Source organism: Psittacula echo (genome assembly GCF_963264785.1).
Source record: "Psittacula echo genome assembly, chromosome: 18".
NCBI lineage: Eukaryota > Metazoa > Chordata > Aves > Psittaciformes > Psittacidae > Psittacula > Psittacula echo.
The window spans coordinates 4,878,362-5,019,603 of NC_137754.1; the positions used below are offsets into that span (position 1 = coordinate 4,878,362).

A 141,242-nucleotide genomic window follows, 5' to 3' on the forward strand; every position below is an offset into this window, starting at 1 on the left:
CACTGCCAGGGATGGGGCAGCCACAGCTTCTCTGGGCACCCTGTGCCAGCACCTCAGCACCCTCACAGGGAAGAGCTTCTGCCTTATCTCCAACCTGAACTTCCCCTGTTCCAGATTGAACCCATCACCCCTTGTCCTGTCACTACAGTCCCTGTTGAAGAGTCCCTCTTCAGCATCCTTGTAGGCCCCCTTCAGATACCGGAATGCTTTTCACCCTCTCTGAGCAAGAATGGGGTTAGTGCGTCAATGGAGGGACTGCGCAGGTAGGAGGATGAAAATGCCATAGTGCTTTTTGCACCTTTGAGTGTGCCCAATATCCAGCTCCAGCCCTTACTTGGAGGTTGGAGATGCTACAGAAACTGGGGAAATCCCAGCAAATCCAAGGTGTTTATTGCAACAGTTCTCATTGCAGATGGCAGCCAAAGTACTTGGAGAGTCATGGTCATAGAATTATAGAATCAACCAGGTCTTTAAAGATCCTCAAGTCCAACCATTCCCCAGCACTGCCAAGGCCACCACTAACCCATGGCACTGAAGGCCTCATCTACGCTTTATGTGAACACTTGCAGGGACGGTGACTGCAGCCCTGCCCTGGGCAGCCTGTTCCAATGCCTGAGCACCCTTTGGGGAAGGAATTGTTCCTCAGCTCCATCTAAACCTGCCCTGGAACAAAAACACAAAAGAGTTAAACTGAAATTTGGGCTTTCATTTCTGCATCTCTCCTACGTTTCATGTGCACAGGGTTTCTTGGGTTGTCCCCATGGGTGTAGAATTCGGGGCTACTGCAGCTTGCTCCTGGGTGTAGTGTGGGGTATAAAGATAATGCAGCAAAACCCAGCAGTGTTACTGGGCATGTCACCATTTGTGGTTGCCCCTGAAGGCAGAGGAGCTGACATTAAATTTGTTAAAGAATGATCACAATTAGACATTTATTGTGATAATGAAGTTGGAAACATCATCTGCTCATGCTGGAAACAAGGTGACACGATGGGAAAAGCCTTCTTGGTTCAAAATCCTAGCCCTTTTTCAAAAATCATGGATTTTGTTTTGCCAAAAGCCAACTTGGTTAGCATTCCCTTACACTTGATTAAATCTTTATTAACAGGGATGCCCTTGGCTTTTTGCAGTCTGGGTACAGGCTGAGGTTCCTATCTGTGCCATTGGGTGTTATTCAGGTCAAGTAGATGAGGATTTAGGGCATTTTGGGGATTGATTAGGGCATTTGAGGGGTTTGATGTCTCATTTATGACTCTGGGGCAGCTGCTCCATGTAACCACGAGTGCCTGGGACACCGTGTATCTTGCTGGCTTGCGTCGCCCACAGTGGAACATCTTGAAGAAGGCATCTCCTCCATTCCCTTTTGCATCGGGAGGACTTCAAAGGCCTCTGCTAAACTTCAAAGGATGCCTTTTGAAGTCGCTGGAAGTCTGTGCTGGCCCAAAAAGACTTCTCTCCCTCTGCAAGAGTGTTCAGGGAGATGTCCCTGGTGGGGCTGGCTTGTGGTGCTCTGTGATGGGGACAAAAATGGCATCTTTTGTGCAAAAGCTGCACAAGCCTGTACTTCTGTCCTACATGCATGCAGCATCTAAGACCTCAGCCCTGATGACCTCCAAGGGGGAAAATCAGTCTACCAGAATTCTTTTGGCACTGGCAGAGCCTTATTTATCTGTTCCTTTTCCTCCAGTACTGATGCTTTGCTCGCACGGTGAGCCCAGATGACTATAGTCTTTCGGATGGTAAAGTCCTTACAAAGGATTGCTGCAAACCATGAGTTTTTTTTGTCACGTTGTCAGGACAAATCCAGTGCAAATCAAATCCCAGGTCCTCAATGTGTGTTTGCTGTCAGCCTCTGCAAGATCCTCCAAGACACGAACCCATGAGTGTTTTTTATTCTTGGCCATAAATGTGCTTCATAGTTCAGCTGCTGGTGCAGTGGAAGAGTTCTGGACTCAATCCCCTCCTGAGCACTTAGTGTAACCCAGATTAGGTCTCTAAACCTCTTGTTGGGACCTACGCTTGCCCGAGAAGTCAAGAGGTACCTTGACCTTTCGCCCCTTTTCTCAAGTTTTCCATATTTGAGGATTTCTGCCCTGTTTTACCTTGAAATCACCCCCTTGCTTTCTTATCTCTCCTTGGGCAATGGCCGCAGGGATGTCCAAGTTTCCAGTAGTGGCTCTTCCTTTACAAGCTTCCTCATATACCTCTGTCTTTTGGACCCATACTCCTGGTTGCAATGATGGACACAGGCTGGGAGGGCACCAAAAAGTGTTGGTGTTATTACTGCAAGTGGTTTGGGGTGGAATTAAAACCAGGGAAAACGGTTCTCATGGACCTCCCATACACCCAGAGGTGTAGCTCTCTGCAGGTGACATATAGCAGAGATGCATCCTTCAGGTATACCTTGGAGGTCTGAGAAGCTCTCTGGAGGTGGTGTGTGTCATGGTAGATATGTCACATGTATATTGAAGACCTGAGGAGCTCTCTGGAGGTGGTGTATATCTGGAGGTGCATATATCAGATGTACATTCGAATCTGAGCAGCTCAGCAGATCATGTATATTTATATATACCAGACATATATAATCAATCTGAGGAGCTCTGTACAAGGTTACATATATCAAGGTAGATATATTGGATGTATATTGAAGATCTGAGGAGCTCTCTAGAGGTGATGTATTCATGCTAGATGTATCAGATATATAATGGAGATTTGAGATGCTTCAGACAGGTGACATATATCAGGGATGTATATGTCAGATGTATATTGGCGAGGAGCTGTCTAGAGGTGATTTGTATCAAGGTAGATGTATCAGATGTATACTGAAGATCTGAGAGCACCACAGAGATTGTGTGTATCAAGGAACATGTATCAGACATATCTTAGAGATCTGAGGAGTTCTCTACCAGGTGATGTATACCAAAGTAGATAGACATATATCAGAGATCTCAGGTGACGTTTATCACGTAACATAGAGGTAATATCTGTAGATGATGTATGTTGAGGGGAGTTTATCAGATGGACATTGGAGATCAGTGAGGCTCGCCAGATTTGATGTGTATTCAGAGGTCTGGGGCATTTTCTATCTTTCGTTCATTTTTTTTCAGTCAAACACAAAACACCCCCTTGGGTGTGCTTGGCTTGCTCAGCCCATCTTCATTTTGACACTGGATCTGCTTAAATCCCAACCTCAGCCTCTGTAAAGGCCAGATCCTTGGTAGAAGGACAATCATCTCTAACACCGTGTGGACTTTTCCTTACTAAATAACAGCTGGGAGCTCCCTTGGTTTTGACTTACTGGCTCTTCCCTAATTTGCACCATCTGAGCTCAAGTATAAAAGCACATTTACACTCAAATGAAGATTGTAACTAACCAGGGGGGATGGCAACAGCCGATGTGAACTCAGGGTACAGCCAACAGCAATGCTGTTTCATTGCTTTTTCCCTTTTCTCTCCTTTTCAGACCCGGATTGTATCACTAACCCTCAGTGAGATCCTGTGCTGGGGATTCACCACCCCCCAGGAACAGAAAAGGACAGGACGGGACCACATCGCCCTTCACCTTTTGGGGATAGACCGGCCACAAGCACACCTCTGTTTTCTGGACCCATCTCGGTTCGACTTCTAAAAATCTAATTTATTAGTTATCCTTCCTTCAGAGATGTTCAAACCTGCCCAGATAAAACCCTGCGGTCTGATTTAGCTCAGCCATCAGGCCTGCTTCACCTTCAAGGGGATATTCCCACCCTGTTTTCCTCCCTATCCTGCAAAAAATGCATTGCCCACCATGGTTTTGCTGCCACCACCAGAAGACCACCCCTAGTGCAGAAAGCTGCATCCTCTGCTTAATATTTCACCTTCTCGTTTCACCACTTCTCTCAATGCTTATATATTCCATCCTTTGCTTTCCCAGGTTGTGATCCCTACCCAGAAGACCTCATTTTTTGGGTGGCAGGAACACACTTGCAGCTCTCTGAGCACCCCCCAAACAGTAAGGTTGCTTTGTTTTGTATGTATTTGGCAATTTTACATATAGAATCATAGAATCACAGAATCAACCAGGTTGGAAAAGAGCTTTAAGATCTTCGAGTCTGCACCTTTACCCCATGACTTTCAGGGCCACCACTAAGCCATGTCACTCAGGGCCTCATCTGCACGTGTCTTGAACGCTTCCAGGGACGGTGATTTCACCTCTTCTCTGGGAAGCCTCTTTTAATGCCTGACTTAAAGTAATTTAATATATTAATTGAGCAGGATGCGGTGAGTCCTGACCTCCGTGGGGCTGTATTTGGAAGAATTTATGCTCTTTTCTGGTACACCCAAATTATATCATGGCTTTCTTAGATGCACTAAGCATTTAGGGGGAGATTTATACTTTTTTTGCTGTGTAGGGAGTCTTGATTTAAAGCTTAAGTGTTGATAACATGTTGTTAAGAGCCCTACAAGCCGTAGCCAGCCTGGAGGAAAACACAGATATATTTTTGTACAAATACCCTGAAATATGGGCTGTTATCACTGCAAACTTTTGGCACATCAGTGAGATGTGGAGAAACGGTCACCAGCTAAAAATAACTGAAACACAGAGCTTAAAATAAGATCTACACGAAACCAAGGGTCTCGTAGTCCTTTACTCAACCCCAATGGCTAAAATTAGGGCCTGACAGAGTGACGAATGTCTTAATGTGTGCCAAAAGTGTAGGCACCCAGCAGGTGACAAAGAAAATTAAGCCCCATTGGCTGCAACTTCCCTCCTAAAAGAGCAAAGAGAAATCCACCTTCAATATCCTGAATAAGTGCCTGACTTCTTCCTAAACTGGGAGTACTTAGGGTGGGTGCATCTCAGGGGAAAACCCAAGAGCTCCATTTGATCTACAATGCAGAAGAGCCTCAATAGCAAGATTATTTGCTATATGCAGGATTATTTCCCCCAGGCTGCCCTTTCAGCCCTGGTTCTTGCCCGTGACCTTCCCTTGGCCAAAGCCCTCAGGATTAAGGATGTGATGAAGCAGCTTTATTTCTCATTAGGCTGGTTTTGCCTCTTTCTACTAAAGGTTGAGGCTGGGTTCACTTTGAAAAGACTTCTCTGGTGGGTTTGTGGGGCTTTGGAGCCACCACAAGGACCTGTTCTCGGGGAGATCCTGCCTGCCTTGATGCCCTCTTTTCAATCAGTATTTTGATGTGAGCTGCCTGGTGCATGCGTGGAAGGGCTTGGTGCTCTGTGATGTACTTTGGTCATGTTGAGCTGTTCCCCTTTGGGGAAACTGGAGCCTGTGGAGAAAATGAGCACGTGTCTGTGGAGGACACAAGCACAGCCTGGCTTGGGAATTGTCTCCAGCAAGAAGATCAAACCCAGCCCATTCAGCAAATTGTACAAAGTCCAGACACCTCCCGCTAAAGGCACAGAAAGATGTGGTGCTGGATGTCCACCTAATTACCTTCTGGAACAGAAGGCTGGCATTGCTCTGAGTGGTTAATATTAGAAATTATCTATTCTGAAGATATCTTCTAAGAAATAACCTGCTTCCTCTTGACATTTTCCACATTGTAAATGGGTCCTCCCATTTTCCAGGCACAAAACTATTTCAGCTTTCCTCCTCCTGAAGTTCTTATCTCCACAGAGACGCACTGTTGAGGCCAGGCTGTACCTTTTGTCACTGTGAAGTTGCAGAAACATTTGGCACATCTGCCTCGCCCCATAAACACTTCCCAGTCCTTTCTGGTCTCCAATTGCCTCATTGTGTTAAGACAAGGCTGAACGTATCTTAGGGTCTACCATTCAGAGTAAATGGAGAAGACAGTGTAATTAAGTGTAATTACAGGAGCTCAGAACTATCTGTAACTCCCCAGCTTGATGGAGCTTGTATAAATCACTGTGTCACATCTCAAACCTCTCTTTTGTCATGGAAGCTGGAAATACGGCAAAAAAAATTGCTTTCAAATGGGCAAATGAAAGATGTTTAAATTGAGGCAATTAATCTAGCGGCTCACATCGCTATCTATGACTTCTTGGCTCAAGGCTTGGATGGGAACAACTCTCTGCCAATACCAGGAAGCCTGGCAGGCCTCAAGGAAAACCTTATTTTTGTCTTCTGGTTTGTAGAGTCATTTCTCCTTGGGAATTTTGCATTTTCTAAGGAAATTCAGGCGTGAGGTAAGACCAGGAGGAGCTGGAGAGCTGCAAGAGAGGGATGTGAAGCGAAAACTCAGCAAGTCGAGAGCTCTGATTTATCTGCCATATGGGAAAGAGGAAAACAGCCGGCTCCAAAGGGAATTCTTTTCCTCTCCCAAAGGGAAAATTTGCAAGTGTGATAGCAGGATATAGCAAGAAACGAGGCAGATTTAAGGGAGGAGAGGGTTTTATTAGGTGTGCTGCAGCATTGCTCTGTTTTCCGGGCTTTCCCATGGGTGGGGAAAACTTTGCATGCTTCCCTGCACATCTCACCTGTGTTTCTGCAGTTGGGTTAGCCCAATTTCTGTGAGCCCACCAAAACCCAAGTTTCCATTTAGACCAATCCCTTCAAGCCCACCCAAAACCAGGTTTCTCTTTGTGTTTACATAGCGCAATGACTTTTGCAGTGCTGGAGATTGGCATGATGGAGCCTGTGAGCTTTAATTTGAAAATAAACACCCCAAAAAGGCATTATTGCAAATTGCAGTGTTGCCCATGAGGTGTTTATGGGCTGCAGCAACAGCTGCAAAAAGTCATTGTGAAGTTTGTGGTGGGATCTTTGCTGGAATCATCAATTTCAATGCCTACTTCGAGGTTGCAGGTGGGTTTTGCACTGCTGTTGGTCTGATTTGCACTTTGCAATACTTGAGCTGCCTGAGAAGTTGGACTGCAGTTATCAGTTTGGGTTGGGAAAATGTGGCTGAGCAAGACTGGTTTTGAGTGCCTGCCCAACAGCAACAGCTCTGACATCCCGTTTGCTAGTGGGACAAAAGATGTGTAAACCCCACAAATCTCCTGTTTTCCTGTCACCTCATTCATCTTAGACCCATACTTAAGCTTCTTCTGCCAGCCCATCTCTCCAAAACTCATCGTGTTTATTTACTGTCGTTTTCTTTGTCCTTCAAGAAGCTCCTCTGAACCTGCCTGGGACCATGGGGATGGGGCCTTCCTATTGCAGGACTTCAGAGGGACTGAGATTTGGTGTTTAATGATGGAAATGTGGGTGCTCGGTGGTTCTTCTCTCATGGGATTAGGAGGTTGAGTTGGAAAATGGAAAGCACAAGGCAAGGTTTGAAAGCATCAGGCAAGATTTTGATCATAAATTATTCACAGTTCATTGCTTGCAGCCAATAACTGTTGGAAAATTAATTTTTTGCAATCCCTCTCAAGGCATTCAGAAACTTTTCCTGGACAAGAGGAAGTTTGCACGTTTTTGGGGTTCCTCAGCTACGTTTCACTTCAAAGCTTTTTGCTTTGCCCTCTGAAAAGATTCACAATTTGCTCTTCTGGGAACTTGCGTTGGGCCAGGGGCTGGATTGCACAAAATGCAAGTATTTTCAGGTTACTTTGAAGACGATTCTTTGATGTTTCGCTGCACCAGTTTGTTTTGGAAGGTGCTTTAATGGTCTTCCTCTATAAAAATAACACTGTATGTAGTAGGTATTTCAGCTCTCCACTTAAAGAACAAAGTTGTTTAATGCTGCTGTTCAAGGTACATTAACCTTGTCTACTAAAGCTGTGACTGGCTCTTGCAGGTTTTATTCTCCTGTTTATGTTGCAGAGATATCCCTGGAGCCTTTTAGGGATGGGGATCTTCGGAGAGAAGAGAAATATTTAGCGGTAATTGTTGTTCTCATAAGACATTCGCAGTAGCAGGTCTCCCCGTTTCTCTGGAGCTAAAGCTGGGGGGAGGATTTTAAAATATTAAATTAATATATGCAAATGTTAAAGAAATAAATGCTGTTTTCCCCTGCACCCAAGGGAGATGTTTATGCATTGACCAAGGGCTTTTTTAGGAGACAAAGTAGGAAAGAGGGTTGCTCTGGCCTAGGGTTTATCCTGCAGAAATCTCTAATCTCCATCTGCTTTAGCCTGTGGTTGTAGCAGAAACACAGACTCATTTCGTCCTTTTTTATTGGGAAATAACTTGATAGCTGGATGCTGGGAAGGGTTCAAGGATCAGCATTTAGGGATCCAGCATCTTGGGTGAGAGCAAAGGGTGCTCCCAATGCAAAAAACCTCCTGGGTTTGGGTAGAGGAAATTCGGGTACCAAATATTCCTAAAAACGATGAATAGTATTTGGTGGTGCAGTGGTATTTCTTGCACAGGAACTCCTGGAATCCCCAGATGAGGCATCACATGAGCCTGCTTGGAAGCAACCTTGACCATGAGGCATGGCCAAGAATGGGTGATGTCTTGAAATCTGGGATTCTTCCCCATTTTCGACCATTTGGCAGCATTTGTTTTATTTTTCATGAGGTGGTGGCATAAGAAGGTTATAGCTTATGAGAACCTGGGGTTCATCTTTCAGCCTCACAGGTGAATTTAAGTGAAAATAAGCAAAGTTTGAAGGTTGGTGGATGCAAATGAGACATTCAAGCACAAGAGGGTTGCTCTTGATTCACTTTATGGCTAGTGAAGACTCAGCATCACCTGCCAAGGGTGAGCCTGTCCTCGCTGGCGGTTCAGACCAAGATGTATAGTCCTCTGGAGGTGCCCATCCTTTCCCCCTCAGCTATATTTCTTCATTTCAACTTAGATGAATATATATCATAAATGCCAGTATGCAAAAGCCCTCTGTGAAGAGCCCACTGTGGAGGGAGCACAGCTAACACGGCATCAGTGCAAATCCCAAAGCATCCTCTCTTCAAAATACCCTTTAGAAAAGGCAGAATTCCCTTAACAGAGACAAATACCTTCCCATGGGTGGAAGACATCCTCAAGTATCTCTAATAACTTTGAAACTTTGGGTAGAGAAGAGGAAATGCCTGAAAAGCTGATTTTCTGATTTCTCATGTTGAATACTCTGTTATCAATTGCATGTTTTGCTGCAGGGAAGAAGCTGCTGAATGAGCTAGAAAAAATGATCCCCATTGATTTAGAAGCAAGAGTTGCACCTTGCAAAGCTAATATTAATATCTACTGAAAATGATAATGTGGAGTCCAACAATGTGGGGTTTTGTGCATTGAGCCCTACTTCTAGTATGGTTTTTCAGCTGTTTTATGAATCAAGGAGGTCACATTCACCTGGGGTGTTGTGGACTTGGATTTTTGAAGTGTTTTAAGGCATCAGTGACCACGCTATAAAAAACCTCCAACTCTCAACTTAGTCTTTAATTATTTTTATTTGAAAGAGCATGTAATATATATTGCTGGCAAAAAGAAGCACAGCCTATAAATCTGAGACTCTTTCAGGTAGACACATACTCTTCAGGAAATATATTTCCAACTTCATGGCAATATTTCAGTGATAGGTGAAATAATTTTATTTCATAAGGAAATTTAGGATACTTTGATCTCAGGTCGCTGCCAAAACTGCTTCCGGCAATAAGAGAGCCTTTATGGGCTTTATTGCTCACCGTTTCTTTCCTCTGTGCAAACACCCAGGGAGCTGTATGCAATTCCTGTCTTTGGTGACCCCCAGTCCCCCAGATTTCACTCTTTGCCCAAGAGCTGATCACTGACTCAAGCTGATCTGCAAGGGATTGGAGGGGTTTGGCGATGCTCTTCTCCTTTAGTCATCTGGATGCCTATGGTCAAGAGCTCATACAGCTAAATTGATTTAAGGGGGGGGGGGGTGAGAGTGGAAAGAAAGAGAGCATTAATGCATAAAATATATAAAAAATAAGAAAGGATTAATGCATAAAATAGCAGCTTTAGACCCTTCCCTGCATTCGGCTGGTGATAAATCCACGGGGCTGACAGCTTTGCACCGTTATCCGGAGATTCATGGCCAGGGGCTCCCACGTGAAATACCCGTCCGGCTTTTCCAGCGGGTACCAGGCGCTTCCCAGGATATTTATGGCACCCGAGTGCATTTGTTTCCCCCCAAATAAATATAGTGCTATTGGCAACAGCTGTCTCTCATTTTATGCCTTTTTTCCCTTACATTTTGCTCTAAGTCCTGTTCTCCAAACAAATCAACGCCCATAAAGCCTTGATTGTAGCAGCTCAGATGATATTTGGCAATTAAATTGGGCTCTGGACTGCCACCTTCTGGGAATATATTTGACCAAGAAGCTCACACCCCACAATAAATTGCCGTGTGCTAAAGGTAGGCTTAATCCTGGCTTGAACAATAGATAGCAAGCAGGACTTTTTGTTCCCCAAAATAGCAATGCCTTATTTTTCTCAGCTTCCCACTGAGATGTCTAGACCGCTGCAGTGCTAAATTCTGCTTTTCTCCAGCTGCAGCTGTTTCTGGTGGGGAGGTTTTCCCCTTGGTGTTCCCCCTTGAGGACGTGCCTGTAGCTGTGAGCCAAGTTTTGACATTGGACACCAGAGATTTTACTCCACAAGTTCACTCGGGAGCAGATAATTTTGCCTCCTGCTGTTTTGCTGTTGGGGAAATAACAAAAATCATTATTTTAATCCCATCAATGCAATATCTTGTGCATTCAGTCACCGTGGGGTTGGTCAATGCAACAATGCAACAGCTAGGTTGGTCAACTCGTATTCGCTCTCCTTTCTGGATTGAGCATTCAGTGCTTGAAGATGTGACCCCATGGTGGCCAGAGGCAAAGAGATACAGAATTTGGGTGAAGTTTTTGATGTGTAATTCCAGAAAATGGAAAATTTTGCATTTATGGCTTGTCTTCCTGCTTCCAGAAAGGAGGAATAACTGGAAAAGTGATGGAAATCCCCATTTAGGCACTGTTGTTATAAGGGGTATAAAGAAAATGCCCTGGGTGCACCAGGGTTCACAGGGGGGAAAATATAATGTGATGTTCACTGATCACCTCCATCACCATCGCATCCATCATGCATCCATGAAGCCATCATCTCCAAGAGCTGTGCCCTTGCCTGACTGCTCTCCAGCTAAAATCTCCTGTGACCCTCATCACCAGTGACCCTCTTCGTTTCACCCTTGATGCATTCCTTATCCAAACCCACAAATCCCTAACAATCATCAAATTACGATAACGATCATAGAAGAGCTTAGAAGAAGGGTTTCTTCTAGGGTCTGGGTAGTGGAGCTTGTGTGAGGAGCATCACTTCTCCTTTGTATCCTCTTGATTTTTCCTTTTCAGGGGGGATCCCCCTTAATCCAGCAGCATTTCTCCTGCCTACAGGTTCTCGATGTGACTCCCACCCAGGATGCACCATGTCTCCCCGGCACCGGCTCTGACGATGATGGCCACCCAGACAGTGCCCCCTCCTCCCTACCAAGACACCCCACAGGTGAGTGTCCCTGAGCACCCATGGTCTCCTGCAGACCCCTGGTGACCCCCAACTCCTGCATTCATCACCCTCCCTTCCTAATAATGACCATGACAAAGTATTTCACCCCAAAATCATCATTTCAGAGTGGCAAAAATTAAAAGCCCTCCAACGCAGTCTCTAAGATTGAAGGGGTTCTGTGTTTTTTACCCATTTCTGGCTTATTTTGGGGTCTTGGGGTCTTCTTGGAAAACCTGGATTGTGCGCTGAATCGGCACCCCGTTCAAAGCAGCTTTTTGGGTGGTTCCTATGGGAAATGTTGATTTCCCCCCCCATTTTCTACATATCTCATCTGCAAAAGCTCCAAAATCTCCCCTCTTAGGAAATAAACCATCAAAATCAAGCCTGCTCTCGGCAAGCTAAAATAAATAAATTGACTTTTACATCCCCCCGGGTCTCCTTTCCGCTCGTCTCCTTTGGTGGGAAAAGGTCACTTCTCACAAACGACACCTCGGTGGGGTTTTTATGGCTCCTCCAACTTTGGTGTCATCATTTGCTCGCTTCACTGCTCTGCTCTGCTCTGAGAAGGGCTTTTTTTTTCCCCAGTGTTTTTCTCTTCTCCGTGTCGAAACACGCAGCGGGGAGCCACGACGCCAGTTTAGTCCTAATGGGCAATTTAAAGCACTAAAATAGCTGAGATTTTCCGCAGCATCCTATGGAGACATCCCCTCTACTTTCCTCATCCCCATCCCTTATCTGCACCCCTTTCTAATACATTGAATTTTGGGGACTCTCAGGAGCATCATGAACTAAATCCTTCCTTTTTCCCCCCCTGTCCTGGGGGTTGCTCGAGTGTTTTTCTTTCAGTTTAAGTGGGTTTGGAGGAAAAGCTGCAGCCTAGAGTTGCTGGTTTTGACTCAACGCTGTTACTGCTGTGAGCCTTTTGCATGTGAATTTGGGATTTCTGGGGTTTAGAAAAGCAAACTGCACAGATTTCCTCTCCCCAGTGATGGGGAAGAGATGGGGAGGGTCAGTGATAAATACACCACCCCCCCCCCCCCCAGTTATTAGAGCTGCAACCAACTTCTCGTTATCAAGGGGAGAGTTTTGGGAAGAAAAGTGCTTAAAAAGGGGGTTTGGGAGAGCTTTGCATTTGTATTTTACTACAGAGGCTGTGCAAGTAATGTCCCTCACTGTCAGAAATGTGCAAAAATGAAACAGAAATTAAGGGAAAAGCTGTCTCTTGGAAGGAAAATAATGCTTTAATAATCACCTGGTTCTGCTAAGAGAGGGGGTGACACAAAGCATCATTTATATTGAGCATGCTTGCGCTCACTGCATAACTCCACCAGTTGAAAATTAAAGAATCTGTATAAAATCCACATATTTTCCATGATAAATGAACAGAAAAAACGTAAAGTCTGGAGCTATTTCATTGTCAGAGTTAGCAAAAAGAGGTTGATTTAAAAATAGGCATTTTCAGCAAGGAAGGTGATGAAAGCAGATCTGCCCTCCCCAAAAAAGGGTGTTTGAGGTGGTTACATCAGGGTCAAAAGTGGAAAATATAAAAAAAAAAAGAAAAAAAAGTTTACTTTTTTACTTATTCTATACATGTACTTATAAAATGGGATGGAAATGTTAATCTTTCAGTAGTTTCAACACAGAAAGTGATAAAACCAGCTTCGCTCTGCCCCCAGTGTGCTTTTCAGGGACAAAAATGGATATAAAAATAGAATTTCCTTTTTAATTATAAAAAATAATGTTTCTAGAAAAGCCACAGATGAAAACTGGGCTGGAGGTATTGATTTTTCTGTTGGATCCGTCAAACCCTCCCGCCCTCCAACTCCTGGTGTCCTCAGAATGTTTTTGGGCTCAGAACCACTGTTTTCAGCATGTGTGATGAAGTTTTCACTCTGAAATGCTAAGGGATAGGATAAATATTGCTGACTGAGGGGGTTTTCTTGCCCTGAAGACCTTGACTGTCATTGCTCTCTAGACTTAGAGAGTCCATAGTCTTCAACTTCAAAAAAATCCTAAAGCAAGAGGGATTATCACATTTAAACCTGCAGGAAGCCCTCACATCACCTGGTGAGGAGCTGCTAACACCAGGGAAGGATTTTCTTCCTGAAGAAGGGTAAAACCAGGAATACAATATAGATCAGGCTTTAAAACTGACAGGCTGAGAAAGTTGGGGCTGTTCAGCCTGGAGAAGAGAAGGCTGCGTGGAGACTCCAGAGCAGCTTCCAATGTCTGAAGGGGACTACAAGGATGCTGGAAAGGGACCTTCATCAGGGACTGTAGTGACAGGACAAGGGGTGATGGGTTCAAATAATCATCCTCATCATCACCATCATACCCCCGTCTGCATTTTTTTTCAACGCCTGCAACTTTCCTACCCAAATCCAGCCCCTTTTCCCCTATATTTCCCTATTTTCCCACTGCCAAAACATACACGCTCCCGAGCCAGAAGCCTGCTGCCTTTTTCCTGCTTTCCCTTCCCCACCTGCTCCCTGTAAAGCCATTTTTGGCTGCATTTTTGCCTCCCTCCCTGCCCAGCATCCCTATCTGGCTGCAAATACTCACATCCAAGTATCTTCTCACCTAATTTTCCACTGACTTGGGATTATTTTATTTATTTTTTATTATTTTCTTTAGCCCAAGGTGAGGTAATGGCTTTGAAACAGCTGCAGAGGAGGCTTTTTTTTTGGGTAATAGCCCAATTAGTTGCAGACTTGGCTGGAATCGGCCAACTTGGCAGGATTTGGGGGCAGGATGCAAAAAGAGCTTTGGCATCCTGAGTGTGTCAAGGGGAGAAAGAATAAAAAAAGGGAAAAAAGAGGGGGGAAAAGCCATTTCTCCCCTAGGAAAAGTTGTTTTTAAGGAAAATAACAGGGAGAAAAAAAGGGGAAAAAGAGAAAGAGGATGGGGAAATATTCCATGACATGGCTGGAGCATCTCAAAATCCCCTTGCATTTTGGTTTATGTAGAAAATGGGTGGGAAAAAAAGAGAAATCCAAAGTGCTGGAGTAGGAATGGGAAGCAAACCACAAATTTTCACTGGGGAAGGGAATAGGGATGGAAATCAAACCTGTTTCTGGGTTGAGAGAGTTAGGAATTGAATAGTGCAGGGTGAATTTGCAGGTGCAGGAGGCAAACTTCGCCGTTATGAACAATAAAGGAGATTAAAACCCAAAAGCGCCGTTATCGGCAGTGAAAGGTCAGGCAGGAGATATTAAAGTCAAACATTTTGAAAGCAAAAGGTGTCGAGGTGCTGACCCAGCCTGGGTTTACACAGCTTGTAAGGGAGGGAGAAGTCTGCTTTATCATGGCAAGAACCTGAGTAGCGGGATGGATTTGGCTGGAGAAGACTCTGGGTGTACACATATATCATGTATTTATATAGGTGTGTATAATATTGATCATATATATAATATGCAATATATATGTACATGTATGTAGTATATGCGTATATACAATAATGTACATATGTAATATGTACATGTATGTAAATATATGTGTATATAAATATAACCTACCATTTTATTTGCATATAAATAATCACAGAAATTAGTCTAGAAGTATACCAGCCAAATACATAAATCATATCTTTTATTTATATAAAACTAAACACAAAAATTAATATCAGATGATTGGAACTAGATGATCTTAAGGTCCTTTCCAACCCTAACTGTTCTATGATTCTATGATCTATTAGCCGAAGATATACATTATATATACAATATTCAGCAAAAAGCAGAGGCTTCCTTTTGCTGCCCAGCTCAGATTTACCGGTGAAAACAGGCAAATGCTAAATTCTTCACAGCATTTTGACACCAAAAGAGGGTGAAACACCCACTTTCCATTAATTTTTCACTGAGGTTTAAGCTAAACCCACTGGATGTGGGGGGGTGCGAACGCAAATCGACTATATTTCCCCCTGATTATTTTTGTTAACCAAGTCTTAGCAGTATGAAGCGATGCATCACGCAGTGTTCATCAGACCCATCTGCAGCCCAGCAGCAAATAATTCAGCTTTTTTTAATGCAATTGTTAATTTTAAGTGGAAATTGTCTGTAAATAGGTGCAAACCTGTACACATGCGGGTGAGAGTTTTGAGGGGATACTGGAAGGAAGCGCAGTGATTTGCACATGCACTACTAGCATGCACACTGCTCTCATCTTAAATGCAGGTATTTAACTAAAATACTTGCAGTTTCTCAAAAACCAAAATGTTAATTAGAAAAATGATTTATCACAGAGCAGATGTAATCTTGGCTGGAGATTTCCAGCCCAGACAGACTGCAATTCCCATTGCATCAGCGATCTGGGGCAGCACTGGGGTAAAGACCAAGATTTGGGCACAGGGAGGAAAAAAGAAGTTGAATTTTGGTTTTGGCTGGCTTCTCCCAGTGCAAAAATGACTCATTCCGAGTTGGAAGAGGCTCACGTAATTTTGTGTCTAGACAATAATACCTGCTTTGAAAAAAACCTTGGCAAGCAGCAGCCTTGCAGCTGATTTAATCTGGGACTTGTGCAAAGCATCTCTTAATAAATTACCCCCTGCCTCTGCTTTGCTGCTGCAATAAGGACGTTGGGTTTGGTTTGGTTTCTTTCCCTGTGTTTTCCCAAAGTAAAAAATCAGGGGAAAAGTGGGAAAACCTAAAGCAGCCTTAGATGGAATGCGAACGCATCCTGCTCAGAGCCCCACCGCGGCGCTACCTCTCCCTAAACTTCACAAACTTGCCGCGGAAGGCTGCAAAACGCAGTGGCAAAGCACAACAAACCCCAGGTTTACTTGATTTTCTCCCCTTTTATCCTCTCCTTTCCTTTCTCCCCTCCCAGATGACAGCCACAGCCCAGCAGCCCACCAAGGCTCAGCCCGTGCATCTCGCCACACCAGCAGCGGCCCCCAACGCACCAGTACCCACCGCGGCCGGCGACCCCCAGGCGCAGCTGGAGGCCGACAAGCGAGCTGTCTACAGGTGATGCAAGCTACTATCAGTGTGCATTCATTAATTAAGGCCTTAATGAATGCCTTATTTAATTAATGCACCCGTTGTTGTAATGCATTATGGCCGCATTGATTCGCCGATGCAGCAATTAATGCATCAGTTAATGCATCGATTCAGTGATGCTTCGGTGATGCATTTCGTTTCATTATTCTAATGCATTATTAATCCACTAATATTCTAATGCATTAATTAACAGACAGGAATGGGGGAATTTGCAATTTGCTTCGTTTTAGCGGTAGTAACTATTGATATTAACACTTGGTTAATGAGGGCCTTCATGGACATAATTTTGCAGCATCTCCCCCCATCTCCTGTCATGTTTTGCATCTCCCACCATCTTGCACCCAAAATATTCCTCCCAACCCCCAAAACCTCAAATTAGCCTGTTTTTTCTCTAGCAAAACCATGTGATTTTGGGCTGAAAAGGCACACAGAAGTGGTAAAGTCACTTATTAACCTGAAATAGGAAGTTCATGCATCCATATGAGTGCAGCAACAATGGGTGCGGGATGTATGAACCCCTCTGGTCCCCTTTTTTATCCTTTTGGAGATATTAATATAATATTGTAATATAATGTTATCATATAATTGCAATAAGTAACATCATAATTATGTAAATAGTATAATTATATAAGGAATATGTAATTATTAAAGTAATTGATAATTATTTACAGTATTACAATGTATACAGTAATGTATACTATAATTAGGATTAAGATTTAAGGTTAAGGATTAACCCCCTTGTTAATGGCCAGGGCTTGTGAATTAAAAACCCCCAAGTATTCAGATATTACGAGTCTGAAAGGTCTGGAAAGATGGGAATAAACCCACTGGTTTCCCAGGAAAACACAAAGGACTATTTGCAGCAGGTCTTAAGAGGTTTTTCTAAGGATAGGAATAATTTTCTCAAGGTGAAAGAGGTCATTCAGGAGAAACCACCTTTTCTTTGTACGTCTGCAAGGATTTTTGCAGTGTTCATGGGATGATGAAACCGAAAAAACCCCTTTGGAGTTTTCCCAGCCTCAATTTGAAGGTCAGAAAATGCTGGGAATAATTTGGACCTATTTCCCACCCAGAAAAGTAGGGAAAAATACGTTGGCTGGTCCTGCGTGTGGACTTGGTTGCCCAAACCTGGATGCTGATTTTTGGCTATCAACCAAAAGTACCTCCCAGATATATTTTTATCTCTAAAAAACCAAATGAGGCCGTGCAAAATCGGAATATTAACCTATACAGCACTTAATGAGGATTGTGGATATGGAATTAAGTAGCAAAAGCAGGCAGGAATTCTGTTTTAGTCATCGCGAAGCCATATCCTGCGCCTAGAATGATGATTTTTGTTAATTTTCAATAATTGCACCAAGGCAGAAGGCATCGGTCGATCAACCTGGAGGGAAATCGCCAGGAAAATGCGATGGGAAATATAAAAAGAGCTGGGACAAGTCACCCCACTGGGTTTTATGCTCTAGTGGGAGGTTTATCACCCATAAAAACAGAGGAAAAAGGGAAAAAAATCAAGCATCCCCCTCCCTGCTTGATGCAGGAGCATCTTTGCAGGAACTGGTCCAGCAGCAGCACTTCTCTGCTGCTATTTTCCCCAGGTGAAGTATTTTCTTGACTTTATGCAAGAAGCTGGCACTTCCCAATGGATTATGGGCAAGTCAAGAGGTTTCTTCTGTGGGAACCGATGCTTAAACCACCCCAGCACTGCAACCTGGATTTTTCCAAGTGGGAAAGGGCTGAATTTCTTTTCATTAAGTTTATTTTCTATGGGTTTTTTTTAAGGGGGGAATGGATATATTGGAGCTGGGTAAAACTAAAGCCTGCTTGTGATGTGCCCAAGGTGCCACCAGCACCCTGAGCCCTGCTGAAGGTGGGAAATGAGGCCATTAGAGGAATTCATTTCTCTCTATTAGCCAGTGTTGAATCCTTTTTATTAGTGGCTGGAAACGACCTCTCTCCTGCAGGAAAATGTCAGGGCTGGTTCAGCCCTTTTATTTGGAGGATTCCATGGGAAAACAAAAAAAAACAAACAAAAAAAACACAAACAAAAAACCAAAACAAAAGGAAAAGGGAAAAAAACCACAAAAAAAACCCACAAAAAAAAAAAACAAAAAATGAGGGTTTTGTTTGAAAACTGTCTTCACAGAATCACAGAATAGTTTGGGTTGGAAGGGACCAGCAAAGGTCATCCCGGCCAACCCTCACAAAGGAAAAATGAAAAGCAAATTTTTTTCAGCAAAAGCAGATTTTTCCACCTGAAAACTGTGCCGTAGGGGTGATTTTCCACCTCCGTAACCCCCATGGTGGGGGAAATCCTCCTGGATATCTGTCTAATTTTCCTCACAAATTTCACAGCAAGGATGGGCTCCAACCTTTCATTTCCATGCCATAATCTCTGCCTGCAAAGCCCCATGGTGTACCTTCCCTTCCCTTCCTTTCCCTTCCCTTCCCTTCCCTTCCCTTCCCTTCCCTTCCCTTCCCTTCCCTTCCCTTCCCTTCCCTTCCCTTCCCTTCCCTTCCCTTCCCTTCCCTTCCCTTCCCTCCCTTTCCCTTCCCTTCATTCCTTTCTCATTATTTGTTTTCCTTTCCCTTCCTCCCTTTCTCTTCTTTTCCTTTATTTCTTTTTCTTTCCTTTTCATTTTATTTCCTACTGAAAACCAAACCATCTTCCCCTCAGCCACATGCCTCTTCCTCCTCCCTGCCAGCATTCCCAGACATTCCTGGCAGTCCATAGCAGCACTGCCCCAATACTGAAGCGTGGAGGGTGATGCCAGCAACAGTCTTCATTCCCCCTGGATCACTGCAACCCCTCAAAGCAAAGGGGCTAAAAATTGCTCTGGGGCTGCAATCGCTCCCCTATTAAAACCCCATCCTTGGGGTAGTTCCAAGCCTTTGCTCCTAATTGGCTGTGGAAATGGCAGTGGGCACCTGCCACTGAGCCGCCAGTTCCTAAGTCCCGATAATTCCTCCCACCGCCTGGAATTTGCCTTTCATATCCCTCGGCTGAGCCCCGGCAGGGCTGCCCAAAGTATGAAATTATTTCCTCCCCTCCTGTTCTCTGCTCCAGCCTCAGCGAACCTGGCATTAAACCGGGATCAGGACAGATTAAACTATAATATGCTGTGGTATTAGTGGCTGCAAATGAAGACTTAGCCAAGGGGTTTAACCCCTTCGCCTGACTCAGGCTCAGAAAAGACCAGTGGAAAGTGATTCAGAATCATCTTTTGGAGCATCTTTGGGAGATAAAATGGTGGAGAAATTCCCATTGCTCTGGGATAACTGGGGAAGAACATCCCTGGAGAAGCATTTTGCATTTCTCCCCTGAAATACTCCATAGATACGATTTATTTTATTTTATTTTACTGTAATTTTGCACATCTGGAGAGGCTTGTTGAGGGTTGCACTAACTCATGGTCTTCATCCCCTTCTCTTCCATGTGTTTTGGTGTTGTATGTTTATTTGCATTTTATAGAATCACAGAATCATGGCATGGTTTGGGTTGGAAGGGACCTTAAAGCTCATCCAGCTCCAACCCCTGCCACAGGCAGGGACACCTTCCACTGGAGCAGCTTGCTCCAAGCCCCTGTGTCCAACCTGGCCTTGAACACTGCCAGGGATGGGGCAGCCACAGCTTCTCGGGGCACCCTGTGCCAGCGCCTCAGCACTCTCAGAGGGGAGAGCTTCTTAGATCTAACCTGAAATTCCCCTGTTTCAGTTTTAACCCGTTACCCATTGTCCTGTCGCTACAGTCCCTGATGAAGAGTCCCTCCCCAGCATCCTTGCAGCCTCCTTCAGACACTGGAAGCTGTTTGGAGGCGTCCACACAGCTTCTCTTCTCCAGGCTGAACAGCCCCAGTGTTCTCAGCTTGTCTTCATACAGGAGGTGCTCCAGCCTCTGATCATCCTCATTGCCTCCTCTGGACTTGCTTCAATAGCTCCATGTCCTTCTGATGTTGAGAACACCAGAAGTGCACACAGTGCTGCAAGTGGGGTAGAGTCACCTCCTTCGACCTGCTGGTCAGGAGGTGATTCTGCATCCATTTAGCATCATCATTAGAGCAAATGGTGGATTTTCAAGGACTGTAAGGTGGTTTTCTAGTAATTAGAGCAAACTGTGGATTTGCAAAGAGAATTGCAAATCTTTGTATCCTAACAGTCATCTTGTGGTAAGACAGAAGTGGGATTTGGCCCATCTTCATGGAGAGACATGGATGTTCTCGACAGAGATACAATGAGACCTCTTGGTGGAGAAACACCCCGTAGCAGGATTAGTCCGTAGGATGCTGTGGGCATGTAGAAATACCAGCTCATCCCCATCCAGCACCTCCAGCCATTTTGGGGTAAAATATTACCATCAATGATCAAGTGCTGGTGTCGATTCCCAAAAATGCAAAGCCACCAGGACAGCAGATGGCTCCAAGACAACCATCCCAAAGCCAAACCATTTTGCCTATGGCATACCATTTTGGAAATGCCAGCTTTGGTGCAATGAAGGAAAACACCAAGATGTAAGAGAAGTCATTGCCTGGTGGAGAAGATGGTGAACTTTGCAATATTTAAGCTTTGTATTGTTGTTGGAAATGGTCAAGATGGAGAAATTCCTGCATTGGCTTGGGAATGAGGTTTGAACCACCTGGCTTTTGCAGGAGGGCATGGATAGGTGGTGTGGGGTAAAAATGGACATGGGACCTAAACCAGTTTGTATTATGGGGGTTCTCCTTTGTCCTCTGCAGGCATCCACTGTTCCCGCTGCTGACTCTGCTCTTTGAGAAGTGTGAGCAGGCGACGCAGGGCTCTGAGTGCATCACCTCGGCCAGCTTTGACGTCGACATCGAGAACTTCGTCCACCAGCAGGAGCAGGAGCACAAGCCCTTCTTCAGTGATGATCCTGAGCTGGACAACCTGGTAGAGGCAGCTGGGGCTTGGCAGATGGTTTTTGGGGGTCAGGGAGAAGGTAGGGGTGAAGATGAAGATCTACCACCTTGGGCAGTGTCTTTGGGCTCCATTTGCAGTGTTGGTGATCTTGTAATGTTCTCTATACACCATATGAGACCTTCTCCAGGACCTTCTCTGAGAATTTTTCCATAAGATCCCCTATGAGAACAAAATCCTGCCCTGTGGCTCGTTTTCCCACACAAATACCATGTGCTCAGTGTGTTTTCTGGAAACAGCCAAGGCTGGTTTGTGTCTCAAAATCTGCAGTCTCTGCATCGTGTTCTTGTCTGGGACCATCTTGTTTCAAGTGTAGTGGACAGCTCATGTCCTAGAAGCAAAGCAAAATAAGAGCTTTATCTGAAAAGGGTGATGCATATCGATGGTTTGGGACACTTTGGACTGGTTTTGGTGGCTTGCCTGTCATAGCAGCACAAATTTCATGCTGTGCCAATTGCTGCTGAAAAGTGCCTCAGGAGACTCTGCTTGGAATGGAGATTTTCTCATGTGTGGATCTCAGGAAACATCCCCAAATGCCATTATTTTATCCAAGAAGCCTCCTCATGTGGTCTCCAGGGCAAGTGTGTGGGTAGACAGGTCCATGGCACCATGGTGGTGTACCCAGCAAGAACATTTTTAAGGTCGAAAGAGGTGACCAGCTCTGATGATGCAAGGAGCAGAACACCTTCCCTGGGGGTTTGTGTGTCCCCTGGGCCATGTTTCAGAGGGATTTCCATCCCAGAAAAGGAGCAAAATCAGACAATTCCCACACAGCTTTTTCTACGTATTACAGATATCAGGAGTGTGATGATGTCCAGTGACCTGTCATGAAGGGGGAAAGAACAATCAATACTCATCCAAGCGCAAAACCTACCTGCCTCTTCCCTAAAAAGACCAAGAGATGGTTTCAAGATGGATTGAAATCCCTCGTGGTTTGTGCCCAATTTCAGTTGTAGAAGGGAGTTTTGTGACATCCCTAAATCAAGAGTGGCTTAGCAGCCTGTGGAAAGCTGCCCAAAAAACTTCCAGGCCATGCAAAGCCCAGTTTGTACATTACTAAACCTGTTTCACAATGTCTTACAGCCAAGAACAGAAATTGCTCTGGGACAAGCAACCAAAAAAAGAGAATTTTTGAATTAGTTCACTTTGGCACTGAACATGCATCAAATGTTAAGGTGCACAAAAAAAAACCCTTTAAATTACATCAAAATGGGTGGAATGATCTAGGAAGAGGAGAGAGATGGAGCCAGCTGAAGCAGAAAAAAACCCAAATCCAAATATTTTTGTGAGAAAAATCTGTTACTACACGTAACATCTCCAGCAAATGATCAGTGCAGGAGATGTGTCCACAGAGGTTATTTTCACTGGGTTTTTTTGGTGGTTTCTTAACAAGGCCGCCCACCAATTATGGTTTTTTGGCATGTTTTGGAGCAACTCTTGCTGCCAAGGTGAAATTTGGCCATTGGCAGTTGCACCGATCCCATGCGTGACTGTGCAGCACTGGATATATTCGTATGCATATATTCTCCCCATTTCTAGGACATGTTTGTATGTATATATTCTATCCAATGCCCAGAATGTCTCCAGGAGCCATTCAGATCACTTGGTGTGGTTGGCCTCCATCGAGACAGAGGAGATGGTTAATGCAATGCTGAAGAAGGACCATTCCTATTGGTGTGAAGCGCCAACTGGACGGAATTTTGGATGAAATACTCAAGACTCAACATTTCAATCCCCTTCTGAGCCGACACTTTTTCCCTATTTTCATTGTTTTTGCAGTTTTTTGGTTATTTTTGGGGGTGTTTTCTTCTTCTAATGCCACTGATTCCCCGGAAATCGGCAATGGCAAAGCAGGGATGAAAAGGCCAGCGGCATTAAGCTATCATTAGAATAAGAGTCATGTATTCCTCACCGCCGAGATGCACATAATTAGAAATTAGAAAAAGGTCAGATCTCACCATTATCAACTCAATCAGCTGCCGAGTGCCACACAGTCAATTAATTCAGCATCTGTATTTTTTACAACCCCGCGCACGTACGCCGTCGGACTGTAACTCTTTATTCGGACAGATATACGACGCAGCGGAGCAGGGACATAAAATGAGACCCTAAGCAAATGAGCTGAGATAATTGAGAGATTTATTTTTTATACATATATGTGTCAGGTCTTCTTGCCTTTGCCCTTGAATATTGACTTTCATGGCCATTGAGCCCTGGGAGGATGCGGAGACTTGGGCCATGACGCCTCCACCTTGTGCTTTGCCAGCACCAACTGCAGAGGAGATAAAAAATAGCAAGAAAAAGGCCCCCCAAAAAGAGGATTTTTCCAACTACAACCCATCATCCCTGATGTTCCGTCACTAAAAATTCACTTTCTCTGTCATGGAGCCACCACCCAGGTTTGGCACTGGATTTTTCGGGATGTTTCCCACCCATGGTGACTCGCAGTTTGTAAAGATGACCACTAAAATTTGCAAGTTAAAAACACCCTTTGAAATGCAAAGACGCTTTGTTCCATAAAACCGCATTTATTGCCCCGGAGTGAATAGCTGAAATTTTATATATTATGCAAGATTTCAAACAGCGGCTGTAAAACTTAAGGTTTCAGCTCAGCAAGAGGAATGTTTTATGTGTAAATTTTTTAACGTTTATGGGGTACGTTTTAATGAGGCCCAGGCTTTGCACCAGCAACAGCTTACGGTGGAGTTGCAGCCTCATAATCTTGTTAGAAGAAGTGGCCTCCAGAGAATAACCAAATGCTTTTCAACATCCTTGGATGTCGGACTTTTTTTGGGCATGGGGAGCAATTCCCATGAAGGCAATGATAAATTCTGTGAATTTTTGCCTCTTGGGATACCAGAGATGGAATTGATGGGAAGGGAAAAAGGAATGCAGAGGTGATGAAGGATGGGCTCTGGCATGGGGTTTTGGCACGAATATTGATTTTTTGGCTCTTTTTTTTCGGTGTGTTTAAAAATAAAATATTTAATTCTGCCATGGGATTTTGGGTGAGAATATTGATTTGGGTTGTTTTTTTTTTCCCCCTATTCTTCAAGGTAAAAAACGATTTTAACTTTGCCATTATGTGCCCTTGTGTAGATGGTGAAGGCCATTCAGGTCCTGCGCATCCACCTCCTGGAGCTGGAGAAGGTCAACGAGTTGTGCAAGGACTTCTGCAACCGCTACATCACCTGCCTCAAAACCAAGATGCACAGTGACAACCTACTCAGGAATGACCTGGGGGGGCCCTACTCCCCCAGCCCCTCCTCCCTCAGCCTCCACCCCCAGGTAACACCTTAAATATCACCTGTAATCATCATCACTGCACGTTGACCAACGGGCGAGCTGGGTCAATGGGATTTGAGGGTTTCTCTACAACTCTTGTAGCCTCCTGGAAATTCATTAAAACCCATCCCCAGTTGACAGAAACAATGGAAAAAAGCCCCATGTCTTGCTCATATCATACAATAAATGATGCTGTGGAGATCTTTGTGTCATTGCGAAAGAAAGAGATGAGGACTTTTCCTAAACTTATGTTGCAGCAATGAAATGTGTGTGGAGGGAGGAACTGCAGAAGCCATGCAAAGCACACGGGAAAATGGACCATAAATTTTGCATTTTTCATGAAAAATTACTATTTGTTGGTAGGAGGGACAGAAACACCACGATTTTCCCCACTACTTTCCCTTCCCCCATCCTTGTCAAGAAATCTCAAGGCACCTCAACAGATTTTTGGGTCTCTTTTGGGCTTTGCTGCTCCTCAATTTGCCCCGGCACGTCTTGCATTTTTCCCACAGCATGGTCAATTTTCCCACCTTGACTGTTTTTTTGGCATAATTTGGGTTTTAGCTGGGAGAAGGAAACATTTGGTGCCTCAAGCACAGCGGGAGAGTACAAGCAGATGCCTAGGAACTGCAGAAATATCAGCTGAAATGTCCAAACCAAGCTGCGCCTTGGTGCTTTTTCGGTCAAAATAAGGAATTGTTACTTAATATTTGGAAAAAAACCTGTTTCCCATAGGTTGGGGTTTTCATGTGCATTCCCAGTGCAGGGAATAAATGGTGGCTCGCTGCATCCCAAAAAACTTCCCTGATGCAATATTGTGTCTCCCTTGTGGATTTCTCTCAGACCCTCAGTTTTTTGAAGGAGGGAATGAAATCTGGGCTTGCACAATCCCACCAGAGATAACTGCAGCAACAGAAAATAACCCAGGCGGCTCTTGAGCTTCTCACCAAGAATGAGGTGGTGATGCTGGCTTTTTAGGGCTTTTCTGGGTGTTTTTAAGGTGGTGGAAATGAGAAAGCACAAGTTGTTTTTAACAGCAGGGTTCCAAGTACTGCAGTTTGAAGCTTCCAATATGATGTTTGCAGCCCAGAACAGGAAAGGAGAAGCCCTCCAAAAAGTTTTATTTCTTATTTGGGTTTCCTGAAAGCACCAAACCACTTAATCATTGATCTACTCCCCCCCCCCCGTCTGTATTTTCTAATAATCTCTAGAAATGGACTTATTATCCCTTTGCCGCTTTATGGGAGCATTCCTTATGATCAAAATTAGCAAGACACTTGCATAAAAGAGAACAATAATTGCTCAACGAGCATCTCGCTTGTAATTTATTAGTTTCTATTATTGTGCATTGCCATGGCAACGGCTCGCATCCCGGGTGATGAGAGAGATGTTAGATAGGAGCCGACGAAGCTCCCGGTCCCAGCAAATGGAGATGCACGGGTTTTATCAGTAATTTTCATGGAAATAATAAGTGAGGGAGTTAATGAGATGGAAAAGCCGTCCTGTGGCTATTGTGATTCCCCCCCCCCCCATCTTTTTTCTTTCTAATTTTTAAAGTGTTGATCTAATTAGAATGCATCGGTCAGGAAAAGTAATGAGGATTTAGTGCCTCACAAAGAGGTGGGGATCCTATCAGAAAATTAGCACAAGTCTTTGGAAAATAAGAAGGCCCACAGAGAGGTACCAAGCGCCTCTGATTCCTACAAACCCAGAGCTGCCGAATGTTTTCCTTCTGGGCAAGACTTGAAAGTTGGAGAAATTCAAGTGAGGATTTGGAAGCAGTTGTTGAATAAATGGGAATGCACCCAGGAAAGACCCAACTGGAGAGGAAACGCTCGCTCAGTGATGAAGGGATTTTCAGCAGGCAACTGAAATACTTTGATAGAGCAGAAGGAGCCACCATCTCATCTGCTCATTGGATGAGGACATAAGAAGGACATGGAGCTGTTGAGCAAGTCCAGAAGAGGCCATGAGGATGACCAGGGGCTGTATGAAGATAGGCTGAGAAAATTGGGGCTGTTCAGCTGCACTAACCAATGACAAGTGCCTGAGTGCTTCAGCTCATTGAGTATCCTTGAGTTTGCATGGGAAAGGATAAAAACCAAAAAACTGGAAATACTCTATAACCATCAGTTGAGTTTTAAGGGCTGGGGATGCTCCAGAGAGCTGAAGAATCCTGGGACCAGTGGTTAAAAAATGGCAAGTGAGATGATTTTGCTAATGATTGTTGCATTCACCTCAAGCTGGGGACAGGTGAAACAGTGAACAGGCTGCTGATTTAGAGATTTAAAGAAAAATAAATCTGAAAAATGTAAATATAATTCATAGCAATGACTGAGGTCTCTCAGAAGAAAGGTTTTCTCAGGGCATCGATCCTTCTGCGAGGAGATCCACCAGGTTGGTCATGGAAGCGAAACCTTTCAATTTTTTGCAGTGTTTTAGCAATGGACACCCTCCTTTAAAAATTTCTGGATGCAAAATAGCAAGGATGTCAACTAAAACTGGGAAAACAACGTCTGGAGCTGTCAAAATGTCATCGCGGGAGACTCGCGGTTGGATTTCCCTGGCGTATCCCAAAAGGACGGTCCTTGGCTTGGTGGTATTTGTGCTTTCTAAGGTGGAAAATGCAAGAATTTCTGGAAATGCAAGAAAGCCTGGTGGGGTTGGAAAGATGCGGGAGCACCCAAATGGGTGTTTCAACTGTTGCTGAAATCTTCTCCTGTTGCCAAGTCTAGAGATGACTCTTGGTGTTGGCCAAGTTTGGGTGAAACGGTAGGGTTTTTCCTCTCTGATGATCCTTCCCTGGACCTTTGTTACCTTACAGACAATTTTCTGTCCTATGTTATCCATTGATTTTGGGCTTTGGTTTGTTTTGTGGAGGAGTTTCAGACTGTCTGGACAGTCTGAACTGTCTGAACTGTCTGGGCTGAACCCAGGACACCGGCCTGCAGGTCCACCAGGCAGTTCCCCTTCTTCCATTTTTCTTGGTTGCTTTTCACTTGGTTTCATGTGAAAACCTTGAGTCCTCATCAGACCAAACACTTTTTAACCCCCTCCCTTCATTTAATTAATATTTTTTGAGGTTTTCCAGGCAGGAATGGAAGAGTGGAGGTGCCTGTTGCATGGAGGGGGGAAAAAAGCCGATTTAACCCAAAGCTTAAAGTAAATCAATTTGACTTTCCTTCAGCATCAAAGTGGTCTTCACTGCTCTCCAGTTGACTTCACCTGGAAGAAAAAGAAACTCTTCATAGCCACTCACATGGGAAACCAGAGCACTGCCAGGGATGTTTAAATTGGGTTAAATCTTGCATTTTTCAGCTCTTGTTTCAAGTGAGAATTGCAGCAGATCGGCAGTGGTTTAATGGTCATATTCAGGACAGCATTTCTTCTCAAATTCCTTCTCCATCTTTTTCTTCATTAAAATGACTTTTAGTTGGGAGAAATAGGGCTGTGGAAGGTCAGTGCTGAGATGTGGATCCGCAGAGACACCTAGAGATGCTTTCTTTATACTCAAGTTTCAACTTCCTATGAGTCCTAAAATACAAAATACTTTCACTGCAGCAAAATCACAAGTTAATATCATTTGGCTGGCATTTGCTATCCAGGCAATTAGTACGCAAAATATAGTTTTTAAATCTTCTTGGAGATATCTATATTTATTTTAAGACAGAGCCTCCACTTCCATTGGGTACCCTCGGTTTCACGTTGGCATTGCAGTTACACCATGAATTCCTTTTTTGGACATGACCAGGCTAGTGTTTTGGGACAGTTTTCCTCTACAACACCAAAAAAACCCCCAATTTTTGTCATACAATGCCGTTAGAAATGGCTTTGACCACTGCATCTGGAAAGAGCAGGTTCTTGTTTCCAGTTTTTGATATCCCTCATTGTTTCTTCCCAGTGCACTTAGAATCATGAAATCAACCAGGTTGGAAAAGACCTTCAAGATCATCAAGTCCAACCTTTACCCCAGTGCTGCCAAGGCACCCACTAAACCATGTCACTAAGGGCCTTGTCTACACAATGTGTGGACACTTGCAGGGACAGTGATTCCACCACTTCCCTGGGCAGCCTGTTCCAATGCCTGAGCACCCTTTGGGGAAGGAATTGTTCCTAAACTCCAGTCTAAAATGTTCTGGATACCCTTCGTTTGGAGGAATCATGGAAAAACACAGCAGGAGGGGAAAGCCAAACCAAAACCAATTTTTCCTCAAATGTTAGAGATGGGGAAGGGATATTAAAAAAAAAAAAAAAAAAAAGCATAAGTATTTTATGGTTTTTGCATTTTTGAAATTAATTTAGTGATGAAAAGGAACGTGTGGGAGGCAAAGCAGAAATTCACAGCAACTGTAGCAAAATTTCCACATAAGTAACATTGGGATCATCAATGGAGAGGACAAAAATACCACGTGGCAGAGGTGTCAGATGCAATGGTTTGGGCTCGACATCAAGGGAAGGGAAAACGCAGGAAGGGGTTTTAATGGCAAAAGTCTTGAATATGAAGAAATGTCTCAAAATGAAGGGAAATTGGATAAAAAAGTGAAAAACCCCTGCCTTTTACTGGCATTTTACTCAACAGTTGAGGGCCACCTGGACACCAGGGAGGTGATGCAGAATGGGAAAATGGGTAGAAAAAGGAAAGACAGTATTTTTATTGCAAGAAATGAGTGCAGTTTTCACTCCAGCTGGGTGAATTAGAGATAAATGGTTATTTTGGGCTTATTTTGAAATGATAATTTCATAGATCTTGTTTGCTAATTCCTGCCCATCTGGGAGGTTGTGGTACATCACCCTGTATTCTCACCATCCTCAATTGCAGCACCCTTCCCAAAATGCTGCATTCAGTACTCAAATAATCATTCCATTTGGTCTCTTTCCAATTGCTGCTTGAATCCAAGAGCTGCTCCAGAGCTGGGGCTGGCAATGAGGTTACAGCTTTTGGCTTCAAAAATGCCCTTTTTTTTGCAAAAAGTTAGCTTAAAGCTGCAAGGAATGATATCAAATGGTGTTATGTTGTTATTAATGTCATTGTTTTACTATTACTCAGGCGAGGTGAAACAATGGTGCTTGCCCTGGCTTTTAGACAATGCTGCATCAGACAGTTCCAGTGAAAACATCCCAAAACTATACGGAAAGAAGAAGACTGAAGAAATTCCTTCTTGTCTCTCATGCTCCTTTTTCCTAGTGGGAATGCATAAAGAAGACAAGTTTGGGGAAGTCACTTTGCAAAGTGTAAATCCTCGTTTTTCATCTCCTTTTGCAGTTGCAACAAAGTGAAGAGCTCCTTTTTGTGCTGTTTTGCCTGTTGGAGTCCTCAAAGCAACAGGATGAATTTACTGGGGGGAGGTTGGGGGTATATTAACCCCCTGCATGGCTTTGCGCGTTAAAAGCAATGCTTTGAATGGTTTTTCCCTCAGGAGATGTTGCAGAGCTCGCCCGCAGCACTGCCGCCCGCATCCAACCCTCCACCAGGCATCGTGGTGCCAGCAGCCACACTCCCACCGGGCAACTTGGCCATGAGCACTGGCAGCAACTCACCGGCTGTGCCAGGTAGGGGCCACACAGGAGTCTGGTGGGGGCAAAGGGGAGAAGTTTGGGGGTTTTGGGACCCCCACGAGCCTTTCTGTCCCTAGGTGGAGCCTTGTACCAGCCTGTGACGATGGTGACGTCACAGGGCCAGGTCCTTGCCCAAGCCATCGCCCCTGGTGCCCTGCAGCTCCCCAATGCCCAGGTAAGACCTTCCCCCCTCACATTCCCACTTTACACAGCATTTTGCACGGCCGCAGCAAGTGTAAAACCCGTTTCTCAAGGCGTTAAACTCGTGGGAGTATCCTAAATCTTTAATTAGCAGGAAACATTGATTAAACCCAGGTACCTTGGGGGTACCTGAGGAACTAGAGCAAAGACCTAACAAATTATAGCAATGTTTATATTTCTATGTTATATAGTATATTATATTCTATACACTATACACTGCATACTATATGATATAGTATGACATATGACATGGTATATGATATATGAGATATCATATCTCATGGATCGTATGTGAGATGATAAATGATATATGACATATGATAGATATATGTGATAGATGTTATGATACATGAAATATGGGATCTCATGATGTATGAAATATGAGATCTATGATATCTAAGATATATGATATATCTGATAGGATACGATATATAATCATAGAGTCATAGGATAGTTTGGGTTGGAAAGGCCTTAAGATCATCTAGTTCCAACCCCCCTGCCATGGGCAGGGACACCATACACTAAACCATTGCTATTGGATTATGGATCTGGGATTGCCTGTCCGGTGCAGCAATTGCAGCACTCATGGGAAAGATTAATTTTTTCCCTTGTTTTATGGATTCTGGCATATTGTTTTAGCCATTTGCTCTGGTTTTACTCCTTCCTTCTGTCGTTGCAATGAATTTATGTGGGGTTTGTCTGTGGATGCATCTTGCAATAAGGTGACAATTTGGTGTAGAAAAGGATTTATAAGGACAACTTGCTATTCTCTGTTGGCTTCATTGCACATGAACTCTTCCAAACCCCCATTCCCTAGGAATTTGGACAAGAAACCATTGTTTTCTGCTCCTCTGCTTCGCAGGGCAGGTCAGCAAAAATTCCCCTGTGAATGTTGGGAATGGGGGGCACCTCGCTGGCAGCTTCTATTGCCTGTGCACTGCTTCTTGAAATTTCTTCCTTTAATACCTTTCCATTGAGGGCTTAAATCTTGCAGCAAAACCCTCCATGGTGGGAAAAACATGTGCACAGGGAATATCGGGGCAGGGAGGAAGCCCCAGACAAGCACCTCCGGATGCTCTTCCTGCACCACCGGCATGATTTATTCAGCTGGAACCCATGGGAATTGCAGGGACCTGCTGGCCTGATGTTTAATTCATCCAGCGGAAAGGGTTTGATGAAGAGCTGGGGAAAATAAAGAGTAAAAATCTCTTTTCAACTCAAGCACTGAGATTTCGGTTCGGTTCCTGCGTCCTCATTAAAACTTCTCTTGCAGCAAGATGTCGATATTTCATTTTTCTGGGGGAAAAAACGCAAATTTTCCTGCAATGGATATGTTTCTCCTCATGATGGGAATCAGTCGGATGAGGAACGCAGGCTTGGAAGGTGTTGACAAGCAGCAGGGTTTTAACCTCAGGTTCAGAAAGCCATCTTCTTGGTTGCTGGAGCAAGCTGCTCTAGTGGAAGGTGTCCCTGCCCGTGGCAGGGGTTGGAGCTGGATGAGCTTTAAGGTCCCTTCCAACCCAAACCATTCCATGATTCTATTTTGTAAGGCAAAGTTGTTTTTCCTCTTTAATTGGATATCAAAACCGTCGTGTGTTTCACACCAGAGTCCCCAGCTGTGCTGGTGCCACCTCAGGGAGAAAAATCCCATTGCCCTTTGCAAAGCATTGGTAAAACCAGTGGAGATATTGAATAGAGATCCTGGGGGAACATGTGGATTTAATGCAAAGTTTTTAGGGGAAAAAAAACCCTGCAAGTGCCCGGTTTTTCCACTCTCATTTTGAGTTGGTTTTGCTTGTGTTTTGGGTTGTCTGTCTCTGTTTTCAGCCAGTGCTCTCCCCTGGCAGGTGAACCTCGATCTTACATCCCTCCTCGATGGTGAGGACAAGAAGTCCAAGAACAAGCGGGGCGTCCTGCCCAAACATGCCACCAACATCATGCGCTCATGGCTCTTCCAACATCTCATGGTGAGCACCTGAACTGCCAAATCTCTGTGCAAGCTGGGGAAAATAAAAGGGTGGAAAACCCCAGAATGAGCAAATCAAGGGGGTGAGTTTGTATTTGGAGGCACTAAGCGGCTTTGCTTTTATTTTGGGAGTATTTGGAGCATGCGTTTTTCACTGCAGGTGGTAACAATATGCCCTTAATGCAAAAATAAGCAAACAAAAGGGGTTTTCCATGACTTTTTGCATTGTTTTACAGTTAACATCTCCCAAATACCCTTTTCTAGCAAGCTGGAGTGTGAAAGCTGTCCCACAGGTAGGGTTGTGATCGGCAGTCACCTGACATGCAGAACTGCAGACCCATCCCATTCTGCGGGGATGCAAATGTAGGTAGATGGAAGGAACTCGGAGGATGCAAGCAGGGTATTTCCATGCAAGGACACTGCTGTCCCATCAGCAGGGCTGGAAGAAGGGTGAAAAGCTTAACCCTAACCCTTTTTCCTACATAATTTGGCCAAAACCCACTCAGAATCTGATTGCAAAGAGCTTCATGATGGTCTCTAGGAAGGTGGGAGACTCTCAAGGTAGGCAGCAATGCAGAAAATAACAATTCCAAGCAACTTGGGGAATAACATGACCCAGGAAATCATAGAGCAGCAACTGGATGGGACTTCCCAGCCTGTTTTTTTAAATGGGAAATGTTGGATTTATTGCATTCAGGACAAGAACATCGCCGTGTTGGGCCCACTCAGGGTTGCCGGTTTGCATACAGGGATGTCATTTTGCTGCTCATCTCTCTCTTTTTCCTAGCACCCCTACCCCACAGAGGATGAGAAGAGGCAAATTGCCGCTCAAACCAACCTGACCCTCTTGCAAGTCAACAACTGGTGAGTGCACCAGCGGCCCAAGCAGTCATCTTGCTGGCTTTAGAAATGTTTTTCATGCTGTTTTGGTGCTATATAATGCTTTTCTGGGAGTAACTTGGGAAATCAGGGCCCATTTCTAGTTGGGCTGGGGTGTGTTGAATTGATGGCGTTTCATTTGCGATGTCTCAGTGCCCTCTGCTGGCAAACCCCATGTGTAGCAGCCTTCAACTCAGCTGGAGAAATCAATGCAATGGTGTAATATGGAATGGTTTGTGTTGGAAGGGACCTTCAAAGCTCATCGAGTTCCAATCCCTTGCCATGGGCAGGGACACCTTCCACTGGAGCAGCTTGCTGCAAGCCCCTGTGTCCAACCTGGCCTTGAACACTGCCAGGGATGGGGCAGCCACAGTTTCTCTGGGCACCCTGTGCCAGTGCCCCACCACTCTCATCATAAAACATACCACAGACAGATAGAATAGGGGAACCCCCCAGATTTTTGGTTTTATATTGTGATTCATTGAATTTATATGTTATTGAATTTATTGTCATTGAATTTATAAGTTATAAAGTCTGTTGTTCTAACTCAGAATTGGTGTAACATTACTCCAATGGTCTCTCTTTTCCCTGGAAAGGTTCATCAACGCCCGGCGGCGCATCCTGCAGCCAATGCTCGATGCCAGCAACCCAGACCCTGCCCCCAAAGCAAAGAAAATCAAATCTCAGCATCGGCCCACCCAGCGGTTCTGGCCCAACTCCATCGCTGCTGGGGTCCTGCAGCAGCAGAGTGGCAATTCGGGGACAAATCCTGATGGTAAGGACAAGCCCTGATGGCCCCTGCTCTTCCTGGATGGGGTGGCCATGCATTCAATTATGGCCTTAATTGGGAATTAAGGATTTCTAGAGCCATTTTTATTCCCTGTGGGGAAAAATATGTTGAAGAAGTGGTGAAAGCAAGAAGATCCTTCCAGTTGGCTACCATGAGGGCACTAGAAATGGGGCACTGCCATCTCCTCAGCGTAGGAATGCTCCTCAATGATCAGCCACTGTGGGGCACCACTTGGGATGCCTCCTGAGAGGAGAAGATAAAGGGGAAGATGGGGAGACGAGAGGAGACAAAATGGAAGAAAGGGTTATAAGATGGCGATGAGAAAACAGATGAGACAAGATAGGAAGGAAGAAGATGAAAGGAAGGTGAACAGAGAACAGATAATGAAAAAGAAGAGTAGAGAAGTTGGAGATAAGAAGATGAGACAAGATGGGAAGAGAGAAGATGGAGGAAAGATGAAGAACAAGTGATGAAGATGAAGAGGAGCAGAGAAGATAGCGATGAGAAGACAGATGAGACAAGAAGGGAGGAGAAAAGATAGAGAACAGATGATGAAGATGGAGTAGAGAAGATGAAGAGAGGGTAAATGAGTATGGACCAAACGAGATTGGAACAGAGGAGATGAAGAGAAGGGATGGTGGAAACTGAGAGAAGATGAAGATCTGCCCAACTAATTTGGGCATCTACTTGCTCAAAAATGATCATTTCTTGTTATTTAATGAAGATACATTAAAAACATTAAGGGTTGGCCCTTGGGCAGTGACTGGGACATGTGGAACACCCTACAGGGTGCTCTCCCTAGATACAGCTTTCAACTTGGCTTGTTCTTGGGTTTTGTGCTTTGTTGTCATTTTTATATTACTTGGGGAGTCTTTATTTCTATGTATTCATGTGATTTCAGGCTCGCTCAGCATGGACAACCTGCAACCCCTCTCATCAGCGACAGCCACCATGGCCATGCAGCAGGCCATGCTGGCAGCCCATGATGACTCCCTTGATGGCACCGAGGAAGAAGAGGAGGATGAGGAGGATGAGGACGAGATGGAGGAAGAGGAAGAAGAAGAGGAAGAGCTGGAAGAAGAGCCTGGTGGCCTCCCGGCGGCACCCGGCGCTGACCTCGGCTTGGACCACAGTGACTCCTTGGAATAGCTCCTCCTGCACCATCCCCAAATCATTGACAGCACCAGAAACAAAATTCCCCCAGAAATGCCAAAAAAAAACCAACCCGTGGCAAGAACAGAAACAAAATTGGTGAGAAAAAAGCAAATTGGAGGCACTGGTGGCTGCCCTGGCTGCCCACAGGAGCACAGGGACCAGCACGTCAGCGTGTGGATGTGAAGGACACATGTTTACAAGGCACATATTGTGGCCGGATTTATTTTTCTTTTTCAGGCTTTTTTTCTTATTTTTCCCTTTTCCCCTTCATTTTTGGTAAGAAAAAGCATTTTTAGGGGATGCCGTTTTCCCCACGCGATGCTCCAATGCTGTTGGGCGACAGTGGGCTTTCACCATGGGCCACTGCATCCATCACTTGGAGTCCTTGGTGCAAAAAACCCCAAATCCCAATGAACAACCCCAGGACTGATGCTTTTTGGGATTTTCCCCCAAAAAGAGGATTCACAGGCGTAAGTATCGGCACATGGGGAGAAAGAAACAGCGAGTGCAAGTTCTGCTTCAGGTTGGATCTGGGAAGGGTTTTGGTGCTCTTGACCCACCAGATTGCCCAAATCTCCCTGTTTTATCCCCAGTGCTGTGGCCGTTTGGTGACTCTGGACACAACTTTCTGGAAAAGGGAGGATATTCCCCCAAATCCTTTTATTTATGTGCTAAACCACCCATTGAATCTGGAGAAGAACCACCCCATTCTCATCCCGAAGGGCTGAGACTGGATGCAGAGTTGGGGCAAAGGCCACCGGGAATGAGACTTTCCCACTGGCACCGAGGCAGGAAAAAATGGGTTTAAAACACACAGGTTTTCACCCAGAATTGAACGGTGACCCCCAAGAGTCACCAAGATGGAAGGAAACTCAATCATGTCGCTGCAAGATGGTTTCTCCCTGACATTGTCCACCCATGTGGGAAAATGGTGGAGTTTTAGCCCAAACAAGCCACAGGAGAGGGTGGCTCGGCAAAAAAGAAATCAATGTATTTTGGGTTTCTGTAATTTCATAAAGGATTCATTGTAATTTAGTATTAATTCATGGCCATTTATTATAAAGTGCTACGAGATGAGGTTTTGCAGCTGTATTTTATTGGCAGCTTCTTCCTGTGACTGGAAAAGCCCCGTAAGTCCCCTCAAATAAGTGAAACAGCCCCAAAATGAGTGATGCTCACCCTGAAATGAATATTATTGTTCAAAAAGGAGGGCTTCTCCCCCAACGTGAATGATGCTTATCTCAAAATGAGTAATTCTGACCCTAAAATCGGTGATCCTTATCCCAAAATGAATTTTACTGTCCAAAAATGAGGCATTCTCCCCCCCAGATGAGTGATGCTTATTTCAGAATGTTATGTTTTCCAAAAACGAGTGATGCTCCCCCAAAAGAATGATGGTACCCAAACGGGGCAACCCATCCCCAAAATGAGTGATTCTCCCTCCAAATCAGTGATGCTCACACTGAAATATCTTCTCCAAAAAGGAGGGATTCTCCCCCAAAAGGAGTGATGTTCCCCCAAAAGGAGTGACCCTCCCCAAAACAGGTAATGCTGCCCCAAAACCTGCTATTGTCCCTACAAATGAGGGATGGTCCCCAAAATTGTTTCCCCCCCCAAAATTACTATTTTCCCCCAATGAATTATATTCCTCCAAAATTAAGTGGTTCTTTTCGAGCAGTGCCCCCAAAATGATTGATCTTCCCAAAAGCACCATGCTCCTATAAATGCTTCCCCTCAATGAGCAATTCTCACTCCAAATGAGCAACAGTCCCCCAAAGTAAGTGATTTCCCCCCAAAATGCCCGTATTTGTCCCCAGAAAGGATTACGCTCTCCAAAAATGAGCAGAGCCCCCCAAATGAGTGACAAGCCCCCAGACTGAGCAATTATCCGCCCCTGTGGAAGCCCCATTCCTTAAGGAGCCACTGCTAATGAACCGGTTGATTTTTCTGGGAATACAACTGGCAATTTCGGGACAATTTAGGGGTGGAAGTTAAAAAATGGGTAAAAAAAATCCCCTCCAAATGGGATTTTGAGCAGAATTTTGCCCCTCAGATCGCTGTTGCTGCTGGCTCTGAGCCCCCAGCATCTCATTAGCCAGAAATCTGCATACCTTATGATTTCCTGAATATTCATGAGCACTGCAGCAAAGCCCTCGTTGGTCTTTTCCACCCCCAAAAAGGGCTTTTTTGCCATCAAAACGCAGGCGAATGACATCCCGAGCGGGGGGATGGAGACACCGGAGGCCGGGTGCTTAATTAATGAAACGAATTATTTATTTCCCAGTTGTGCAAAGGTGGGGGCTGTGCGCGGGGGTTGGGGGGGGGGCCGCGGGTGACCTGTTTTCCTCGGGTTTAGCCCCATTTTCAAGGGGCACCGGGGTTGAGGGAGCTCAAGGGCAGCGCGGCATCAGGTTGGGCAGAGCACTGCAAAGAGAGATGCACAGGGGCTGCACAGGAGCTGCATGAAGGCTGCAGGGGGAGTGCACAGGAGATGCATGAGGTGAGCAGATACCTTTGAGGATGTAATCCGTGAGCAGTGTGGGCACCTTCTCATTCCCTTCCTTCATGGCAAACAGGACTGTGAGCAGGAGCAGAGCTGTGAGCCCATCCCCACTGCCCCCAAATCCCTCAAACCAGCCCCAAAGTCACCCTAGAGACACCTGCAGAGTTTCATTGCTGCACCGCAATGATGCACCCATATTGCAGGCACTGCAGTGATGCAGAATGGTGCATCCCAAATCCACCACGCTGCGCTGGTGCAAAATCATAGGATCCCAGACTGGTTTGGGTTGGAACGGATCTAAAAGCGCATCCAGTTCCCACCCCCTGCCATGGACAGGGACACCTTCCACTTGTCCTGTCGCTACCGTCCCTAATGAAGAGTCCCTCTCCAGCATCCTTGTAACTCCTTTAGGCACTGGAAGCTGCTCTAAGGTCTCCCTGGGGCCTTCTCTTCTCCAGGCTGAACAGCCCCAACTTCCTCAGCCTGTCTCCATATGGGATGTGCTCTAGCACCGATTCTGCCCCAAAACAGAAGCTTGGAAAAATACTCACTGTTAGTGAGCATCTGCAGGTCCTCGACGGAGGGCGGCGACCCCTTCTTCTCATAGGGAATCACTGTGTTCAGGTACTGGAAAGACAACACCCAAACACACCAAAAAGCACCAGGTGGCACAAAACTGCCTGTTTTTCACACCGCCTTGGGACAAATGGCCCAAAACTGGTGCTCAAGCAGATTGTGCTGCAATTGTCCTGTGACTGCACTTGATGGGGCAGGAATTCTGGGGAGTACTGAATGGATTTCATGCTGCAGAACCTGCCCAAATGCAAACTCCTGCTCTGGGAGGATTTCTTTTGAGGTGAGGCAGGGAATGGGGGTGTGTATGGAAGAGGGGCAGATACAGACAGCTTTCTGGGGGAAAAGGGCACCTGTTTCTCATTGGCAGTGGGGCCAAAGGTCTGGCGCAGGCCGGAGTGCAGGATGCTGGAGATGCCCTCCATGCTGAAGCGCTGGGGATACACGTGTCACCCTGTCACCTCCCAGGGACACGGACATTACCCATTGCACCTCCCTTCACACCGGTTTCCCTCCAGCTCCTGCCTCCCGCCTGAAGCCCCCATTCCCTGTCCCCATCTCCCTCTGTCCCCATGTCCTCCTCCTCCCCATCTGTCTAAGCCCATGGCCCTTTGCCTCATCCCCTCTCATCTCCACATCACCCCATCCTGTGTCCATTACATCCCTCCATCCCTCATTCCCTGCCTCATGTCTCCCTCTCCCATATCCCATCACCCATTCCCTGTCACTACATCCCTGTTCCATGTCCCCGCATCCTCAAGCCCTGCCCTGTCCCGTTCCCTGCATCCTTTCATCCCACGTCCCTTCATCCTTCAACCCCCCAACCCCACGTCGCCCTGCCCCATCCCCTGCGCCCACATCCCCATGTTTCCCTGCCTCCATCTCCCCTCTCATCATCCCAAATCCCCCCATCCCCTGTCCCCATGGCCACAGCATCCCCACCTTTCGAGGCATGTTGTTCCCACGCTCCGGACGCCCTCCCTGCAGGCTCAGGCCCCTGTCGCGCCGGCGGCGCCGGGCGGCCTCCCGCTGCTCCCGCTGCTCGCCCTGCACGGCCAGCAGCGCCCCGATGAACGCCGTCTTCACCTCCTTCTCGAAGGCCAGCTCATCCCGACGTGCCAGCTGTGCCACCAGCTCTGCTGACAGCGCCCGGCTCGCCGCCTCTGCCCGCCCCGCCGCCGCCACCAGCTCCCGCGCCGACAGCCGGCCCAGCACTGCCAACAGGGAGGTTAATGGGGTGCTCAAACGCTTGGGGGTGCAACTGCAGTGCACAGTGCAATAAACCACAGAACCATGGGATGGTTTGGGATGGAAAAGACCTTCAAGGCTCATCCAGTTCCAACGCCTGCCACGGGCAGGGACCCCTTCCACTAGAGCAGCTTGCTCCAAGCCCCTGTGTCCAACCTGGCTTGAACACTGCCAGGGATGGGGCAGCCACAACTCTTCCTGAACCAGTCACACACCTTGTATAGTGATGAGCATGGTGCAATTAGGGAACTACACACTGAAGTGTGCAAAACGCTTCGTGCAGCTAGTCCTGTTAGCAAGATGCACGGGGTGACCAATGCCACCGGTGAGGCACCAGTGCAGTAAGTGCTTCACCTTTTGCCAACAGCCCCTCCTGGCCAAACAGTGTGTCAGCACTGGAGCGAGCCAGCCCAGAAGCCTGGAGAGACTCAGTTGTCCAATATAGTGGCAATTACTCCCAGAAAGTGACTGGCCAGGGTTTTGCTGGCCTTACCTTCGTGAGGGCAGTTGTTGTTGAAGGCAGGGGAGAAAGCATGCAGCTCCTGCAGAACGATGGGCTCCGTGCCCCCACCGCTGCCTTTGCCTTTAGCATCAGCCTCAGTTTCCTCTTCCTCTTCCTCGTCCTCCTCTTCCTCCTCCCCCTCAGGATCAGCCTCGGGGTCAGGTGAACTCTGCATCAGCTCCTCCAGCTCCTCAATGACCTTCAGGGCAACATTGTCCTCCATTTGTACCTGCATTCTAACCCCATCCTGCACCTACACCTTGCAGCCCACAGCTACGTCCTGCATCTGTGTCCTGCACCCACATCTCCAACCTGCTCCCTTCATCCTCCACCTGCATCCTCCATCTTTATCAGCATCCCTCATCCTCCATCTGTATCCTCCATCTGCATCCTGCATCTGCACCTGCATTTGCATCCCTCTGTACCCTGCACCCTCCATACCCTGCACCCTCCGTTTGCATCCTCATCTGCATCCCACATTCCCATTCCCAGCCACATCCTACATCTACCGCCTCCCATGTGCACTCACACCCTGGCCCTGCACTTACATCTAACTCTGCATCCCATACCTGTATCTGCATCCTGCACTTGCAACCTGGATCCTTGCACCTCCATCCGCACCCTGCATCCTACATCCATACCCTGCATCTGGTACCTGCACCCTGCATCAGACATCCACAACCTGCCTCTGCACCAGCATCCTGCAGCTGCATCTGACCTCTGCATCCAATTTTTGTACTTCATCCCATGCCACGAATTTGCACCCCCACCCCATGTTCCCATCTGCACCCAAATCCCACATCAACACTCACAGCCTGCCCCACCATCTGCATTCAAACCTGCATTCCATGCTCTGCATCCCAAGATAATTGGAAATGCCCTTTTTTTTGCACTGCCATGGGGTCAGGGTGGGTTGGGGGCTCAAGCCTGGCTTTTGGGGGATACCCATGGGAACCAGGGGTACCTGCTCAGCTGTCAGCAGCGGCTCCTCATTGATGCCCGAGTCCTGCTCACTCCTCTCAGTGAGCTCCTCCTCCTCCTCCTCCTTCTCGCAGAGCTGCAGGAGACACAGGCTGGGAGGTCCTGGTGGCACCGCAGGCCCGGCCCGGCACAGGCATGGCCCCAGCATGGACACAGACATGGCCCTGGCCCTGGCACAGGGAGAGCCACCAGGGAACCACAGCTCAGGGGGACATGCTGCATGGGGGAGACACTGGGTGGAGACATCAGATGAGGGTGACGACAGGGAAGGTGTTGGATGAGAAGTTGGATGGAGACATTAAATGGGGATGTTGCAAAGGGAGACACTGCATGGGGAGATGCTGGATGAGGGCATTGGGTGGAGATGTTGGGTGGAGATGCGGGATGGGGAAATGTTGGACAGAGGCGTTGGATGGCGATGCTGAATGGAGACACTGGAGAGAGAGACAAGCAGGGAAGTACTGGATGGGGAGGCATTGTGAGGAGATGGATGGAGATGCTGGATGGGAAGACAGTGGATGGAGAGTTGTTCGACTGGGAAGCCGGACAGGGAGAAGTATGGTGGATAGAGATGCTGGATGAAGATGTTGGATGGAGAGATGTTTTCATTAATATATTGCACAGTGACACTGGATGGGGAGGCGCTGGAGACACTGGCCAGAGATGCTGGAGATGTTGGATGGGGAGACAATAGATGGTGAAGCTGAAGGGGGAAGAGGTCAGATGGGAGATACTGGATGGGGACTTTAGATGGGGAGATGTCAGAGGGGAATGCTGGATGGGGAGGTAATGGACGGAGATGTTGGATGCAGATGTTGGACAGGGAGGTATCTTCTTTTTTACCACCTTTCACAGTCTACTTCACCTTTTTGGTAAAAAATAACCCCGAATATTTACCTTCTTTCCCCCTCCGTTAGCAACAGGTTCTGTACCATCCAAATGGGTTAAATTCAGTGGACTTTGGGGCACCGCTGCAGCCCTCCCACACCCACAAACATAGCTATTCACAGCACAAACTCACTGCAGCAAAGAACACACTATTTTCTAGCCAAAAAACCCCCACCATCTCACCCCTGAGACCAGATTGCTAAACCAAACCTGTAATACTGCCCATTTCAGTGTGATTTCACCCTAAAATGGGGACATTCACCGCACTGCTGCTGCAGCACCTCAAAAATATCATTGCTGGGTAGCACGCAGAGCCCTGGGGCTGATTGACAGCGGTCAAGCATCACCAGGGCATGCTTAACAAGGGGTCCTGTGGGGACAGGCGGGTTTGGGGAGCCAAGGGGGGATGCAGAGCAGTACCTGGTGGTCGGTGCCATCAGAAGCCTCAGCCCCGGGGAGCAGCCAGGGCCGGGGGGAGCTCCGGGGGGCGAAGCCATCAGTGAGAGCATCCCAGACCCTGCAGGGAGGCGGGTGGTGAGCAGCGATCCCAAAATGCTGCCAAAATGCCTCAAAACGCCACAAGAGGCACCCCTGGCAACACCCTGAAACGCTTCCCCCGTGCCCCAAAGCCCCCAAACCCCACCGAGATGCCCAGAACATCCCAAACACTGCCCTAGAAGACCGAAAAGCTTCTTAAAGTATCAGGAAACACTGCCCCGAAATACCCCAAAATGCTGTCCCAGCACTTGAGATGAGTTGGTAATATTGAAACATTGCCATCAAAATACCATCCCAAAAGGCCACTTGTCCCAAAATGTCTCCAGATGCCCCAAAAAAGCCTTAAATGCCCCCAGTACATGACCAGGATGCCCTGAAATGCTCCAAAACATCCTGAAACGCCCCGAAAGCCCCAGAAACACCCAAAAACACCGTCCTAAAACACCGCCTCAAAGCCCCAAGACCCTCTGAAAGGCCCCAAACACCCTCAAAACACTGCTGTGGAACACCCCAAAATGCCCCGAAACATTCTTCTGAAACACCCCAAAATGCCATAAAGATCCCAAAGCTCCGGAATGCCCTGAAATGCCATCACGGAACACCCAAAAATACCCCCGAAAGCAGAACGCACCAGGATGCCATCCTGAAACGTTCCAAACCACCCCAAAATACCACTGGGAAAGACCCCAGAACGCTGTCCTGAAACATTGCCTACAAACACCCTAAGGTGCTTTATGATAAAGCTGCTCTGATACCCCAAAGGAACCCCCTCAAAAGCCGCTGTGATGCTCCAGAACATCCCCCCCAAATTGCTCAGTGCCCCAAAATGCTTTTGCGGTTCCCCAAATGCCTCAAAGCTCCCCAAAATGCTGCCCTGCCATAGTGGGAGAAGGGAAAATGGGATAAAAGAGGAGAAAGAGGGGAAAAAACGAGAAAGGGCGAAAAGAAGGAAAAAGGGGTGAAATGGAAGAGGAAAAGGGGAGAAAGGGAAAAATGGGAAAACAGAGAACGGGGGAAGAGGGAAAAGGGCCAAAAGAGGGGAAAAAGGAAAAAAAAAAGTAAGGAAAAGGGGGAAAAGCGGAGAAAAGGCCAAAAATGGGGGAAAAGGCTCAAAAAGAGATGGGAAAATGTCTCCCTGTTACGGGAAATGCACCCATTTTCCCCCCACAAATGGCGCTTCCAGTTCAACCCAACACCATATCCGTGTGCATCCCAATTCCCTCTAAATCCCCCCAAAACCGCCTGCCCCCTCCAACCCCCCAAACTGCTCATTTTGGGGTATTTCTCCCATTTCCCTCCTCACCTGATCTTAATCCCCCCCGAAACCCTGTTATTTCCCAAATTAACACTAAACCCCCAATATTCCCATTTTCCACAAACCTGCAGCAAATAAGGAAAAAAATAAATGATTATCCCCCAAAATTGCTTCCCCCTCCATCCCCCCCCCCCCCCCCGCTCTTAAAGGGCCAGTACCCTATTGGGTCACCAAGCAGCTTTCTGGGTTAAATATGGCAAGAAATGGTTAATAATGAGGGAAATAAAACGCCTTTAAGGCGCCAGCCCATCCCCCTCTGCCTACACAGGGCTCATTCAAGAAGGAAAGAAAAAAAACCACTCTGTTTTTGCCCAAAGTGACCCAAAAAGACACAATGAGCAGCACAAAGCGGTGCCGCCGGCGACAGCGCGGCAGTCCCTGCATGGAGCCAAAATGCATTTTTCCCCTAAAAGCCACCCATTCAGTCAAGTACCAAAATCAATTTGGTTTCAGCGGGTTTTGATGAATAAAATAGCCGCGAAAATGAAGACTTTTGGGTTGAAAACAAGCATTTTGCATGGTGAAAAATGAGTACGAGGGATTGCAGCCGGGGGGAATAATGCCACTTAAACACAAAAATACCCACCAGAAAGGGGTTAATGTATAAACACTGCTGAAAAAAACCACCCAAATTTGGCTAAACAAGGCATTTTGCAACAAAAAAAGGTGTTTTTTAAATAAAAATTTAGGGTTTAATGCAAGTGCCGCTATATTGGGGAAAATTTGCCCCAAAATGGCTGCCCACTGGCATGGTGCAGAGATTGCACGTTGCAAACAGGAGGCTAAGCCCTACTCATACCTTACTCCAGGTTTACACTCACCCTACCCCCAGGGGTTCTCCTCACATAGACTGAGCCTTCCATAACCCCCTGCAATGTGACACAGGACATCCTGCTGCACCTCCTCATAGGATGCTACCTAGCAACTCCAAGCATCCTACACAGCTACTCCCAAGGTGCAGCATCATCCCGCCACAGCGGAGGGGGACGATTTGCATGTAGGGGAGACCTTGCAAGCATGCAATGGGGTGCAATAGGCCCCACAGGGGCATTACCCATAGGATCCTACACAGCTACTCCTAGGATATTACACAGCTATTCCATACTGCTGCATGACCACAGGTCATGCGGTACAGGGGGCTGAGTCGCATGCGGCGTGTACCTTGCTAGTGTGCAAGGTGGCATGCAGACCCCATGGGAGCCCTCACTCATAAGATTCTACAGTGCTATTGCTGACGTGGCTCATGACCATGCCACAACGCAAGAGCTGGTCAGGGAAGTCTCGCAAGGAGGCACGCAGGCTGTGAGGGGGCCAACTCATGGGTTACTACGCCTCTGTTTTGACACATTGCATGACCACGCTGCCCTGCAGGGAGCCAGCTTGCACAGAAGGAAGGGGCCTTACTCACTCCTCATCCTGGAGGCGCTCCTCCTCCTCCTGTGCCTGGAGATGGCTCCGCACAGGGGCCAGCCCCTCGGTGGCAGCGTCGTAGTTGCGGAAGCAGACGGTGAGCTTCTCGTCGAATTCCTGCACCAGGTCCTCCATGGACTTGAAGCTCATCATCTCGGCCGAGAAGCTCTCCAGCTCGGCCAGAGCCGGGTCTGCACTGCGTTGGGGGGTCCCCCCATCAAGCCCGGGCCCCTCCTCAAACTCCTCCTCCAGGCTTACAAGAGGCGCCTCCATCCTCCTCCACGCCGATGTGTCGCCTTAGCTGAAGAGAGAGGGTGCCCATGAGGCACTGGGCTACTCAGAGGTTACAACACCAGGGCTCCCCATTGCCTTTGCTGCCACTGGCCTGGCTGAAAACCTACTGCCAGGGCTATTACACAACCAGCGATATCTCTGCAGTATCCTGTTAGGGTCCCAACAGCATCTTAGTGCTGTCTTCATAGAAATATACTGATATCCTGACACTATACTAGGAGTCTTTACTAATAGCAACAAAGCACTGATAGTGGCCCAAGTAGTATGTAAAAAGTATAACACTACCTTTTTTACTGAACTGGTAGCAACTCAGTGTTATCCTTACATGAGTACTATATTGGTAGTGGCCTGAAAGTATCATACTAGTATGAGTAATATGCTGACAATATCCCAAAAATGTCAGTGTTACCTTGATAGCATCCTAGAGGTATCTTACCACTATCTTTAGTGGTGCCTTTGTAGTATCTCAGATATTCTACTAGCATACCCTGATAACATCTTAGCAGAGTCCTGATAGTACCTTTGTGCTGCACTGAGAGTATCCTAGTAGGAGCCATTGAATAGCTCAGCATTGCCCTGATGTTGTACTAGCACAGGTAAGAATGTTCTGATACTATGACAACCCCAATAGCACCCTAATTACACCCCAACAGTGCCCTGATAGTATCACAGTAGTATATGAGGAGTGTCCGGATAGGATCCTAGAAGTGATGGGATGGTATATAGCTATCATCTTTGTAGTGTCCTGATAGTATCTTGGTAGTGCAATGTAGTATCACTAAGATATTATCTTAGTGCCCTGTTACTATGCTGAAAGCAACTTGACTGTATCTGTTTGTAGTATCCTGAGAGTATCCTGGTGGTGTGTTACAACTACGCCAGTGATGCCTTCATAACAGTATCTCAGCATCAACCCTGGAAAGATGCTGGAAATATCGTCCTGGCAGTGACCTGATAGCACCTTAGCAGCATTTTTGAACTATCCCACTATCATCCACATAGTAGCCATAGTATATCTTAGGGCCACCCTGAAAGTGCCTTAGTAACTATCTGCAGGGTATCCTGTCAGCATTTGAGTAAACTCCTGAGAGCATCTTAGCAGCATCCCAGCTGTGTCTTGAGAGTATTTCACTCCTCCTTCACAAGATTACCGACAGTATTGGGGTAGTATCTTAGCAGTAGCCTGATAGGAAGCAAATACAACCTTGTAGCAAGCCAGGAATAGGCCAGTAAAGGTGCCACTACCCCAACCCAGCTCTGTCATGCTTCCCCTGGGGAGGAGAGCAGAAATACAGCAGCTTTTGGGGGAAAACCTGGCCAGATTGGGACTTTGAGTCCATGTGCAGTGTGTCTGCACCCCCACTGTGCACACTTACACCCCCCCACGTGTGTGCGTGCATGAACCTCCATAGGTCTGCAGCACAACACCCGTGCACACACCCCACACACGTGTCCAGGGTGCATAAACACCCATGTATGTGCATGCATGCACTTGCAGGTGAACATGTGCACTGTGCACGTAACAGTTCACGTGTGTGAGCAGTGCACACGCAATTGTGCGCGTTCACACGCGGGCACGGCTGTGTGCAGATGAAGATGTGCATGCTCGAGTGGTGCATGCACACAGCACACGCATGTACCTCCACACACATGTCCCTGAGGAGGCACCCACCCAGCACATGCGTGCATCCCACACACGCATGCCACGCCTGCAGCACGCACTCCAACATGCCTGCACCGCTGCACCTCCATGCCCCCGTGCGCTCACCATATAACCCCCCTCCAAACACCCCAAAATGCCCCAAAGCACCATCCTCTGCCCCCTGCCCCCTCCCCTGCTGCAGCGCGTGCGCATCCCACAATGCACCATCCTTGCACGGATGCCGATGTGCAGCATCCCCCCCAAACACAACCACCCCTCGAACACAAACAGTCCCCTCTCAAGCATCCCGCAAACGCAAGCGTCCCCTCAGCACAAGCATCTTCCAAACACAAGCATCCCCCCCAACACAAGCATCTTCCAAACACAAGCATCCCAACCCAATCATCCTCCGACACAAGCATCCCCCCCGACACAAGCACCCCTCCAAACACAACCATCCCAACACAAGCATCCTGCAAACACAAGCATCCACCAAGCACACCCCAAAACACGAGTCCCTCCATTCTGCACCCCCATGAACCCCCCCAAAACCTGCTCCACATCTTGCACCACTATGCACCCTTAAAATCCCACCCCCCCCCCCCCTCCGTTTCCACACCGCACCATCCCTCCCCCAAACCCCCCTCATCCAGCCCCGCACCCACCTTCGGCCCCGCATCCTCCGCGCCGCACCCGTGGGGGGGGGGGGGGGAGTGTGAGGGGGGTGCACTGCACTGCGCACGCGGGGGGAGGAGGGATGACGTCACCGGGAAGGTGGCCATGACGTTATCCCCCCCATTCCCCCCCCCCACCCGTTTATCTATTTATTTATGCACGTGCACGCCCATACGCATACATTATGCACTCTAGAAATAGACATTAAGTAAAAACAATACAAAGGAGATAAAGATGAAATTCTTCATTAAAAATTAAATTATTTATTAATGGTCTAAAGAATATTTTTCTTCTTTTTTTTTTTTTTTAAAAAAAAGGGTTTTTTTAATAAACATGTTTTGGAGCAATGGGGTCGTGTTAGAGCAGCTCCAGTGCCTAAAGGTGCTACAAGACAGCTGGGAAAGGGCTTTGGACAAGGGCCTGTAAGGACAGGACTTTAACCTGCCAGAGGGGAGACTGAGATGAGCTCTTAGGCAGAAGCTCTTCCCTGTGAGGGTGCTGAGGCGCTGGCCCAGGGTGCCCAGAGAAGCTGTGGCTGCCCCATCCCTGGCAGTGTTCAAGGCCGGATCAGAGCACAGCAACTGCTCGCTTGTCCCTCCTACAGTCACCACATTTGTCCCCTTCTCCCTTCCCTGGCTCCCAGAAATGTCCCAGCAATACCAGGAGCTGCAGAAGCAGACAGCAGCCCACAGCCAGCACTTGGAGACCAAGGTGAAGAGCCTAGAGGATGAGCTTGGTATGGCTCCCTGGCATGCCTGCCCTGTGCCAGTGCCCTTGGTAGGGAGCCAGGGGAGATGGGAGGAATTTGCCTTGTGCTGTCAGCACAGCAGCAGCTAAAGGCAAAGCCCAGCCCTGTTCTCAGTGCATCCCTGACCTTGGGAGATGCTGAATGCAAAGGGGATGCTGTGATCTCACCCCTGCCCCAGAGCCCAGTGCCACCCTAGGGAATGAGAGGCATTGGGCAGGGGTTATGCTGCACACCTATGCTCCCTATCTTCCTGTGCATTGGTCACCTCCTGTGCTCACGTGCTCCGTATCCCTGCCTCTGTCCCCACACTCCACAGCCATCCAGGTAAACATGGATCTCATGCTGGCCAAGATGGCAAAGGCCAGCCAGCATTGGAAAGATGTAGGAATGACCATTGCCATGGAGCACAAGGAACACATAGAAGGAGTTCAGCCTCAAGCCCTTAGAGCACGCTGGAGCTCCTGGGATGGGACAGGCTCTCAGTCCCTACTTCCCTATCAGCACACTTGGAGAGCTTTCCAAATCCACTGTTCAATACTGCAGCAGCCCTGGGCTAGGTAATAGCAGATAGCTCCTGTCTGGCCCTGGGATGCACTGCTGAGTCACAGTCCTCTCTGTAACATTATTCACATGAACAGCAGTGTGGATTTGCCCTTTAATCACATCCCAAACAAGTGACGCAGGGACAGTGCTGTGATGGGTGGTGGACACTCATTGCCCACAGGTTCCCAGGAAGGATGAGAGAAGGAGCACAAGAGAGACGTCCATGCAGAGACAAACCTGAGCCAACAGGCTGAGAAGTGGGGGATTCCTCCAGCACCCCATTGGCCTTTGCTGCTCCCTTTCCCCTTCAAACAGTGGACCAAAGGCCAGCCCTGGGCTGATTCAAGCCTCAGGATCCCCAGTCCACTGAGTCATGGCATGAAGAGCAGTGCCTCGGCTCTCCTTGCAGCTCCCAGAGCCTGGAGCTGGGCAAAGCCTTCAGTGCAATGTCCCTAGATCCCTGGAAGCAGCTGGGCAGGCAAAATCTGTCTTCAGGTTACAAAGAGCCACAGTTAATTAAAGCTTGGAGCCAGCCTCTGTCAGTGGAGATGAGTTTCTGAAGGGGTGGTGCTGCAAGCCCCACTGCAGGCATGGAGACACAACAGCTCTATGTGAATTGGCCATGATGAGCAGCACTGTGCTCTCTGGGGAGCCAGGAAGGAGGCACCGATGGGCTGGATGAGGTGCTGTGCAGGGGAGCCTGGCCAGAGGCAGAGTGCTCCTGGGTCACTAGAATGCCTGCTGCAGCCTCCTCTGCTCCTCCCGGGATGGGCTCTGTGGGGACACAGTGGGCACATTGTGAGCAGCACATCCATCCACCACACCACATTCCACCGTAACCCAATGGGCAGGTTGGAGGGGTCTTTCTGCTCCTGCCAGTGTCATAGGTGTCAGGGAAATGTTAGGACAGGCAGGGCAGGAGAGTACCAGGATTATGAGCAGCACTGCCCCAAGGGCCTGGCAAGAGAGGTTACCTGTGTGAACCCTATACTGTTGGCAGCAGCCACCAGCCAGGAGCCAGGTCCCTTTGGTCCCACCTCAACGTGACAGAGTCCAGGGGAGGCACTGGGAGAGGGCAGGGAGGATGTATGGGAGCCTGAGGCAGGGTCACTATCCTCAAAGGACAGCAGAGGGGACAGCCCAATCTGGAAGAGCAGAAGAGGGATAACATAAAGCTCTCGGTGTTCCACGGCAAGCCAGGTCCCCTGGAGAGGACTTCACTGTGCAGGCCTTGAGGCAAGGCATCCACCCCATCATCCAGCCTCGCAGCACTCCAGTGCTCCCCAAAACCTACCGAGTGGTAGAAGGCATCGCCAGCAGGGTCGATGACCAGCAGTGTCACCTGGTCATCACGGGCACGGATCCTGAGCACCGTCTGCTGGTGGTCAAGCCCCTCGATGCTCTCACCATTCACAGCGAGGAGACGGTCCCCTTCCTTCATCCCTGCCTGGTCGGCCGGCAGCCCCACATCCACGTCCCACATGAACTGGCCTGCCACAGCAGGACAAAGGAACGGTGGGGGAATGCTCACAGAGGCATTCAGCCAGAGGGGAGCTGGTATTGCTGACCCCACATGCAGGTGAGGACAAGGTCCTGCTTCGGGCACAGGGCTTGCAGCTATTCCTGACCCTCAGACGTGCCTTGTTCAGGTTCAGACTGATGCCCTTACCTGTGGCTCCTGAGCTGCAGTCATCCTCCTTGAGCAGAAACCCATAGCCAGCCGGACCCTTCACCATGTGCAGCTCCCGCACCTTGAAGGGGAGCCAGGAGGTGTCTGCCAAGGCAGCCGTGGCCCGCAGACCACGCAGGCGGTAAAACTCCTCCACGGCACTGGATGCCACCAGCAGCGTCACCTTGCGGCCGCTCTGCTTCAGCTGGATGGGAAACGCGGGGCGCTCAGTGACACTGGTGGCCCCGGTCCCCCATCACCCGCACTGCGAGCCCGCACCTTCCTGGTGAGCTGCGTCTGTGAATAGTTGCTCACGCTGGCCCCATTCAGCTCCAGGAGCCAGGAGCCCGGTGGCACCCCGGCTCTCTCTGCCGGCCCATCCTGCTGCACTGACAGCTGGAAGGTGCCCTTCATGCCTGCAGGGAAGAGAAGAGGCAGCCTGGGGCGAGCGGGATGCTGTGTCAGGGAGGCTCATGGCATCCCGCTGCTTTACCTTCCGGACCTGACACGCTGAAGCCAAAACCGCTTTTGTCCCGTGTGATGTGGCAGAGGCGCGGGCGGATGTCAGCCGGCAGCATCTGGGATAGGTCCCTGCCTAGGGCCTTGGCTGCTTCATAGGAGTCACCATCCAGCACCGCCAGCAGGACCTGGTTCCCACTGGCCTTGATCTTCTGCACCACCTGGAAGGACTCAGGCTGCGATTCCTGGGCAGGGCACCCCTCCAACCGCAACCTGTGGCATCAGGATCCCCGACCAGGGAGGACCAGTGAGTTCCCCCAGCGCTGGGATGCTCCCAGCTTACCCTGTGGTGGTCCATGTGGTCCACAAAGTGGCCATTGACCTGGAGGAGCCGGTCCCCATCCTGCAGTCCCCTGCGCTGGGCCAGCCCCCCCAGCTCGACCTGGCGGATGACATGGCCCTGGCAGCCCAGCTCCTCGTTGAGGTAGAAGCCAAAGGTCTCCGTGCTGCCCTTGCTCAGGAGGTAGAAGCGGGGCTCGCCCACAGCCTCGCCATCTGCATGGGGGCACAGCCCGTGAGTGGGACTCTGTAGAGATCCTAACACAAGCTTTCTATCCTATTCTGGGCTGGGGTCTCCCCATTCCCGCTGCCAGAGCTCCCTGGCACATGAAGAGCTCAGGACCCCAGCAATACCCCGCTGCCAGAAGCCCATGCTGCCATAGGCACACCATGGGAAGATAAAGGTATTTACCAGTGTCCTCAGTCAGTGACAAGGCAGGGTTGTCTATCCCATCTTTGGGGTTAAATTCAAATGTTCTGAAATGATAAAGGGCAGGAGAGGCCACATGAGTTCAGCAGCACAGCCCTCCCCGTGCCCTGCTGCGGGGAGCCCCATTCCTCCCAGACAGGGCCAGCTGGGGACACAGCTCCTCCTCCCGGGAAAAGCCAGGAGGGGATCTCCCTCTTGGACTGCCCTCCACACCTCTCCTGAGCTAACAACTCAGGGAAGACCCTCAGCTGAGGATGTGCCCCAGCACAGCCCGGTTGTGGGGCCATGAGCCCCAGGAAGCCCGTGGCCAAGGAGAGCTCAGCACTTACATGATGGACTTCTTGTCACCCTCGAGCCCTGCAGAGGGAGAAGAGAGGTCAGTGCAGGAGGCAGTGGACTGGGAACAGACCTGAGGGCTTACAGGGCTTTTGAGTGAGGGGTGAGAAGGGTCACCAGTGCCTCAGAGAGCTGGCTGGAGTGAGGAGATGGAGACAAACACATTCCCCTGTGCATGTCCCCATAGAACCCCTCCCCACCTCTTCTAGCACAAGGATCCCTAAACCCAAGGAGAGGGAATTCCTGCCAAGCAGCCACACAACGTCCATCTGCATTTTCCTGGATGCCTCTAGCACCTTGCCATGGCCTGCCTGGGCTCCGACATTGCCTTGCTTGATGCAGAAACAAGGAGAGACCTGCGTGTGAGGAAGTGTCTCCGCAGGAGGAAGCCCCACTGCCCCAGTACGTACCTTTTGTTTGCTTCATGGCTGCAGGGAATGCAAGAGGGAGCAAGGTACAGGGTGAAGTGGCAGCCGAGCCAGCGTCCACGCCTCTTACAAGATGCGCCAGGTTTAATGGTTAAACAATCCCAGTGTCTTCCCTGCCCTCCCAACCCCAGGGCACTGCCAGCCCTTGCCCAGCAGAGCTGGAAGCAGGGACCAGCACCCTGAAACACCAGCTTCCAGCCTCCCCAAGGGCAGCCCACAGTGGGGAAGGCCAACCGGTGTGACATGGAGCAGAATGGGCTGCCCCATCCTAGCCTTGTGAGATGGAATAAAGCCAGAGCCCTCCACTCCTACTGCTGGAGGGAAAACTGCACCAGTGGCTCCACATTCCTCCCCCAGGAAGGGCCCAGAGAGGAGGTCGAGTCATGGCACTGATGTGCTTCAGTGGAAACAAAGCAGCACACTTTAATGCTACCAAAGGTTTCACAAGCTAACCTGAGTCCTGCCACTCCTGTGGCTCATGGCCGAGCCAGCACTGGACAGGTGGCAGGGTCTGGATCTCTACAAGCCCAGAAGAACAAGTCCCATTTGCTCCCGGCCTGGTGTCTGTACAGCTCTCCCACATTTCAACCTCGCCCACAGATAAGGGCTGAGCTCCACGTACCCAGCACCTTTGACAGCCTTGGTAGCACCCAACCACTAGGCATCTCCACGTGGACAAGGGCGCAGTGTTTCCTCCTCAGCAGCACTGCTCCCTGCCTGGCTGGGTGGATGGACAGCAGGTTTAGAGGGTCCCGTGCTGCAGCCTCCCCAGCACCTTCTTGACCTGACTCTCAACTCGCAGGAACTTTGCTTTCCTCCAGGGGTTGGCAGTCTGTCTCCGGCTGCTCTCCAGGTCCTGCAGGATGAGGGAAAGGTGCTGCCGGACCCGCTCGTGGTCCCAGAAAGGCAGGTTCTTCTGCACCACGTTCAGGATATTGGAGCAGTAGTCAGAGACATCAGTGCCTGCTGTAAGGAAGACCAGCGCTCTGACGCCGTCCCGGTCCATGCGCAGGCTGTCAAGCGCCCGCTTGCCATCCTCACTGATGTCGTTGAAGTACAGACTGTGGGTTGAGAGGAAAGCAGTGGGAGACACTGTGAGGGCAGGGAGGCAAGACACAGAAGCAGACAGGCTCAGTGCCACAGGGAGGGACACTGGGCCAGAGGGAAGAGACGGGGCAGAGTGAACTCACTGCACTTTGTCCAGCGTCGCGTGCTTTTTGGCCACCTCCACCACTTGCAGGGCAGCCGCGTCCGTCAGGGAGTTATAGCCCAGGTTGAGCTCCTGGAGGTGCTGGTTCTTGGCCAAGTGTTGAGCAAGGACCTCGGCGCCCCGGTCCCCCAGCGCGGTGTGCAGCAGGGACAACCGGGTCAGCGAGCGGTTCCCAGCCAGCGCCTCAGCCAGGTACTGTGCCCCCTGCTCACCCACGGGGTTGTTCGTCAGCCTGTGGATACAGGAGCTGAGGGCAATGCCGAGGCCGGGCACACGGTGGGCAGCAGGGACAGCTGCATGCAGGGACAGCAGCAGTACTCACCGCAGGCTGCTCACCATACACTTGTCATGCAGGAGCAGGTCACGGATTTCCTTGCAGGCATCAGAGCCCAGGCTGTTGAGCTGTAGACTGATGCAGAGCAAGACATAGGGGTGGCAGGACCGCAATGGCTGTTACCTGTAAAGCTGGCAACCCTTCTCTCTCCATGTCCCCTGGCTCTCCCCATCATTATCCCCAGACAGGGACACCCAAGGCTTCCTCTCCAAAAGGGAAACAGCACCAGAGCTTGGGTAGCATCAGCCAGCAGAGCCAGCGCTGGCAGCAGCGAGGGAGGGGAAAGGGGTCCAGGGTCGGCAGGGGGTGAGTGAAGGTCTGAGGAGGGAGCAGGCCCTCACCGAGCCCTCCCGAGCACCCGGAGGAAGGAAGCGCTGCAGATCCCCGCTGCACAGCTTGAGTCCATCTCTGCTGAGCGCAGCCCGCCACCCCCTGGGCGCCAGGAAGGCTGCAGTTCCACAAGCGGACTGCAACGGAATCCGCCCTTTGGAACCCATCCTTGGGCTGCCCATCTCCTGCCCAGAGTTAGCAGTAGCACAGTTAGCTACACGGGGATGCTAAACAAAGGGTGGGGAGCCGGCATCCCAGCCTGCAGCGCTGGATGCAGAGCTGCCCAAAGAGTCCTGCTAAAGGGTGTGTTGGGACTGCAAATCCCAGCATGCAGTGTCCTGCTCAAGGAGTGTTGCATATTGCAAGCTGTAGTTCCCTAGGTCTAGCACTGAGGAAAAACAAGGGCTTGCATGCTCTTCCCTACCTTTGCCGTGCTCAGGCTCCTAGCGTATCCCTGTGATGGGCAGAGGTGAAGGAGGGCCCCATTTCTGAGCACTGCCCAAGGGCAGAAGAAGGTGGTACTCACTGAAGAGTTTTGCATCGCAGCAGGACAGAGAAGAGGATCCTCAGGCTGCTTGTGTCAAGGTTGCAGGAGCTCAGGTTCAGCTCCTCCACCTCATGGCTTGTGGTGCCCATGACAGATGCCAGGACAGAGCACTTGAGAGGGGTCATCTTGACGGACGAGAGGTTGACAGTCCGGAGGGAGCGGATGGCCTCGGCTGTGAAGCGCTCATTCTGGAACTCATGCAGGAAGAAGAGGTAGTCCATCAGCTCAGAGGGGGGCAGCCCCTTGCGGCTGTTCCTGATGACTGTCTTCTTCATGGCCTTGGCAATCTCAAAGGCCGCCAGGTTCTTAATGGAGCAGCCCAGCTGCTCAAGGATGGCACGGTTACGGCGGGACAGGATCCCACCCATGAAGATGGGGAAGAGCTCAAAGACCTCATCATCAGGGGCCTCATCAGGGTGGCGCATGGGGCCTTCCACGCCCAGGATGCTGGAATTGATCTGGTCCAAGACATCATCGTTGTAGTAGTCCTCCTCTTTGAACAGCTCCTCTGCCATGGTGTGGGCAATAGCATCCTGGTCCTTCCCGCTCAGCCGGGAGAAGTAGCGAGGGAAGATTTTGAGCAGGTTGAAGAGCACTGGCAGGAAGCGCAAGGGCAGCACCTTGGAGATGATATTCACAACGACAGCCACATCTTCACTCACCTTCCCAACGACCTCTGACAGCTCCTTCCCCACTCTCTGCGCCAGTGTCTTCTTCTCACCCAGCACCACATACAGGGCTGCCAGGTACTCCTGCATAGCAGGGATGGTGAACACAAAGGTGTGCTCTTTGCCTGACTGTACACATGGACTGAGGAAGAAGTGGAAGACATCACTGCGGAACACCTCCAAGAGGTTGAGCTCACTTTCAGTCTTCATCTCCACCTCAAAGCACCGCTGCAGATCATCCTCCGAGAAACAGGTCTTGCGGGACATCACCCCTTCATAGGCCAGCTTGCCCACCGTCTTGGCCACGTACTTCATCATGGAGATGTTGGTGGGGTCGGTGCTGTCCAGCACCTCCCCACTGAAGTTGAGCCTCAGGAAGCTGGTGTAGATACCTGTCAGGGTCTGGCTGGGAGGTACCATCTTGGTGAAGTAGAGGAAGTGCAGGGTGGTGCACACCAGCCAGCAGTAAGATGGCAAGAAGCAGGCAGTAGTTATTTGGTTGTGGCGCTCCAAGTTCCTCGACAGCATCTCCACTAAGTTCTCCTGCTCACCTGAGCTGCTACCCGCACCATCCCGTACGCTGCAGGTGGGCTGGCTGAGCCGCATCTGGAAGTACAGCTTCTGCAGGTTGGTGTCAGAGAAGCCACAGATTTCAGCATACCGGCCCACATACTTGCCAGGGATCCGGCGCACTGCCGATGGACGTGTGGTGACGATGATGCTAGCCTGGAAGCAGAGGGCTGGGTGAGTTTGGAGCTGCCCTTTCTCCAGCTTTGATCTAAGCTCAATAGGGTCCCAGGTGTGTAACCCACATATAGGTGTGCAAGGATCATACCACACAGGGGCTGGGGTTCAAAATCCTGCTGGCCAAAGAGCATTGGTTCAAATCTGGCCCGGGCAGAAGGGACAGAAGAGCTTTCCCCATCCCCTGCTAGACATGTATCGAGCCTGGAAGATCATAGCCCAACAGATTGCTATCTTTGCCTTACCAGACCTCCCCTAAGATCCCACAGAGACAAACCAGTAACAGTGACACCAGTAACAGTGAGCACCTCCAGGAACGGAGACTGCCTCTTCAAGCACAGCTAAGCTGGACCACAGTGAGCACAAATGCCATGCCTGCAGTGCCCCGAGGCTCACCCCCAGCCTTTCTCCAGCAGGAAGGAGCTCAAGAGAGACACTGACCTCTGGCAGGAGGTATTTGCGCAGCAGGTTGACCACAATGGCAGAAGGAGGCACAGGCTCGCTGGGGTCACAGCACAGCTCTGTGCCAGCTAGACGGAAGTCCAAGTTGAGCCGCTCCAGGCCATTGAGGATGAAAAGCACATTGAGGTTGGAAGTGCCTAGGATCGGCACCACATCCCGGAGGTGCTGATACTTCTTGGTTATGAGGCGCCGCAGGGAGATGGGAGCATGACTATGGGACAGGTCCTCACAGGAGAAGGGGATGATCAGCTCAAAACGGGGTAGGCGACCATGGCACCAGTCCACCACCATCTTCTTGATGAGGGTGCTCTTCCCCGTGCCCACAGTGCCATACAGCACCACATTCTTCACCTGCCGCCCACAGCAATCCACATCAAAAAGGTTCTGGAGGCTGATAACCTGCCTGCACGACTGCTGGAGCTGGTTCTGGATAGTTAGGCCAGGCGAGGGCTTCAGGATCTCCTCCAGGGAGCTCTCCCGTATCACTGGGTCCACGTGGACTGCATCCACTGAGAAGGAAGGGCCGAACTGCCTCTCTTCATTGGGCTGGTGACTGAACCATGCGGACAGGCTCTTCTGGTGTTTCTTGATGGCATCTGGAAAGAGGAAGGTGCTTGACGAGAGGAGAGCTTCTCACTGTCAGGGCACTGGGGAAGTTACCTGCCCCAAGCCACTACAGTGATATGGCTGTAGAAGGGAGGACAGAACCCAGGTTTTGCTAACCCTCCTACTGCCCCAAACCTGTCATATAGGACCCTCCATCCCCTTCAGTGCAGGGCTTTGGGCTTACCAGAAGAGGCCACATTCCTCAGGTGGGACAGGCCATGGCGAGAGGAGCTGGGCCGGACCGAGCGCTCCTGGTTCCCTCCCTGGTAGTGAACACAGCCCCTGCAAGAGGAGCAAGAGTGTCATAAGTAGGACACGGGCAGCAGGTCCAAGCCGTGCCTGGGGCAGGGTGTGCAGATCACAAGTGAGTGCCATGGGAAGTGCTAAGCAGAGCCAGCTCACCCCTTCCTTCCTCTACAGCAACAAAGGGCACAGATGGGAACTGAAGGCAGGCCAGCAAGTGTGCTAAGTGCTATGCATCCCCACCAAACCTGTGGTGAGGCAGAGAAGCTGAGCTGAATTCAGAGCAGGCAGGCAGTAGCGCCTGGGTTGTTTTCTAAGTGGAAGCAAAGCAGCATCTCTGCCCACAGAACCCCCATGGCCTCAAGGCAGCCAGCTCAGCCACCCAGGTCCCATGGCAAAAAGCCACAGGGCAGAATGGGCCATGCCCCAGCTGTGTGGCACTGTACCTGGTGAAGGAGATGCTGCATGTGCTAAGGATCTTCCTGGAGAAGTAGCTGCCTGCATTGCCTGGGGTGGGAAGAACAATGAACACGGTCAGGGATGGTGTTTTCCAGCCCAGCAGAGCTACCACCACCAAGCTCACTGGCTTTACATCTTGCTTCACTGTGGGGTGACCCACAGACTACACAGGCTTCCCCAGGGGCAGGACAGAGTCAGGGTCACAGCCCCACAGGCACAGAGCCCAGCTCACCTGGCACTGAAGCAGCACACAGATACACACTTCGGGTCCCCCTGCTCCCTGGCAGGGACCGATGCAGCTGCATCCAGCTGCCCCAGGGCAGGCAGCTCTGGCATTGCACGGCCCGTGACATCCTCTGCCTGAAAGAGAAGGGACAGCCCATGGGGCAGGTCGGGCTTACTGAATCCTTGGTAGTGCTGAACCTTCTCGCCTGCCAGGCTGAGGTGGCTGCAGCACACAGGGGTTCTGAGCCTCTTCCCATTTAAAGCAGCCGGGGCACAGGCTGGCTGTGAGGGCTCAGCTGGTTCCTCAGGCTCAGCTCAGCACAGGGTGATTTTCCCAGGCAAAGCTCCCATCTCTGGAGGTGGATGAGGGGCTCTGAGTGCTCAAGCTGCTGTCCCACATGGGACCGGCTCTGTGGGGCAGAGCAGGATGAGATCAGCAGCTCTGCTCCACAGGGATGCGACACAGCAGCGCCCTGCCCAGTCTTACCTGCTCCAATGCAGTCCAGTCTGGCTGAACCAGCTGTGCCGGTGCTGGCTCAGGCTCCCGCCCCAGCTCAGCAGGGCGATCCTTCAGGAGCACAGGTTGCCCTCTCAGCCCCCAACATCCAGAGAAACTGAAACAAGGCAGGGAGAATGTAAGCAAACCCCAGCAGGCTTTTTGCAGTCCCTCATCATGTCATCGAGATGGAGAAACTGAGGCACAGGGTGGGAGCAGTGGAGCTGACCTTGAACCCCCGTGTCCTGCCCTTGAGGACTTAGCAGCCAGCAAACTCTAATGCATCCCATTAGGTCCCTTCCAGCACCCTTTGCCACCCAGGGCATGCGGAGGGCCCCGTGCCGCCCGCCTGCTGCGGGCCCCCTTCAGGGACCCCTGGTACAAGCAGCATCCCGCCTCCCTGCTTCCGCATCCGGAGGGACGCGGGGGCTGAGGCCCTGGCGGTGCGGGGACCTGGGGCTGCGGGCAGTGGTGCGGCTGGCGCTGTGCAAGGCGAGAGCAGTGGCTGTGCCCAAAGCGGCAGGGTTACCTCCGGTGGGACTCCTCGCCAGGGAGGTTGACCCCGCCGCTGCGGGTGCTGCCAGGCGCTGAGCCCGGTGCTGCTCAGCCACGTCCTTCCATCGCGGTCCCGGGAAGAGGCTCTCCTCTGGAGGCGGCTGTTGTTCAGCTGTAACTTCCGCATCGCCGGCCTGTCCCATCCCGCCCTGCGCACAGCAGCCGCCGGCTGATGCCAAGCAGGGTGGGAACAGCGAGCATGGTCCTGCCCTGGGAACACGGCGGAGAAGCCAGCAGGCACAAGAGCAAGGAAAATCACCCGTACCCCCGGACACAAGGATGCAGTATGGGGGCAGTCCTGGGGTCTTGGCAGTAATGCTGCAAGGGGGTTTCTCTGCACACATCTGGTGGCTCTCCATCCCCAGCTGTGAAACAGGAGCCTGCAAAGACACGTTCCGCTCCAGAATGGAACCCACTTGTGCTCACATAGGGCATGGTGCAGGGAGCAGGACAACAGCAGCCTCACATGCTAAAGAGCCTGGGGGAAACTGTGCTGGTGTGGCACTGCCCTGTTTTGCCTGGCTGTGTAACACAAGCGCGTGGACACACGCACACAGACATACACATCTACCCTCTCACTGCTTGCAGATGCGCTCTGGCAGTGCTGAGACCATCTGCAGGGCTGCACGCACGCTGCTTGGTCCCTGGGTGCTGGCTTGGGAAGTGCTGGCCCGCCCAACCATAGGCAGTGCTGAACCAGGGGCACTGGGGCCCTGGAGAACCCCAGAGGTCTGCACATAGACCACATGGACAGAGATGCCCCTGCACACACTTTGTGCCCACCCCATCAATGTGTGCTATCCCCCCAGTACCCCTTTCCACACCCCGCTGCAGGGACACCCATTGGCGTACCCATGCACACACATCTGCCCTCGCATGCATGTCCTCTGGCCGCTCAGGGACGGGAGGCACCCAGGCAGTACACTATAAATATAAGTTTTATTGATGTGTGAAATCCAACACGTACAGCTGACATCTCAGGAACACTGAAATAAGCCTGCTCAACAGCTCATCTCTGCCTGCTCAACAGCTCCCCTGGACACTGGTGAGTACCAGCAGCAAGCTGGGACCTGCGGGGCACTTACCTGCACGTATGGCACAGCCCAGAGAGCTGGCAGGGCCCTGCCAGCAGCCCAATGCTTCCCATAGAGCCCAAGAGCTCACCTCCACCCTGCCTGGTTCCTGCCAGGCTGCAGCTATAGGCAGCAGTGCTCTGGTCCTGCTTCGCAGCCTCCTCCCAGCAAGGCAGAAGAACCCAAGCAGATGCCTCACGGGACTGCCACAGCAGAGCTACAGCTGTGAGCAGGATCCTTTGTGTGTTATTTGCATCATGTTTTGGCAAACAGTGCCAGGAAAAAAGCAGCTCACTCCCGGTCGATGTGGAAACATGGATTTCAACACCTCTGCATGGTCCACGCCTGTTCTGTATCACATGTATACCGCACGTTACAACCTCCTCTGCACACGTGGAAGCAGCAAAGGCTGGAAAACCTCAGGGTCCCGTGTGGCAGGAATGCACTTGGAGATTCCAGGTAGCCACAGGCTGCTGGTGGCAGCAGGGACAAGACAAATGGTGTGTCCACACACAGGGGGAAGGAAACTCTGGTTTATTGCCTGATTTGGGAGAGGGGTGAATCCCTGGGAGAAGCCCCATCCCCTCCTTGTTCTATCCCAGTCTTCCCTCCAGCAAACCCTAGTACCAGCCAGGTGATGATGCATTTGCTCTTCCTGTGTGTGTGACAAAGGTGGCCTGGACATGCATGGTGGTGAAAGGCCACAGCCCTGCTTGCCTGCCTGCAATCACAGCACACATGAGGGAGAGGCAGTACCTGATAGAACCATGCCTGTGGGCTGAAGGAGCCAGCCTAAGGGGCTGAGGCAGTTTTGGGTGGGTTAAGGTTCAACCAGTGCTCCCAAGAGGGCACCTGAACCCCATCTTCATCTATTCAAAGTGCATTGCAAGGGAAGGCAAGGGGCAGGGAGGAAGAGGAGGTGTTGGGGAAGAAGCCTGCTCTCCTCCATCACACTCCTCATGATTATCCAGACGCGTTCCCTGGTGGGATTTCCGCAGCCAGATGCACCCACAGCCCTGCTCCCCGAAAGTGCATCCTCGCTGCTGCGTGCCAGGCCCAGCACATGGGTGCTCCCCACCCTGGCAGGACAACACAAGACTCAGTCTGGGCACCCCTGGCTCCACACCACAAAATGACCAGTGTTATTGCCAAGGGGTCCCCTTTGCATTTCTCTGTGCCTCCCATCATCTGTGGGATTGCCCTCACTGAGAGGGAAGGGGCAATGGATGGCCTTGTTCAGGACACCTTTGCTCAGTTCACTCCTCCTGCACCATCTGCCCTTGGGCACCACCAAGGCTGCCTTTGCCTGGGGCAGGATCTGCCAGACCCAGTCCCTCTCTGCCACTGTGTGCGCAGATCCCTCACTCATTGCAGCCCCTTGGTACCAACACATTCACTTGCCAGCCCTACTGGGAGTGCCGGTGCCCTTCTCTAAGGCGGCTCAGACTTCCTGCTGCCATGGCCCTGGGGATGAGCACCCTTGCTCAGCTTGGGGACACATCCATCCTCCATCTCCAGACTTGCCCTGGTCCTCTGCCCTGCAGTGGCCCCATACCTAGTCAGCAACCCGTGCACTCACCAGCACAGGAGGCCTGGGCTGTGCTGAACTGTCCTGGAGATCCTGGTGATGCTGCCAACTGCCCCATCCTGGACAGGTTGGTCTGAGCAGCCACCTGCAGAGGTACCTGCTCTGGCAGTCTTCCTCTGGCCATGCCAAGTTCGGGCAGCCTGTCCCATAGGGCTTCTCTGCAAGCAATGCAGGCTGGCCAGCAGAGGCTTCTGCTGCAGCATTCCTGTGCCTTGGGGGACATGGGCAGTGGCAATCACAGGTGCTTTCTGGTGGCCCCCTCTGTTCCGCACATGGGCCATCACTAACCCATTTCATCCTGGTCCTTGTGGGAGCAGTGGTGGCGCTGGCTGTGCTGGCACAGGGGTGTCCCAGCAGGACTCAGTGTTGGGAATGGCAATGCCTCCAGGGTGCAGGAAGCTGTGCAAAACATCGTTGACACCTCCTACCACCTTGGTAACCACCAGGGAAAACCCTCAGCTCAGCAGTGCACACTCTGCACAGGGCAAGGCTGAACTAGCCACAGCCCAAGAGCACGACACAAGTGAGGCATCAGTCCCGTCAGCCCCAAGGACAGTGAGATGGAGCAGGGTTACAGCCCACAGCTCCCCCTGGCTCCCTGCCCATCCATCCACCTCACCACAGAACACACACAGGGACCATTCCCCACTCGACCCTGTGGCTGCAGCTGGCAGCATCATGCCAAGGAGACTGCAGCCCCCAAGCTGGCACGACTCCATTGCAGGGCATGGCACAGAGCTGGCGGTGAAGGAAGATCCAAGAGTGGAGGGGAATCCTGTAAGGGACAGCAGAAAGTCAGACAAAAGCCCCTGGGGGAAACCCCAAGGCTCCGCATGAAAAGGGCATCAGGGCATGTCCTGCTTCTGAACCCTCTGTGCAGGAGAGCCCCATGGATACAAGCTCCTCACAGCAATACTGTCCAGGCAGGGGAAACACAACCTTGCCGAGTGCCCAGCATCATCTGCCGTGTGTCTGCCATCCACCTGCAGGCCAGCCAGCCCCTGCTGTGTGGAGCAGTCCCAACATGAGACAGTTAAAGCAAAGCACAGTCTCAATGATTTTGCTGAAATCTGGCGTTTGCCCTGCAATTCCCTGCTGCTCAGAGAGTGCCAGCAGCGTCACCTCAGAGACTAACACTGGAATCAGGGCCCAGCATGCCAGGATGGGGCAGAGCTGCTTTCCCCATGTCCATGCTCCCATGTGCATGGGTGACCAGTGCAGCCTTGTGACACCAGTGCCAGTGACACCAGTTCCAGAACACCCACAGCGACAGGCCGGTGCTATGCAGCTAAGCAGCGTGCTGTGTTCCTGGCACAGCAGCATGTGCTGATGCCCCACCAGCTCTGGTCTCAGCTCCGTTCCTTTGGAGAGCCAGCGAGGTGCCAAAACGCCTTCCGTCCGCAAGGAGTGTGGAGAAGCAGGTGACTTTGGAGGAGCCACCAGAGACACTTGCCAAAAGGGACCTTTTCTTGATACAGTCACAAAGTGCAAAGCCCTTCCCAGCGTTAGGGCCACCCAATGCAAACTGCTGCTGGGAGATCTCACCTGCTTTCCAGTTCTGGCACTGTGGGACCCCCTCCTGCACAGTGTTACTGTGGGAGGTTTGCACTGTGATGAGGCTGGGTGTCCCTGGGGAGGGATGGCATCCCCTCCTTGCACAGCCGGCATTGCTCATCCTCCTTGGTCTGCTGAGACAGTCACAGTTGTGCCGGGGGAAGAGGGGTGAGGAATGAGATGGTCCAAGGGAAGGGTTCAGGGCCAGCTCTTCATCAGTAGAGGCTCTGGTGATGGCATGGCTGAGCCCAGCCCTGCTTTTCAGCCATCTTGCACTAGCAGGGCATGGGAACTTCAGTCTTCACTGCTTCATGCAAGCACTTGGAGGGACCAGTCACTTCTCTCCATGTTCACTGATCCTATCCTTTTGGCTGAGACCCCAAAGACAACAGGGAATGAACACGAGACACCCAAAGGTATGAGAATACTGTTCCATTCCCAGACCCTGCCATATCCCCAGGTTTGAAGATCCTATCCCCGAGGATAGCATCCAAGCAGAAGTCTGAGCAGAGCCTCAGGTCCTTCCTTTGCCTTCCATGCAGAATGGGAAGCAGTTGGTTTATGGAAAAAAAAAAAAATAAAAGGAAAGAAAACAAAAAAGAAAAAACCCCAAAACATAACAAATAAACAAAAACCCAGGGAGGATTTATGCAGAAAGAAAAAGAGGATGCAGTAATTTCTGTGGCTATGGTGACAGGGAGCACTCAAGCCTTGTGCAATTTGGCCTATTGCATCTTTGGGCTCTTCTTAGCATTGACACACATGCTGCTGCCTAGGGCAAGCAACAGGGCTGTGGGCTGCACCGTGGATCCATGCTGTGGGTGTCTCCTCCTGTCTTCAGCCCCAGGACATCACTCTCCTCTTGGCCTTGCTCAGCAGACAGCCACCTCCATGGGACCATCCCCAGAGTCCCAGTGTGTTTGGTGGAGAAGGGCAGTGCCGGGCAGGGGTGACAAGAGGGGACCCAAGCTCCGTGGGGTTGGGCAGTCTTGGGGGACAGAGTGGCATGTGCCAGGGCTGTACAAAACGTTTGCAATGAAGAGTGCATGGAAAGGTTAAAACAGTTCCGAGATGTCTCAAAACCCTTCTCGACTGAGCCAGGCCTGGCTGGCACCTACCAATGCCTCCGCTGTGGTCCGTGACCTGCTAGGAGTGCTGTGTCCACCTGCAGAAGGTCTCTTAGAGCAGGCCAGGCCTGGGAACGGCACTGGGGCCCCATGGCCCCTTTATCTCTCTGATTTGACTTTGTACCTGAGGACCAGGTAAGCCAGGAGCCGCAGGATGATGAAGAAGATGCCCAGGATGAGGAAGTCCAGGTAGAGCTTGGCCTCTTCCACATCCAGCTCCTGCAGGATCTTGATGGGTTTTTGGAAAGGACAGAAGTCCTCAAGGCATTCCAGGTCCTCACGCTCCATGGCATAGATGGTGAGAATGACGCCCTCAAAGCCGTACCTAAGGCAGCGCACACCATGAGCATCCCAGGCACCCCCATTCTCTCCCCAGCCTACGGGAGCCCAGAGCATGGAGTCTTACCTGACGTAGGAGACATAGGAGCTCCACTGCAGGTAGGTGGGGATGGTCTTGAAGCTGACAAAGAAGCCAGAGAAGAGCAGGACAGGGATGGCAGTGACAGGTCCCACAAAGGTAGCCACCTGAGGAGCAGAGACCATTAAGTGTCATGTCCCTGTCCACAGGCACTAATGCCTGTGGGTAACACTTCTCTCCATCCCTCCTTGTCATGGGACCCCTGCAGCTTCCCTCCCATCTCCACATAAATAGGCAAAGCCAGGGCCCCATCTGACCTGCAGAGAAGTAGAAGCAGCTCCGATGAGAAGCCCAAGGGACTGGGCCACCAGGGCTGTGGCGGTGGCCAGGGCAGAGAAGAGGAGGAAGCGTGTGGCTTCGGGGGGCTGGCCCGTCATCCAGTACACGATGCTGCAGTATGCAATGGGGCAGATGATCTGGAGAGGGACAAGCAAAGAGAGCACTGTGCTGGACCCATGGACATCTTCACCCCACAGACCCTTTCTGGGTGATGGAGGGATGCAGGGACCCCTCAAAGGCCAGCCCAGGCAATTATGCAGCCAGGCAATTGGCTGTGCCAAGGCAGGCACATCAGCACTGGGGTCACACTTTAGCCCAGCTGAAAGCTCACCTGGAAGGGCACATCTGCCATGGTCTTTGCCAGGTAATAGGCTTTCAAGCTGTACCAGTAGTTCAAGTGCTCTCTCAGGAATACAGTCATCTCCTGGGGGACTGCATAGAAAGAGTTAGCAGTCAGCAATGCCCTGGCCTGGGCTGCTCCAGCCCCTCCTTCACTTGCCCTGGTGCAGGCAGAGGTGATGCTGTCCCAGCACAGAGCACCAGGCAGCCTCCTGCCTGCACCATTAGTGTGTGATCAAGTCTTCACCAGGGAGAAAAGTCAGTGACCAACATGGGAACTTTCTGAGCAGAAAAGTCAGCTTAGATGGGGCTTTTTAGGCAAACCTTTTGAGGAAGTGGAAGAGGGGTGAAGCAGCTGAAAATGCAGCTCTACAGACATTTTCTCAGAAGAAAAACCCAAAGCATTAAAAATTCCAGCATTCTGCTTCAAGCCAGCAAGTGCCTTACAGCCAAGCATTAAATAAAGAGCAAAACTGCAATACACTCAAATAGCAGTTGAATGTTTTCCCTCTCGTCCCTTATTTCCCCGGTTCATCTGGCTCCACCACACACCACCCAGCAGACACACTGCTGGAGCACCCCCTCTGACACTGGGCTGGGAGTAGGGAATAGGTGTTGGGGGAAGGAATTCCTTACAGGTGAGGATGGTGGGCATCAGTGCGGCAAACATGAGGAAGAGCATGGAGAAGAAGAGGAAGCCGGTGTTGTTGAAGACTTTGCCCGCGTCGTTGCCAATGTGCAGGTAGAGCAGCCCGATGAGCACCCCAATGCAGATGTGGGACATGAACCGCAGGTGGGTCAGCACCTGCAGGCACAGAGGGAACGGGCTCAGTGAGGCAGTGCTGCATCCCATGAGCATCCCAGCGGATCAGGGGACAGCCTGCCTGCTCCTCAAGGGTGAGCCCCACTCCAGCCCCCATTCAACTCCTGTTTCTGCCTGTCCACAGCAACTGAGAGGCCCCATCCGCTCAGCTCTGGCCCATCCTCCCCTGTCCTCACCGTGTCCCTTAGGATGCAGATAAAGGTTCTCTTGAAGAGGATGCAGAACTGAGTTGAAGTGCTGGTGGCAAACGTGTGGCTCTCGATGTGGTCCACGTCCTGCAAGGCAACGGGCAAGTCAGGGACATGGGTCAAGTTCACAACATGTGCTCCCTGTGAGAGAACAGGTACAGCAGCAAGCACATTGCTGTTGCCCAAGCCAAATGGAAGCTGGTTGAACATCTCTGCACCGTGGGCAGAGGAGACTGAGTGTCGCTGGGTGGGCACCCTGTTACTTGCTGCTCCCTATCATCAGAGGAGGGTCCTCTCATCCCTACTCACCGTCACACAGTGTGCTTGGCATGATGGATCTGCTCTGTCGGGGCTGCTCTTCTTCTCAGCCATGGTGCACATGCCATTCTGGACAGCTCGGAACAGGACAGGGTTGAGGTCCCCATATTCTCCTGAGGCCACCTCAATAACTGTGGAGGGGGACAGGATCCATGAGAGGTGCTGAGCCAGCCTTGCCACCACTATCCCCATGGGGCAGGGGTTGGGGGCCCAGCACAAATCCCATCCTGGGATGCTGCACCACAGAGCAGCACTGCCCAGCCAGTGCACAAAGGGAAGGGTGCAGGCAGCCCTGCTCCCTGGGGCTTGGGCACTGGATTTGGACCTTGCCACCCTCTTTTCCCCACCACGGCCCCAGTTGCGGCAGGGGCACTCACTGAAGTCAGCAGGATTGTGGTATGTGGGGCAGTGAAGGCCAAGACCCTTCAGGTAGGGGATGAGGTTGGTCACAATGCCTTTGAAGATGCACTGGCCCTGGCTCAGGATGTAGAGCTGGAAGAAAAAGCCAGGATATGGGAAGTGCAGAGCAAACAGGGGCACTGTTGCCTGCTCCTACCCACCTCCCTGCCCCAGGTGACACAGAGCAACTTTGCCAGACCTTGGCCAGCAAGGCTGTGTGCCATACAAGTCCCAGGTCAAACGCCTGCAGCCCATCCCTCCCACGGCCTCTCTGCTGGGCCTGGAGCCAGAGGGACCCTGCACCCCTGAAGAATCTTGTGTCCAAGCCCAGCCCAAACCTTGTCGAACATCTCAAAGAGCTTGGCGCTGGGCTGGTGGATGGTGCAGATGATGGTGCGCCCACCCTGAGCCAGGGACCGCATCAGGGAAACCACCTGGAAGCAGGAGGCACTGTCCAGACCGCTGTGGCCAAGCAGGATAGGGTGGAGGAGAAAGAGACAGCAGAGAGAGAGAAGAGTTGAGAGAGGGAGAAGTACATCCTAAGGATGCCCTTGCTTGTGGGCATCCTCTTTTCAGATTGATAGAAAAAGCATCCCTTTGCAGCCATAGCTCTGCCATGCCTGAGCCCTCTTGGGGCTCGGGTGGGCACATTCACATCCCACCCTCAGGTCCTGCAGCCTTTCTGTGCTGGGAGTGTGGCCCCCCCCGCGCCCCCCAGCAGGGGAAGCCCAGCTCGGGCAGGCACAGTGCTGGGCAGCCCCTCACCTCGTGGGCTCATCGAAGAACATGACCGGAGGGTTGTTCACCAGCTCCAGGGCGATGGCCAGGCGCTTGCGCTGCCCCCCCGACAGCGAGATGGTGCGGGTGTAGGAGCACTCCAGCAGCCCCAGAGCTGTCAGGATCTCATTCACCTGCGAGACATCCTCATTCACCATGGGCTCCCATGGACCCTCACCCCATCCCTGCCACCTCCCTTCAGACTCCACTGTTAGGAGCCACTCAGCATCCCCTGCTCCCCTCGGCATCCTCCCTGTCCATCTTGGGGGGAGATGAGGGCGCCTGGACGTACCTTCCTCTGCACTTACCAGCTCCTTCTTCACCTCCTGCTTCTCACTCAGCTTCAGGTTAGCAGAGACCTGCAGGGAGAGGATGGGCAGGGAGACACGACTGTCACACGTAGGGAACGGAACCGGCTGCACCATGGCCCAAGGGCTGGGAGCAGTGGCTCAGGATGAAGGGAGCAACAACAGCAGGATTTTGTCCCCACGTCCCAGAGCCCTTGGAAATGTCTGATGTCAGCGTGGGCTCAGTGCCTGAGGACACAGGGTGCCCACAGAGCCCAGCAGGCTGCCTGGCTCCCGCGTCGCTCACCATCATAGCCTCCAGAACGGTGAGGTGTGGCAGGAGCATGTCATCCTGCATGATGTAGCAGGACATCTTGCGGAAGGTGCGCAGGTCCCGGGGCCGGCCATTCACCAGGATCTGGCCCTTCATCCCCGTCTCCCTGCAGGAAAGAGGAGTTGGGGGAGTGCAGCACAGGGCCCCCAGCCCTGCACTCCCAGACCCACTGGCTTCCCCCAGCCTCACCTGTACCCAGCCAGGATGTTCATGAGCGTGGACTTCCCAGCACCCGAGGGACCCATGATCCCAATGAGCTCCCGCTGGCAGAACTTCCCTGACAGGCATTTGAGCAGTGTCTTATACCCTGCATGGAGAGAGCAGCATGGGTTTGGCTTTCCAAACTGTGTCCATCACCATCCCCAGAGCTACAGCCACAGCAGCTGTCATGTCCAGCATGATCCTTGACCCCGGTCCTCAGCTGATTTCCAGCACCAAAGGGGCACATGCCCTGGATCCCAGCAAAGGCGAGGGAAATCCCTGGGTCAGGGCACGTAGATGCTGAGGAAGATTACCAGGGTATGACATCGGTCCTGGGCATGTTTTCAGATCCTTGTCCATAGGGATAGCAAAGATGGGCAATGAGAAACAGGGCAGCATGGGGCAGGCGAGTCCCCAAGCCTGCTGGATGCCTGGCTGTTGCCTTCATTGGCATTCATGCTGAGGCTCCCAGCAGCAGCCACTGCTAATCAGACCTGGAATTATCTCTGCTTTAAATGCAGCTGATTAGCATTTTCTGGCAGAAGGAACATGATGTGTTGGGAGCAGGGAACAGGCATAGCCTCAGGCTCTCAGGAGCTGCCCCTAAACCACAGCCCTGGCAGGAGAGCAATGGTATTGCAGGGTGCTAGGACCATGCTGAACCATGGACCCGGTCTGAGCATCTCCCTGCTCAAAATACACCCCCCTCCTGCATCCCGTGGTGGCAGCTGGTGTCAGGCGAGGGCAACACATCCATCCCCAGCCCACCGCCTGGGGCAAGCCCATACAGGTACAGGTCATAGTCCTAGCACCACACTAGGGGGGTAGCCCTAGTCCATCCCCAGGACAGGGCGGTCCAGCACCATAAACTCCCGGTTCCTTCTCTGCACCCCTTGGAGTCAGAGGGGCAGCAAGGGTGAGGAGAGGAGGGCAAGGGGCTGCACATGACCACAGCAGAGCAAGCACGGCCGGCAGCACCCCCCCCCCCCCATCGCATCCCGGCACCACGCACACAGCTCCGGCACCGCGCATGCTGCTCACGTCGGCGCCACTGCAGCTTGCGCAGCGGTTACTTGCGTTCATTGACTGCCAGTAACCTCCTGCTTCAGCAGAGCGGGAGCCTGCATGGATTCTGGGGGCTGTGGACAAAGGCACCGGGAGCTCCCCCCCGCCAGCTCCTCCACCTGGCCTCGGGGAAGAGTCCCTCTCGTTGCCATCCCCAGCACCCATTGGGATGCTCCTCTCTGGTCCAGCTGCCTGAGCCTTTCCCCCTCCGTCCCTGCAGGGCACTGGCTCACTGGCAAGCAGCCGGTCCCGAGGACTCGTGGGTTCTACAGCACACTCTGCCCTAGGGAACCCAAGTTATGCCGTGGCTCCCCTTGGGATGTTTCCTCAGCATCCCAAATAGGCAAACCTCATGCTGAGGTTATTCAGAATGCCCCCACTGTCTTTCAGTGCCTCAGTTTCCCCAGCTGCAGAACCTAGGGAACAGAACAGAGGCTGAAGCCTCAACCCAGTGCTCCTGGCTGGCAGAGCACTCTGCTAAGCAGCCCCGTGCCCTCGGTCTGCTCATCCCAGACCCCAGCTCATCTCTGCCTGCCTTCAGCTTCTGCAGATCAGCTCCCCCTCCATCTCATGGGGCTGCCTGATTGGCATCCCATTAACTGAGAAAGCTAATTAAAGCAGACTACCACCCACCAGCTGCCATCTGCCTCCCCTCTCCCCTCCCTGAGCTCTCGGCCAGAGCTGTACACAGGAAAGAGGACCATGGTCTCAGCTGCACAGGGAGGAAATCCCCTGCAAACCACACAGATTCTCCTTGCCAAGCTCTAAGCTGTGGCACCCTTTGGGGTCTCCTGCTATTGGCACGTCACACACAGCCATCATATCCCAAGCAACAGCACTGGGGAAACTCATCCATCCTGGCTGCCCCTAAGCCTGAAAATCTGCCCCATCTCCCCCTGGGAGATGCAGCCCTGGGCAGAGGATTCCCTGGTGAGAGACCTCTTTCGGATGCAATCTGCTTTCCCTGGGCATTGCACAGCAGAGGTGCACAGCAACTGCTGTGGGACACGAGCCTGCCCTCCACCCATGGATGCCCAGCAAGGACAGCCAGCCACAGTGCCATGTCTAGCACTCAGACAGAGCCCAGGGCCAGACACCCAGCCAGGGGTGCGGTAACCCTGCAGTCCCTCCCCTGTCCTTCCACAGCCGGCAGCTCCTACCTCTCTTCCTCCACCAGGAGCCTTCCCGCACAGAGTAGGACAGGTCAATGAATTCGATGTTGACAGCTGAGCGCTTCGGGAGGTGAGAAAACCTCTGGGCCTCTGTGATGTGGTTCTCAACCTTCTTCAAGTGGGTGGTGAGGAGTGGGGCATCGGCAGGGCTGGCGTGGCACACCGTGTCCTCCAAGGCAATGGAGACACACGCGGGATCCATACCCTTCTCTGCCATCCTGCTGTTGGAGATGCACAGGGACTGACTCACTGTGAGTCCCTAAACCAGCCTACAACAAGTCCTTCCACATCCCTTCCCGCTGGCCCCCTCTGCCCTGTGATACACTGCCCAGCTCTAGCATGGCTCCCACAGCTAGACAGAAGGATGGACGTGGCCAGAGAGCTGAGCTGGTGCCTAGGGGCTTACAGCGAGGTGATCAGTCAATAATTCATGCACATCCTGTGGCTGGTCCAGCTCTGGCAGCAGAGCTAGCAGGCTGTTCAGCCCCACTGCTGCTGGGCTAGCTGCCCCATTCCTCTCCACCATGGTGGGCACAGGATAGGAGGTGGGATAACTGATGTTCTGCCCTCAACAGGAGATGCTCAGTGATGCCTTGATGTCCCTAAGGGCTCCCCAGGAGCTGCCCATGCCTGGCCCATCCAGGACTCAGGGGACACGGGTATGGGGTCCCAAGCAAGCAGGCTTTTCCAGCCAGCTTCTCAGACAAAGCACGGCACGCCTCACCCAGGTTCCTGAGGCAGGGCAAACCTGCCTTGATTAGACACTCAGTTGATGCCAGGATCCCCACGGGCTTCCTTGGACAGCCTTAATAGACCAGGGAGGGGACTCTACTAGTGCTGGTCCTTCTCTGCTTCCCTTGGCTCATTTCACCTTCCACCCTTACCAACACAGCCTCAGAGACCAGGCCAGTACTCAATTGGGGCCATTGCATGATGCTAATACACGCACCTGCCCAAACGTTCTCTTGCTGGGCAATGTTATCTGCCTGCAGTCCTCCCCACAGCCGGCTGCAGCACAGCCAAGCTCCTCACACCTCTGCTTGGTTTGCGGATTCTGCGGTGCTGGGGGGGATATTAAGCCAAGCAGAGTGTGGAACCCTCTAACCTCAGGTCCCACTGCAGCACCAAAGACTGGCAGGAGGCTGGATGCCCACAGCACTGGGAAAAGGAGCCTGAGCAGGCTGGGCCCGGCACCCATGTCGCCTCCAGGCTGGGGTCCTATCGCTTCGCTAACCTACATTGTGCTGAGAGCAGTCTGCAGGCAGCTCCCCGCTATAGCTGCAATGCATACACACAATTCCCTGGAAGGAGCTGCGCCGAGATCTTCCCAACCCTCTCCCCGCTGCAGATAGATCCCTTTCAGGGCTGGAAGGAAGCCCGCCCCAGCCCCGGGGAAGAAGAGGTGGGAGCGAGGGTCCCAGCGCTCAGCACCCGCTTGGCACCGCCGTGTCACGGAGCCCCAGGGTGCTGGCCAGCAGCAACGGGGGGCTCGGAGCGGGAGAACGACACCGCAGGCACAAAGCGCCCTCGGGCTCACCTTGACTCCTTCGGCCGGGCGCGCAAGGAGCGCTAAATCCCGCAAGCCGCTCTCCGCGGCTTAGCCCATCCCCAGCACAGGATGTTCTGCCTTGCCCCCGGCTCCCCGGGCAGCGGAGGCTCACCTGCAGGCTGCGGGCGCGGGGCTCCTCTCCGCGGGGTCCGGCCGTGCCTCCCTCCGCCGCAGCGCCCTCCGCCTCTCACTTCTCCGCAGACAAAGGGGCGATGCCCGCGGCGGGGGCTGGGAGCGGCTCGGCGGCGGCTCCGCCAGTGCTCAGCGCCCGGAGCCGGGCTGGGCGCTGTCCCCGCGGGTCTCCAGCCGGGGTCTCCTCCCCATCCCTCCGCAGGGCTGGGCTGGGCGGCGGCCGGGCGGGCAGGAAGGGATGGAGGGAAGGAAGGGGTCCCTCCGGCCCCCGCCCAGCAGTCGCTATCAGCACCCCCGGGCGCGGCTGCTCGGCGATGCTCCTCTCCTCCAGCTTTGTCGCTGCCGCTGCCTGTCGGGGTGGCAGGATGGGCTGCCCGGGCAGGCAGCACTGCCAGGCAGCGAAAATCCTCTTAAAGGGACCGGCCCTATTTCCTCTCCCTGCAAGCTACCAGGCCCTGAGCATCCCTAGCGCACAAGCTTGGGGTTCACCAGCTCTGTCTCCGCAGGCTCCCAGCACCGCTCCCCGCTGCCTGCTCCCGTTCACGTACGGGACAGAGCCCACCGCAGCTCCCTCCATTGCCTCCTCAGCCCAAAATCCCGTGAGACAAACACCCCCCAAGTCCGGTCCTGCCCAGGAGACTTCTGACACCACTTAGCCGCTGTAGATCCACCCCAAGAGGGGCACAAGCTGGGTGAAATCGGGGCTGCAGCACAGAGCGCTGCCTGGGAAGCTCACACCAGGCATCAAGAGCCAGGGCTGGTAGCGATATAGCTGGCTAAACAGAGCCCTGATAGAGGAATGCCCCTGCTCAGGGCTTTACCCCCATCACACACTCCCTTCTGCATCTCTTCAACCAGGACCTGCCATCCCCGCCCCCGGCAGCACCACGCCTGGCTCCACGCTTGCTGTTACTCACACCTCTCCCCCACCACAGCACTTACACACGAGAGACATATGGAAATGAGCTGCACTAACAAGAGTATTAATTAAAAGCCATCTGTTGAGCCAAGGAAAGCTTCCCCCCTCCCACAGCCAGCCTTGGACTGGGACAGAGCTTAGGGCAGTGATTTGGCTGCTCGGCAGAGAAGATTCAGCCAGTGGGGAGGGCAGCCCACAGGCTGGGTTTAGGGAGGGCACAAGGAGGTAGTAATGGAGCCAAGCTCCGTACAGAGGTCTTAAGTCATCTCCTCATGGAGCAAGAGGCACGCTGGACCTATCCAGTTTGGTCTGTGTTCAGCACCCTGACTTCCATCCCCAGGACACTCATCGTTAGCAGGTCTCAGCCCAGGACCCCTCTCTGCACAGTACCATAACAGTCCTGCTTCCCTGCAGTTGGGCACAAGCAGGGGCTGAAAGTGAACCCCTTGATGTCAAAGCTGCTTCCTTCTCGACTGCTCAAGCCTGGTTTGGGAGCTACTGCCACCAAGCTGGTGGCCACACAGCAGCCAGCAGCTGCTGCAGCATCCTTTTGTGAAGTTGTTTCAAAGGGGAAGGCCAGCAGGGATGGGAGTCCAGTGCCCATAGGACCTTCCTACAGTGACCTTAATCACAGTGGTGTCCCCATGATTGCTCACATGTTCAGAACAGTATCAGTGGCAGAGGGAGCCTGTACTGGCTCTGTCCTGTATGTCCAGGGCTCCAGTGACACAGGAAGCACCAGAATGTCTTTGCATGATGGGAAAACCTGTGTGATTTCCTGTAAATATACTTTTAATTACTCATGGTGGTGGTGCTGGTCCTCCAGCTCCCCTGGCAATCCCACCACATGTGTTCCCGATCACCTTTTCCTTCCCTGGGGGAATAAAGTACCTGGCTTTTCCATTGCTGCTTTGGAGAGAGCCAGGGCAGTTCCCAGGGAGCACAAGGCTGGAGCTGGGTACCAGTGTCAGCATGAATGCAAGCCGCTGATCATGGCCTCAGTGAGGAGTGAATGGCCAGTGAAGGGGAGAACAAAGAGTTTAGGGGAGGGAGCCTGTTCAGAAACCCACTCCTGAGAAGAGAGGTGGCACAGCACAGGGTTACAGTGCCCATGATGGCTGCTCCTGCCAAAGGCCACATTAATAGTAGCAGTGCACAGGCTAACAGGCCCCATGGTAGGCAATGAGAGCCCACAGCCCAGCTCCATTCTCAGGTGCTTGGAAGGAGACATTGAGGACCCACACACCGGGTCTTTTTCTCCACTTATGGGACCAAAGAGGGTTCTGCTGTGCTCAGGACAGCCCCTTATACCTCCTTACCTATTTTAGTTGCAGGGCATCAGCTTTCATGTGGCCCCAAACTGCTAGAAGAGAAGTCCCTGGGGAAAGGGGCTCTTAGGGCAAGAGTGTAGACACTTTGAAGCAGCATGTCCTGAAGCCAGCCTGTGGACCACATGGCCATGGGAAAGACTTTGTATCTAAGAGTTGAGACCTTTTCCTCACACAATTAGCTGTTCCGGTCCCAGCACTCCCAGGGAGGCTGTAGGGCAGTTTGACCCACTCTAACACTTGATTCCTCAGCAGTGGGTGGTGCAGCACCGGCCAGGCTGCTCTGGCCTGAGAGCTCTGCCCATGGCATGGAGATAATGAGCCAGCACATGTGCTCTCTCCTTCCTAAAGGGAACAAGAACCTTCTCCAGGAAACAGCCAGGCAAATGTTCCCAGCTGCAGGAAACGCATGCAGCTCCTCAGTGCCTGCTGCTCATAGAGCATCCCCTGCCGCTGGAGAGCCATGGGATGGGGCCAGGCAGGAAGGCAGCCCTACAAGAGAGTGAGTGCAGAACATCTCCTCTCTTCTTAGATGACAGCCTTGGAATGGACAGAGCTTATGGAAGGAGAACAGCAATGGAGACATTGATGAAGGGAAGGAGATATCCAGGGTTGAAGCCTCCCTCGCCATGGGGCCAGCCCTGGATGGCCCAACTCAATTCAGAGGAAGCTGTAAGGAGAGCAAAGGCAGCAGATATTGAGCTGTTTGGCATCCCCGCAGCTCTCACTGTCAACCCCTCCCACAAAACAATGAGAGATGCCCTTACCAAAGGTGAGCAGCCGCTGTCAGGACTCACCACACGGGACATAGCAGTCACACTCGCAGACATCGCAGCGCAGGAACCAGCGGGCCCAGCCCGAGTGCTTGGTGACACAGCCCGAGATCTTGATGCAGCCGCGTTTGAGGAAGGCTCCCAGGTGGGCCTGGGTGCTGCAAGATGAAGAGCATCTCCCAGTGATGTCCCTCTCACTGATCTCAATCCGACCCCGCAGGCAGATCCCTGCAAGAGCAGAGCCAGCGCCCATGACAGGCTGCCCACCAGCCCTACAGCTGGGAGAAAAGAGACTGGAGACCTGCCTGCAGCCCTCCTGCCCGCTCCCCACGCAGGCAGGACACCCAGCAGTACTCACGGAGGCAGGTGGGCTTGGGGGTCCAGTGGCCATCGGACTGGCAGGCACTGGCTGGGTCTCCCAGGAGCAGGAACCCAGGTCTGCAGCTGTACCGCACCACGGAGCCGACCCACCAGTCATTGCCGTGCACCACCGAGTGGAAATCCGCTTCGGGCCGCCCGCAGTTCACTGGGGACAGGGAGGTTGCCGAGGGCAGTGCAGGGCTAGCACGCTGTGCAGACCAAGAGCATGCACCCGCATAAAGCTGTGGGTGATGTGCAGGATCTGCAGGTGCCCCAGGACTGCTGGAGAGACTCCACACGTGCGTGGCACAAAAACTGCCCTCCCCAAGCTGGCTGTGCCAAGCTCTGCAGCCATTCCCAAGGCCCCCCGGTGTCCCTGCTCTGGCTGTACCTCTGCAGAAGGACTTGTATCCCAGCCAGCAGCAGCTGCCATTCCCACACTGGCTCCTCTTCAGTTCCTTGTGCTTTCCCTTGCAGCCTCCCAGACAGATGGGTGCTGTGCCAGACCAGTAAGTGTCCAGGTGTCCTGGTGCCATAGAGAGCCGGGCAGAGCAGGGTTGAAGCCAGGGACCACCCTTTCTGCCAGCTCCTCAGTCCTCAGAGACCTGCAGGGAGGTGGTGCTAGCCCAGCAAAGGCTCATCTCAGCTCACACCCTGCTGTGGTGAGGACTGCATCCTCTAGCAGCACCCAGCTCTTGTGCAAACCAGCTCCAACTTCCCCTGTGCTCACCACAGGGGCATGACAAAGGTCTAGCTCTCTGCTGGAGACCAGTCCAGCCAGGTGCCAGCAGTGCTGGGCAGCCTGTAAACCCCTTTTCCCCAAACACCCTGTTACCTTCTGGGTCCTCACAGGAGACCAGCGTAGCCAGCACAGCGAGGAAGAGGAGGCCCAGTCCCATAGTGCACATTCTGCCCTCCTCCCCTTACCCCTCAAATCAAGGGCCCCTCTCTGCTTCCCCAGGAGAAAGTGAACTTGGTTTCCATGCTGTAGGACAAGGGGAAAGGGAGGAGACATTCCCTTTAATGCCAATCCTCTCCCCGGCAGATAATCTCTGGCAGATTACCCTCCCTGGATCCAGTGTTTAAAGGGACAACTCCGCCCAGTCACCACATCCTTGTCTTCACTCCCAACACCTAGCACCCACATTGTGCAGGAGTGCTGTAGTCCAAGATAATGCAGGTGCAGCTGTAGCTTTGGCAACAGAGCCCTGAGGCCCGCATGCTGGAAAGAGGGCCAAGCTGGAAGTGCTGCGAATGAAACCTGGCAGAAGGCCCTTCTCTCAAGGTATCCTTAATCCAGCTCTGCCAGGTACTGGGCGGCAAGAGCTGGGCAGGGAGAGAAAAGGTTGGGCAAGACCCAGCCACATCACTTCAGCAGCACAGGGATGCTCTACCCAGAGCTAGCACTGCCCTGCAGTGTGTGCTGTCAGGGCTGCTGGGACAGCCAGCTGCCTCCTACCCTGCCTCACCCTGAGGCACAAGGTGCCCAGCCCATGGCCCTAGCTATGTTCACATGGATTCAGCCCCAGGAAACCTTCCACACAGCTTGCAGCAGGCAGCTCTGCCAGCTTCATCCCTGCTCCCTACTAGCAACTGCAGAGCATGCTGCCCCTCACTCAGGACACAAGGGGCTGCTCTCATCACCCCATCCCAAGGGCACAGCCACAAATCACACCCAGTGTTTGTAATTGGAAAGTGAGCAGATGGCCAGGGGTTTAGTATAAAGTGATTTCCTCCATTAACCTGAAATTCCATCAGCTTCTGCTGAACTGCTTGAGAAGAAGAGAGGGAATTCAGCATTCAGCCCCGTATCAGCAAAGTGCCTCCCTGCCTTTATCTCGGCACATCCCCTCCACACACAGGGTGGTGAGGGCCAGTGTCACTCCAGGGACACTAGCATCACACTGTCCTCATCCAATTCACTTGAGGAAGGGCAAGCTGGCTCTGCTCACAAGCCCAGACATGGCAGACAGATGACATTTACACCCTGAAAGAGCAAAAATCAAACCCATGCAGGCAACAAGAATGCCAAAGCGAAACCTGGCTTTCAAGTGCCACCTCTGGGATGTGGAACAACACACTCTCCAAGGCAGCTGCACCAAGCAGCAGAACGGAGGACATGTGAAGAGATCCTGGCTGCTCTTCAGTGTCCACCTCCTGCACTGCAGGTTCTAGGCACCTGTCTCATCCTCTCACCACAATGCCATGGCTGGCAGGGATGGGGCTGAAACAGACACCAAACACTGACTGGCTTAGCAGTCTGACTTTTATTTGTCTTGCCAGAGAACATTTTGCCCAACCAGGAGCCCAAACCCCAATGTGGGGGAGAAACCCAGAGGACAAATGCAGTAAAAAAGCTTCCAATTCCCCAGTGCTGCAGTAGCCTGCAAGGGACAGTACCTCCAGCCCTCTCCTCCCAGGGATCAGTGCAGCATAATGGGACCAGTGGTGTAAACACCACCAACAGCACCAGCTGAACGACCTAGGAGAGGTGATGTGCAGGGAAGTACCGATGAAGGCAAACAGAGAACATGCCACCCCTGGAGAACAAAGTACGGATTGTGGAGAACAGCTCTGCAATGTGCCACACATCTCCCCAGGGAAGAGGCTCCAGCTGGTGTCTGCTCAGCACGCCATCCTGCCTGGGGAGATCCTTGCTGAGGACCAGGCTCAGCAAGTGCTAACAACTTAGCTGCACAGCAGCAGGGACCACATCACCAAAGAGTGACCAAGAGGGGAAGCACTGTGACAGGCAAATGTCAAACCTCCTGGAAGGGTGGGAGAGGCTTGCTAGTCCCTAATCCCCCCAAGGAGGAGACAGACAGCTCTTTCCAGCTCAGATCACTTGACCACAACTGAGAGACCTGTCCTTCCCCTCTCCCTGTGCTGACCAGAACCAGCAGCCACTGAGGCTGGGGCAGCAGAGGAGGAAATTTGCCAGCTGCAGGCAGATGAAGAAAAGCTCAGCCCTCTCCCTCAAGCACTTCTCAACCTGCCCCACCAGCACATCCCATGGAGGCCCAAGTTTTCTGCATGCAGAGAGGCAGGTAGCGCCTCACACGATCTGGATGCCCAGCTCCTCAGCTGTCTTCTGCAGGCGGTCCATGACATTCTCCTCCAGCTCCATAGCCAGCCCACTGGCTGCTGCCACTTGCTCCTCTGAGGAGGTGCTGGCCATGACATAATACACAGTCTCAGCCTCCCCATGCTCATTGGTCCTGTTCACCACATGGATGATGGGGTTGGCTGGGGTGCCCGGTTCTTTCCCTGATGACATTGCTGCTCCTGGGAAGACACTGGGCCGTGCTGGCTCAGGGCTGTCAGCACAGCGAGAGGCTGAGGGTAGCTGGGTCACCTGCAGCTCAGGAACACAGTGTTCAGCCGGTTGAGCCTCTGCTGAGGCCTCCAGAATGATGCCCTGCAGGTTGCCCTCACCCTCAGAAAGCACCACACACTCCGTTGAGCCATCCAGTGCCTCACCCCGCTTCTCTCTGTCCTTCAGCAGCTGCTCTGTCAGCTCCACACTCTCGTAACGCACCAGCTGCAGCCTCATGTAGCCATCCTCATGTTCCTTGTACCTGAGCAGAGATAGGTAGGGGTGATGGAGCCACTCACACTACAGCCCTTTCCCACAAGACAGGTAGCAGCCTGAAGCTGCAGCCAAGGAAGGGAAGCGGCACTATGAAGTTGCACACTGGTTGCAATGGCCAGTACTTCATACATGATATTGTGCAAGTATGATAAAAACCCTAAAAGTACATGGGTCTTGAGCACATTACAGGTAAATATCAGAGCCCAAGCACTGCCAGGTCTCTGCTCCAGGAAGACACAGGATGTGGTTTTAGCTGCCTCTTGCACTAGAGAGGAGGTAATGAGAAGCTAAGGCTGGGCAGTACCTGAAGCGAGGATGTCCCGAGGGCCATTTGAACTGATGTTTCTTCCTGAGGTGGACAGTGAGGTTGTTTCCACGTGTGAAGCACTTGTCACAGACATGGCACTTGTACCGGGGCTCAAAGTCACCCTGAAGGGCAGAGAAAGGGATGTGAATACCCCATGAGCCTGATCGGCAGGCCTGGAAGGATGAATCAGGTTCTCTGAGAAGGCTGATAGGACGTACTACTGCAACAATAAGAGAGGAGTGCAACCTGACCTCACATTCCTACAGCCCTGGTCAGCCTGGGGCACTTCACATGACTAGTTTTTTAACTCATGCTTCTCTTTGTACCTCATGGACTTTCCGGCAGTGCAGTTTGATGGAGCAGGGGGAACGTGCAGTGAAGCTACAAGCCTCAAACTCGCAGTGATAGGCTGGCTCTTTGCTGTGCGTTTCCAGATGTTTCCTCAAGTCAATGAGATTCTTGCAACTAAAAGGAAATGATAATGGAACAAAGTTGAACACTGTGAAGGACACACACAGGTACCTCTGGGTGCTTCTCCACCACCAGGGTGGGAAGATGGAAAACCCTGGTCCTCACCTGTAGTCACAATAGTCACACTTGAATGGGCGCTCCTCACTGTGCCGAAAACGAATGTGATTGCGCAGGGAAGAGGGCAGGGGGCAGGTCATGTCACACATTGGGCACTTGTAATGGTTCACTGTGTGAAAGAGTGGGTGGAAAACATTACCACAAAGCAGGGAAGAGCACATACTCTTCATGGCCTCAGCTGGGAGAAGGGATCTTTACTCACCATGGTTCCTCATATGGTCACGGAGCAGTCTCTCTGTGGCAAACCTCTTGGAGCAGTGAGAACACTGAAACCTCTGCTCTGTAGCATCAGGGGCAGGGAGAAAAAGGAGGGGGTGGTGAGAAAAGAGATCAGAGCAGAGAGAACAGCACGAAGAACAGCAAATGAGAAAAAGAGGCAGCTACAGTGCAACTGGGAATCCTTCTCTCCAGGCAGAGATAGCAGATACTGACTATAGAGGCAAAATCACTTGCGAAGACCAATCTGCCTCCCCTTTGCACAGCCTCCTTGTGCTGCCAGTGCAAGAACTGGGGAGCAACCATCACACACACACATCAGCACAGCACAAAGGAACTCAACAAGCAAATCCCAGTGCTGCTGCAAGAGCCCATCTGCTGCCTTTGACTTTGCCCCGGTCCTTATAGGAGGAACAGCTCTGCCTGCAGCAGTGTCTGAGTTCCCAGCCATCAGAGAGGCCAGGCTTCTTCCAAGCACACTCGTGCCCTTTGCTTACAGAGACGAGGCATCTCTAGGAAACCAAATAACCCAGCCAGAGGACTGCTTACAACCCACCCACAGGAGCTTACGGTCCAGTGCAGTCTGACGGCGGATGTGGTCAAAGAACTTGGTGTTGTTGGCAAACATCCCCCCACAGGTAGGACAGGCCACCACCTTCTCCTGCGTGTGGCTGCGCAAGTGCTCCCGCAGTTTGCAGCGCCCCTTGAAGGTGCAGTCACAGTCTGAATAGAAACAACAGAATGCCATTAAGATCCTTCACACACGGGCCATGATCTGCAACCTGACTGAATGGCAGGGTTCTTGCTTCTGTTCTGGTTAGCAAAGATCAAAAAGCCCCCAGAGAAGAGTCACAGCAGGATGAGATCACTAATGTGAGATCACTAATGTGAGATCACTAATGTGAGATCACTAATGTGAGATCACTAATGTGATCCCTAATGTTTCCGGACATCATTTGCAATCCAGCCCTGTGCAAAGCTCTCTAGAGAGGCCTTGCATGCACCCACTAACCTTTCCAGCCACAGAGGACCACATGGTTCTCCTTCCCTCTTGCCTTGTACTCTGAACAGAAGCTGTGATCCTCCACGTGCCGATAGAACCACTCGGGATTATCAAATGATCTCTGTTTGGGAGCAAGGCCAGAGAAAACAGGGTGAAGAGATCAGCCTGAGCACAACAGGTTCTTTCACACGGGCACAAATACAGGCAGGCATGCAAGACAAAACCAGCTCTCCTTCCCTTGGCTGCACCATCAAAGACGAAATATACAAAAGTGAAACTGGGTTCTCTGTTCTCACCTCACAGTACTCCCACAGGCACAGGAAGTTTTCCTGGATCTCAGGGATGATATTGCGGCTCTGGAAATCCAGCTGGCAATGGCTCACATCTGACTGGCTCTGCAGGGCCCGCAGCCCCCACTGCTTCAGCTTGGTGTGGTAGCAGTGGAAATAGACGTGGCGAGTGAGGTCAGCTGAGCTCTCCAGGGAACAGAAACCGCATTCCTGCCACAAACACGTGTACTCCTCTGCAACAGGCAGATGTTAATGAGATATAACATTTACACCCTGAGAAAACAGGAAATATTCATGCTGTAACAGCCTGGTGGAAACTTTCCAAGTAAAGCTCAGGTTGCAGCACACAGAGAACACCACAGCTTTTTCCATGCAGTCCAGCAGCAGCAGCAGCGCTGCTCTCCTCGGGGAGAGGATCCTCGCACAACGCAATAGCTCATACAAGCGGGAGAGCAGCGATCGAGGCTGTCAGCGCCTTACCGAGAGGGTCCATCTCGTCCCGACGCTCCTTGGCAAGATGCTGCTGCAGGTGCTGGGCCACATGCTCGCAAAACTCCTCCATCTGCGAGGCCACGTAGGAGCAGAGCTCCCATTCGCACTGCAGCATCAAGGCACCCTTGCCGCCGGCCTTCGCGGGCGCCATGGCCGGGGATGCAGGGCAGTGCGGAGACGCCACGGGCTTACCGCACCGCCGCGGCCACGAGCTGCTCCGGCGTTGTCCGGCAGGCCTCGGCGGCCCCGCACCGTCCGGAACTGCCGGGCCCAGCGGCACCGAAGCGGCGGCCAGAGCCGCGGGAGTCCCGGGCAGAGCGGAGCACGGGAGACGCCGCACTCACGGTCCGGCCCTACCCCGCCGGGGGGCGCCGGAACCCAACGGACTGCACCGCCCCTCCAATGGCAGCAGCCCCGCCGAGCCCTAACCAATCAGCGCGCAGGAGCTGGAGGCGCGCGTACAGCGGCCGAGAGGGCCCGCCGGAAAGCGGAGCTGGCTCACAAAGGTTCCGACCCGCTTTGGGGCTGACCGGCGAACGAAGTCCTTTTGGGATTAAAGGGCGTTTAGTTTTGGGAAACCCGTTTGGTTCGGGGAACCACTTGGTATGATAACATTTGCGTTTGCTACTGCCACATACGTTAATTTGCTGTGGCTCCAGAATGCTTCCTTGCCTAAACAAGAGAGTCCTCACAGTGCAAAGGCTGCGGTCAAAACCACATGACTGAGCATCCCACCCAAGCACCAAACACAAAACACATCAGGATTGCAGCTCCTGCTGTGAGATAATGCAACATACTCTCTTTACTCAGTAACTGAAATGACAGTTTGAATTAAACAAATATACATTGACCATTACAACTGCTGTTCCAAGCTTTTGTAACACCAAATGGAGACACAAATCTCAACGTTTGCTTTGGCACAGGTAAATGCCACGCTAAATCCAAATAAAATTGTATAAAATGTGCCACAAAGAGTGCCTTGCTAATACACAATGGCTTCTGTCACTGCTGTCATACACACCAACTCTCCCCTCTGATGTGAATGGGACGTACGTGCCCAAATTGACCCAGTTAGAATCTGGATCTGTTTGTTGGGGTTTTAGTAGTATTATTATTTTATCTCTGTTTGTTTTCTGCAGGATCTGTTGCTTTCAATGTAGTTGTTTTATAACCGGTACAGAAAACACCTGGCCAGGCTAGACAGTGCAAAGCCATGAGCTTGAATGGGGCTGGGATTTAACCTGCATATCCTAACCAAAGTGTATAAATATCCAGCACAGAAGCCAAAACTATCTGGGAAGCCTGCCAGGAAGCAGGTGGCAAACTAAGCCTCCTGCTGATAAAGCACAGACAGCCCTCTTCTGTTGGGCTTCACATCTGCCCACACATCCCCAACCTGCCTGGTGCTTCCTGCCCATTCTGTTACCTGTCAGTCAAACCCAAGATACCTGGGGGTACCCGGACAGGGTGGCTAAGAATGGATGGACCACAATAGGACTTGTCTTATGTAAGGGCACATATGCATGGTAAAAGAGTTGGTACATGGTAGCTTGATTGGGTGATGTCCTCTTGGTCCTGAGCTCCATGTCTGAGCGGGCAGAACACCCGAGCGGTTCTGCAAGTTAAGAATACTGGGAATTATTCAGGATGTTATTTATGCTCTGCCTTCTCCACTTGCCTCAATGGCCTGAGTAGATGCAGCCTTTGCTGGCTGCTGCTCTTTGCATTTTAAGTACATATGGCAAGCCAAATTAATCTCTAGGCCAGCACTGGGCAAAGTACAAAGAATTACAAAGAGGGACAGATCTTACCTGATAGTCCCTCAAGCTGGCAGCAGACTTCACAAAAGGAGAAATATTTCATTATGAAGAACAGATTGGCACCAGTCTTGTCCTGCTCATGTAAAATGAGCACAGCAATGTTGTGCCCGCTCTGCTTGTATACAAAACGCTCTAGAGATCATCTGCCTCACCAAAATCCTATCCTCAGTGCATTGACAGGTTGTGCTAACCTTGTTGCAGGGAAAATGGCTTTCTTACAGCAAATGTGGATGTTTCGGAACTAGGATATAAGATACTAGGCTTAAATAAGAATGTTCAGGCTTAACTCTGCTTCTTGTTTTGCAGAAACAGTCTTGCTACCATTTGGAGGCTGGGAACAAAGGAATGGTTATAGCAGGCCTGCCCAAAAGTCCCTTTAATCTGGGTCTGGCAGCATTGTAAAAACAGGTCATTTGCTGGCTGCTGTTTCCCTTCCTGGCATCTCAATGGAGACTAATCCCAGACTTTCAGAAAGAGGAGCCCTTGCTTGATAACTGAGAGCCAAACCCTGGCTTCCCCCCCTGCCAGGAGCATGTCGGGTTGCTAAAGGATGCTCCAGCTGGTCCCATGAGCATGCATCCCTGGCTGAGTGTTTCTCCTCTCCTCACAGGTGCTGCCAATGACATGCAAAGCTTCCTGGGTTCACAGTGTTCAAAGACCCAGTTTTGATTGTGTAGTGCACGAGACAGTACCACTCTCAGAGTAAGCCCCGCTGTGTTCATCTTCAACAGCACATGGATATCTCACACTTACACATGACAAGATGCTCTTGTCCCAGGCCTTGCTTTTCCAGCCAGGTTTTTTTTTCCAGCAGGTCCATTCCTCACCTATAAGGGCATGGCCCATCGCTGCAAACCATACCAGCCTTCCACTTTAACCTAGGATTTTTCTGTTGGTAAACTTCAGTTTTCGTCCATAAAATGTCCGCTCAGACGGGAAAGAGACTCTTTGGGAATGATCCGCACTGACCATGCAAATTGGAGTGAAACACACATCAAGAGATTTGCATTTAAGCAAATCCCAAACAAGGTATCATGGAGATATCACTAAATTGTCAAAAACATATTTCCATCAGGCTCAGCTGGATCTTTACCAGTGGAGTATGAGCACAGACTTCACCCTGCACTGGGAAGTTCGTGACGGACAGCCCTTCTACAAAGTCCTGCAGAGTCCAAGAGCTGGGACTTGTCAGCAGTGACAATGGAAACAGGTGAGTTTCAGCACCTTTTCACAAGCGTAAATAGAAGTCTCCATGGAAATATCAGGGAAAGAGCATACCGTGTTGTCCTTAGGCTCGCTCATATTAAAACAAAATCAGAAAGGATTTTCTAAAATTGATTTGTGGCATCTTTAATGTCACAATAATTTAATAGGATCTATTAGCATGTTCTGCCTTCACTAGGCTGAATTTATATTCCTTCACAATGCAGTATTTTCCACAAATGATGTCAGATCAAAATTATATGACTCAATTTGCCTGAAAATTATATAAACTCAGGCCTGAATGAGCGTTCTCTTCCCCAGTACTGGCAACAGCAGAGTTATCTGGACTTTCAATAGCTCAGCATCAGATCCTGATAAATAACTCACTGAAAGCAATAGGTTTAGTTATGTGGGGCTGGACTGCTAAGTTAAAAACAGGGCTAGAGGGCAGAGCCATTACTTTTATTACTTCTGAATCTGAGCAGATGAATAACTGTGAGCATATGAGTGAAGTAACTTCAATAGCACCCATGTGTAAAAGTAAGGATGTGTGGAAGTGTTTTTCTAAAGTCTTTAGACCATAGTAAATACATCAGGAAAACAGGAGTGCAGAAGTGCAGAGCATCAGACAGTTCTAGAACAGGTCACAGAGAAGCAAGGTCAGTTCATACAGGAGGTTGTGGGATTTGGCAGGATCAGGCTGCAGAATAAATGAATGAAAGCTGCTCACAGCTTTTCTGGTGATGCCCTTCTAGAAATACTCCCATTCTGAAAATTCAATATAAGGCTGTCTCCTTGGCTTCAGTGCTCCTCCAGCAGTTCTGTGCTAAATCAAGGCCTGAATCTTCAACTGGATGCAGCTAGCAAAGGCTGCACGATTTATCGCAGGTATGAAACCACGATGGAGCTCAATGGACTGTGCTATACAGTTGAGACTTTCCCATCAGATATCAACGCTATCTCTAGATGAACTCTCACACAAAGGTGCAAAGTTTCTGTTGTGGAAAGCATAGCTGTTTCTGCCAGTCATGCCTGCTCTTCCATAGCTTTTGAGCTCCAGCTATATGTGCACACCAGCTAACCATGCTTCCCACCGCTGTCAGCAAGACAGCCCTGGAAACGGACTACAGGAGGGAGATTTCTGCTATGGGCTGTCAAAAAAAGCCAGATTCAGCATAGAGAATTGATATCCATTCCAGCCATGTCCTAGTCTGTCCATGGATGCTCACTGGCTCATATTCAGACTCAGCGTTCACCTCTATTTTGATCATAAGCCTTTTGGGGTACTGTCTCTTGCAATGCATTTGCCTTATGCCTAGTCTTGGCTGACGTCTCTACTCTTCCCTTTGTAACCTCTCAATGTTCATGGGCACCTGGGGACACAATGCCACATGAATGAAAGCAGTAAATGGAGCCAAATGACACATCCTGAAAAGCAGAAGGGCAAACCGATAAATCACAGTTTTAAAGATCAAACACATCAGCTGTGGAATGTCTGTTTGTGTTCCCTTCAGAGAACACGGCTGTGTGTTTTCCAAGGGATTAGCTTCAAATTAAGCTCTTCTCGGGAAGATCTCAATAAAAGCCCACACGGACACTCCTCCCTGGCTCCACAGGTGTGAGCTCTCTGTTCGGGCATAGCCTGCTTGCCAAGATAAAAGACCTGTATTGTATATTATTGTACCTTGCACCTCTCTGCCCTCACTTGTGCCAAAACACCTGTACACGAGGCAGATCGTGCAAAGCTTTATCCGGGCAGAGGAAGAGGACAAATGCCTCATACCCAAAGTCACACAGACCCTATGGACAGGTTGTGCTGCAATCTAGTCAGGTGAAGAAAATGGATCCTGGCCTGCCGTCAGCCTCTTGGGTGACATGGCCAAGACACTGTACCCCTCTTTGTGCCTTCCTTGATAGCCTTGATAAAACAATAGAGTCCCAAAGTACCTGTCTGTATTCGCTGTGGATACAAACCACACTGAGCAGACAGTTCCTTTCTGTTTCCAGACACCTCCACTGTGATTCACATCACTGTTCAGAGGAGCCATTCCAGCTCCCTGGGGTATTTCCACCTTTGCTGTGCTGAGATCAAAGCTCCCAGAGGGATGTGCTGAAAGCCAGCAGCTCCAGAAGGGCAGGGAAGGGCTAAACCAACACCACCTCTGCTGAAAGCAGTAGGGTTGTGCAGTTAAAGCAAATTCTACTGACCCAAAGGGGAAACATAAGATCCCCCAGAGCTCTCTTTGGAAAAATTAAAACCAAAACCCCTCAGCCAGTCATATCTGGCACAGAGGGATGTGCATGGGAACCACATGGCACCCAGTGCTGAAATACAAGGTAGGGCAAATGAGCAGGCCTTGGTGTTTGGCTCCTAAGGGATGATTTTGTATTAATAATAGCAGTCTTATGTGCTCCCTTCCTAACTTGTCATACAGAGGCAATGAATTTGCTTCTTCCGTAACAGCCTCCTCCAGCTGCCCTATGCTTTCAATAAACTCCTCTAACGCCCATTTCATTTCCTTAGTCCCTACAGATTTTGGCAAACGAGTGTACCAAGGAGTGCGGGTGAAACACACAGTCAAGGACCTTCTTGCTGAGAAACGATCCAGGCAGAGCAGTGGCTCCCACTTCAGTGTAAGTCACTTTGCATTCCACCACCACCCAGGCCTTTTTTCGCACCAGAAAAGTCACGTCATGCAATCCTCTGGTTTAAAGAGCATTTATGTTGAGTTCAGGGCACCGCCAATGTCGACATGGAATAGCAAAAAACATTTGCAACACTCGTGTTTGCCCCAAAAGGTCACAGATGTCTCCTTGATTTTTTACATTAGTGAACCTTTGAGGGATTGAAGTCCTTTGCGTGTTTTGCCCAAGCACATCAGTAATGCTGAATTTCTCATTGCTTCCACATCCTGCATATGACACCCTTCCAAGTCAACTTCCTTTTTCACTAGCTACACTCAACTCAGTGCCACAAAAATAGATGTTCTTCCCAGAATGCTGTGCTGCTTCCAGCTCCTCTCTGGCATACTAGAGTGCCAGGAGAGATGCAGTGATTTTATGGTCTGGAAAGAGGCCAAGCATCAGTTTGTTAGAGATGATTTCTTCTTAAAGTGGTTCTATAGCAACAGGAAACCTAAATTATAGTGCACTACATTGTTTTTTCTCAGTCACTAGCCAGAGAAGCAGTGCTGTGCCCAGAAAACACAATATTGCACATGCCAGCACATGGCATCCGGTAGCATAGTAAGCCATTCCCTGCATACTCTTGAGACTCACCTTTATCAAGCAGCAGCACCTCACTTCCAGGCTGACTGGGAGCAATGGGGCCTTCTGACAGATGAGGAGATGCAGTCAAGCTGCTGAAACTGTGTCCTGGCAGGAAAGGGCAGGAGCAAAGACACAGATTACCGGCAGCAGAGCACACAGTGCTGATGCTCTTTCCCCCCCATCCACTTGCCTCAGGCTTTTTGCTTTCAACAAAAAACAAAGAGACCTCAAAGGGACTTCCAAGTGGTTTTTTTGCTGTTACTTCCACATGTTGACTCTGTGACAAAACAGGCAGAAGAACAGCAAGGACATTACCAAACAGAGCAAGATCAAGCCATAGATATCTTCACAGCCTTCAGCTACTGCAGAAATGCAGAAGACTGCCCTGAGCCATGGACAGTCGCTGGGAAACACATGTTCCCACCAGGATGCATTTAGGAAGACTGCTTTGGGGAGCAGCAGGAAGCAACTGTTGTGCTTGTGCTCACTGAGACAAGAGGTCCTGGTTGATGGCTATCATACTTTACCTGCTCTCTTTCTGGAGAAAGCAGCTTCAACAGCTGCAATAAAAAGCCCTAGGAACGGTAAACCACTTGCAGCTTGCTTTATTACACTTTGCTTTGTATTCCAAAGCTTAGCAGTTGTGTGTCTGTCTAATGCAGTATCAGCCCTGTTACTAATTCCCTACAAGGCACAAAAAATTATTGTGCAGGGCAAACGCCTGTATTTGCTTGAATGTATCATGAAAAGAACAGCTGTATGTGCAGCTCTGTTTATCTGACATAATATAATCCAGAATCAAAAGCAGATAACTGAACACCCCTTTGTGTGTTTATGATGCAGTGTAATTTAGCTGCATCTTTTGTTTGAACATGATCTTTGCTCCAAAATTGGTAAGCCGCTGTTGTGCAAGGGGAGGTCTATGGAGGAAATTCATGATGCTAAGGAAAGGTCATTGTTCATGGGAGGTGAGCCACTGGGCTGTTTACTGAAGCAGCAGAACAGCAACAATTTCATGACAACTAGTCCCTGCATACATCAAATGACAGGAAACCAGCGTGTATTGTGATGAAACCCACACAGTCTGGGCTTCTGAGTTCCCATCAACTGCAGGGCAGAAGGTCCTGGGCTTTAGTGAAGATCTGACTTGTTTCCCACTGTGGGCATGAACCAGCAATTACCCTCTGCAGGATTACCTTCTTTTCTCAGGTGAGGAAGCTGCTAGATACACAGATGAAGCACTATGCCCACCAGGACCCAGAGGCCAGGAACAAATCATTCTGCATACTTGCCGTCAGCAAACCAGTGAGGTGCTCTGCCTAGGCTAAACTTTGCTTTTATTGTTAATGTTTATTACTCCAGCTGCTGTACTAGAGATTGGGTTTGGAGATGAGATACGCTGAAGCCAAAGTACAGTCAAAGGGCACCATAGGTCCCCACTGCAGGACCAGGTCTTGACCTGCAACCTTACATTTAGTCCCCCAAGGCAGCCTTGTAGCTGAACAACGCTCCCAGGTTACCAAGGCAGTGAAGCAACACAGCTCTCTGGAGTACCCCTAACCAGTATATCTGCTCGCTCTTGTGTGAGGAAGGCTGAGACCAAGCTGATCAGCAGCTGAATATACTGTGGGCACAAGTGATGCTAAACAGACACACTGATGTGGTGCAGAAGATCCAGCTACCCCAATCCCACGGCACTGAAAGGAAGTAATGCAGGGAGGAAATGAACTAATGTGCTTCAATTAAGCTGAGCCATTCATCCCTTGGTAAGGAGCCAGGAGGCAAGTGAAATGTAGGTCTCTGCAAGTATGTGGGTGCCTGATGTGATGAAGGCCAAAGATGGGCTGCTGCAGAGGCTCTTGAAATTGAATTAAGGCAAGTAAAACCCTCGCAGCTAATGTCAGCTCTGTGGCTATGCACCACAGGCATGTGCACACACAGTCAGATAGTTTCAGTAGCTGTTGAACACACAGGATCAAAGCTGAACTTAGGTACACTGGTAACTTAGAACGCTTCATACTAGAGACTGGCACTGAAGTGACATGGATGCTGAGAGAGGGGTGTCTGCCAAGACCAGATTTGCATGTGGAGGCTTCAGCTTTGCAGGGCAGCGTGCATATCCAGCTATGATCCTCACTGAGGTCTGCGGCCAAAAATGTCCCAGCTGGAGGCAGGTGCAAGGCCTGACCCTGCAGCATGAACACGTTCATCTGACCACAAGCCAAAGGGCTCCTTCCTGATGCCTCGTACCACTCCTGCAGCCTGCGTGACTCGTGTGGGCTCGGAGCTCATTTTCATGATGGAGCAAGGAGCAGCTGCAAACCTTCCTCAGCAGTAAAAGGAAGTCCTGGCGCTGGCAAATTTAATTCAAATCTAAACCTCTAAATTTGGTTGCTTGCTATGGCAGGAACCTCCTGTTTGCACTATGCAAACTGAAAATAGTGTGTCACCATCACTGGCCACTACAACAGCACAGCTGAAGTAAATGCAGCCGTGGGCATGGTATTTCTGCTCTATGGGCTTGGAAGTCAGGAGATAGGACTCAGCCAAACTCTGTGTGTGAGCTCTCATCTAGAGGAGCAGATGGCTTTGCCCAAGTACTTGTAAGGAATTAGCCACCATGAGCACCAGGGTCACTCAAGGCTAATTCTTCCTTAGGGACCAAGAGATTATTTTTATCAATACTTTCATAGCACCCAAATAGGAACTGGAAGCAACTGCCTCCAAACATAGCCTGCTTGTTCTGCTAGGAGGGACCAGCTAATGCAGCTCTGTGGCAGGTAGATGGAGCACAAGAGAGCTGGGCTAGGACACAGGCAGCGCAGAATCTGCCTGTTTTGACCAGCCAAGGGCTTAGAGACCAGCTGATTGAGACCTGTTCTGAGCCAACACCGAAACGGAAGGCTCAGCATTAAGCCTGCATTAAGGGACCCTGCAGCCCATGAAAAAGCAGCCGGTTATCTTGATATTTCTACTGTTATCAGCTCTACACAAGACTTCAAAATCTCTTCTTAGCCTACATCTGCTAATACCTCAGAGGCCAGAGGCTTGAAATCTTAGAGTTAAGCTCTTCATGCTGATAGCACCAAGACTCAAATAGTGCACCTGAATGATGCCAACACCTTCTCAAACTACACGCTCAGAGAGCTGCCTTGCTTTGAAAAGACCTTTTTTAACATATCTTTATCTTTTGCAGGGCAGCATCAGCACACCACAGTCATCGTTTGTCCAAATGCCAGGTGAGGTTTTCCTCCACTAATAAATGACTTCTGTATTGGTTGGACAGTTGATGTTGCTCCTGTTTCTTCTCCTCCAAAAGACATGAAGTGCGCAAAGGAGCAGTGGAGTAGGGCTACCTCTCAGAGAGAGCCCAGGGGGAAAGTAATGGAAAAAGTCAAACCAGGAACTGCAATAATAAAAGAAAAGCCTCTGTAATCTCGTATGACATTCCCAGAGGTGAAAAAGGTAATTAAAGCAGTTCCCATCTCTTTTGGTAGAGGTGCCACACAGAAGCCCTTCTTTTCCCTCTGTGTCTTCTAGTTTCCCCTGAAGCTGCAGAGAGAAAGTATGAAACCAGGAGCTTACCTGTTTAATCTGTTAAACTCTTGGTCAGGGAAAGGGGTGTAAGGCTGTAACACCATCCTCCTCCCCAAGAGCTGTAGCAGAGCAAGGAAGAAGCAAACTCTGGCCTCATACTTTAAGCTTTCCCAAAACACACTTGGTTTGCTGCAGATGGGGGCCATCAGCTGGATCAGGGCAGTCTGAGGTGCTAAAAGCCCTTGGGGTGACACACCTGCTTGAAGACAGGAGTGACTCCTGCCCTGGGCGATGCTAGAATGAAAAGAGATCTACTTTGTGTCTGCAGTGGTGGCCGTAGCTCTGTGGCTCTCTTGGTGCTGCTGTTATGGCTTCCCTTAAGCCCATTTTTTCTCTTTGCCATTGCAGGCTCACCTACCACAGCTGGTTACTATGGTGTCAGGAGATCCTTCACCACAGAGTTGGATTTCCACAACACAAAGCAGTTTGTCAGTGATGTCTACTCATCCCCTCTAGGGTCCAAGCCCTTCTCAAGTGATTCGTCTGCCACTCCGGGATTCCCAGCACTTCTGGATCCGTATCTCACAGACCAGTATGGGGATTACCGTGCTACTCCACTCACCGCTGGTACCAGCTCCTTCTTCAGCCCTTCTGTGCCTCCTCTCCTGCCATCTTTCCCTAACGACACAACGCACTTCCTGCTAGTGAGTGAGTCTGTGGTTCTCAGTCACCCAATGAAAGTTTACCTGATTTAAAGCTGGGGTTAAGTCAGAGGGACTTATGTGGGAAGGATGTGGCTGTTACAGGAGGCAGCTACAGCAGAGCACACAACAGAAGGGATAGGGCTGAAGGGCAGCGTTTGTTCTCTTTGACCACATCCTTCATGTCATTATCCCCTCTTTCTGCTGGAGACCAGCTCCTAAACTAACAACTTTCCCTGCTCCCCAAAATAGCTACTGCATTATGCACCTTAAGGTTCTAGAAACATCCTTTGAACATCCTAGAACATCTGTTGCCTGTCCCCACCAATGCCACTTCTCCATTCACTCTGGGCTCTGCAGGGTCAGGGTGGGTCAGATGTGCCAAGGTTTTATTCTTAAGGGTTCTTTCTTGCTTTCTCTCCCTGATTCCATGCAGAGAGAGCCCTGGGAGCAGACCTCACCTGACAGCCTCAGCCAGTTGGATGGTGCATGCTCAGACCCTCTGCAGGCACTGCCTGCCAGTGCCAACTGCCTCCCCTCACATGAATCTGGAAGCATTTCCCCATACCGAAGCTCAGGTTGGACCCCAGCCATCCCCGGAGCCCAGCCCTACCCTTTGCACCCTCTTGAAGATGTTCACTACTCCCCAAGCTATGCTGCCACCTCACCCTACACCTTCTCACCATTCATGCCTGTGGCAAACGAGCTTACCTCCAGGATGAGCCACCTCCCAACAGAGAAGTCCTCAGAGACATCACCTCTGCATGATAACTCTGCCTGGGCAAAAGATGATGGAAGTCCCATCTGGGGGACTTATGAAGGCCAGAGAACTTATTGATGAGGGTTAAGAGCTGGAGGAAAAGAAGAATGGACCATTATTGAAGCAAATTAATTACTTGTGTGCTTTTTCCTAAAGATGGTCCTTTAAACAGAGGGTGCTAACAACGTGCAACGCTTTATGCTCTGTTTAGAAATACAATCACTTGGATGTACCACATTTAGCTTAGAGTGGTGCCTTCTAGTGCCTTATGAAAGTCATTGCTCATGGTCACGCTGTGCTACAAGTAAAATTCACAGCCTGAAAAAAATCTGCACAAACAAGGATCTTCGGTACTTCTTTTCAGGTGCTGGGAAAACAGATTGCTCTGAACCGTAAACACCTTACGGAGCATTACCAGAAAACATATAGGAAGAGCAAGGCTGGGGCTGGGGCAGGGCCTCCTTAATAGCGCAGAGTCTGTGTAATGGTATCTTGTTACCTAGCGGCATAAATGCTAGTTCCTAACTCCAGCATGCTGTGAACAATGACATTATCTTGAGCAACAGTTACGCCCAGTGTAGCAAATGCATGACACATTAGAGCCTATAGCACGGGAGGCTACAACCAAATAAAGCTCACTGTACTACACCAGGGCCTGGCAGACTATTGGGGCACCATCCTGCCTGATGCTCTGTGCACAAGGAAGCCTGACCTGTAATGCACAAAGCACATCCTCCTCAATTTCCTTTTTGCCCGAAGAAAACGCAGGGCTGCTCCCCCAGACAAATACAAGCCTTGAGTCAGTGGGCATAAGGCAGCCCCTTGCCAAGAGGTACCCACCTGGCCCTAGAACAGGGACCAAGGCTGATTTGAGGTCCCAGGGCTATGCCGGGGCTCACGGCCACTAGAGGTAGCTCTGCACCCACAAACGCGCACTCAAAGGAGTCCTGCGCAACCCTCGCACATGCAGCCAGTCCCGCCTGCTGCATCCAGACCCGGTGGAGGTTACCTGCTCTGCCCCATCTCGCCCCCCAGCCTGGCACCCACAGAAGCAGCAACAAATCCTTGCTGAGGAAGAACAGGAGCTTTCCAGCGCCAGAAAGTGTGTAGCAGTGAGATGCTTTATAAGGCCCTCCTTGCCCCTTCTCAAATCCTGAGGCTGATGGGACATTTGGAGCCTTCTCAGCACAATCCAGGGATCATAAACAGCACCGGGGTCTCAGGATCGGGCCCAGAGCATCACTTCATGCCATGCTGCCTACAGGCACCTCTCTGTGGGGCAATGTGAACTGGGGACACAGCGCTTCCCCTAGAAAGAGGCAGCGATATTGGGTCCCTTTTAAGCATCACTGCAGAGAGCTGCCAAGCAGCCAGGCCAGTCCTCTGCACAAAGCCCTTTCCTGTACAGGGATACCACCTAAGCACCCCTCCTCCTGGAGCCCAGGAATGTCCTTGCACCCCAGTGCTCACACAGCAACCATACTGGGCAGACCCCTTGACATCTTCAGGGGCCCAGCACAGCCTCTATTCACAGGGGCTTGCAGCCCGCAGCAGTAGCCCTGGAGCTGTTCTAGGCTCTTCCCGCCTCAGGAAGAGTCCACAGCTGGCCAGGAGCACCCAGCTCCGGTCCTGGCTGGACTGGGGTCCCTCCCAGCACTTCCTGATTCCCCAGCCTTGTTCAGACCTGCTCGAAAAAGCAAACTCCAGCTGCTCTCTGTGCCTCAGATCTCACCTCTGCTTATCCCCATGGGCTGTGCCCTTCTGTTTGCTAGTGGGGTCCTGTGGAGACATGGAAAGCTCAGCCCAGGGAAAGAGCCATCAACCAGGACTCCTCCGCACATGCTGCTAAGCATGGGGAGAGGTGAGCCCAGCCGCCTCCCCATGCTTGGACCATGGGCACCAGAGGCTCCTGTGAGCAGCCAGCATGGAGCATCCCAGGTTGGCATCTGCTCAGTCAGAGCTGCTCCCCTGACCATGGGCCAGGGCAAGGCAAGGAGCCCCAGAGCATCTCAGGTGTGTGCAGGTCTCCTTGTCCTGCATCCAGTCCCCTGTGCTCCCAGACCTGAGACCTGCATGAGCCCACAGCATCGTTCCACACCACAACAGACAGCACCACCTGAATCACTGTCTGTAGCTGTCGCTTGACAAAGAGGCAAATCTCAGCTGTACCTTCTTCAAGGGCCTTGCATGGATGGGGACACCAGCTTCAGTCTGGCTGTATTTCCACCAGGCTCTGAGAGAGAAGCAGGGATAGAAAGCTTTTGAGTTGTCTTGGAAGTATTTGACCCATTGGCATTCAACTCTTAACCAGCTCTGTGAGCCTGGAAATGCTCTGAAACCCAGGACATGCAGGAACACCCCAAACACGGGTGCTTCGTGTTTCCTTAAGGCACACAGCTCAGCCAGGACTGGAGCTGAGCAGCCTGAGCTCTCTGCTCTGCGGTCTCTGGTTACAGAAGTAAACATTACCCTGGCTCCCGGGAGTGCCAGCTCCCCCCACAACACCACAGCCTCCAAGGGCTCTACCCTCCCACCACCAGCAGCCACAGCAAGGGCTTCAAGGGCTTCAGGTCCCAAACCTCTTAGGCAGGCCTGTGTGCTCCCCTGTGACCCCCACTCTCTCTTTTGCTGCATCACAGGTAGGAAGAGAGAGCTCCTATCCAGAATGGTCCATAGGAAGCATCTCTACAAAGCCACCCCAAGCAAGGAGATTCAGACCCACATTTCAGCACAAGGAATGGCATCACAGCTGCACTCACTCCCCACAGAAACCAAGTTCAATTAAAGGAAAAGATTCAGCTGCCAACAATAGCCAAACTGCACTGCTGGTAGATTATTAACAGCCTGGCCTGCTTTCTGCTGCAGCCAGCTATTCCCAGGGCATGGCAGAGACTCTGGTGCCCAGGGAGAAGTTTAAATGCAATCTAAAACTCCCAGCTACATCAGTATTGCATAGTGATGAAGGGTTATCCAGAAACTGTGCCACCCTACCACACACCAAAACCCCACCACTTACAGCACACAGAGCAGGCCAGCACTGCAGCATGCAAGAAGATGGGGGGCAATTTGTGCAAAGAGAGCAAATAGGGGAATTAGGGGAAAATACAAATAAACTCCAATACAAGCCCGGTATCTGGGCAGAGGGAAGGGTGTGCTGTGGAAAGAAGCAGGGTTTGGGTAGCTTCAGCTACCTGGGTGTCCAGGGTGTACCACCACACCCACACACTGCCATTTGGGCCCCAAAATCTTAGTATTTAGCCTTAAAATGGGAAGAAACATGCAGAAAGCAGCTCAGCCCCTTGTAGAGTCCTCTCTGCAGGTAGCAAATGAAATATGAGAGGGCTGGAGCCCAGCCTGTGCATCTGAGGGGAAAATACTGAGCCAGTTTTGAGGCATCTGCTTCGTTTGGGGAAAGATGGATAAAACCCTGCAAATGTCCCAAAAGCAAAGGGTGGGGAGGGCGGCCCTACCAAATCTTATTCCCCCAGACCCTCTGCTAGATGGGGATGTGCTCAGTTTCACAAAAAGATAGCCCATTTTGTGGAGCCTTTGAATATTCAAATTGAAAGTATCGCGCAATCATTGATTGTCAAATCATTGGTTTCTAGAGGTTTTAAATACTTGGCATTAGGAGAGAAAAACTCAAACTTATACCCGTAGGGATAAAACAATAATATTGTCGGGATCCACCTGTCATTGCTGCCAGGCAAGCAGGTCCCTTCGCCCCCAAATTTTAAGCCTGTCCCCTCTTGCCCCCTTCACTTGCTCTGGGGCCGGGGCCAGGGCCACCACTGCTGCTGCACCAGGCGCCCGGGGAGGTGCTGCCCACTCCTGCTCAGGATGTCCGGTAAGCCCGGCTGCGCCTCTCCCCCTGTATCCCCCCGCCACCCCATTCTGGGGCTGTTTCGGGGCTCGCCGGGGTCACTTCGCGAGTGAGGCAATCGCCTCCCGGGCGAGGAGCACCCGGCAGGGGAGGGCGGGGAGGAGGAGGGAAGGAGGCGGCTGGGAAGCGCTGCTGCTGCCCGCCAAGTGCCAGCCCCGGCCGGCCAAGGGGCCGCCGCCGCGGGGCAGCCGGCGGGGCCGGGGCGCAGCGGGCAGGGCTGGGGGGAGCCGAGGCACCGCTCGCCCTCCGGCAGCCGTCCCCGGGGGGGAGGCGCTGCCGCCCCGAACCCTGCGGCGCGGGAGGGAGACGCGGTCCCCGCACCCTCGCCCTCCACCGTTTTGTGCCCTCCCCGCGCAGCTCTTGACCCTCAGCCTGCCCTGGCCGCTCCCTGCCCCAAGCCCACCCGGACTCGCAGCATGAATTTGTCGCCCTGTTCCTGATCCCCACGCTGACCCCCAGCACACCCTCACCACCCTGCTCCTAGAACCCCAGCCCCAGCTAAATCACCCTGCCCCTTCCATCCACAGCCTGGCTGTGGCAGCCCTGCTCTTGGATGCTTCAGCTGCACAAGACTGCACTGGGGCCTCAAAGGGCTGGAAAAGCAAGATCCTTGGGGCACAAAGCTCTGCCATGGGAACAGGGGGTGGGAGCTCTCTGATACCCAGCCCCTAGGTTGCAGATGTGTCTTTACCTCATCTGCTAGTTTAAGTTGCTCATAGTGTGCTACCTGTGCAGATCAGAGCTGAGGCTGGATGTAGCATGTACTCCTCTTGCAGCTGTAGCTCCCTGGCTATAGGGAGGCCTGGTTTGTTAAATTCAACCCTTCCCTCCCCTCATTTTCCTCGTCTTCAGTTTGTTGAATAGAAACAAACCAGAAAAAGATGAGTTGAACAATCCCCAGCTGCTGGGAGCACAGCTCTGCAAACTCCCCTCGAGGCAGACCCTGCTCAGCCTGTCACCTTTCTGGAGGGACCTGCATGCCTGTTACATCACGTCCTCACCCGGAGTACAAAGGGGGCAGGAGGAGGAGGGCTGGCCGGACAGGAGGATGAAGCTGTAGGGAAAGGTTAACAGCAGAAGAGCATATGCAGGTGGGCCCTGCAAATCCAGCACTGTCTTCTTGCTGCAGCAATAGGAGACCTGCAACCTGCTGCCTTCACTGGTGAACAGCAGACTGCAGGACGAAACAACACTGGTGTTTGGTGTCTGTTTCGGTCCCATCCCTGCCAGCCATGGCATTGTGGTGAGAGGATGAGACAGGTGCCTAGAACCTGCAGTGCAGGAGGTGGGCACTGAAGAGCAGCCAGGATCTCTTCACATGTCCTCCGTTCTGCGCTTGGGGCAGCTGCCTTGGAGAGTGTGTTGCTCCACATCCCAGAGGTGGCACTGGAAGGCCAGGTTTAGGTTTGGCACTCGTTTCCTCCTGTGGGTTTGAGTTCTGCTGCCTCCTTCAGGGTGTGAATGTCAGCTGCCTGCGATGTTGTTCGGTTAATATAGAGAGTAGCTGTGAGTGTTTTACCGCGAGTAGAGCAAGTGAAAGTGATTTTTCACAATAGGTAAATTCTTCACCGTTTCCTGTACTAAAAAGCCCTCATCAGGTAGTGACTGATGATTGCTGATTGGGTTTGGCTGGATTAAAGGCATCCTAAATACTTGTTTGAAATCAATGAGTGTTGTACAGAATGAGCAAAAGACAGAGATAATCTAGGCTTTGCAAGAAGTGATTCATGAAAGCTGTCATTTTATTTGGGTTTTGTTTAGACCTCTGAGTAACTGCCCACACTTTTCCCTTGTTTTATTCCTGGTCCTCATCTGCCAGAAGTGCTTCACAGATTTATTTTCAGGTCCTAAGGGAGACAAATATGATAGGAATTTTATATAGATGCAATAAGTTAAAGCACCAAGCACCAGATGGAGCTTGGTATTAGTACACCTGGGGGGGTAGAAGGGGAGAACAAGGCAATAGGAAAGAATAAAACGTATATGATTACCAAATATAATCAACACCATCTTCTCCAGAAATGTCTGTTTGCCACAGGCTTGAAAAGCAGGCATTGAAGAAGGCTATAAACTGTGATTACAAGTGATTTATCAATGACAAGTTAATCATGTGTGATCTAAGTAGACTCCACGTAAAGCATGACTGAAAAAAATGCTGGATTTGCTCTAGGTTTTGAAAGTCTCCAATCTTCAGTGTTTTTTTCCACACATTCTTTCAGGAAAGCCCAAAGTGTATCAAGGTGTTAGAGTAAAGATTACAGTTAAGGAGTTACTGCAGCAGAGAAGAGCACGACAAGCAGCGAGCACTGCAGCAGTAAGTAAAACTCTTGTGGTGTCTGCTTTATCTCTTTATCTTTCTCTCCAAGACTGTAATCTCTGGGCCAAGTAGGCTGCCTGTCTGAGTGTAGCAGGCTGGGGAATATGGGGGAGAAGAGCATTCAGCCAGGGTAAATGCAGCAGTGACCCGAACACAACATCAGATCATCACCTCTTTGGTGATGAGCTTTTAGTGCAGGAAGAAAGCAGAACTGGTGCTTCAGAAACATAACTTACTCTGCAATGGAAGGGCCAGTATGGGCAAATTTTGGTCCAACAGCAACTCCAGTATCATTATGTTGAATAAGCAAGGCAGGCCATGATCACTGCCCCCCATGTAAAATATGGCCTGGTCAGGCTGAAGCAACAGCCCCAATGTTCGTCTAGCAGAAAGGAGGAAAACAAAGCATGGGCAAAGACCCCTTAAGCAGGGCTCCATCGTGCTCCATTAGGGCTTCTTAGCATAATATTCAAGTATACTTGACTAAATTCAGGTCTCCGATGTTTTTCAGTACCACCTGGCAGCTCGTAGCCCCATCCCTTCTAAAGGACAGGATGGAGATCTTTGTGTGTACACACACACGTACGCTCTCTCACTTTTCCAGTCTTTGTAGGAGTCCTCTAGCTCCAGCCACTCTTAGGGATTTGCATAAAGAGGTTGGTAAATCATTACTTCTTCCTGGTTCATGACATTACAGCTTTGGATGGCTTTCAGATGTATCTCCACTCCTGCCCCTCGTTGCAGCTGATTGCACAGAAGGTTGATCAGCCTGCAACCTACAGGCAGGGAGGCCTGGGTGAACAGTGCACAGAACTGCTTGGCTTTAGAGATGCTGGGGTACTCCTCCCCTCCAGCCCTAACAGAAGCAGCCTCTCCATCACAGCAGATGTCACAGGCTGCATGGAACTCTTTTTTCCACCCCATAGTGAGTTTACACAGCGTTTGTTTTGCCCACACAGGAAAAAGGGGCAACGCAGGAGGGTTGCCTTTGTGCTTTGCGAAAGGTATGCATTGTCTTGGAGAGGCCCCATAGGTTAGGGCTGGCTGGATAAGCTACCTCTGTGCACTGACAAAAGCTGAACCTGGAAACTTCTGCTGCCAGTGGTATAGCTCTGTCTGCCTTGTTGCGTATCTGCGGCCAAAGAGAAGAGGGGTACTCCTATAGGTACTTTCAGCCCAGAATAGCCGCTATTTAATGAATTAAATGCATGGGGATGAGCTAGGAAATTGTTGCTATGGAAATGAGCCACTCAGTTTTAATAATGGAAACTAAATGGAAATTGTATGAATTAAAACTGAGGGGAAAAAACCCCAACCCAATATTTGTACTTACAGACTAAAATCCTGCCCCAAACAACAAGCATCAAAACTCCTATTGCTTTAGTGGTAGATTTCTTTAGTCCGGCAGGTTAGGTTCCTAGAACAACTGATCTGTCTGCTTCAGCTTCCAGCACCCTTCACAAAATGAGACTGTCCAGTTTCACAGGGGCACATAGCTGTGTTAGAGTGGGGAGCAATGTCAGAGCTGGTTCTCAAATGCAATCAACCCCAATCACGGCGATTCAATCTGGCGCCCAGCCACAGGGATTCCTGCAATTCTCTTTAGTCATGTTTCAAGAGTTATCCCTACAATTTGTTAGCTACTCTCAATCATATTTATCCCTACGAATTCTTTGGGATCCTTCCACTGTGGATTGTGGTCGTAGAAATTAGCGCATGTTAGTTTCAAAGGCAGCCACATCTCTACCGAATTAACAGTAATAGGGAGAGCACCCTAACAAGGTGCTCTATCAAAAGCTTTACACCAAGTTGGTGTTGTGCTCCTCCAGTGCCATTATAGGCTCAAGAAAAAATCATGCTATGCACATTAATCTTGTTCTGTTAATGCTAGGGGAGTTTTCCGTATTACTCCCACGAGGTAAATAAGGTTTACATAAATATGTTGAAGAGAAATCCCGACTTACCTCAGCACACGGAAGAACGCTCTCCTGTGTTACAGTATCTGCAACTCCTTCCCTTCTCTTTGGTCAGGTTTCCTGGGGCGGCAGCAGCATCCAGTTTCCAGAGTCTGTGTCTCCACCTCACCCAGGTTGGTACAAAGCCCATCCACATGTCCCTTCCCGCCCCCTTCCCAATTTTTCCCGCAGCCCAGAATCTTTCCAGCCCTTGGTTGAGGCAGGCACCACCAGATAACAGGCAATGCAGCCAATCAGCACCTGAAAGGAGCGCACGAAATGCAGATGAGGATCCTGTGAGGCCAGCAGGGTACATATTACCCCATTCGGGAGCACAATCACATGCTCTCATTTGTGCAGTTTATTTTCCCTACAGCAAGGAGCGAGGTCTCCTTCAATAAGGGATGCTCATCCCCTAGGGAATAACATTGCTGGCATCACCGTCTCCAGGCTGCAGTCTGTGGGTCTGAATGGATCTAGAGGGTCAGATCGCACTGGAGCACTTTGCTGAGCTCCAGCAGTTGGCTGTTCTCACTCTCCTGGCAGCATCCATGGGAGTGAGAGGAGTGTCAGGTTTTCAGCAACACAAAGAGTTTCTTCCTCCAGTATGTGAATATCCAAGGCAAGTGGAGAGGGGTGGAGGGTACAGCAGTTTGAGCTTACAGATCCTTCAATTATTCTACAGCCAAAGCAGAGACCTAAAAGGTTGGGCAGGTGTGAATATATACATTAATATATACATTGAATATATACATCAATATTTAGGAATCAATTTGCTCATGCTAATAAATAACTGTGAGGCATACCACAGCTTTTTCACGCTGGAAAGTCTCCATCTGTTTATGTATTGTTACTTCCTCCTCCCCACATCCAGCTAAACACTGCCACCCTGAACTTGCAAACTGTTGGGACTCTGAGTGACTCTCTACCTATGTGCAGTTCCATTGCCTTCAGGCCTGTGCCCCTCCATGTGGACAGACTTTGCTTTTAACCATATTTGAACACAGCATGAAAAGGTAATCATTCTGAAAAGTCAGATACGCTTTCATAGCCCAGCAAGAGTGTTGCAGTACATTGAGAGCCTGACCCTACAGCTTTCTAGGAACTCACTCATAACACTCTGTGGATGCAATGCTACATTATCATTGACTTGCTGCATTTTGTCTGCTCAGAGGTTTGTCTTCTGACTGGCTGTTTGGAGTATGAAAGAGCAAATTGTTCTCCTGTTACCCTCTTCTTCCTGTAGCTGTAGCTACCTTGCATCTGAAGACTGGGTGAGGCAAAAGCTCAAGCCATCTGCCAAGCTGTGAAGCATAAATCACTGCATGGTAAACTTCTAGGTCTGTAAACAGCTGACATTTGAAGGGAGGCTAGAGGATCAAGAGTCTGAGGGAGTTTCCAGCTGGATCCCTATCCAAAACGGCTGGAGCCAGAAGAGTTTCCAGCAGTATTTACAGATTTTTGGAGCTTTCCAAAGGGACTACATTTCCCCAAGTTATTTGCATGCTTTTGAGCATCTTCCTCCAGGTGTCTGCTTCCCTAGAATATTCACCCTGAACTTGAAGGACCTTTTTCTTTGTCTAAATCCATAGGGCTACTGAACATACGAGAATACTGAAACCTGACCTGGGGCAACACCTGCCCTTTGTGAAGACAGATACTGAATAATCTGCTACTGTCTGGTTTACCTTCTCTCCTAGGACCTTTTGATGCAGAACCCATCTCTTCTGTTCCCAACTATTGTCCATCATGGCAGTTTTCAAATTGCCTCTCCTGTGAAGAAAGCCCTAGCTATTTGGAACAACTGGTAGATTCCTGTCTTCAGACAGAGGCACCCTCAGACCCAGCCTTCAGTGGTTTCCAGACGTCCTCACACTACACCTCAGATGCCTTCCAGCCAGTCCCACACTGCTTTAACCAGGGCCTGGTAAGTTTTGTGTCCCAGGGGAACAGAACAGGGAGGAATGTCCTTTCTACACATCTGCAGATTTTCTGCAAAGGATAGCCCAGTTCCTGCTAGGGGTTGTGTAACTCGCAGACAAGTTCCCTATTAACACTAATGTCACAGGAACTGCCTCTTGGGTTTAAGCTTCCAAGGGCCAAACCATCTCCCTGGCTAGCCAGACCCTCCTGAGAAAGGTGATAGCATTGAAATTCTGGCAGCTGTCCACATTTCCCCAGAAGGCACCCTGAAACATCCTGTGTTTTGTTGTTTGTTTTGGTTTTTCTTTTGTTTTCTCTCAAACTCTAGGCTGCTGGATCCCCCAGTTCAGCTGATCCGTCCAGCCCGTTGAACTATAGCTGCTCTCCTCCTCAGCTATCTCCTTTCACCCCACTGACCCACAGCCCACCCTCTGCTCTGGACTCCGAGACTTACAGCTACCCTGCAGAGGAATGGTCCTGCCAAACCCCCTCCACATACACCACCTCTGCCTGCTGCTGCACTGCCTATGGCTCCCAACATGTGGACAACAGGGTCCCACAGTACTTCCCCTGCCCCAGCACGGACTGCATGGACTACCTACCGCCCATGGCCATGGCCGATGACTTCTTCAGAAGGGATAGGAACTGTGACATCTGCTATAGCTAATGGGGACTGTGGTTTTACACATCCACTGTATCCAAATCAGATTAATTGCCCATGAACTATGCAAAGATGTGCTGCCTAACACAGTTCAGTTTATTCTTCACTACTCACACATTTTCTACATGACACTGTCACTACATTAGTCCTCCTGTCTTGTATGGTCAGGGGTATTGAGGTGTTTTGTTGTGGTGGTTTGGGATTCTTTTGCTGCCTTACCAAACACATGTAATTAAGCCCTTTTTGATACAAATAAATAATTTGGTACATATGCTGAAGCCTGTTCATTCCTCATGTACTTTTCTTTTCTGCTAATGATGCAGGATCCTGACCCTGTTTCTCATACAGGTGAGGAAGAGAGACTTTCAGCAACCTATACAGAGAGTAATTACTCAGCAACATGAAAGCAGCTTACCCTTTCCAGCAGATAGAGTCTGCAGCAGATAGTATCTCAGCACCCAGCACACTATCTACAGAGAAAGCTGTACAGTACCCTGCTCTGACGTGGATCTGCAGTTTTGTAGCCACTGTTTCTGCTCAGACTGCTATGATGATATTCTCTAGCAATCTTGCAGAGAAGGAAAGCTGCTGTTTTCCATGCAAGCCCAAGGCTTAGCCTATGGGTCATGCGCCAGAAAGGCCCCTCAGGCCTGCACAGAGGTTGAATCCAGTGCCAAACATCTTTGGCTGCTGATCAATACCAGCTTCTCTCTAAAGGCAGGGTTTCAGTGAGAGGCTGCTGTAGTTTGGCAGCCCTTTGTATAGTTTGATCTGTTGATATCAGGTTTTCTTCACCATTCAGTGTAATCGACTGAATAGGAGCTAAATGATTTATTTTTTTAAGTAGATAATGGGAAAGTTATCATACCTGAGGATTCCCTGTTTCTTGCATAAAGCCAGACCTTTCTAAGACTATGTCTCACCTCCTTTCAATAGCACTTGGTGAGGCAGACTGCCAAGCCACCCATTTCTCAGCTGAGTACCCAGCCTGGAAAGAAAGAAGCATCCCTCCGTATTAAATCCAACACTAATGAAAGAAAAAACCCAACTACAAGTTAGTAGGGAAGACAAATACATAATTTAAGTAACTGTATTGGTGAATGTACAGGTGAAAATGGTTTGTAAGCATTCAACAAGAGCGCTCATATTAACACGTCTTACAGCAAGGTTAGTAAGTATCCTAGTCTACACAGCAGTGCCACCAAAAAACTCTAGTAAAGTGTTACAGTCTAACAACCTATCTCTCTCCTCCACATCAGGCAGATATCTAAATCTAATACATTATCAGCAGGCTGTGCATTTATCAATATCTGTACAGCTATCAGTGGGCACACTGCATCTCAAAGATGCTCTGCACTTAGTGGTATGCAGTGGAGAAGTTGTGCTCATCATTGATGGCTGCTGTTTAGGCATGACCACTTCAGAATGGCAGGGTGAGCACGAGCACTACAAACCACCCTACATCCCATTCTTATTCCCACTCCTTGGATGTCGCATGAGCCAGGCAAAAAACCCCACTCCTCCAAGTGGGGCAAGCTGGAGGTCTGGTCTGGTCTCACCACTGAGCTTCCACACTTACAACAGCTTCCATTAAGTAAGTAGCACTATCCTCTATCCCTTGCCACCTCTTCCTATTTTTCTGCTGCTCTTCCTCCAGTTGTTTTGCAATCCCCTTGCCAGGGACTGGAAACATGTTTTAGACACTGATCTCCAGCTCTGTATCAATAGCTCCAGGTGACACACGCAGTGCAAGTAATAGCTTGCGGACTGTTGACATAATGATGTCTTGTTGACATGAGAAAGGAAATAAAGCCTTCAAAAACAACAGAGAAGGACTGTTCAAAGGTTGATTGTGCATTTTCTGGTTATGAGGAACATTTTCTCTCCCCACCTCCTTTGTCCTCGCAAAAAGGGAGGGGGAGTTAAAGGAAAGTAGTTTGGGTCACATCTCCGACAGAGTTGGCACAGCACTACTGAAACACTGGCATTTCATGAGTCCCTGCCAGCTGAAGTTCTGCCAGCCTATATAAACACATGTTTACACAAAAGTGAGGATCACCCCATTCTTACAAAAGCCGTGACTAACTCCAGAAGTAACCCACAGTTACAGAGAACATTGAAGGTTCTTATTTTCAGCTTCTTTTCCAATTGCACAGAGTATTTGGTCAAAAAGATTTGCTTGCCAACTGACTGGTGACTTTTCTATGGTGCCACTTAAGAACATTTGTTTGGTGATAACAAGCCTTTGTTATTAGCAATTTATCCAAAGCCACAGATAGGAAGAGATAAACTGTGCAAATAAAGGGGTATCACATGCTGCCAGTACTGCTGAAGTTATAAAAGCTACAGCTCCCCTGAAACAGTCATCAGAACCTGAGGGGTTAACTGTGAACTAAGATACTGCTCAAATCGATGAAGTCTTAACATTCAGGCCACCTTTGAGCCTTAAAAGGGATTTTCTTTACACACAGGCCAGGAACTGGTTGGCTTGACAGGGAAAGGTGCTTTATATGCATGGGGAAGCAGCAGCCTCCAACTGTCTCGTGGATCCAGGCCAAAGACAATACGAACGTTGTTCATTGTTGATTGCGGCTGGCTTCAGAGCAGGCCTCTAATGCATGAGCTTTGGGAAGCTGAACACACATGTGCCCGTAGAGAGAACAAATCCTTCCTGGGTCGGTCATGGGTTCTTCCGTCTGCAAATCTCATCTGTCAACTCTGAGTAACAGGCTGCCAGGGTGATGCTTTGAATGAAGCCACAGCCATTCCTCCCCAGACCGATATTTTCCCTCAAGCCCTGGAGATGGTGATGTTTACAGACTACAAGTCACTGATGGTGTTACTCTGTATTGAACATCCAACAGCAGGCAGATACAAAAACGAAGAGGTAAGCCACGCTAGTGAACAGCTCAGGTACTTTCTTCTCTTGCTGCAAAAGGATTTCTGCCATCTCATAGACATTTCTAAATGTCAAAAAAACTTTATACATTTTCCCTAGTGCATCACATGCCACATGCTAGTCACAATTTTACAGTTTTATTGCTAGCAAGTCCAAGAAATGGATATTTCATTTATCATTTTGCCTTGACGAACAGCACTAACTCACTGATGCAGTTATCATTCAGGGCTTGCTGTAACATCCCTTCAAAGTAATAAAGCACATGCTTTTGCTGGCCTATGCCCAGATACATGCAAATTTATGCAAACACATGCAAATACAAGTCTGCTTTTTATTGTCAGCGGATGTTGGCAGGTTTGTAAATATGATGTAATGAGAAGCAATAGCAAAACAGCAGAGATGAGGTCTGTGAAAGCTGAGATCTCTGCATTTCTTAGGAACTTTTGTTCAAGTCTGCTAAACAGTTGTTTAAACAGTCCAGGTCTGGGAGTCTGACAAGTGCTTCAGAAAACCCTTGTTCGAGTTAGTCAGTGAGGGGATCAAGGAAGTTACAGCAGTGATTTCAGACATTTGCCCTTCGTCTTGGTGTTTAGTCCTGTTAGAAATAATAACTTGTGCAACACTGAGAAATCAGTGAACTCTAATTCAGAATGTATACTGAAGGTGAGACACCCCCTGTGAAGGGGTTGTCAAAACATGGCTTTCTCTTCCATCAGGCATCTACCTTCAACCCTATTGACCCAGCAGACATTGTTGCCAGTTGATTGCACAGCAATTCACAAATCATTTCATAGAAAGGATAAGAAGAATCTATTAAAACGCCCCCTTAGATAATAATAGGAACAGAAAAGCCCTTACCACATTGCACTCTGACCCTGCTGCGTACATGCGCACACAGCTCAAAGATTTTCTACCCTGTCCATGCCTAAAAGCTGTTGAAGACCCAAAGAAAGCCTTGGTCTCTTGTACAGGCATTAGCTCAGGTGAGGCGTCAGCTCCTCACTCTGAGGTGCTTCCAGAGCTGCTATTTGCCATCAGAGCTTGAAACTTGGATTGGATCAGATGACTCAAAGAGGAATCCCTTCACTGGGAAGCACTTGGGAGCCAAACAAAACTGTACTGCTGAGAACCTGCCCCGCTGAGAACCTTCCCCATGTAGTTGCACTTACAAGCATCTCTCTTCCTAAGTGGGGTGGCAATGGACAGCTGCTCCAGCTTTCTTCCACAAAGTGCTAAGAAATGGGGTAGTAGCAGCTTGCAGAAACCCTCTCTTGGAGCTCTTGAGTTCAAATGTCCATTCACTCAAGTAAAATACAGCCATGGATGACTCCTCAAGCTGACATGACCTCTTCCATCCAGTCTTTTCCTCCCCCTCAGGTTCCAGCATTCCCAGGCTAGCAGGCACAGTGGAGGTAATTGCACATCAAAAAGGCTTCAACATTTCAACCAGTACCTCTGTTACAGAACCTAACAAGAGGCACAGGTTGACCATGTCTGAGAGCAGTATTTCTCAACCTTTATAACCAAACTACTGCCTTGTGTTCCTTCACCACTATGGGTTTCAGTTGCCACCAGATGAACTACAGGTTGCTTATTTATGTAACAGCCATTTGCTTTGCTTGCCTCTTTGCTTGCAAGCAATGCTTGAGGTTCATTAGTATCCTGTTAACAAAATATAGTTTTCAGACGTTTGAAAGCTCATCTTCTGATATGTTACTCACAGTCCATAGGTTGAGAAACACTGTCATCCCACCCTGATTTAAAGACCCTAGGAGCAGGGGTGTTTTGATTTTCCTAAGAGTGCAATCAGCAAGCTGAGGTTGAAGTCATTCCAGAAGCTGCAGGCAACCTAGGATCTGGCACTTTGGTGACAGGAAGTGAATGCAGATGCAACTTTCCCTTTCTTCAGCAAATGCCTAACCTGCCAAAAAAATGTAGAAGTTTATAACGTACCCTCTGAAACTGCATGCAGACACCGCAGTACATACATGTACATACTTACATGGATTTATATGTGCGACTAAATACACATATAAGCACATCAGAGACTGCAATGAGCTCCAGGAGGCTTTTCATACCTGTAGGCATGAAATCCAGTCATACCTTGAGCTTTGCTACCACTGTGGAAGAACTACCCATTGACACCTCCCTGGATGTATTTGGACTGCCAGCTAATGCCTGCTTTGTGCTCCTCGATTACAGAGTTAGTGCAGTGGGGAATCCCCAAGCCTACACCATGCAACATCAGACCCATGTCATGACTTGTCCTCCCTGTTCCCCTAGTAAGGACAGACAGCTGTGGTGTGCACAGATGTGTTTGGAAGAAGCAGCAGCAATGTGGATTATGTACCTGATCTCCAGCTTTTCCAGAAGGAGCCATGTGGATTGGCTGATCGTTGTCTAAATTTCGGATGCTTGGGTCTGCCCCATGGTCAAGGAGCAACTGGACAATTTCCTTCTGGTTCTTGTCACGAGGCAATGCGGCTGCCATATGCAGAGCTGTGTTGCCATGGGCCTAATGCAGGAGAAGAGAAAGAAAAACAAGGGGAGAAAAAAAAGCTGTGCCACCTACTCAAGATTGTCCTAGAAATGAAGGCTTGAGAAATGAGAGGTGAAGAAGCCTCACATTACTTCCTGGGAGGTGAGAGAGTGTCCCTGCTCTGTCTCTCCCATGTATGGCTGCTTGTGCAGGAGATTTATGGATTTAGGTTTTTTTCTCTCATACAGCACTACAAATTGGGGGCCTTGATGCTTCAGGTATAGCTAACCAATAGACCTGTATCATGCATATTTATCCAGGAAAAACAATAGGAACTATTTCGCTGGGAAGCATTTCAGTCAGTGTAAGTGACACAAACCACATTATGCAGTGTTACCCATCACACACGTACTATGCAAGGATTTACAACAGCAGACTCATTTGTGCTTCACACAGCTCCACTACTCCTTTTTACAATCACTTGCAAGTGCCAGAAAGTTGCAAAGGGACCTTGACACAAGGGAAAGCCAGTCCCAATAGTGTATAGGTTATACACAGGGCTCAGACTGATCTTTTGGATACAAGGCATCTTTAACTGTGCAAGTCCTCCCAGGCCACCAAACTCATGGCATTAAAAAGTGCTGCTCTGAAAGGTACCATCCTGGTAGTCCAGCAGCCCATGTCCCTCAGTGACTTTGAACAGGGTCCAAACAGGGCTGCGGGTGGCTTGGCTCCGCAGCAGGCAAACTAAATCATGCTGGGCTCCAAACCTTCTCCTGGTGCCTTCTAGACAAAAACCTGAGTTTTCAGCAACAGATTTGCACAGGAACAAAGGACAAGATTTGTTGCGAAGCCACAAGAGGGCGCAGGGCGGAGGATGCAGCGATTCGCTGCGGAGAAACTCTGGCATCACCAGACCGTGTAGAAATCTGTGCCCCTGCCTAGTCAGGTATGACTGGTAACGGCTTTAAATGAGAAAGACCTAACAACAAACGCATAAGGCAAGGTATTTTTAGTCTGCAAGAAGTCTCATTTAGGCAGCCGTATACTTTTTTCCTCTCAGAAACAATCATACGCTTGTAATGAACATGGAATGGCTGGGCACCAATTGCGATGTGTATAGCTATTCCAGTTGTTAAAGGAATCCATATGATTTTCAGGCCCTACTTACCACTGAGACATAAGGAACACTGAAGCACAAAACAAAATAGCAAAATCTTAGCAGTTGTTCTCAACCAAGGCATTTTTTTACAAGCCCTGGACAAGCAGATCCTTGTCAATTTTATCATCCCATAGAACTAAGGGATGGTTACAAGCTCTTTATAGGACTTCTTGTTAAAATGGAAACATCTGCATTTGTTTGCTGCCTCTTTGTGGCAGGAGTACTTGAGAGCTTCCAAATCCAGTCATGAGGCTAAGAAAACAAGGCAGTCTGGCAATGTCTTGACTTTTATAGGGCTTATGTGAGACAATGGTCCAGAGCATCAGTATATGGGCTCTAGGAATATTTCATGGTAAAAATACCTCAAAGGCCTCAATGCTTTTCTTCTTGTGAAATCCGCAAGGAAATGGGTTTGGAATGAGACACCACATCAAGCAGTGGGTGAACCCAGGGAAACCAGAACACGACTCCCAGCATCTCCGTTTTCTTGTCATCTTCATATTTGGAAGAGCTAAAAAGCCAGGATGGGCATCAGACAACCTCGCCATCATATTTCTCACTGTCCCAGGCAGCTCACCAACAAGACTGAAGACTTTAAGTGATCTTATCACAGTAGGAAGCTCTCACAGGATTGTGATCAGAAGACAACAGCAGACTCCCATGGACAAGCTAGCACCTGCCTAACGGCTCTTAAAAGATACAGAAAGAATGTAGTGAAAAGGCAGCGTAAGGGCCTTCACTGCACAGAAAAACAGAAACTCAGTGTTATTACCCACAAACACAAAGAAAACATGTTTCCTCCAATCCAGCAGAGATCTGTAGGGGAAAAAAATTGTGAAGCTGCCCAGTACCTGCTTCCCAAGTGAGCAACTGAGTTGACAGAAAACATTAAGTCCCTTTCTGATGGATACAAGCATGTGGATGCTCTACAGAACACAAGCAAGGCTAAGGGACTGAAGCTGTTGAAATGAAAAGCTAACGCTCTGACCCTCTCAAAACAGAGATCCTTAGCCCTGTCCTCCCCTCTGTCCTTTCCTGCTTAAGGGTACCCTTCTACAGAAGCACCCAGAATCAGGCACTTATTCCTGCTGAGAGGGGACAGCTAGTCAAGAGGCGAAGCTCAGGCTGATTGTACAGAGCTACGTCTCAGCTAAAGCACAGGAATGTCAGGATTTTTGCTTAGAAGGATGGGTGAAGCTGATACATCTGCAAGATAGTGTCACTGCTCGGTATCTGCTCAGAGGTGAACTATGGGGCAGCAAGGGATGGGTGACAACAGCAGCACTGGGAAGGTTTTTAGCTCGCTTTATACAACCTGGGAATAGCTGTGCCTCCAGAAACCCTGCACTGAGGAACCAATGTTAGTAAAACTTCAGCTCAATAAGCAGCATTGGACAGAGTGCCTAAAACAGGGTCTCAAGCCCCTACAGTTAAATCTACTTGCCACAGCGTTTAGGCTTCTGCATACTCGGCAAGGATGCTCTCTTGCTTCCAAGAGCTCGTTTCCCCATGCTTCACCTGCATGGCAATGTCAGCCAGTGTTTCACTGCCCATAGCATGTGTCTGTTTTCTGTCACTGCTCCTGGCTGCTGTTCGGGCTTGGCGGGCCCTGTGTTTTGGTTCCCCAGGCTCCAACTTGCAAGCAGCCATCATAATAACCAGTTTGTGTCCAGGCACAAACAGAGCCAGAAGACTAACAACATTTAAGTCAGAAAAAGCCACCACGTCCCTTAACTGAAATAGAAGCTTTGTCCTTCCTATGAATGGCATGCTTGACAGGAGAGATTACTTGTTACATGGCTGCCCTAAACTGCTGTCATTCAGTATTACGTTGCTGCCAACACCAAAGCATTGCATCATTGCAGATCTGTTTTCTCAATCTTCAGCCTAATGTAGTAAAGTTCATGTTCCTCCTCAAGTAACCACTTCCCACATTCTTCCTTCTGCCTGGCTATCTCGCTCTTGCACTGTAAGCTTCTGCCTCCTGGGAGAGGGGTCTGCACACAAGTTGCAGTTCAGGCAAGGTGCTGCTTTCCAGGTGAAAAGTTTCTCTACTGGAAAATGCAGTTTCGGGTTAAAAAAAGAAATTTAAAAAAAGCTCAGATTCACAAACTGTTGCTCTTTCCCTCCAGAAAAAACATCTGTGGAAAGAGAACAACTGATCTCCTCGTGCTTCTGTCTGCATCAGCCTTGCATCACAGCGCAGCTCTCGCACTGCTCTCAGCATCTCCTCTGCTTGTGGATGTGCACACAAATCCTGTCCACACACGGCCTGACTCACCTTGTTGTTGACAAAGTCCTTGGACTTGAAAGCATTCAACTCCAAGAAGTATCTGAGCAGGGAGAGGTTCCCATCCTGCACTGTATAATGAAGAACTGTCTTGTTGCTTTTCACATCCTATACAAAACCAGAGAACAACAACAATGAAAAGTCCTGCAGAGCAACCTGTAGATACTATATAAATCAGAGAAAAGCCCAGGCAAGCTCTGCAGCTCACATAGAGCACCTTTTTCCCTTCAGTGGCCTTCACACTGTCCGGTTTCTGCTTCAAGCTGCAATGAAGTAACTCCTAAAGACAGCAACTAACTGCAACCAGTCACTTTTGAGTGGAACAGGCTTGGTCGTGCAGCCAGCAGTTAATTCTTTCTCCAGTTCTACAGTTTGAGCATAGTGCAAGTGTCAGGCAGGGCAAGCAGGAATTCCCATACAAAGAAACATCATATAATTGAGCTGATTCCTTACCCTGCTGTAGATGGAGGCTCCTGTTTGCACTAGGAGCTGAATACAGAACTCCAGCTCTTTACTCTGGTGCTGAAGCTTTTTCTGCTGTTCCTCAGGCAACATCTGGCAATCCTGCTCTCGGAGCAGGGCGTTGTGGGCCAGAACAGCACAGTGGAGTGGAGTATGCCCTGGAAAATCAAGTATGGGAGACCATAAGAACGGTCCCAATGACACTACTGATGTACAGAGAGGAAGAGAACGCTGGCTGGGAAACGCGTGCATCTCTGCACACCTGTTGCTAAAGTACAAGTCCTTCTCTGGTTTAAAAGGCACATGCTGGCTGTATAGACACTTTCTGGGGCTCTTCATCGTGTGCTCAGTTCCAATTGTGCACTGAATCACTGCTGAATCAGCAGCACCATTGATTTCTGTGGTACTTGGGCACACAGCAAAACCTTACCCAGTCAGTTTCTGAGGCCGCTCTGGCCTCCTAGCACATCACCAACTACAACTGAGCATCAGCCAACAAAATAGCCAGTGTTTGTTTTTATTTAATACTATCATAAAATATTTGTACAAAGGGTTTTACCTTCAAAATCCTTCATTTCTAAATCAAGAGGGAAACCTATTGACAGTATAACCTAGAAGCAAGAGAGAATTGGGAAATATTAGTTCAGCAGAATATTGTCCAAGCCAAAATCAGTAAAAATGAACAAAATCTAAAAACAAAAGGTCAGATAACTATCATTTGTCTACAGACTAAGTCCTTATTTGACACTAGATTTCAGTGCTTTGAATCTATTTCCTAACAGGAACATTCAGGGTTACACAGGATGATCATGGTCCCTAGCTTCCTAAACCCTGCCTAAGCATAGCATCCCATTAAATTCTCAGTTCAGAACAATAAAATCAAGTCTTCACCCCAGCTCAAAAGTGCTAGCCTCCTTGCTTCCACCCTGTATTAAGCAAAGGCACTGATAACACCAATTCGTATTTATTCTGAGTCATTCTTGACAGGGATAAATGAAAAACTCTCCGTGACATGTACAGCCGATCTTTTAGATAATGGAGTTCACTGATTTTGGAAATTATCAGACTGAATTTATTTACTGTTTCTTTTTAACGTGCAGCAGATGAGCAGAAGTGTGACAGGTTAAAACCATAGCTTGCTGCAATGGCTGCAGCAATGATGATGCAAACTCTATAAATGTCATGAAACAGTGGTCTAAAGGTGAGCATTGCCTGGATTTAGAAGAAAGTAAAATTTTTAACTCTTTAACTTAAGAAAATAATAGCTTAGATGTGAGACAGCCAAGTAGCTCCTTGTATATATTATTGCAGATAATGCATGTTTTAGTCTTGATTAAGTAAAGTCATTCACATTATAGCATCTTGGCTGAGAAGTTTTGCAGTGCAAGGACTCATCCAGAACCTTGCGGAGTCAGACAAGACACAGGACAGAATCCTTCTGCTGAAAGATTACCCAGAACGGTTAGGGCTTGTGCTCCATTTTCATAACAACAATATAGTATATACAGATCAAATATTGACAAGTAGTTCTGAGCTGCCTGATGATTAGAGATTAGATGTTTAATCCACTAGGAAAAAGCCCAATTAAATAAACAAACAAACCATAAAGCATTCCATGGCTTTGACCACATCGAGGAGCAAGCCTGCGGGCATCTTCTTTTTTCATGTAAGGAAAAAAGCCACAAACAAAGCACAAACCACCATAGGGCACTCTGGGAGATTTTGTTGGAATCATCCGGATGTAAAGCACTTCCCCTACTGTATGAAACACTTGTTTTCCAAAGAAGTCCCAATGTTATACATTAACTGCCTGCTCGTGACTTAACCCAGGGTGTGCACGAGGCAGAGCTAATGAATACTGGAGGTGGACTGCTAACTTGTTAGGTATCCCCTGGCACTTCCACTCCCACATCCTCAGAGGACCCATGAGCAGATGCAGACCTATGATCAGCAGAATTTATATGCCCCCCCAGATACACTAAAGCCATTTCCTCTGTAATAGGAGGCTGATTTAGCTACAAGTATAGTCTTGAAACAGGAATAACCTGGCAAGTTGATTCCTGACACAATGGAAAAGGACTTTGGTCAGCCTTCATTGCTTACTGACATCTTGCCTTCTGAGGAAAATATTGAAAGACATCAATATTGAGACTTTATTGTAGGTTTATATTGCTAGCAATTAAAGCATGAAAGCTTTTCCTACCTGAAGAACTTGGGAATAGCCGTATGTTGCAGCAAGATGTAAAGCTGACTGCCCTTTGTTGTCTACAGCATTGACATCAGCTCCTGCCTGGATTAAATCATAGACAATAGCTGGCTGCCTGGCAGTGACAGCCACCAGCAGAGGAGTCTGGAAAAAGTAGCACAGCAGATAAAATGTGAGTGTAGAAGCAGACGCTATCACAGAACAAGGAAAAGGGAAAGGCAGTCTGGGCTGAACGGTATCTAGAAACGCAACAACTGTGGTGCATGAACCAAAGACAAATTTTGAATCCCACATATTAGGACCCATGGTGTCACGAGATGAGGCGTATTTTCCAGGTCTCTAGAGTGTTCTTTGGCCATAATATGGATGACAACCCAAGTCTAGCATTTTGGAAACACCATTTAAAGGCACTTAAGCAAGTGTTATCATTGCCCACGGCTTCCTTTGCAGTAACAGAGACAGCTAGATCTTTCAGAGCATCAGCTGCTCTCAGTCACACAAAGCCCATGCCCATCCCAAACACGGCTGTTTGAAGGAGAAAGTGTTCCATATTACCTTTCCTCTGTGTTCCTTGACATCAAGTCTTCGCAGCAATTTCATGCGCTCTGCAGCTGCCAATGTATACGCCCTCATACCTTTAGCTGCATAAATATGTAGAATTCTAAGATAGTAAATAAAGACACCGATCACTGCTTGGTCATGAACCACCCTGGGAGCAAACAGTTTTTCAGGGTAGCATAGCTACTTTGGGGGTTTTATACCCAGTGTTCCACAAAACCATACTATAAGCCCCAAAGGTCTTGATCTTGACAGCACCTATTCCCATACTAAAGGCTTCCTACCTCAAAATAACTGCAGTGTTCAAGAGCCCTCAGCACTCCTGAGCTTTGGCGTGCTGTCTCCTTTCCACTTCAGCACTTTCTTTCAGGTGAGATGTGCTGTTGTGTTGGGAGGTATCCATGTCCTCCACAAAGCCTAGTGTTGGGGCCCAGCGTACCTTATTGTACGTATGTATGTATTGCTTATTGGGCTGATACGGCCTTGTATGCATTGGTGATAATTTACCATCTAGAGTAGCAAACAGCCTCTTCTAAATGGTGTATTTGTAAACAGCCTGTTAAGCTCTACTTCTTTATCAAAACTACTGGAAAGAGGGACCAAGTCCTTATCATGTGCATAAGACAAGGAGTTGTCACTACCCGTGGCAGTTAATGGGCTTGCTGCTGACATAGCCCTTACTGATGGGAAACACACTTCACTGCTTCACTTTGATTGTCTGGCTCTATGGCTGGAGCTGGAGAGAATTACACATAGCCGCTTGACACTTCCATTCCCCCCGGTCCTAATTGTGTGAACAGGTAGCTTTGCAATTCCCATCCTACAGGCAGTTGTGCCAGTCCCTGGGTTTGTTTCACTCCAGCAACATTTGATACTCTTCAGTCAGCAAGTGGTAGGGCAGTTGTTCCTTTCCTCAGGCTATTTCGGACTCCAGAGTCACACCTTGCAATTTCAGGAAGTAGAAATGCAACTTTATGGCTAGTCTGATTTTCAGTCAAGCTGACCCATTAGCTGTGGATGCACACCCAAACATCCCCAGATATGCCAATAGAGGATAATAGTGCTTGAAATAACATCTGAACTGAAGGAATGCTTCTGTGAGTAAAGATCACTTGAGTAAAGAGCGCTTCCAGGCCATGTTTGGATCATGGATCTCCTACTTCATCTGCCTTAATGCGCAAAATTAACAGAAAGTCTAACAGCTAATCAGTGGTTCTAGCCTCTACACCTGCTATTGAGCTAACTGATTGCTAAGCCAGTTCTGGGTTACCCTTTTGGATAGGAAATAAAACACTCTAGGCATATGAAAGTTACCGTAGATCTTTATTGAAAAAGATTTTGTCTCTCTAACCAGAACAACCCAGAAAGAAATTCTGAAACAGTTCATCATTGTTTTATATTCACACACAGAATTTACATACATTGGAGTGAAAGAAATTTAAGAGCAATGTTAGCAACCACAGGCTTGATTCACAACTGCATTACCCCAGTTTTACCTACTGAATGTGTTTGCACTTATAAAACTGGAGTAAGCAGTGGTGAACTAAGCTCCTTCTAATTAATTTCTTTGCTGGGTTTTTCTGCAAATGTAAGCCACTAATTTCAATGCACCTGAGCTACTGCTATTTTCAAACAACTTTATGATCACTTACATGATCTGTTGATTATATCTTCCAAATTTGTCAATATTAAATAACAAAATATGCTTTCAAAGTCCTCAAGACTTTCAACCTGAGCTTGCAAACCTCACTCAGGCATAAAGTGTAAGGTCACTTGACATATGGCCTGGGTGGCAACAGGAGTGCTGGGCACCAGGTAATAAAGAGTGCAATAAGTTATTTTGCAGTTAGTCTTGCAAATAATAAAATCACCTGAGGATCCTGGGCTTTAGAAAGCAGAAAAACCCAGAGAAATTGTGTTCACCATCAAAGAAACCCTTGTTTATCAAGAAAACAATAAAGAGAGTTAGAAAAGGATATCTCCTGCAAATATATTTGCCTGTGGCATGGCACTCCTGAACATCAGCAATAATATTTACAGTTGCAATAGAGGACAAAGTAAAGCTACTCATCTGGCAAGAAAGAAAATCAGAAAGCTATAAAGAAAACGTGTGTACCTGTGGGCCTGTGATATTACAGCACAGAGAAATGTTCCATAGCAGTAAGGCACAAGAGAAATTACTAAGGTTCTCTGGCTCAGCATGACATCACTGACTTCACACTCAAATGTTACAGAACGAGTTACACCTTTGTGTGAACTCAAGTGTTTCATCTAGGCTACTTCATGTTGCTCTGTAAATAGGGATGTCTGATTGCACTGAGGTTTAGTTCAGCTGCGTTGACTTTCTGTCTTCAGACTAATGCACCTACCAGCACCAGCAGAACAAAACTGCACTTTATATTTTTCTATTTTCCAAAGGAACAGTTCAATTTAGGAAAGCAAAATGTCAACTTAGACCCCAAAAATGTTTTCTAGTGGCCCAGACCAGGTAGAGGTTCCTCCACAGACAGGAAGGCACACACACAAGGCATTTACACTGAGCTCTGAAAGCAGTCCTACTGAACTAGATCTTGTCGATATTTAGAGGTAAGTGTACTTTCAACAAATGCTACAGTTGGCCATGGCTACACTATTCTACTTCAATTTGAGACCATGCCCTGTGTGTGAGGATGAAAGTCACCTTGTGCTGATGCTGGGCACAAGAATTATACAATACCAAAAGCCTGCCTGGGAGAGGTAGCAGGAACCATAACAGCGGAGAAATCTTGTGCTAAGCCTCAGGACAAAGCAAGTTTCACACAACACACAAGTCATGGTGTGCTAAAGGTGGGTTCCAAAATCACAAGTAAACTTCCCACCCCCAAGCCTGCTTTTCCTCTGTACTCAAAATTCACTGTGGTGCCAGGTGGAGTACTGAGTAGGTGAGGATCAGGCCCCAGATGCACAACTTAAAGCCCTTCAACAGAGAGAGCATGGTTTAAAACATACGTATCATTGTCTTCATCTTCTAGAAGTAGCTTCTCAATGGGCAGTGTGCCGATGACTCGTCTGGCGTCCTCCATCTCCTGCGGGGCTGGTTCAGGAATGGAGATGGGCAAGGGCACAAACTGTGGCCCAGAAAGTGCGGAAGAAGCTGCCTGGTACTGCAAAGTGGAGGCTGGCAGTGCAGAGAGGGGCTGAGCCCATGGGAAGTATGTGAGAGGCGGCTGCTGATCCGTCACCTCAAGCGGAGGCACTACAGCAGGGGTGGTACTTCGGGGCTGTTAAAATGGAAGAGAAATAAAACAAAATAAACCCATTGGCAATGAGGAGCAGGGGGAGGACACAAACCCAGAAACTAAGGATGCTTGGTCTCGCTTTTAACATCCCTTTTCCTGTCTCTCTGGGTAAAGTGTTATATTGAGTGTGAGTTTTCCCACGCTGGCTCCCATGAGAGCGGTGGCTTGTGGGTGTCCCAGGTGCTTGCTGCCTGTAGCTCGCAGTCATGTCAAGTTCCCTCTAGCTTTCTGTTCCCACTCCCACCCTCACTGTAAGCCCATGAGACAGTTACACCCAGTGCTGAAAACTGCATACTTTGACAGTCTCTCTCCCAGGTTGAACGCATGGCCGCAACTTTGCTGCCACAAGGCTGAAGGCAGCTTATTCTGGCCTCTGCCAATAGTCTATCCTGACCAGCCCCTGTCAGCCAAGGCAGAGCCGTATTTGAAATGATAGCGAAGGCACAGGACACAGGCATGCACCTTGGCTGATTTGGTGTCAGCTGCAGCCGCTGAACTGAAACACTGAAAGGAAAACAAGCCGCTTGAGTTCAACTGAAACAGAATTTTCTGTCCTTATCCTCTAAGGAAGAGCAAATCATCTTGGCTCAGATTTTGTCCAGTCTGAAACCAAATATTCTGCTACGTTGACGTGCTATTTTGGCCTTGTTTGGAATTAAATAATGATACTGCTTGATACCCTGGATACTGCTTTGATCTCCAGGAGGACTGTGCCCTAATCCTTGTCCAGACAACAGCATTTATTACTATAATGTGCATCCACTCAGTGAACTACTTTAATTCTGCTTCCTCAGGTATTCCAAATCCAAGCAGAACAGCTCCTCAAGCTGGAAGTGAAGACAAGAGTAATATTCCCTATTATTATCCTTGAGCTGCAAACAGTACTCTCCTACTGTAAATAACTGTTAGGAACCTGAACAAACTCAGGGCAATGGTAGTCCTGCTGCTGACTTGATGAGAGATGACTCATTTCCCAGGACAACAGCAAAGAACAGTGTATGTGTTAATAACATGGAAAGTCTGGAGGAGTGCAGAGGGCTGGGGAAATGGCAGTGAAGTATGCCCAATTTCATTGCAACCACAACTTTTTCTCCTGCTCAAACCACACTCATGTCCACAGTGCAGAGCCAGTGCTAGAACAACTATGTAGCATGGATGCAAAGACACACAACACTATAGTAATTAAATAAATGGCACTAGTTACATCTGGCAGTCCCCATGGCTCTCACTAGAAGGCGGGGAATTGCTGTCATTTGTACCTGGGTATTTTAGACTTACTGCAAAATTGGTGATCAGTGGTTGAGAAGTGTAAGTCAGAACAGATGAAGGTCCAACCAGCGTGTAACTGGGACACACAGGCTGAACATACATATCTGCTGTGTACGGGCAGCCAACTGCTTCGTGGGGCACATAATCAGGGTAAGTGGTCCACTGAGTTAAAGGCTGTAAGGATGAGGGAGAGGGCTGGGAGACCCAGCCAGAACAGAGTGGTCCTTCATCTGTGACAGGCAATGCGGAGGCAGCAACATCCATATCAGTGCAAGGCTGGCCTAAAAAAAGCAGGAGAGGATTCAAACCCAGTTCAGCATAGCCTTCCCTGCAGCAGGGCTGACAAACACTTAGAAAAGTCACTTAGGAAAAAAAACACTTAGGAAACGTTACCCATTGGTGAATAGGAAGGAAGAGGCTGGTGAGGCAAAACAACCTAGAAGAGAGAAAAAACCAATATTCAGAGATTAAGACCATAAGCATTAAATTCAATCCCCTCTGAGAAGCACTGAGTGACAAAGCATATTAGCTATTATCAGACGATTATCAGCTACTACTTCAGTGTCAGTGCCTGAATACCTGCCTCTATAGAATTTAAACCTTGTGTTGCAGAGGGAATTCCTCTTCAGAGAGGAGGCAGTCAATCTGCTTCCTCCTGGTAGACAGATAGAGGTAGGCTGAAACTAAGAAACAGAGAGCCAAGGATGGCTCTGGCTTGTCTCTTTTTGTGCTCTCGAACAAGCTGCTTCTAAGCTACTTTCTGTTCTAGGAGTTAGATCCTGACAAGTGCAAAACACTTTCACTTTTCCATTAGGTCAATGCTGATCAAAGCTGTTCAGCACCCTAAAGGCACTCCACCTAAAGATATGTTTAATAGTGTCTCCAGGTAACATGAGGATGCACTGCCTTCAAAATGCTTTAGAGAAGCAAAGATTTCTTTCATTGCCAACGTATTGCCAGCTCATGCCAGACCTGGTCAATCACTGAGTGTCTGAGGAAGAACTTTCTGCTTGTGTTTGTTTTTTTTCTCCTACCGTTGTAGCTGCCGTTGCACTGGCATTATGAACATTTCCCCGTTTCCTTTTCAGAAGCTCCTTCACTGGCTCTTTGACACGGACACCCTGGTAGGGGCGAGGTTGTGGCTGCTGTTCTGGGGCAGAAGCTGAGAACAAAAATACAAATGCAGGTCACTTTTATTTTCCTTTCCTGCCATTCCCAGAGGCACTGCTCGTCTGTGGGCTGCACTAGTCAAGTTGGCCGGAGTCTGGGTTCATAAACATCTTATTCCTTAACTAATGATGGGTTTTGGCCGATACATGACATCAGGCAGCATAGGCGTTCTCTCTGCCATTGCTGTTGGATGCTGTGATCACACAGATGGATCATGAGGACAACCTAACCTGAAATAAGTAGGCTTGCAGTTCCTTCCAGTCACTAATCTGCAGCGCAGTGATTTACACCCATGAGAAGGACAAATCAGACTGAGCATATCCAACAGGTGAATAATCCAGATGGGTTAGTAGATATCAAGCCTATGACATATGTAATTTCTGGCAGGTAGATAAAAAAAGAAATTGGGTAAACAAGAGAAATACATTATATTCTGTACTAGACACAACCTGTCAATACTACCCCAATTAGAAAAACATCCTTGTTTGGGAAGCCATGTAGCTCATCACTAGTTCGACAGGCATACATCACAGCTTTGAGAACAGGCAGTTATTTTTAAATGCCATCCTGGACCAGAATCATGTTTCTGTTCCAGAGCTTTGCTCCTCGCCTAGCCAGGGGGTTTATAACTTGGTGAGCTGGGTGTGACACAGCTTCACAAACAACTACATTAACACATCTCAGAGCTTACACCCATAGATTATGAACTGTTTTAAAAGTAAAGCTTACGACCAGTTAAGCAGGCCTATCATGAAGCCCTGCAACAAGTGAAAGTAGAGGAAACACAGTTCTTTATAAGCCGGTATTATCAACCCATATTTTACATTAAGTATTTGGAGGCAATTGACAGCAGAAGGAAACCATAGAATATGAAAGCCTGGGGAGGCCCAATATTTGTAAAGCCACTGATAACACTAGTAGCTACCTACCCCTTTTTGCTGCACTTTAATTTGTAAATATTCCAATTGATAAGATTCCATTTCTCAAGATCACCACTGGCTTTTGGTTTCGTGAAGTACAGGTGGCTAACCAGCTCAAATCTTGAAACATTATTCCACTTAGGAAGCATTTATTCAGATCTACATTCTGTGCTTCACAGCACAGAACAGGATGAATCATTTTACTTCTGATCATCTCTCACAGTTACATGCAATTATATGCACACTGAGATGTTTCTCTAACACCTTTCTGAGGAGTGAAAAACTGAGTCTAAATACAGACATTTTAAGTCAACATCAGTATCTTGATTGGCCATTATAAATACTATTGGTATCAGATAGCACTATATTTGTGTGTTGTCTTTGTTACCTTTATGCATATTGGGAAAATTCTCTGTTTTCAAGTAGCAGCTGAAGATAAGATGATTTTGCAGCCTTTGCCTGATCCACATTTGCTTTCTGTGAACATTCTTTGTGGGACTTAAATTGGATTACTTGCATTCTCATGAATCCTGTGGCTTTGGAAATGCAGTTAAAGAGAACTAAGGTCACTTTAATTCTGCATACAAGCATCCACGAGGGCTTTTAACACAGTTGACATTTTGCTTTTTTAAATTTAATCTGTATTAATTTATCTGAGTGCAAACAATAGACAGTGCTAAAAAGTGCCATGGTATGAGCTGTACTGAGAATGCTGAGTAGGAGCTAATACTGGACAGGAGGTCTGAAATAAAGACCATCACAAAAGTGCTTTATTCATATTATAAGAGATTTATTTACATTTGGAAATTATTTATTTGTACTTTACTTTTCAGGGTCAGACATTGCTGCTGCTCTGTATGCTGTGTGAAACACCAACTTTGCCAAAGCAAATACGAGTTCTGCTATAGACTGCATGAGAAGCAGAACTGTACCTCTTGGGTAGTATCTTATCCCTGAGTCATCACACCCATCTGAAAGGGCCTCCTTGCAGAATTAGGGTGGGGAAGGATAGTAGTTTCTGGCTCCATGTTTGGGGGATGGGGAAGAAGAAATTTACTGTAAAAGCTGACAAATATACCTATTGAGGGTTTCCGGTGTAAGCAGAGTAACCCCCAAAAAAGAGAAAAAATTAAAAAACCCCAAAGTCTGCAGAGCATATTTCAGTTCCCCCAAGCTGACCTACAGGAATAAAAATAATGCTAGCACAGCTGCTTTTCCACTGTTCAAGTGCATACCAGCTCTGAGCATTACAGACAAACCACAGCAAAATTGCTTTTGTCTTCAGGGTACAATTCCTCACAAAGCAAAAGAAACATGAGCATTTAAAAATAAAAGCATTTTGAGAAAGAACAACAATTGAAATACCCTCGGTAAAGGAAGTACCTGGACTTAGCAGTCGCCAACTCCTTATACCGGGGTTGTCTTAATAAGCTATGAAGCCTACCTTGGTCCAAGTTTCAATTATATGTTTATTTAAATAATGACCTGCAAATGCACCATGGTCTGCATGCCCAAATTCCATTGAAACAAATGAAAGCAACAGGAACACCTGGGCTTCAGTGCTCAAGTACCCACTATGTTCTGGCTTGTCTCATGCAATTCAAGGACCATAAACCAGCCATATGCTGTTTCTTAATACGCACTGGATCTTGATTTGCAACTGAAGTTGGAGCAGTATGAAGCATCAGAAGTCAAGGAAAAAAGGAGGAATCTAATCCAGCCAATAGGAAACTTTGTAATAGTTTCTACCTGTAAATATATTCTGGATCACTGCAATGTTTTTATCAGGCTGCCTTACACATTTACGGTGTGTATAGGCTCAGGCTCCTTTCATCAATGTTATCACTTACTGTATTTGTAGAATGTCGACAAAAGCCCAGCACAAACCTTGAAGACCTTTCAGTAATCTTTCAAAGCAGCTGGATAACACAACAGCTAATGAAAAGGTACTAAATGCAGTCCCACTAGCTCTAAGTATCAAGTGACAACAGAAGAAAGCCCACAATGTTTGATCCCAGACTGCTCTGCAACTCAGCCTGAAAACATCCAGACTGCACAGACAAGCCTGAAGGTTGCCAATGTTAGTGGACTCTGGATGAAGATTTGACAACTCTATTAGTTCTATTGTTAAGGTCAGCACACTCATCTCTCTGCATTGATTACCCCTCTGCCAACTGGTTTGCACCTAGGAAAAACCAATTTTTCCTGTTGAGTCCAAGTTGTGCTGAATGTAGCAGGCACAGACAATGGTGATCGTGCTGTCTCTTTTGGGGAGCAGCTCCAACCCAGCTCAGGGGCTGACAAGAGCTTCAGGAACATACTTCACAAGACCCCTTGCCCAAGGTGAGCTAAATGCTGAGCAGTCCAGCGTGTTGGGTGGCAATCCTATAAACCCTGGCCTTCAGTTGTCTGTGCTGTGGAGAACCTGAGAGCTGTCCAGAGATTCTAGTGCAACAGTCAACACTATCCCTTGTTTTCATGATATTTTTCATCCTCAGATTTTTTGTCAGTACAGTATCTGTATGCAGATACAGTCTTTTTAGATATACTTTCTTTTTAATAACATCCATGAAATGCTAGTCTGAGTAAAACATCAGGCAGGGAAAGCATACCAAGGCATTGCCAAGCAATTAAACTGAGCAACTTCAAAATGTATCTTCCTCTACATTTTTATTTAACCATTGCTGAAGTTGGAAGGAAGGGTAATGGCAAAACAGCTGTTGGAAGACTACAAGTGTTGAAGCGTGGCAAGTTTCAGATCACTAAACTTCATGTTAGCACCACTGGCCTTCACACACACATGAACTGCAGATCAGTTGAAACCTTCATCCTTACAAACAAGTCAGAACTATTTCCCATCAGGCAATTTTCGGTTTGAAATACACTGCTAATCTTTAAGAGTTTGCAGCACTACCTGCCTGCAGCAGCAAATGATACACTTGTCACTGTGTCAGATTTACTGTTTCTTTGCTCACACACTGACATGTGATAAGCTTATCAATTGATCAGCGTTAACAGTGCAAACATTTTTCTCTTTTCCTCTTTCACCTCCAGTATAATAAAAAATGGAAAGGAAACACAATCGAAAATCTTTTCTTATTTGCAGTAACACCAAAAAGCAAGCAGCAACTCTTGAATAACAAGAAAAAGTTAGATTTCAATTAACAAACTAGTGAGTTTCTGGCTTGGATCCTGAACACCAAGTTACATTAGGCAGCTGCTGACATTTTTATCGCACACAGTGAACTTTGGCTAATAAAAGGGAAAAGTGGCTTAGCTTTGTACACACTACTTGGATGATCAGCCTCTGATCAAACCTACAATACAATAAGACAACAATGCTCACTTAGCATAAAATATTTCAGCATGGTTGTCTGCATTTTATGTTGACTTCAGGTACAGAGTCCTCCAACAATATATTTATATACTTTTTAAGTGTCAAAGCTAGTAATGTTATTTTAGGTCTGTTACTGCTTTGGAAATTAAATTGTTGGATCAGTTCAACATCAGAACTGAGACTGCTGCTTTTGTGATATTGATAAGGTTGGATAGTACATCATTGATCACAGTGGAAAAGTGCTTTTAATAAACATAGCTCTTAAGAGCTAGGCAGGCAATCCTTTGCATGAGAACTATTAAATCAGCTGCCCTTGTATTTACATCCAGCCTACCTAACCATTCATAGTAGTTGATCAGCAAGGAAAGACAAGGAAATCTAAGTCCAATCCTTAGCTCTGCCAGGATCCCTGTACAAAGTTGAGAGAAGGGTCACCCAATTGATAGATCTCCAAAGATATTTGGCTGCCCAAGGATAAGTGCTTTGATAGAACTGTCAAAAGTACTTTTCAGTGCTTCTAGAAATCCCTGCACAGGAGCATCTGCAGTCCTTAGGCAGTTAGATTCCCCTTGAAACCCCAGAACCTTAAAAATCTATACGACCAGGAGAAAAAAAACCCACAGTTCTTATTCCTTTCGGCTTTCTTGTGTTTGTACTGTTCTTATGACAACAACTTGCCAGATCCCAGAAGAGTATTTAGGTGGTGCTGGAAAGGTAATCCAACTGCAGCCATTCCCATGGCAACAGGCAGAACTTGGATGCTTTGACTCTAATCACAAAACCAGTACCTGTTTGTGCAAGGCAGTAAGTAGTGTAATATTTGTTCAGGTCTCTGTGCCCCCTTCAAGCATTGCCATCCAGCTGGGAGGCTTAAAGTGCACTGCAGAATGGAGGTCAGAGGGACCAGAATCTCTGGTCATCATCTCATGACAACAGACTAGTTGCTTGGATCAGTTATATAAGGGATATACCCTGGAGGATGCTGAGCACTAGGGATGAAGTCGAAATGAAGAACCTGAATGACTCCCTATCATTTTACCATCTGGAATCTTGGGCAGTTAAATGAATTTCAGTGCTTGCTTTCCCCACCTTGGACTTACCACAAAGCAGAGACAAAGAAAGATGTAAAGAGTGTTTTTTCATTCTTAACATACTGAAGGAAACTCTGTAACTAGCCAGCAAATAAGGACAGGGCTTCACACTGTGCAGTGACCCATCTGCAGCTCATGCCCTTAGAAAAAAAAAAATCAGTTATTTCTACCAAGTCCCACCTTAGTGAGTTGCGTTGGTCATAAAAGGGCTGGGTGGCTAATCAGTACCAGGTCCCTTGTACCTGCCCTAACATGGCTAATACAGGCCCAAATCATAGATTTTCTGGCTGGCCCTCATAATGCCATGCTGTGCTCAGACACAAAATCATGTATGGGTACAGCATTGCCAAATAAAACATGAAACAACTCGGAAAATGTTTATCCATATCCCATTAGGCTATTGCTTGCTTCATTATCTTGTCAATAGCCTTGCCATCTGAAAAGATATGTTTCAAGGCCCCAGGTTTGCATGTTATGGCCCATTCTGCAAATGAGCATGCAGCTCTTTTTGTGCATCTGACACATTCCAAATCTCCCTTGAAGTCTTACCATTATTTTCTGTAGACAACCCTGACAAGGAAAATTGGACAGGAGTGGATTATTGTCTGTTCTCTTTGTCGCACTATGGGTGGATATTTCAATGAGGATTTAGTTAAATGCAAAGCACTAAACAAACATCTGCAGAGAATCTGCCCTATAATAAACAAGAGAATTCAGAGCATGAGTGAAAGAGCCGAGTGATGGTTCATTGCTCAGCACAAGGAAATAAACTCAGTAGATTTCTGAGCATAATTAAATCAATAGACTAAACATTTCACTTACCAACAACTCAGTATAGCATTTGACTGGGTCTTTCTATTCTCTCTCATAGCATTAGAGCTACCAAAGTCAGTAGTTTATATCAGAATTATGCCCAGTATCTTTATTTTGATGAAGATGCTTTTGACCACTTGCAGATTGGCAAACAAAATGTTAACTTTGTATTTATCCACCTGGATAACACAAATCAAGGGGAGATCTGAAGACATAGGGAAAGCAAGATAAAAGGCTGGCTAGCAATCCCTGCTGCTTTGATTATTCTATCACACACACCCCGCCAACACACACACACACACACACACACAGAAGCAAGCAAAGAATTTCTAAGGGCCAAATAAGATCTGGATGCACCGGCCATGTAGCACTGAGGGCTACAAAATCTATCTGTTGCAGAAAAAGAGAGCTCCTATTACGAAGGGGAAGCTGAGATAGACAGAAAGTATCTTAACCATAAGTCTCACCCGCATGTCCTAATTCCTCCCAGCCCATAATACTCTTTCCATTTTAGTAATATAAGTTTTCCATTTAATTGCTTATGTGGTCATCTGTAGAGCCTGACACCTGCTTTGTAAAGCATGGATGGGCTCAACTTTCATACTATCCATCTTTCCTAGTGGGGTTTTACCAAAATTAAAACTCAAGGGGCAGTATATTGCAGTTTCACCTCTCAGTCTCATTGCCTGATACTTTCAGAAAGGCTGTACAGAGCCCCACATCTGTTGTGGGCAGAAAAAGCTTTATGCACTCAAAAAAGCATTTGGGAAGAGGTTTTCAAAGGTGTAAATTCATGTGTCTCAGTTGCACGGGAATCCAAGCACACCTAGCCAAAAGCATCATCTAAAGGTGAAACTCCTGCAGAATTTCAGCCTCTCATAACAGAAACCAGTTGTATGAAAGGTACACTCATTTTGCTTTCACAATACAACATGAAGTAACTATCTGCACAGAGACGTGTAAAAGGAAAGTAGCTGGTGCTGCCCATTAGATACTCTCCATCCCTGAAGGGTTGCCAGCCTGCAGAGCAGGCCTGCTTCCATTCAGCAGAATCCTGCCAAAAGCTGGGAAGCCCCAGCCAGTCACTTCGCTCCTGCAGTGGGAGGGGATGCTTTCAGGCTGAGACACTCGCTGGGGTTTTGCTGAGCGGAAGCTCTGGGCCCCACTCCTGCAAAGCAGCGCACTGTGCCGTGACCCCGAGGGGATCATTTCCAGTGCACAGGGCCAGCCATGCGAGACTCCCTGGAGGACAAGAGCCTCTGACCACAGCAGCTGAGGGCAGGGTCTGTTAGTTTTCCTGCTGTTCCTGTAGGGCCTTCTGCAGAAGCATCCCCTGAAGAAGCAGGAAACTGCCCTTCGGAAAGTGCCCATGAGAAATTCCTCCTGCTGAGGTCACACCTATTTAAATGAGCTCATGTGGCACTCTTGGGCTTTCCGTTTGGAAGAGGTTTATGTTCTGTGGTGGTTTTTTGTTGCTGCTGAGTTTTACTTTTTTATAGCTAGGAAAAACATACGGAAATTATAGCATCCCTTTTGAACCCTCCTATTTTACTTAAAGCCACTTTTAATCCAAGTCAAGGCATCCTGATGGAGCGGGTTGCCAGGGCTTCTGTCTGGTCTCCTTTCACACAGGTACAGATAGAACAAAAATTTCTGCCTCTGTTTTCAAGCTGACACTTGCTCTTGACTGGAATTGGAAATGCAGCTCCAGCCAGGGAACCAAGCCTGTAGCAGTAAGGCAGGAATGCCTTCGCATCCAGAGAGCCCCTGTTTCCCCTGGCAACGTAATGGTACATAACCTCCTAATACGCCTATATTCCTCAGTCATCCTGCTGTTCAAGCACATGAAGTTGGACTTAATAATTGTCTTGTTTTTTTAATCCACTCTCCTCCAGAAACCAGGTCTATACTATGATACTTGCAAAGAAGCCTTAGGAAATGAAATGCCTGACTCCAGTTGACTTCCACTGGCATTTCAGTTTGTGCCTCTGTCTTCCTTCTGGCTCAGTTATTGCCACATCCCTGCTGTCTCTCATGCATCCCAAGTGAAATAAAGTTCTCTTTTACATGTGCTTGAGTACATGGCTCTGTGATTCTCTAGCCTGGTTACTGCACAATACAGCAACTTAGACCACAGGGTGAGAAACGTCAAACCCTGAGATCCTTTCCTGGGAGTGCATGGCTGTGTCAGCCAAGGCCTTGTGTACCTGTCTAGAAGCACAGTACCACAGTTGTGCGAAACAAAACTGTTGCTCTTGCTAGGATTAGCCATCTTTTTCTACACTGAGTAAGGGATAATTGTCCCATACTTGGGTAAAAGCTTCACCCACCCCTCGGAAGCTCCCCACAGACTTACTGTCTACCTGTCTATCCAGGATGCCCTTTTGCCAGAATACCCAAGTAACTTCTTTTTGTTCTAATTGTATAGAAACTCTCTGCATGGCAGAAGAGATCTCCTCCTATTTCCTAACTAAGGAGCAGAGCAGAGCTTTTATGCTTTCCCATAAGCCTAAGGGGCTCATGCAAGCACAAACCAAGTTCTCTGGTCACCCATATCGCCTCTGAATCAATTTATACTTTAAGGCAAGCCAATGACTCACATGTGGGCACTGGAACATCCATGTGGTCACAGGTGGTTTGGACCAGATGGTGTAGGAAATGTGAGGCCACAGCTGGTCTCACTAACAGGAAATATAGGTGCACCAGAGACACTAAAAGGAGACTTGCAGAGATGGGAGAGCCACCTATAGAAATTTTGCCTCAGCCCTCTGTATCTTAGCAAATACAATGGCAGGTTGCTCTGGTAACCAGCCCAGGAGTCAGAGAGAAGACTGGGCATTTCACTGGCTGCTTCACCTGACCAGTGTGAAAAGGATTTCCTCAGAAACAGAAGTCAAATCAAGGCAGTTATACTGTGTCTCATTCAGGCTTTCCAAAGAGCCAGAACGCACTGCTGTAACAGGAGATTCCAGTTTTGAGCAGCTCAGAGAATACGGAGGGACAGGCAGGTATTGACCAGTAGTTGGCTTGCCTAGAAACTATCAACAGGGAATGACTGACATCAAGATACAGGTTTTGATCTCTTCTCAGGAAGGCTTGTAATTTCTGCTTACTTTTGAAAGCGCTGCATGTGTCAAAGAAAAAATGCAAAGGAGAAGTTTAATGCAATTCATTTACCAATTTTGTTCTACCTAAACCATCAGGTTGTTACTATTGCTTTGTCATTGCAGAAAATAAAACCCAAACAAACCATTAATGGACTTCCGAGATGGAAGATTAGATTAACATCTTGAATCTAATCATCCTCCAGTATGTTCCACATCATACACCTCCTGATTCTGAAAACAGCACAAGATAAAATGGAGAAACAAGGTGTGTTGCTATAGTGCTCCCGCTTGATGCTTAATACTTGTAAGACAAATTGAAACAGGATTGAATGAGCAGTCAGAATTTCTTGCTACAGCACGTTACAGTCTACAATATAATTTCACAAATATGTGTTTGAGCTTCCAAAGTGTTCAACGGAGGAAAACGCAGGAGAAATGGGTAACAGAGAAAACAGACTTAACCGTTAATAAGCTCAGAAAGGCTTATGTGTAGTAAAATGACCTCTGAACAACTTACGAACTATTATATAAAGAAGATTAATGTTAGTACCATATCAGATAAGTGCCTGGCAAATGTTTAAGTGACTAGCTTCTTCCATTTAGGTATATTTATTTATTTATAGGTTAACATAACAGCATAGGTTAACGTAACGTAAAAGGATGGTAGCACGTGCAAAAATGAGCATCATCTACACATCCACACAGTGAGACTTAATAACTTGTAAGCAGCAAAAACCTACCTGTATTATGATCAGTAAGCTATTCAAGCAAAGGTGGGCCCAGAGGAGTGAAATTATCTTGAAAACAAGAAAACTGATTTCCTGTAAAGTCATAACTGTATTGCCCTCAACTGCTTTGTTCCTTATCTTTTTATTAGTTGAAAAAAGTACATATCAAAAAAGGCACAGAAATAAGATTTCTCACAGGTTTCACTTTTAAAAAGGAAAATTTTCTGGTATGTAACCACTGTAACCTTTGATATCATACCTGCATCCTGTTATTGTTTTTATGAATCATAGTCTTCCACTTGATTCATAGTGATGAATGCCAACAAAGCAGCAATGCCGCCCTGTGTTAATATCCCTGCTGGAAAATTAGCATCATGCCTTATCATTTGCCTCTCGAGACATGCATCTCTTCATGAGTATTATCTCCCATGCTACGCTAATGCTCATTTATTCATTACAATCTTCAGATATTACCACAGTCATGAAAAACAAATCAGAGGTCACTTACATTTTTGCCAGTGCATATTCTGTGTCAGAACGGAGTCTTTTTTCTCTCTTTGATGAAGATGGGTGGCTTTTTAATAGCTAACGTGCGTTTTACTCCTTTACGGGGATGTGATAACTGACTGTCAGGATGTTTCTTTGAGCTTTTTAAAAGCCCCATGTTCCCGCTGAACCCTGTGATGTCATCACATCCTCCAACCACAACCACTTCTATAGTTTCCCTTGCTCTATGCTGTTCTTCATGATGCTAAGCAGTTCCAATAGCAGTGAACTCTGGAAGATATTATGCACAAAGAAGGCACTTGATATCACCAGAATGTATTTGAACAATCAACCCTGGAATCTGCCACTCATGGGGCTTTTCCCATAGATTTGCAAGATTAGGCCAAAAGGTTGTACAGCAGAAAAATCACAGGAGTCTTTTAGTAAGATTTTGACCTTCTGTGGCACTAAGGATGGTCTTGTTTCACATAAGACAGCATTCTGCTCTTCCAGATGGCATAACTATTGTCTCTATACCCTTCAGCAAGACTGAACTAGCCCACACACCATGTTTGCCTGCCCCTTTAAATGTGCAACACTTTTAAAACACAAAACTGGAGTGTTTGCTCCTGCCTTATGAGAATCTCAACTCCCTGGGGCCACTAAGTTTGAACTTGTGAGGAAACACCTGTAAACACTTCAAGCCTCATTAAATGAGGGTGTCTGTCATTTAAAAAAGAAGCCTTTTTCTGGTTTGCTTTGTATCAAAGTACAACACTTCCTATTAAATAAGAGATGGCCCTTCCGAAATAGCTTGCAAAGCCAAAGAAAGCCTAGGAGAGGCTTGCCAAAGGAGTTCAAGTAAGTTCTCAGCATTAATAACAGCACTATGATATCTGACCTGTTCATACCATTGCACAAACCTCTTAAATCTCTTAACATTCTTTCCTCTAAAAATCCGACCATCGTGATGAGTTTTCACAAGTAACCCTGAGTTAGGAGCTTCGTTCGCAGAGGAATATCGGTTGGAAGCTGCACAGTGAGTTTAGGATTCTGGCATTCCTATCTTCCTCTCCGGTTTTCAATCACTGAATTGCCACGGCCCCAAAGTTTGCTCTCACGAATTTCTCTCATATAAAGCACGAGGCAGAATCTGGTCAGTTCTTCGGCTAGGAGTCTATTAAAAGTATTTCATCCTTTCAGGGATTCCAAACACCTCTCAGGAGCAGGTCCATTTTGTCAACCGTTTTGCAACATACCGTTAGTGTTGCATTTAATGGAAAACCTCAGATTAATCAAATGAAGATGAATGCTGAATTGTATTCCCTCAAAGATTTGTCCAGAAACCACGAAGAAGCAAACCCCAAAGCATACAGAGTGGAAAGAAATAAGGAATGTGTACCTCCACATTGCTGCCCCCCCAAAATAGCACCTACCCCGTAGTTCTCAGGCACAAGGACATTGTTTAGCCATGTTTTGCATATCCCTATTAATGCTTACTACCAGCCACACAATGCAACATCCTCTCTGCTGTTGAAGTGCTTAGTAATAGCAGGCAATCTGTTAGCTAATACTTCATAGATGGGCAGGTAAGCCAGAGTCTAACTCATAGCCCAGAGCAGCCAGAAACAAGGAAGAATATTGAAAAACTGGCTTCAGTGGCATTTCAGTTATACCAAAGCAGGAAGAATTTGTGGACTCTAATACCTCCAGTACAAAACTGATATCATATTTCTCCCTAAACTAATGGAACTTCATTTTAGAAACCTCTTAAATTTGTATAATTATGATAAATGCTTGTAATGCAACAGGAAATCTTTTGCTGACAAATTATGTTCTTTGAAAGCCAAGGCCCGATCGTGTATTTAGATTTACTTGAAGCTTACAGCACAAGGCAATCTCAGGAAAAACTGGAAGAGCTTCCTGGAGTTTGTCTTGAGTCAGTGCATAAGACAATGTCAGAAGGTGTTTAGAGTACTCTGCCGCAGTTTTCTTCTGGAAATACCTGAATTCTGAGCTACTGGAAAACAGCACAGCAAACCAAGATTTTAGGCAGCTTTCTGCCAGGAACAAGACCTTATTTTTAAGTACAAGAACACACTCTGTGTACATTTGTCCTTTGCAGGGTAGTAGAAGCACAGTCTGAGATTTGGGCGTACCAGGTCATACATATGTGAAGGCAGGCTCCATAACAAATAAAAGTAAATATACAGACTCTAATTTAGGAAATCTACATACGCATGTCATCTCACCTTTAACTAGACTTTTATTATGCTTAGAAAAGCAGTGGATAAAATTAAATCAGGATTAAACTGGTTTTAATGTCTTTGTATCAATACTTTAAACATACGATGCCAGGCAGATAAAGTCTTGTTGTAATAAACATCTAAAATAAGGAAGTTGCAAAAAAGGGCATGTTTTCCGCAGATGAAACAGCCGGTGCTATTCTGGGGGCTAATAATAATCTATTCCCATATTTTACATACAGTTAGCAGATAAACTTTTGGCGGAGTAACCAAGAATCATTTTCCAAACAGTAACTTCACTAAGATCGGGAACAGAGGCCGAACTTTTGGGGATAACCTTCTATATACAAGGCTGCTAACTAATGACACACTTCCAGAGGAGTGTATCACGTTTTCTTTTATATAGACATATACACTGTAACACTGAAACAAGCATCGTACCATAAACTCAGTGATTCTTCTTTCTTCGTTTTTATGTGAGCCTCACACCTTCCACTCTGCCCTCTGAAACAAGTTCTGATTCATACCTCGGCTTTGATAAGGAACAAATGATGCAGCCTTCACATATGCTCAGCCCTAGAGATTAAGTCCTTGGGCAGTGTAAATCACCACGGCCCCTCCTGACCTCTCAAGTCAGTGAGGATCTGAACCTGGGACATTCCACATCCATTCCAGGGTTACTGCACATATTTTTTCACACAAGATGTCTCATACCGATCGGGTCTAACATGAGGTGCAAAGGAGAGCATGAAATCCTTCACAGTTTCTGCACACAGATGCCTACGTGAAGCTATTCCCCAGCATTCTCAAGAAAATTCTGAGCTCTAGACTAAAATGAAAGTAAAAATCCCAAGCCAAGCATCCTTCTCGCACTGAGACCGTGTCTGCACTTAAATGAGAGTTTCCCATGAAGAATCACTTGTTTTCTGACACAGAGTAAGTTCCAGAAGAGACCTTTCCAGGATTTTTCTGTACTTCATCCTGGCCTATTCCTGAGCTCCAAGTTGTGACTGCTTTAACCCCCTGCAAAAAAAACAACCCCAAACCAAACAAAACCAACAAAACCCAACCAACCGACCAAAACACCCCATCACCTCTTACAGCTAAACATTCAAGCTGTTTGTAGTGACCATGCACACATGCTCTAAGACCTACCCTGTCCTTCTCGGTGCTCACGCACAGAGGCCATGTTCAGCACCATCGGCTTGCAGCCTACCCATTCTCCTCAAACACTCAGGTGTCTGTCTGTGAGTGAGTAGCAGTCACGTCTAGTTCAAGTTTCCAGTACCAACTCAGGCAACAGAAACAATAGCACACAACAGAGTCTGCGTCCATACTGCACCTGCAAGTGAGATGTGATCTAACATTGACCGAGCCAGCAAGAGTACCAAGAAGAGTGATGATCCCGCAAGCCTAAGCTTCTGTGCTTGCTCACAAAGCCAGCCCGGGATCACAGGCATGCTACTGTGTACTCAAGTCCTTCTCACTGCAGCTTCTCTCTGCAGTTAGGTGTTTAAACTAGCTTGTTTATGCTGTGCATCTCGCAAGCTTGCCTCTGACTGCGATGCTGACAGGCGATCTTGGGTAAGCTACCAGTGAGAGCAGTTGCACAGCCTCTCTGACATGTCGCATAGTGGCTATGCTAAAGCAGATGGCGTTAAGGGGTGAAAGGAGAAGGCATCTTGGTAACTTCCCCACCTACAGTAACACCAGTCTGGTGACTTGAGGGCTGCCAGAGGTTGTGCACACCAACACAGTGAAAAACAACCATCCAAGCTATCTGTTGAGAAATTACACAAAGAACCACCCCCAAAATAAACCTGAAATTGACAGAAATCAAAAGATCTCAAATGATTCATGAAGAGAAAAGAGGATTAAGAATATCATTGAATGTTAACGCACACAAATCGCATGACTAGCTCTGGAAGTTGGCAGTGTGAGACAGCAAGCTTGGGGATTCATCAGTTATGAAAGTGATGCAACAAAAAGGTTTGCTCCATGTTCCCACTGGACTCTCAAACAGGTTTCCTTTTACAGTGGTCCTGCATAGAAGCCAGTAACATGCTGCACTAAAGGCTTTGGTCAGTCTTTGTGGACCCTTTATTGTTATAGTCACTGTTCTCCGTGTATATATCCTTCCATTTTTGGTGTTACTGTGACAGTATAAAGCTCTATTTTGTCCAAAAGCAAACTGTTGGCATTAAAAAGAAGTCAGTGTGAGTGACAAATTTCTCTCATGTCATGAAACAAAACTATAATTTTGTGTTTAGGAAAGTAACTTCTTTGAGCAGAACGTTGCAGCTCTGTCAGGATTTACTAAGATGTAATCTGCAGTTTCTGCAAGTCAGTGGAAAGCTTGCAGCAGGCACATTCAGAAAGATACTCAAACATATACCAGCCTTTGGATGCAGAGGTGTATATCCACATTTGAATTATCTGACCCACTTGTCTAAAATAAACAGTCCCTATACACTCACAGCAATTCTTTCCTGAATGCAAAACCAGCACTGATTTAGAGTCCAACACTGCACCACCGACTCCATCAAGAGCCGTATCTACTGCTTCCTGCAGTTGTCATTGTCCTGAAACTCTGTCATCAATATCATCCAAGGGGGTGATGAAGCATAATCAAAAGCTGCAATTTAGGGAAAAGCAAAAGAAATCCACTTTTGCAGTCATATTTACATACAAATTTGTTTGTTGCCTAACGCACTCGTATTAGTTGGGTGAAACTGCCACCTGCCGGTCACCTCGCTGCCAGTCTAAATGGGGTTTAGGGCTCAGAAGTTGTGCTACCAGCCTGAGAAAGCAAAGAGGAGGGGATTTGCAAAGGCACAAATACCAAATCTTGCAGCTCAGCCTTGGATAATCTGCTCTCTAACACTCATACAGTCAGGAATCACATAGAGACCCAACAGAAAGAGACCTCATTACCTAACACCCACCAACGGCTGGAAGAACAACTGCTGCTCTGTACAGATTATGGAAATAAATGAGTTTCTCACAAGTAAAGGAGCTGGAAATGCAGCAGAGAAACACCACGCTCAGCAAGGATGACAATATTCCCTCTGCAAATGAAGTTTTGGAATCATTTCAAAACCCTTCAGGCACAGAAGATTTGCTGTTAGTCTCATGGGCACTGCCAACAATTCTGTAAGGGAAACAATACAGCCTGTTGCTGTGACTTAAAGTGGTAAGATCAGGGTACGAGCTCAAAAATGAATTCAGAAACGACCTCTTTTGCCTGTCTTGATCTTGTACGGTACATCCATTAAAAATTTGGAATCTTCATTTTGGAAAGGACATTAAGCAGCAACAGACTTAGCCTGATAACAGTAGCATCATTCTTGCGCAAACGTGTTCTCCTCCGACATTAAAATATGAATGCTAACCATCTATGCTACACATTTTTGAGTAATCCCTCTGTGATCTATTGCAGTGCAGAAAGACAAGGGTATTTTCTGTCATTCCAGATGCACAGAAAGCATTTGATTAACATTGGCAGCTCTCTGGAAATTTAGGGGCTTTCCTTTTGTAGGACTCATTTATGAAAACTCCCGTCTCTTTTACTTCAATGGCTGGGACTCTCACTGGCTAATCTTTCATTGTATTAAATGCAGGTGCAGAAACCAGCTATTACTGTACTTGATGATTCTGGTGCAAGTACAAACAAATACACTTAATTCTTCATTTAACCCTCTCCTTTGTTTCTATTTATCTGTCCACAGTTTTGCACACTCCATAGTTTATTTTCCACAAAATTTCACCTTTAAGGTACTTAGAGGCAGGGAAAGACTGATGCTGAAAGTTTCCCATGCAGGAAACTCAGGCCTCACGAACCCTCTGCTATAATGTGGCTTGGTTATCAGAATTCATTAAACTCGTATTCTCTCCTGCAATATCAGTCCTATAACCAGTTACTGTATGACCCAGCACCTCTTCAGTAAGACACTACAATTAATACAATTTCATCAACTTCATGTAGCTTTTACAGCTTGCTTCTACAGAGGAGCTTTCAATGCATTTTAGGAACTCTAACTGAAGCCTGACAAAATCTGATAAACCTCAATGATTACACTTTTAGTGCAAGATACAGAAACTTCAAGCTTTCTGACTATCAGTTACATACTCTGTCGCACTCTTAGTTGTTTAGTTTGGGTTTGGTTCTTTTGTTTTGGGTGGGTTTTTGGGGAGGGGTTAAGAATAATATTTTATCAAAATAAGTAGGCAAATACAGCCAGAAATGCGTGTTTCTGAGTGCAATCCCTGTGCAACAGCCAAATGCACAACTAGTTTTGAAAATATTAGCAAAAGCCTCTTTGGAAAAACCTTTTTATAGCAAAAATCCCGCGAGCTGCATTTCCCCTCTGATAGCTACTGTCCACTTCCTAGTCATCTGTGAGGCCTGAGTGATTCAGCGATGCATTGCGGTGTACCCTCACCTGGCAAAGGGCCATGGGAAGACTGCTTATGATTAATGAATGAAGATGCGTTCACGCTGTGCTGGAGGAACAGCTTTTCTTCTAGTCAACATAAATCCAAAGCGAAATACATTTGTACGAGTTCTGCAGAAAGAATGTGGGGATTTCTCCTTACACACCCTGTCTGTGAAATGCTGAATAAGTAAAATTTACCAGGGATATCAGCACGGCAAGAAATGGAGAAATGACAATGCATATGATCAAAAGCGGAAATAACTTCTGAATGCATTAAAATTCAAGCTTTTTTTCCTTTCAACTTCAAGTACCTATGTCACCAAAAAGTGCCAACATCCAATTAGAACACCAGATATTAACTAACACAGAGATTCTGTTTTGTTAGTCCTTTTTGGATTACAATATGATCTGTCCGCTTTTGCACTGCACTAGTTGTAACTGCAATTGTAACCATTTGGGAGATCTAAACCCAGATATTGGGTCAGTTGTGTTTCGGGGGGCTTTTCTGGTGGTGTTTTCTTGTTTGTTTGGGGATTTTGTTTTGTTGTTTTCCAGATAAGACAAGGTCAGGTAATTTCCAAAGAAAGAATTTTAAGTCGCCTTCATGCTTACAGAAGGACAGAATTTTCATATTGGACAGAGCTCCACACAGTGTGGATTATACATGAAACCATTTTAAAGTCATTTATTCCTTTACAATTGTATGGAGTGAGGGCAAAAATCTCTTTGAGTTCCAGCGCATCGCACAGAAGCGTCCCAAATGCAGGCGCGCTATGACCAGGTGAATAAATTCACAGCTTTCAGGAAGAAGTTGCCAACACTGCCCTGAAAACTGTGGGAAACACTTGGCCATAGATCACCTATTCTCTACGCCCGTCTTCCTCTCCCTTCTTGGAGAAAACTGATGGACTAATGCAGCCTATCCTCTCACATACACACACACACTCACACACTCCCCCAGCTGCCCTTTGCAAGGACCAGGTAGGAAGGTGACCACTTGGCTCTCCAGTCAACACATTCTGCACCTTTATCATAGTCAAGCCTGTGCATGGAAAAGGGAAAAAAATCACTGGAGCTTGGCAGACAGAAATAGGAACTTTGTCTATTTATACCAAGAATTAATTTCTCTTCAGCCAGCAGCAGAAATCAATCTTTCAAAGGCACAAGGTCAGGGTGCAGGGCACAAATATCTGCATTATGCTGGTGGTGCTCAAGGCTCCAGAATTTACATAAAGTTTTCTGTTCTATCTGATAACCTCACAGGAAAACAAAACAAATCAGATCATCCTATTCCAACCATAAGTTGTTACAGTGAGGT

The 141,242-nt window shown here is 48.8% G+C and overlaps 10 protein-coding genes across 10 annotated transcripts; 3 read left to right on the forward strand and 7 right to left on the reverse strand.

The window, feature by feature from the left end:
* Positions 1–11,264: 11,264 nt before the first annotated feature.
* PKNOX2 (PBX/knotted 1 homeobox 2) lies at positions 11,265–35,100 on the forward strand (the record flags this gene model as incomplete). Its single annotated transcript, XM_080631528.1, has 10 exons — positions 11,265–11,348; positions 16,170–16,309; positions 21,076–21,247; positions 24,374–24,562; positions 29,977–30,109; positions 30,193–30,290; positions 32,164–32,283; positions 33,070–33,146; positions 33,758–33,936; positions 34,853–35,100. The coding sequence occupies 10 exons, from the start codon at positions 11,265–11,267 to the stop codon at positions 35,098–35,100; spliced, it is 1,440 nt and encodes a 479-aa protein (XP_080487654.1).
* A 1,918-nt stretch (positions 35,101–37,018) lies between these two features.
* Positions 37,019–45,297, reverse strand: FEZ1 (fasciculation and elongation protein zeta 1; the record flags this gene model as incomplete). Its single annotated transcript, XM_080631648.1, has 9 exons — positions 37,019–37,065; positions 37,619–37,684; positions 38,161–38,236; positions 38,536–38,616; positions 39,125–39,396; positions 39,924–40,131; positions 40,897–40,989; positions 42,222–42,318; positions 45,023–45,297. The coding sequence occupies 9 exons, from the start codon at positions 45,295–45,297 to the stop codon at positions 37,019–37,021; spliced, it is 1,215 nt and encodes a 404-aa protein (XP_080487774.1).
* A 4,358-nt stretch (positions 45,298–49,655) lies between these two features.
* NHERF4 (NHERF family PDZ scaffold protein 4) lies at positions 49,656–53,252 on the reverse strand (the record flags this gene model as incomplete). The annotated part of the gene is made up of 10 exons (XM_080631593.1): positions 49,656–49,700; positions 49,901–50,071; positions 50,221–50,417; positions 50,596–50,800; positions 50,875–51,011; positions 51,089–51,275; positions 51,398–51,609; positions 51,806–51,870; positions 52,153–52,180; positions 53,210–53,252. The coding sequence occupies 10 exons, from the start codon at positions 53,250–53,252 to the stop codon at positions 49,656–49,658; spliced, it is 1,290 nt and encodes a 429-aa protein (XP_080487719.1).
* A 29-nt stretch (positions 53,253–53,281) lies between these two features.
* On the reverse strand, positions 53,282–59,497 carry NLRX1 (NLR family member X1). Its single transcript, XM_080631594.1, has 10 exons — positions 59,441–59,497; positions 58,903–59,029; positions 58,423–58,550; positions 58,178–58,238; positions 57,673–57,770; positions 56,862–57,478; positions 54,988–56,402; positions 54,120–54,206; positions 53,778–54,029; positions 53,282–53,648 (listed from the first exon to the last, which is right to left on the reverse strand). The coding sequence occupies exons 3-10, from the start codon at positions 58,541–58,543 to the stop codon at positions 53,330–53,332; spliced, it is 2,970 nt and encodes a 989-aa protein (XP_080487720.1). The 5' UTR covers positions 58,544–58,550; positions 58,903–59,029; positions 59,441–59,497; the 3' UTR covers positions 53,282–53,329.
* Positions 59,498–64,907: 5,410 nt separating this feature from the next.
* ABCG4 (ATP binding cassette subfamily G member 4) lies at positions 64,908–73,118 on the reverse strand (the record flags this gene model as incomplete). Its single annotated transcript, XM_080631620.1, has 15 exons — positions 73,070–73,118; positions 71,397–71,629; positions 69,160–69,277; positions 68,944–69,076; positions 68,658–68,708; positions 68,338–68,483; positions 67,911–68,034; positions 67,551–67,665; positions 67,165–67,304; positions 66,844–66,942; positions 66,481–66,649; positions 65,837–65,937; positions 65,484–65,642; positions 65,215–65,333; positions 64,908–65,133 (listed from the first exon to the last, which is right to left on the reverse strand). The coding sequence occupies exons 2-15, from the start codon at positions 71,623–71,625 to the stop codon at positions 64,908–64,910; spliced, it is 1,929 nt and encodes a 642-aa protein (XP_080487746.1). The 5' UTR covers positions 71,626–71,629; positions 73,070–73,118.
* Positions 73,119–78,794: 5,676 nt separating this feature from the next.
* Positions 78,795–83,309, reverse strand: HINFP (histone H4 transcription factor). Its single transcript, XM_080631692.1, has 9 exons — positions 82,946–83,309; positions 82,472–82,698; positions 82,185–82,296; positions 81,743–81,895; positions 81,159–81,236; positions 80,945–81,065; positions 80,695–80,833; positions 80,366–80,490; positions 78,795–80,047 (listed from the first exon to the last, which is right to left on the reverse strand). The coding sequence occupies exons 1-9, from the start codon at positions 83,106–83,108 to the stop codon at positions 79,525–79,527; spliced, it is 1,641 nt and encodes a 546-aa protein (XP_080487818.1). The 5' UTR covers positions 83,109–83,309; the 3' UTR covers positions 78,795–79,524.
* On the forward strand, positions 83,117–94,326 carry POU2AF2 (POU class 2 homeobox associating factor 2; the record flags this gene model as incomplete). Its single annotated transcript, XM_080631649.1, has 6 exons — positions 83,117–83,560; positions 85,084–85,162; positions 88,505–88,614; positions 92,447–92,489; positions 93,196–93,491; positions 93,925–94,326. 6 exons carry the CDS (start codon positions 83,117–83,119, stop codon positions 94,324–94,326), a joined length of 1,374 nt encoding a protein of 457 aa, XP_080487775.1.
* Positions 94,327–100,042: 5,716 nt separating this feature from the next.
* On the forward strand, positions 100,043–104,993 carry POU2AF3 (POU class 2 homeobox associating factor 3; the record flags this gene model as incomplete). Its single annotated transcript, XM_080631650.1, has 5 exons — positions 100,043–100,090; positions 100,302–100,445; positions 102,480–102,537; positions 104,104–104,330; positions 104,655–104,993. 5 exons carry the CDS (start codon positions 100,043–100,045, stop codon positions 104,991–104,993), a joined length of 816 nt encoding a protein of 271 aa, XP_080487776.1.
* Positions 104,994–109,735: 4,742 nt separating this feature from the next.
* Positions 109,736–118,181, reverse strand: NFKBID (NFKB inhibitor delta; the record flags this gene model as incomplete). The annotated part of the gene is made up of 8 exons (XM_080631651.1): positions 109,736–109,807; positions 110,237–110,401; positions 113,809–113,925; positions 114,271–114,437; positions 114,839–114,890; positions 116,483–116,629; positions 117,041–117,194; positions 118,156–118,181. The coding sequence occupies 8 exons, from the start codon at positions 118,179–118,181 to the stop codon at positions 109,736–109,738; spliced, it is 900 nt and encodes a 299-aa protein (XP_080487777.1).
* Positions 118,182–119,991: 1,810 nt separating this feature from the next.
* On the reverse strand, positions 119,992–133,280 carry POU2AF1 (POU class 2 homeobox associating factor 1; the record flags this gene model as incomplete). The annotated part of the gene is made up of 5 exons (XM_080631741.1): positions 119,992–120,303; positions 121,600–121,871; positions 121,984–122,026; positions 122,625–122,752; positions 133,265–133,280. 5 exons carry the CDS (start codon positions 133,278–133,280, stop codon positions 119,992–119,994), a joined length of 771 nt encoding a protein of 256 aa, XP_080487867.1.
* Positions 133,281–141,242: the final 7,962 nt, after the last annotated feature.

Bases quoted from the DNA above. Each gene is read 5' to 3' on its own strand.
- HINFP (XM_080631692.1), bottom strand. From the start codon at position 83,108: ATGGCGCCCGCGAAGGCCGGCGGCAAGGGTGCCTTGATGCTGCAGTGC. The intron at 82,297-82,471 runs GTGAGAACAGAG...GCTCCCAAACAG, and splicing joins GCCTGTGGGAGTACTGTGAG to AGATCATTTGATAATCCCGA. The intron at 81,896-82,184 runs GTTAGTGGGTGC...GTTTCTATTCAG, and splicing joins GGTCCTCTGTGGCTGGAAAG to ACTGTGACTGCACCTTCAAG.
- NLRX1 (XM_080631594.1), bottom strand. From the start codon at position 58,543: ATGTCACGGGCCGTGCAATGCCAGAGCTGCCTGCCCTGGGGCAGCTGG. The intron at 58,239-58,422 runs GTGAGCTGGGCT...TTCCCACCCCAG, and splicing joins GTGTGCTGCTTCAGTGCCAG to GCAATGCAGGCAGCTACTTC. The intron at 54,030-54,119 runs GTGAGTACTGCT...CTGTATCCACAG, and splicing joins TGTATGGTGAGCAGCCTGCG to GCTGACGAACAACCCCGTGG.